General features: G+C 47.7%; 2 protein-coding genes across 2 annotated transcripts; one reads left to right on the forward strand and one right to left on the reverse strand.

The window, feature by feature from the left end:
• Positions 1–5,946: 5,946 nt before the first annotated feature.
• Positions 5,947–80,263, forward strand: SAE1 (SUMO1 activating enzyme subunit 1). The gene is made up of 9 exons (XM_079906808.1): positions 5,947–6,129; positions 21,806–21,917; positions 26,302–26,475; positions 28,658–28,800; positions 30,272–30,371; positions 41,222–41,327; positions 68,172–68,316; positions 75,548–75,617; positions 79,243–80,263. The coding sequence occupies exons 1-9, from the start codon at positions 6,032–6,034 to the stop codon at positions 79,333–79,335; spliced, it is 1,041 nt and encodes a 346-aa protein (XP_079762934.1). The 5' UTR covers positions 5,947–6,031; the 3' UTR covers positions 79,336–80,263.
• Positions 80,264–86,397: 6,134 nt separating this feature from the next.
• Positions 86,398–94,296, reverse strand: BBC3 (BCL2 binding component 3). Its single transcript, XM_079907313.1, has 4 exons — positions 94,197–94,296; positions 91,195–91,483; positions 89,612–89,802; positions 86,398–87,311 (listed from the first exon to the last, which is right to left on the reverse strand). The coding sequence occupies exons 2-4, from the start codon at positions 91,466–91,468 to the stop codon at positions 87,195–87,197; spliced, it is 582 nt and encodes a 193-aa protein (XP_079763439.1). The 5' UTR covers positions 91,469–91,483; positions 94,197–94,296; the 3' UTR covers positions 86,398–87,194.
• Between the last annotated feature and the right edge of the window lie 15,527 nt (positions 94,297–109,823).

The raw sequence follows: 109,823 nt of genomic DNA on the forward strand, positions 1-109,823 counted from the left end.
CTAGTTGTGGCTGAGCGGGGGCTACTCTTTGTTGCAGTACGCCGGCTTCTCATTGTGGTGGCTTCTCTTTTTGCAGAGCATGGGCTCAAGGCATGCGGGCTCAGTAGTTGCAGCAAACAGGCTCAGTAGTTGTGGCTCATAGGCTCTAGAGCACAGGCTCAGTAGTTGTGGCACATGGGCTTAGCCGCTCCGTGGCACGTGGGATCTTCCCGGACCAGGGCTCAAACCTGTGTCCCCTGCATTGGCAGACAGATTCTTAACCACTGCGCCACCAGGGAAGTCCCAGGAATGAATCTTTTGGTTTAAGGAATTTGTGCATATTTGGCTTTTTATGTACCAGAAATGTTTAAGAGAATCTGGCCTTTCAGAGTTTCCTGGTGAGATCTGTAGTTCTCAAAAAAAATTCTCAAAACTTTTCCCTGCATTTATTTAAAGACCTGGGATGACTAATTCTAAAATACTTTAGCAAAATAAAAATTATATATATATATATATAAAATGTGTGTGTGAGTATGAGAGAGAGAATAAATGTGTCAAAACTTAAAATTAATGAATCTAGATAAAGTTATGTAAATATTCATTGGACTGTTTCTGTTTTTATAAATTTATTTTATTTTTATTTGTTTTTGGCTGCATTGGGTCTTTGTTGCTGTGCATGGGCTTTCTCTAGTTGTGGCGAGCAGGGGCTCGTCTTCATTGCAGTGCGTGGGCTTCTCATTGCAGTGGCTTCTCTTGTTGCGGAGCATGGGCTCTAGGCATGTGGGCTTCAGTAGTTGTGGCTCGTGGGCTCTAGAGCGCAGGCTCAGTAGTTGTGGCGCACGGGCTTAGTTGCTCTGCGGCATGTGGGATCTTCCCGGACCAGGTCTCAAACCCGTGTCCCCTGTGTTGGCAGGCGGATTCTTAACCACTGTGCCACCAGGGAAGCCCAGGACCTACTTTGTGTAAGCTTGAAGATCTTTCTTTTTTTTTTTTTTTAAGCTTGAAGATCCAAGTTTTTTTAATTGGTTAACTTCATCTTTTTTTTTTTTTTTTTTTTGCGGTACGCGGGCCTCTCACTGTTGTGGCCTCTCCCGTTGAGGAGCACAGGCTCCAGACGTGCAGGCTCAGCGGCCATGGCTCACGGGCCCAGCCGCTCCGCGGCATGGGGGATCTTCCCGGACCGGGGCATGAACCCGTGTCCCCTGCATCGGCAGGCGGACTCTCAACCACTGCGCCACCAGGGAAGCCTGGTTAACTTCATCTCTGATTTATTGGTGTCACTTTTTCCCTTCATTAGAATTAAAAATTAACTATAATGATACAAACATATCAGTTATATAAATCAATATCATAAACCATAACTAATTATGAAGATACAGTATACTATAACTCATGGGACAAAAAAGGGCCTATTAAAAGTCCCAAATATAAAAATTTTTGACAGAATAAAATAAAATTAAAATTATCAAATGGCTCTTCTCATTCTGTCCCTGAACTTCAAACCATCTTGCACCTGCATCTCATCCTCTAGCGTAAGATAAGCGGTAAGGTCATGATTGGAGGCTGAATTGGGGGTCAGGAAGGCAGTTAGGAAAGGGCCTTTCCTAGGGGGCCCAGCAATATTTGGAAGAAACATGACAAATCTGAAGAGGCATGTGCTTCCCAAACTTGCTCATTTCAAAGACAGCCTCAAATTATTCTAAGCAAAGCAGTGCTCATTCTGGAAGAGTTGACTTGCATCTTTAGTGCTCAGGATCCTGAATTTTATTTTATTTTTTTGCTGAGCCAGTGGCTTGCAGAATCTTAGTTTCCCGACCAGGGATTGAACCTGGGCCCTCCACAGTGAAAGCACAGAGTCCTAACCACTGGACCACCAGGGAATTCCCTAGGATCCTGAATTTTTTACATTCTCTGTTTGCCTCAAAGTACAATGATCACATATTGCAATTATCAAATAGATTTCCAGGCTTAAAAAAAAATAAAGAGACTTCCCTAGTGGTGCAGTGGTTAAGAATCCGCCTATCAGTGCAGGGGACATGGGTTCGAGCCCTGGTCCGGGAAGATCTCACATGCCGTGGGGCTACTAAGCCCGTGCGCCACAACTACTGAGCCCCTGTGCCACAACTACTGAAGCCCGCGCGCCTAGAGCCTGTGCTCCGCAACAAGAGGAGAAGCCACAGTGAGAAGCCCACACACCTCAACGAACAGTAGCCCCTGCTTGCTGCAACTAGAGAAAGCCCGTGTGCAGCAAGACACAACGCAGCCAAAAAAAAATAAATACATAAATAAATTTATGAAAAAATAAAATAAAAAGACCATACACAAAACTAATACAATGTTATATGTCAATTATATCTCAGTTTTTAAAAAATTCATGATCTGGTTTCTCAATGATCCCTTTGTCCCCTGGGGTCACCATGGCACAGTCACCTGACTTCTTTTCATTCCTCCAGAGTCTGTTTGGTCATTATTTCCTCTGAGACATGTTCCCTGAAACCACAGTACAAAATACTCCCCCTAGAGGTTATATATTGCCTAGTACAGGGCTGGGCATTGAGGACATCCTCAGGGAAATGTAAATGAATAAACCTATCAGATAGACTAAATTCAGAAAAATGGAGAGTGAGTTCACATTCTCACAATATCATTTCCTGACTCCTACACTAAGCCAGACACTGTCAAAGCTCCTTCTTTTCCTTGACAGCACTTCTCAAAGTTTCTGTTTATTTTTCTGCCACTTTCAGCAGAGAAAGGAACTGAAGTCAGGGAGAGAAAGAGAATTGGGGTTGGGCAAAAACGGAGAGAATAGGAGAAGAGAGAATTGGGTGGGGAGAATATTCGGGTTATCTAATGCTCTGTAGCAAGTGATCAGCAAACTTGCGCCGCAGGGCTTTCTGGTTCTTAGTTCCCCAACCAGGGGAACTGGGGCCCAAGCAGTGAAAGCGGCCAAGTCCTAACCACTGGACCACCAGGGAATTCGCAGCAAACAATTATTTTTCTTACAGATCAGCACTTTGGGCACGGCTTGGCAAAAATGGCTTCTCTCTCCTCCCTCTGGGGTGACTTGACTGTTTGCCAGAGGGTCTCCTTCCAAGACGGCTCACTCACGTGGCCAGCAAGATGGTGCTGGCTGTTGGCTGGGGCTGTTGGCCGGGCTGAGGGTCAGAAGCTTTGGTTCCTCTCCATATGGACGTCTCCATAAGGTGCTTTGTCTTGTGCTAGTATGGAGGCTGGGGTTAAGAGCAAGTGTCCCAACAGAAAGTGGAAGATGACCACTTCCTTTTTTTAAAAACAGCTTCACTGAGATATTCGCAGACCATGCAATTCAGTCGTTTAAAGTGTACAATTTGGGCTTCCCTGGTGGCGCAGTGGTTGAGAGTCCGCCTGCCGATGCAGGGGACGCAGGTTCGTGCCCCGGTCCAGGAATATCCCACATGCAGCGGAGCGGCTGGGCGCGTGAGCCATGGCCGCTGAGGCTGTGCGTCCGGAGCCTGTGCTCTGCAATGGTAGAGGCCACAACAGTGAGAGGCCCGCGTACCTCAAATAAAAAAAAAAAAAAAAAAGAAATGCTGTAAAGTGTACAATTCAGTCATTTTGGGTGTATTACATTATTAATTTTTTAAAAATTGTGGTAAAAATGTATAACATACAATCCACCATTTTAACCAGTTTTAAGTGAACAATTCAGTGGCATTAAGTACATTCACAGTGTCATGCAACCATCACCACTACCTACTTCTTTTTCATCACCTTTTGTATCTGGGTTCGTTCACTTAGCATAATATTTTCAAGGTTCATCCAAATTGTGGCATGTATCAGTGCTTCATCCTTTTTTATGGGTGAATATTATTCCATTGTATTGATTTACCACATTTTATTTATCCATTCATCACCTGATGGATGGATTGGGTTGTTTCACATTTGGCTATTGTGAATAATGTTGCCATGATGATTGGCATACAAATATCTGTTTGAGTCTCTGCTTTCAATTCTTTGGGTATATGCCTAAGAGTGGAATTGCTGGGTCCTATGATAATTCGACGTTTAGCTTTTTGAGGGGAGGCTGTCCATTTCTTAAGGGCTGGACTCAGAAATTGGCCCAGCATTCACTTCTATCATATTCTATTTTTTAAAAAATAAATTTATTTATTTATTTATTTTTGGCTACATTGGGTCCTTGTTGCTGCGCGCGGGCTTCCTCTAGTTGTGGCGAGCGGGGGATACTCTTCATTGTGGTGCCAGCTTCTCATTGTGGTGGCTTCTCTTGTCAGGGAGCACAGGCTCTAGGTGCACGGGCTTCAGTAGTTGTGGCATGTGGGCTCAGCAGTTGTGGCTCATGGGCTCTAGAGCGCAGCCTCAGTAGTTGTGGTGCACGGGCTTAGTTGTTCCACGGCATGTGGGATCTTCCTGGACCAGGGCTCGCGCCCGTGTCCCCTGCATAGGCAGGCGGATTCTTAACCACTGCGCCACCAGGGAAGTCCCTCCATATTTTTTGAATGATACATTTTTAAAAAATATTTATTTATTTGGCTGTGCCGGGTTTTAGTTGAGGCATGAGGGATGTTTACGTGTGGCATGTGATGTCTTAGTTGCAGCATGTGGGATCTAGTTCCCTGACCAGGGGTCGAACCCAGGCCCCTTGCATTGGGAGTATGGAGTCTTAACCACTGGACCTCCAGGGAAGTCCCTTGAATGATATTTTGACCTCTGATGAATTGCTACTCTTTTCTGAGTCTCAGAGTCATATTGTAAAAGGGGAGGAAATATCTATCTCTGAGGTTCATAGGGTATGTACCTCACTGGACAAGGTCAGAGCACATAGTAGGAGCTTAATGTACCACCAGCAGTATAACCTCCTGAGGAAGCACGTGGGCCTGGATTTGAATCCTAGCTTCACTACTTCTAAGATATAAGACTTTGTTCAGGCCACTAATATCGATACTCAACTTTGCTGGACCTCAGACTCTTTAGCTGTGAAATGGGAATATTAAAGAATTTATCTACTTTTGCAAGGGTTAGAGAAATAATCCATATAAAACCCATTTAAATTCCATGAGAGGGCAGCTATTTTTAATTGTTATTTAAAAATTAAAAAAAAAAGTTTTTACTGTTCTACCCCTAGCACAGAGACTGATGGTTGACAAGCACGTTCTAGGGATTGAACCAGGGCCCTCGGTAGTGAGAGCGCAGAGTCCTAACCCTGGACTGCCAGGGAATTCCCAAACAAGTTCCTAATAAGTATTTGTTGAATGAATAATAAAAAGGTATTTTGCCTAGGGAAAACACATATTAGCTATTATTAGCTATTACTAACCTACAAGATTCCCCACCTGCTTCATATTATGATTTAATCTCTTACCACCCTCTCACTCTGCTCCAGCCACCCTGCCCTCTCCACAGCTCCTTAATTACGTTAGCATGTGCCAGCCTCAGGGCCTTTGCAGCTGCTGTTCTGTCCAGGAATGCTACATTTCCCAGTTATCTACCCAGCTTGTTTCTACGGTTCCTTCAGATCTCTGCTCAACAATCACCTGTCACCCTGTAGTCCCATATCCTGTTTTAATTTTCTCCAAAACATTTATTGAGGGCCTGATTTATATATTTTTTCCTTTGGGAACGTAAGTTTTTCCTCAAGGGAACGTAAGTTCCATGAAGGCAGGATTTTATCTATTTTACTCACCACCCTATTTCACAACAACCCCGTTACCGGGATTTCGGCAGACGCTCCATTTTACTTGCTGAATTGAAGGCCTCATAAACAACCACTTGGGTATCCTTGTGGGGCCAGAAGCCGCGCGGATTTTTGGCCAGGATTGGCAGAAGACTCCATCACGTGACTGGCTGATGCCCGCCCACCTCGGAGGCTAAGGAGGTCCACGTGGTTCCAGGGTCCAGGGGCAGGCGGGGCTTGGAGAAGGTAGTGCGCAGGCGCGATCCCTGGCGCAGGCGCAGATGCGGCCTGGGCGCGCGGCCCGTGGCGGTTGGCGGCTTGTGGGGCCGGCGGGCGGTTGCCGTGAGCAGGACCAGAGCTCCGGCGCTGAGAGCCGGCGCCATGGTGGAGAAGGAGGAGGCAGGCGGCGGTATCAGCGAGGAGGAGGCGGCTCAGTATGACCGGCAGATCCGTCTCTGGGGATTGGAGGCCCAGAAACGGTAAGGGCCGGTGCGGCTTGTGGGACTGAGGGTTTGGAGGGTGGTCTGGCCTGAGGCGTTGGGGAGCCGGAGGGTTTAATTTGAAGAGAGGAGGCGGGAATCGTGTACCCGGCCGTGGTCGCCTTCCTGAGAGGACTGGAGGGGTTGATTTGGGATGTTTCCTCGGAAGGTATGGGAAGCGGGGACGTCCTAGGTGGTGGGAGGGCTGTTCCGAGGAATTGGCGACCTCTAGAAGGGGAGCTGGGGGAGTTCTGAGCGATCCGGAGGATGCAGACTCAGGAACTCGACGCCCGAAGGGAGCGATGGTGGCGTTTGGATCGGGGTTGGGGACTTAGGGAATAGGAGGGGCCAGGAATGCATGGAAACGATGAAAGTGGCGGGGGGGCATAGTTCATTCATTCATAGGTAGTGGAAGCCTGTTCTCTACTGGTTGCTGGGGAGACTGGCGAGCCCAGTAGATGAGAGCTTGCATTCATTTTTGTGGCCTCTAAGGAGTGGGCCAGTCTGAAAGAGTGAGGGTTTTTTCCGAGGGGTTTTGGAGCAAGTAATTTCAAGTGAGGTTCCTGAGAGGCACGGAGAGTCTGGGGGTGCTGGAGGTACCCGAAGAGATTGCTTGTGTCTAGATCTGGGGGTGTGTCCCGAGAGGACAGGATTGGGGATACCTTGGGTATGGGGGAGTAATTATCGGAGGGGATGAGGTCTTTGAAAGAGGTGGTCGATATGATCAGATATTTATTGAGCACCTGCCACCGGCGCTGAGCGGGTATTAATGAACTAGGCAGACTCCTTGCCCACATGGAGCTTACGTTCCGGTGGGGGAGGCAATACACATAAAAAATAATAAAATATTAGGCAATGCAAGTGCTAGGGAGAAAAAATAAAGCAGGGAAAGAGGATCAATAAAGGATGGTGGGGTGGGAGAGCTATTTTGATAGGGTGGCCAGGGGAGGCCTCTGAAGAGGTAACATTGAGCCTCGGACCCGTATGAAAGGAAAGAGCCCTGTGGCCATCTGGGAGGATCTTCCTAGCATAGGGGACAAGTGTAAAATCCTAGAGGCCAGAGCATGCTTGGCAAATGAGAGCAACAGGGTGGCTGCAACCAAATGAGGGGTACCTTTTTTTTTTCTTTTTTAAATTAATTAATTGATTGATTTTGGGCTGCGTTGGGTCTTCGTTGCTGCGCTCGGGCTTTTGTCTAGTTGCGGCGAGTGGGGGCTACTGTTCATTGCGGTGCGCGGGATTCTTATTGCGGTGGCTTCTCTTGTTGCGGAGCACAGGCTCTAGGCATGTAGGCTTCAGTAGTTGTGGCACGTGGGCTCAGTAGTCGTGGCTCGCGGGCTCTAGAGTGCAGGCTCAGTAGTTGTGGCGCACGGGCTTAGTTGCTCCACGGCATGTGGGATCTTCCCGGACCAGGGCTCAAACCGTGTCCCCTGCATTGGCAGGTGGATTCTTAACCACTGTGCCACCAGGGAAGTCCCAGGAGGTAGCTTTTGAATTCTAAGTGTGTTGGGAAACCTGTTGGAGAGTTTTGAGCAGAGGAGTAACACGATCTGAATTGTGTTTGAAAAGGATCGCTCTTGCTGCATGCAGAACAGGTGGAAGTGGGCAGAAGTGGAAATAAGGATTCCGCTTGGGGGGCTGCTGCGATAATCCCCTTGAGATGCAAGTAATGGTGGCTTGGAACTCTAGGGAAGGGGCCAGATGTAGATTCTGGATATAATTTGAAGGTAGAGGGGACAGGCTTTGCTGAAGGATTAAATGTGTGGAGTGGGAGAGGCAGAACTCAAGGTTTTTGGCCGAAGCAGTTGGAAAGACGGAAGTGCCTTCACTGACTGAGGTGGGGGAAGAGTCAGCAGTTCTATTTTGGACTTAACGTTTTAGCTGTTTACTACACATGTAAGTAGAAATAAATATGTGAGTGGTTGAGTTCAGTGATGAGGTCTGAGTGATGGGGGTGGTTATGAGATGTGCGTGAGTACAGAGGGCAGAATTAATTGATCCAAGGGTTGGGGAGGCAGGCAGTTCAAGAGGCTTGAGGGGCGGGAGCTTCTACAGCTTTTTGGTGAGAGAGCGTGTGTGGTGGGTGGGGTGAGGTGGGGGTTACTTCAGGCTCATTTTAGGTGTGTGGAGCCTTCTGTGACTGGGGAGGAGGGCGCATTACGAGGCATTAGCAAGCACTGGTCTGAGGGTTGAAGGCACCTGAAATAGAAGATTGGAGATTAAACGATGAGAATGGGGCTGAAGACACAGTGTCGAATGAGTTTAGGAACTGCCGTTTGAAGGAGTGTTAGGGGTTCCTGAAGGGTTGAGAAGGGGATCCTAAGTGTACTAGAAGGGTTGATTCCAGGCGTTGGGGGCAGTAGGTGGTTTTGTTTGAGGCGGGGTAAAGTTGGTGAGGATTAAACTGGAATTAGTGAGAGATCTGTCGGAGGGGTAGGAATGAATGATTTATCTGAGGAGCATTAAAGAATGGATGGAGGGCTCCTGAGGGAGAGGTGACCTAAGGGGCAAATCAGAGTCGGGGTATGGAATTCTTGGGAGATGGGAGCTATTCTGAGGAAGTGAAGATGTCTAGAACTCAGCGGAGAACCTGAAAAGGATTGGCTGAGGGTCCTGGGAGGGTAGGAAGGGGTTACCCTATAATTTGGAATCTATAGATTTGTATACAGTCTTACAGAGTTGATTAAAGTGCTCTCTTGTCCCTTTTTCAGCTGAGTCTGATAGCAGCTCTTTGGAGAAGGAAAGGCAGTGATTTCCTCCTCTGTACAGAAAGGAAGGAGGCTCCGCAAAGCAAATTGACTTGTCTCTAAGGGAACTCCAGGTGGGATAGGAGAACTTTGGGGACTGGGGATCCTTGTGAAATAGAAAGCAGCCTGCGAATGGACAGACTGCATTCTGGCTACAGTTTTGCCTCTGACTCTATAATGTTGGACCAAGGTTGTCAGAGAATTGGAAGGGAGACAAATAATAATAAAAAGGGTCTTCAAGGGAACTCGTACAGTCTGGAGGTTAAAAACTGGTGTGTGGGCTTCCCTGGTGGCGCAGTGGTTGAGAATCTGCCTGCTAATGCAGGGGACATGGGTTCGAGCCCTGGTCTGGGAAGATCCCACATGCCGCGGAGCAACTAGGCCTGTGAGCCACAAGTACTGAGCCTGCACGTCTGGAGCCTGTGCTCCGCAACAAGAGAGACTGCAACAGTGAGAGGCCTGCGTGCCGCGATGAAGAGTGGCCCCCACTTGCCACAACTAGAGAAAGCCCTTGCACAGAAACGAAGACCCAACACAGCCAAAAATAAATAAATTAAAAGAAGGCTCAAAATTAAAAAAACCCAAAAAACTGGTGTGTATCTCTCATACAGTGTTTTAATTTTTTTGAAATTAGTTGCCAGCATTTAAAAATCTAGAGAATTGGCCAAATTTGGGGCAGTTTGAGCATCAGAAGGAATAAAATCGACTTCACGTAGAAATATTTAATAATGTGTCTTCTGATGTAGTGAAATGAGAACCTCAGTGCATCATCTTCTATGTTTTCCTGCCAGATATCATGTTTTCACAGAACAGAGGAACAAATTAAAGGACACCATTGAGGTAATGATGAGATGTCCAGAATGTGGGACGTTTTACAAGACGACTGCCCTGGTTCTCTTCCAGAAGTCAATGTCATGGAAAAAACAAGAGAAGGGACTGTTCTAGATTAAGAGAGTAAAGAGTGGAGCCAAATGCAAGGTGTAACCCTGACTGGATCCTGGTTCAAAAAGAAAACTTCCCTAAAATACATCTTTTAGGCAATAGGGGAAATTTGAGTATTCAGTCCTGTTAGATGATATTTGGGAATTATTTTCTAGATGTGATAATAGTGTGGGTAGGAAGGAGAATGTCATATTTTTGGAGTTGCATGCTAAAGGTGTGAAGTGCTGTGATGTCGGCATATGGGTAAAGCCAGTAGAGCAAAACGTTAACTCTTCTTGCTGTTTTTCTGTATGTTTGAAATTTTTTATAATGAGAAGTTGGGAAGATGTGTCTGTCTTCCTCCCAACCAACCCCACCCTCCCCACATATGGAGATTTCACAGTTTCTGATTTCTGTCTTTTGAAAAATAGTAAGGTCAGACATCTCCACATTGGTTGGAGCTAAGCAGTGGCCGCCTCTCTTATTCGGCCGCACCGCGAGGATGTGGGATCTTAGTTCCCCAACCAGGGATCGAACCTGCGTCACCTGCATTGGAAGCGCAGAGTCTTAACCACTTGACCGCCAGGGAAGTCCCGAGGCTCTTTTACACAGAGCCTGGGCTCTCTACTTGGCCGTCGTCTCCAGCAGCTCTGCTTCACTCATTGATAGAATTGCCTGGCCCCTGTAAGCACGTGAGTTTGCATCTCTTGCTGTGGCGCCGAGCCCATTTTGTGGATGAGGTTCAGGGAAGGGAGCCACCTCTCCCCAGGTCACACACCAAGTACATAGAAGAAGGAGGACTTGAATCTAAGTGACTAACTTCAGGTTCACTGCTATTTCCACAGTAGCTCATTAGCCACAATGGGAGGCTCATTCTTTCAATCAGATGAACATAAAGGAGAGTGTTGAAGCTGGCAGCCCTGTATGTTCTCAGACTGTGCTTCAGTTTTTGCACCGACTTTCACAACAAAGGCATGTCTAATTTTTCTCCTTCCACTCAGCAGTCATTTATCCCCTATCTAAGAGTGAGGAAGGAGGGTGACTGAGAAGGGAGAAGTAGAGGATAAGCTCCATGAGGGCAAGCACTTTATAAATGTCCAGTAATTAAGATGTGGGTTTTGATTGGTCTCTATTAAATTCCCAGTGCCTGCAAGTATGTAGACATTCAGATATTTGTTGAGTGGATGAAATGATTGTACACTGCAAAGACCTAGGAAGTCCAGAAGCCTGGGTTCAATTCCCAGCTCTGCTAACTAGCTCTCTGACCCTGGGTGAGTCACAACAGTTTCTTGGCCTTAGGTTCCACATCTGCAAAAAAGGAGGGGTGAGTGTGACTAAATCTTTAAGGACTCAACTGAAGTTTTTTTTTTTTTTTTTTTAAGATGTTGGGGGTAGGAGTTTAGTAATTTATTTATTTATTTTTGCTGTGTTGGGTCTTCGTTTCTGTGCGAGGGCTTTCTCTAGTTGTGGCGAGCGGGGGCCACTCTTCATCGCGGTGCGCGAGCCTCTCACTATCGCGGCCTCTCTTGTTGCAGAGCACAAGCTCCAGACGCGCAGGCTCAGTAGTTGTGGCTCACGGGCCTAGTTGCTCCGCGGCATGTGGAATCCTCCCAGACCAGGGCTCGAACCCGTGTTCCCTGCATTAGCAGGCATATTCTCAACCACTGTGCCACCAGGGGAGCCCTCAACTGAAGTTTTGACTTTACAGGGAGGGGGCTCCAAAAACTTCCCTGTTTTCAAGCACTCATTACCCTACACTGCTGCTGTTCAGACAGCGCTTCAGTTGGTTCCATGGGCACCTACTTACCATGAAAGTGACTGAGCGTGTACTGGAGGGCAATCCTGGTTGTTTCATATAAGGATCAATTTTTTAGTGGTTAATAGTTGAGTTTGAATCTCAGCTCCAGAACTTCATAGTTATCTAACCTTGGATACATTTCTTAACTTCTCTGTGCTTCAGTTTTCTCACTTATCAAATGGGAATAACAGAATCTACGTCATAAGATTATTGAGAAAGAAATGAGATTATGCATGAATAGAGTCTATGCACAGAAAGCATTCAGTAAGTTATAGCTACCATTATTTGACAAGTGTAAATCACCAGCCACAAAATAAGGGAAACTAAATAGGAAATAGGTTGAGATAAATGAGATAAAGCAGGCGTCAGTGGGATGAGTGGAAACTCCAAAAGGACAAGGAAGACTGTAGGAGGAGCAGATTTGCCCAGGCAGATCGAGGTGAGGAACAGTCTTAAGGTCTGTCTTGGATTCTGTCAGGACATTTAAGTAAGTATAATGAATGGGCAGTTGGATGGGCAGGATTGTAGATTTAAGTGAAAAGGACTGTACTGTTAGTTAAGCGGAGAGTATTTTTAGAAGGAGAAAATGGTCAGATCTTCCAAGTGGCCCCATCATTTTCCTGGTCACAGTGACCAGAAACCTAGGAGCCTCTGTCCTTTCTGTCCACATCCAGTCTATAGGGAATTCCTCTAGGCTCTGCTTCAAGCTCTGTCTCATCCTCCCTTCTTAGTCCAAGCTACCCGCATCATCTCAGGTCACCTCAACGGTTCCTCCCTGGTCTCCCCTGTTCCACGTGTGACTCTTTATAATCCATCCTCCACACAGCAGCCAAACTGATTTAAATTTAAAAAACAGATCACAGCAGTCCTGCTTAAAGCCTTCCAGTGATTTCCTGTATACTCAGATCTGTAAAAATCCATTGCCTTTCCTGCCCTGCTTTGTCCGACCTTGCCTGCATCTCCCTGGCTCACTCCATTCAAGCTGCTTGTATCTTTATGTTCCTCAGATATGCTAAAGCTCTCTCTGGCCTCGGGGACATTGTGCTCGCCCTACTTGAAATCATCTTATACAAGATTTTTGCATGACTCACTCTCACGCATTAGACTCTCAATAAATGTGGTTTGAATATGAATTTGGTCGTCTTCAGAATTTTTCATCATGAGTGGAATTCATTGTCTTGACTTACCTTGCAGTATGTATTGTGAATTCAGATTGTGGTGTAAAGACTGGTTCCTTCCTTCCCAGAAATTGAAAAGGTATTCCCATGGCAGCAGAAGTAGAGAGGAGAGTAAATCAGCAAGTATTTATTTAGAACCTACTATATGCAAGGCAGCATGGGGGAGACATTGAGAGAGGGAAAAAAAAAAAATCACAGATCCTGATTAGAATTGAATTTGGGATCCCAGCTCTGGGCACCCGTTAGCTGTGAGAGCTTGGACACCTTTTCTGAACCTCAGTTTTTTCGTTTCTCAAGGCAGACATGGATCCTTTCCTATGGAAACGTGATGGCCTACTTGGGGGCCTGTGGAGCCACTTGGCCTTTTAGGGAGAGAAATTGTATGCAACATTTAGGATGTGTGCTTTTTTTCTGAGAGAAAAACAGTGAAGAACCATAATCAAGGTTTCAGTGAGGCACTGTATGTATTGTACCTAGCTCAGTGCCTGGAACTTAGTGAGCCCTCTGTGGTTGGTAATTACTGTCACTGTTTTTTGTTTTTTAAAATTTATTTTATTTTTGGCTGCATTGGGTCTTCATTGCTGCACGCAGACTTTCTCTAGTTGCGGGGAGCGGGGGCTACTCTTCGTTGCGGTGCGCGGGCTTCTCATTGCGGTGGCTTCTCTTGTTGTGGAGCACGGGCTCTAGGAGTGTGGGCTTCAGTAGTTGTGGCACACGGGCTCAGTAGTTGTGGCTCGTGGGCTCTAGAGCGCAGGCTCAGTAGTTGTGGCTCATGGGCTTAGTTGCTCCGTGGCACGTCGGATCTTCCAGGACCAGGGCTCGAACCCGTGTCCCCTGCATTGGCAGGCGGATTCTTAACCACTGCGCCACCAGGGAAGTCCCTACTGTCACTGTTGTTACCAATAGACTCTCCACCCAGTATGTCACAGTGTAATTTTATATTTATTTGTGATCCTGAGAAACATATCACTTTAAGAGCATAGACTCTGGAGCAGTATCGCCTGAGTTGCTATCTGCTTTGCTGTTTGGTAGCTGTGTGGTCTTCAGCGAGGTCCCTAAGAACTGTGAGCCTCAGTGTTAGTTTCCTATTGGCAGCTGTAGCAGTTACCACAAATTTAGTGGCTTATGACAGCACAAATTCTGGAGTTCAGAAGTCTGGAATGTTTCCCTGGGCTAAAGGAGAATCAGGGTGTTGGGAGGGTTGTACTCCCTGTGGAGGCTCTAGGGAAGAATTTGTTTGCTTGATTTTCCTAGTGCCTAGAAGCCACCTGCATTCCTTGTCTTGTGGCCCCTTTCTTCATCTCCAAAGCATCTTCAAGTCTCTTCTGTGAGCAAGTCCTCTGCTTGTCATCGCATCTCCTCCTCTAACTCTGACCCTTCCGCCTCCCTCGCATAAGGGCCTTTGTGATTGCTTGAACCCACCTGGAAAATCCAGGATAATACCCCCATCTCAAAACCCTTCATTTGATCACATCAGCAAAATTCCTTTTGTGGTGTAATGTAATTTATTCACAGACCCCAGGGATGAGGAGCGTAGACGTGGTGCGGGGGGCATTATTTTGTCTACCACACTCAGCTTCCTTTATCTGTAAAGTTAAGACTAATAGTACTATCTGCCTTGCAGAGTTAGTACATGTAAGTTGCTTAGAACAGTGCTTGGGCATTCAGTAGCTGTATCCTAAGCGTTGACTGGTGTTATTTTATTCTGTTTAATGGTTGCCTAGTTTTCCATAGTAGGTGTGCACCATGGCAGTGTGGCCTCAGAGCACACCATCTCAATCACTCTACCCTATTGTTGCCCTTCTCTACTAGCTGGTTATATTAGCCACTTTCTAGCTGTGTAACCAGCTGTGTAAGCTAGTTAACTTCTTTTGTGCCTGTTTTCTCAGCTGCAAAATAGGGATAACAAGGTACCAGCTCGTAAGATTGTCGTGAGGGTTAAATGACATAATACACGTAAAGAGTTTAGAACAGTGGTTGGCACGTAGTGAGTGTTAGCTGTTGTGTTTTTTTTGTTTGTTTTTTAATCTATTTATTTTTTAAATTCATTTTGTTTTATTTATTTTTGGCTGTGTTGGGTCTTCGTCACTGTGCACTGTCTTTCTCTAGTTGTGGCAAGCGGGGGCTACTCTTTGTTGTGGTGTGCAGGCTTCTCGTTGCAGTGGCTTCTCTTGGTGCGGAGCACAGGCTCTCGGCGTGCAGGCTTCAGTAGTTGCAGCACACGGGCTCAGTAGTTGTGGCACAGAGGCTTAGGTGCTGCGTGGCATGTGAGATCTTCCTGGACCAGGGATTGAACCCGTGTCCCCTGCATTGGCAGGCAGATTCTTAACCACTGTGCCACCAGGGAAGTCCCGTTAGCTGTTGTTTTGTTTTGTTTTTTTTTGCGGTACTTGGGCCTCTCACTGTTGTGGCCTCTCCCATTGCGGAGCACAGGCTCCGGACGTGCAGGCTCAGCGGCCATGGCTCACTGGCCCAGCCGTTCCGCGGCATGTGGGATCCTCCCGGACCGGGGCACGAACCCGTGTCCCCTGCATCGGCAGGCGGACTCTCAACCACTGTGCCACCAGGGAAGCCCTAGCTGTTGTTTTGATCATCTTTTTTTTTTTTTAACATCTTTATTGGAGTATAATTGTTTTACAAAAAATATGGAATGCTTCACAAATTTGCGTGTCATCCATGCGCAGGGGCCATGCTAATCTTCTCTGTATCATTCCAGTTTTAGTATATGTGCTGCTGAAGAGAGCACTAGCTGTTGTTTTATTACGTACCAGCTTTATGTAATTCTGCCGATGGACATTTGGGTTTCTTTTGGTGTATTTTTTTTAAATAAATTTATTTTATTTATTTGTTTTTGGCTGCGTTGGGTCTTCATTGCTGCGTGTGGGCTTTCTCTAGTTGGAGCGAGTGGGGGCTACTCTTCGTTGCAGCGTGGGCTGCTCATCGCAGTGACTTCTCTTGTTGCAGAGCACAAGGCGTGCAGGCTCAGTAGTTGCAGCTTGCGGGCTCTAGAGCTCAGGCTCAGTAGTTATGGCGCCCGGGCTTAGTGACTCCGCGGCGCGTTGGATCTTCCTAGACAAGGTCTCAAACCCGTGTCCCCTGCATTGGCAGGCGGATTCTTAACCACTGCACCACCAGGGAAGTCCTGGTGTAAGTCCTGGTGTATCTATTAATTCAATAGTAATTGGAGTAACAGTGTGATAAGTCCCAAGCACGGTCATAGATGCTAGAGATATGGTTTCTGGAGCTTACTTACATTGTAATGGAGGAACGAGGAATGAACACATAAACAAGTAGCAAAATTCTAGATAGAAAAGACGTAGACCTATTTTGGATTAGGTGGCCAGTATGGACTTTTTCAAGGAGGGGCAGTTGAGCTGAGACCTAAAGAATGGGTTATATGAAGAGTTAGGGGAAGAAGCAGAGAGAACAGCTAATGCTAGAGTCCTACGGTGGGAGCAAATGTGGCATTTTCTGGGATCAAGGAAGGCCAGCCTGGCTGTAGGCAAGTTACCAGGGGAGAGAGTAGGATGAGACAGGCAGGAGTGGTATGCAGGGCTGTTGGTAAGGAGCTTGCATGGAAACCATTGGAAGGTCTGAGCAGGAGAGTGGCGTGGTCAGTTTTAGAAGCTCTCTACCTGAGATGGGGACAGTGGATTGTTGGAGGCAGGAATGTAAGCAGGGAGGCCAGGTGTCAGGCTCTTGTGGGTATTTTTTTTTTTTTTTAAGGGAATGCTATTTATTTATTTAACTTTTTGGCTGTGTTGGGTCTTCGTTTCTGTGCGAGGGCTTTCTCTAGTTGTGGCGAGCGGGGGCCACTCTTCATCGCGGTGCACAGGCCTCTCACTATTGCAGCCTCTCTTGTTGCAGAGCACAAGCTCCAGATGCGCAGGCTCGGTAGTTGTGGCTCACGGGCCCAGTTGCTCCGCAGCATGTGGGATCTTCCCAGACCAGGGCTCGAACCCGTGTCCCCTGCATTAGCAGGCAGATTCTCAACCACTGCGCCACCAGGGAAGCCCACTCTTGTGGTTTTATAAGTGAGAAGTGGTGACTCAGAGTAGGGCTGTGTGGCTGTGAAAATGGAGGGAAGTGGTGGAGGACGCTGCTGTGAATAGCATTGTACATGATTTTTGTGCCCACGTGAGTATTTCTGCAGGATTGATTCCAAGAAGGGAATTGCTGCATTAGAGCCTGAGTAATGATAGCTAACATTCATTCAATGCTGACTATGTGCCAGGTACTATTTTAAGTGCTTTTCATGTAATTGAGCCATAAATAAGCAGTAATCTCAGGGCCCCTAGAATGGTTAAGGATTAAAAACATAAACATGATATTCAGTGTTGTTGGCAGTTGAATTAAAAAACTTCCCAAGGGACTTCGCTGGCGGTCCAGTGGTTAAGCCTCCAAGCTTCCACTGCAGAGGGCATGGGTTCGATACCTGGTCGGGGAACTAAGATCAAGCATGCTACAAGGCATGGCCACAAAGACAAAACAAAACAAACAAACAAAACCCCAAAACCCTCCCGAGCAGTCAGAGTCTATGGAGCTCTCTAGGATGGAGGGATCCTAGAGAGGCCACGGGCTGCATGTGATTTATGTCAGAGGCATTTTTGTGGAGCAGTTACTGGAAGAGTTTAGAGGGTACTCGCCTGAGTGCCGTGATAAGGACTTTTTGAGGAAATGGCATTCGAGTTGGGGTTTGCGGTTTGGAGGAAAGGCTTGACTAGGCAGAGAGAGGAAGACAGGGTGTGTTTCAGGTGTGTGGAATGTTGTGATTTAAAGTCTGCAGGTGGGGGACTTCCCTGGTGGTGCAGGGGTTAAGAATCCTCCTGCCAATGCAGGGGACATGGGTTCGAGCCCAGGTCCAGGAAGATCCCACATGCCGCGGAGCAACTAAGCCCGTGCGCCACAACTACTGAGCCTGCACTCTAGAGCCCATGAGCCACAACTACTGAGCTCATGCACCACAACTACTGAGCCTGTGCACCACAACTACTGAAGCCTAGAGCCCGTGCTCTGCAACAACAGAAGCCACCACAATGAGAAGCCCACGCACCGCAATGAAGAGTAGCCCCCGCTCGCTGCAACTAGAGAAAGCCTGTGCACAGCAGCGAAGACCCAACGCAGCTAAAAATGAATGAATGAATGAATAGCTTCTCTTGTTCCTGCACTGATTTTTATTTATTTATTTATGGCTGTGTTGGGTCTTCGTTTCTGTGCGAGGGCTTTTTCTAGTTGCGGCGAGCGGGGGCCACTCTTCATCGTGGTGCATGGGCCTCTCACTATTGCGGCCTCTCTTGTTGCGGAGCACAGGCTCCAGAGCGCAGGCTCAGTAGTTGTGGCTCACGGGCCCAGTTGCTCCACGGCATGTGGGATCTTCCCAGACCAGGACTCAAACCCGTGTCCCCTGCATTGACAGGCGGATTCTCGACCACTGCGCCACCAGGGAAGCCCTCTGCACTGATCTTGATGCTAGCAGATTTGGGATTTCCTTCAGTGATATGACCAAAGGGTAAAATGGTGGCGGAGAGGAGGGAGAGAACATTGACACAGGCATATGTCTGGGGCTCAGCTTCTCCATTATTGCTTTTTTCTACACGGCCCTTCCACTGCCAACCCTAGCCTAGGTGACAGGAGCCTTTCAAGTGACAATTCCACTTCACCAGAATAATTGGGCAGAGGGCTTACGGCATACAAGCAAGGTAAATAACAGAGATGCTAGCAATGAGCAGGTTTCTTATCACAGATTGATAGCATTACACCAGCAGAGGGGAGGAGGAAGGAAGCCACGCACCCTTCCAGAGTCGCTCCAATCCCTTGAGAATCAGCACATATAATAAATATGCAATGTTTCCAAAGAGAACATCGTGCACATACCAAACCTTTGACATTAGAAAGGCTGAGCAGCCGTGCATTTAGCTGTACCTTCCAGGTCTCTGCTCTCACTGTTAGCCTGCGAGCCCTCCCTTCACCTGGTCCTAACACTGCTGTGCCTGGAACTCCAGGTTCCACGGTCCCTCTCAGTCTGAGTGACAGTCTTTTCCTGTTTGGCTGCTGTATCTACCTCAAGGATACAGCTAGACCGTCCCCACTCACTTCTGGGAAATCTGTACCCTCAGACGTTACCGATGGCCCCCTCATCTCCAAACCCACTAACTTCTCCTTGGGCACTGTTTTCCTTGCTGCTCCTTCAGCAACGAGCATGGCCCATCACTAACGCCCTCCGGGTGTGAAGACTTGGACTTGACTTCTGGCTCTGCCACTTCCTAACTGGGTGACCCAGGCAAACTGGACGACCTCTCTGACCTTCAGTCTATTCATTTGTAAAATGGAGATACCAATTCTGACTTCATGATTTAATCTCCTCGACGACCTGGTCAAACATGTATGCAAAACCACCTGGCATCCTCCCCATCATAGAACAGGTGCTCCATGAAAGTTACTTGAACATCTCTTCAATCCCCACTGCCTTAATTACAAAAGGGCTCAGTGATGGGTTTGATTCTGATGTTCAAAAAATCTGACAGAGGAAAAAAAACCCATTAAGCTGGCATTTAAACCCATTCAGTCTTGGCTCCCTCCCATTTTCCCTGCCTTACCTTCCACTACTACCAGATCATCTCTGTTATTTACCTTGCTTGTATGCCGTAAGCCCTCTGCCCAATTATTCTGGTGAAGTGGAATTGTCACTTGAAAGGCTCCTGTCACCTAGGCTATGGTTGGCAGTGGAAGGGCCGTGTAGAAAAAAGCAATAATGGAGAAGCTGAGCCCCAGACATATGCCTATGTCAATGTTCTCTCCCTCCCCCCTCCCCCCCGCCATTTTACCCTTTGGTCATATCACTGAAGGAAATCCCAGATCTGCCAGCATCAAGAATCAGAGAAGCCCGCGCACCTCAACGAAGAGTAGCCCCTGCTCACTGCAACTAGAGAAAGCCCGCGCACAGCAACGAAGACCCAACACAGCCAAAAATTTAAAAAAAAAAAAAAAAAGAATCAGTGCAGGACTCGATTTTATCAGCCATCATTACCATTAAAGACTTCTAGCCTGATGACATGCAAGTGTCCATAATTATTAGAACCATTTTTGGAAAAGAGTTTCTGCATGTTCTCCTTAGTAGTGGTACTTGATGAGAATGAACTCATTTCATAAATTAAGAGCAAACTCATTGGTCAGCAGAACTTGAATTTAGGTGAGACCGTTCTTAGTTCTTACTAATGCTTTTCAGTGTGAATAATCATACATTTGCTGCAAAAATATTAATGAGTTTGATTACAGGGTGCTGCCTAAGATCCTGATGGGGTTTTTCATGATATATGATGCAAACTCTTTATTTCCTTTTTTTGGCCTACTGGGCGGCTTGTGGGATCTTAGTTCCCCAACCAGGGATTGAATCCAGGCCCTCAGCAGTGAAAGCACGGAGTCCTAACCACTGAACCCCAAGGAAATTCCCTTTATTTCCTTTTTCAAATATGAAAAATTCTGATTCTGAAACACTTCTGGTTCAAGGGATTTCAAATAAGGTATTGTGGACCTATACTGCCTTCTGCTGACCTCAGAATTAAGTCCAGACTTCTCTGACTACCTTTTTTTTTTTTTTAAATTTATTTATTTTTGGCTGCATTGGGTCTTCCTTGCTGTGTGTGGGCTTTCTCTAGTTGCTGTGCGTGGGCTGCTCTTCATTGCAGTGTACGGGCTTTTCATTGCGGTGGCTTCTCTTGTTGCAGAGCGTGGGCTCTAGGTGCGCGGGCTTCAGTAGTTGTGGCACGTGGGCTCTAGAGTGCAGGTTCAGTAGTTATGATGCACGGGCTTAGTTGCTCCATGGCATGTGGGATCTTCTCGGACCAGGGCTTGAACCCGTGTCCCCTGCATTGGCAGGCGGATACCCAACCACTGCGCCATCGGGGAAGCCCTACCATTTTTTTTTTTAAGCCTCATCTTCTGTCACTCTACATGCTCAGAATGAGCTAAACACTTCCCAGATGCGCCCTTTTTCATGCCACCTTGTGTGTTGTAGCTTAAATAGTACCCCTTCTCCCCTTGTCTTCTGCTGTCACACTAGTTCAAGCCATCATCCTCTCTCACCTTAACTGTGACACTCTTCCCCTTCCAACCATAACCCCCCCCAATGGCTTTCCATCATGTTTAGAATAAAATCCAGAATCCTGACAGTGCCTGTAAGAGTCTTCATGATGTGGCCCCTGACTCTGTCTACAGCTTCATCTACCATTCTTACCTTTTTTTAAGATTTTTTTGATGTGGACCATTTTAAAAGTCTTTATTGAATTTGTTATATTATCGCTTCTGTTTTATGTTTTGGTGTTTTGACGGGGAGGCATGTGGGATCTTAGTTCCCTGACCAGGGATCAAACCCTGCACCCCCTGCATTGGAAGGTGAAGTCTTAACCACTGGACCACCAGGGAAGTCCCCCATTCTTCCCTTTGCTCACTCTTCCCTTTGCTCTTCAACTGCTCTATCTGCCTTCCTGCTCCTGGAATATGCCAAGCACTCCTCTGCTTCAGGGCTTTTGCACCTGCTTTTTTCTCTACCTGGAATGTTCTTCTCCCAAGTATCTGTATATATGTCCTTCATTTCATTTTGATTTTTGCTCAGCACCTCTGTGGAAAGGCCTTCACGATCAGTCTGACTAAAAACTCACATCCTCCATCATTCCTGATCCATACCATGCTTGATTTTCTTCACTTTTTGAGATATTATATATCTCTATTTGTTTGTCTGTCTCTACAAAATACAAGCTCTGAGGGCAGGAATTGTGTCTGTTTATTCACTGCTGTATTTCCACACCTTGGAGGGGGGCCTGGCATAGTAGGTGCTCAATAAATATTTGTTGAATGAATTGTTCTCAGCAGGATAGATTGGAGCCTGTCTCTTTTTCAAGATTTGAGGCCTGGATGCTTAAGTGCAGTTAATGAAATCCAAGATCATTTCCCTATTTTTGTCTTGTTTTGTTCTTCAATAACTCGGAGAGCTTCCACTGTCCTCTTTCATCCTGTTGACAATATCTGCCTTGTAGGCTGCGGGCCTCCCGGGTGCTTCTTGTTGGCATGAAGGGCCTCGGGGCTGAAATCGCCAAGAATCTCATCCTGGCCGGAGTGAAAGGACTGACCATGCTGGATCACGAGCAGGTGAGATGCCGCCTTATCACTCTCCTTCGCCATCTCCCCTCTTTGGTATAAACACGTGGAGATTTCATGCCTTCCTACTTGCCTCTTCTGGGCTGTGAAAGAGGAGGGCTGGCGTCAGTGGCACTGTAGCCCTTGGAGACTGACAGCGCCAGCACCGGGTTTGAATTCAGCTCCACCGTATCCTACGGGTGATGACCTTTCCCGTCTGTAAAGTGGAGTTAGCATCTCCCTTGGAGGGTGATTGTGAGGGGTAGAGGAGTGCTCTTCCAATTTGTACCTTTAAATCACCTGAATCACTCATTTAAAATACAGAATTGCCTTGGGGCTTTGTTTTGGTGTAGCTTTCACCCCTAATGATTCTACTTTACAAAGCCTGAGGTAAGGCTCAGGAATATATACATTTAAAAGGTATCTCAGAAGAAAAACAGAGGTGTCTCAGGAGATCTTGATGGAGATGCTTCACAGGCATTACCTTGGGAAATGTTGGATCAGAGAGAATGTATATGGACCACTTAATGTAATGCCTGCATGTAATAAGCATCCAATAGTTAATTATATGATAAAATATTATTTAATTGATAATAGAACCATAGTGCCCAACCCCTATGTAGCTGTCTCTGACCTATCTTTTCTCCAAGGTGAAAATAACTGCTGCTTTGTCTACATTCTCATGCCTCAATGACATTTTGGTTTTCTTTTATAGAAAATTTCAAATATATACAGAAGTAGAATAATATTTGACACCTCACCTACTTGGCTTCTACAGATACCAATGTTTTGTTGATCTTTTTATTTCTCTTTTCCCCTGTATTTTTTGGGACAGTTTTTTAAAGCAAATTCCAGAAATCATGTATTTTTTCAGTTAAAATATTTCAAAAATTGTATTGTCGCATATTATTTGTGTCTTTTTTTCCTTTTAGGCAATGAACAGGGGTCCTGTCTCATGCTAAGTAACTAGCACACACAGTGCGAGGTATAGGCTCTGTAGACAAAAGTAAATGTTAATGAAATTTTTAAAAGCTCTCCTGTTTGGAGTTTCAGGAGAAAATAATATCTAGAATTTTTGTTGTCTTAATTCTCCTACAATACGAAGAGACACATAGGTTGGCTCACTTAATATCACAGTCACAAATTGATTTTTGACTTGAATTCAAAACTGTCTAAGGAAAGAAAATCCCTGCAAGCAAGCTGCCAGATAATTAACTGAACCCTCCCAGCTTTGACATCCCCCCGCCCACCAGCCACAGTGCCCCCTAGTGGCAGGAACATCCCATCCAGGGGAAGAATTTGTTTGCCTGGGTAGAGAGGGTAAGAGTGGAGACCCAAGGAAGGATGGTTCCAAAACCTGGAGGCCGTTGGTGTGGAAAAACGAAACCACAATGGGATGGTAGTTTCCTCATTTGGTTGGGAAATCTGAAAATGGGGATGAGAGAACACCGAGGCCATGTGATGTGGTTCTCTCACTGCCTCGGCACTGGCACGAATGCCACCCAGAGTTGGAGTCAACCGTTGCCTCTTCAGTTTAAAGACTGATAGTGCCTTCTACTTGCCTTCCGCTGTAAGGCCTGACTCCTCTGACTGGTTTTCAAAGCCTGACATGGTGGTTCTCAATCCCATCTGTGCTTTAGAATATTTGGGGAGTTATTTAAAAATAAAAGTTCTCCAGGTGAGTCTATAAGTCAGGGAGGGTTGAGAACCACTGGCTTCGTATAACCTGGTCCCAGTCAACTTACCCAGCCTAACTCCCATCTCATAAATTTCATAGTTCGTGAACACTCTCTGGTGGTTCTGCCTTTTGTAGTTTGCTTGTTCTTTTGTCCCTGACTAGGAACGTCCCAGGAAGATGGTGCTGCATTTTGCAGAAGCTTTGGAATCATGAAGGCTTGGGCTCAAATCACACCTTCTGAAGCTGGGAAAGGGAATTAACCTCACAGAGACTTAGCTTGTTCATCTATAAATTGAAGATGTTAATTCCTGCCCCTTAGAGTTTTTCATTTCGTTTATGTCAGCAAGCATCCAAGAGCACCTGCTGCCTACCCTGAAGTAGACTAGGTACTGGCGATAGAAAAATGCACAAGATTTGCTTCCCATCCTCAATTTTTTTCCAGAAATCAGAGCACGCTACCTGACTCAGGTTGTGGCATGCAGACATGAGAGAGACTTCCTGGAGTGCTGAGCTGAGTCTTAAAAAACAAGCAGAGGTTTTTCAGGGTTTGAGGAGCTGTGTTTTAGGCAGGGGACATTAGCACAAGACAGCATGGTAGAAATCGAATATAACAGTTTGGTGTTTTTAGAGTGTGAAGCCCGTGGTGCTGGGGGGGTTGCAGATTGCAGGTGAGGTCCAAGTCATGAATGGCCAGCTGGTAAGCTCTGCTGTAAACTTACTTAATTCTCTAGGTGGTGAGGAGTCATTGAAGAGTTTCAGATGGGCGAGGGTTGACCAGCTTTGGGCTTTCTGTAGATCACTAATACTGTGTAGACTGTGGTTGGCACAAGATATGGGGCAGAAGACTACTTAGAAGGCTGCTTTAATAGTTTAAGTGAGAGATGAAAAGGGTCTGTGGAATGACAGTGGGGATAGAGATGGCGAGAATCACCGAGAGGTGAGAGATGCTTCGGTGGTATAGTCAGTAGGATTCTATATGGGAAAGCAAGGAGGAAGTACAACAGTTGACACTTACTGTAAGTGCTGGACGCTGTTCTAGGAGCTGTAGTTGTAGTATCTCACTTAGGCCTCAAAACAACTCTGAGATGTAGGGATTATCATTCCTGCTTTACACATAAGAAAACGGAGGAAAAGGAAGTGAAGTATTGGCCCGCCCAAGGTCACAGCAGTTAGTGGTACTACCAGGACCCAGGCGGTCTGACTCCTGGCAGAGGCCATGCGCTTAGCCACGTCACCTGGTGGCTGCTATCAAGGAAGTGTAGAGGATAGGAAGACCAGGTTTCTGGCTCTGGTGACTGGATGTGTCAGAGATGTCTCTGTTAACAGAGACAACAAACATAGGAATTGGATTATGATTGACCCATGGGATCTCCAGGAGGAACTTTCTGGTGGGCAGTTTAATATAAGACTCAGATGGATCAGGAAGCAATCTGTACCAGTAAGAGCAATTTGAGAAATAACAGCAGATTTTGGTAGAAACTATAAGGCATGGAGTTGGTTTATGGAGCTATATAGAGTGAAAAGATGAATGATTCCGAGGTGGAATCCTGAGAACAGCTGCACCTAAGAGGGCCCATATAGAAACTGGAATGTCCAGCGTGGGAGAAGGAGAGCCGGGAGCTGTGAGGCCAAGGAGTGGGGCACAGGTAGTACTGACTCCCCTGGTGGAGTGATTAGCAGTGCGTCGCTTTTAGTAACGTCCTCATTTTACATGTGATTCCCTCATACTCACTCAAGGTCACACATTTAGGTGGTTGAGCCAGGATTCAAATCATGGCTGTGAATCCAACCTGAATTATCCCAGAGCATGGCTTTTAACCACTATGATGTACGATCTCGCTGTGTGTGGTGAGATCCCTGGGATGGGATGGGATGGGTCAAGCGTGTACTGTTAGAGGGCTGGCCTTGAACGGGAGGAGGACCAGCTCATTTGCTTGGAGGAAAGATAGTAAGGGAGAGTGTATACTGTGGATAGTTGGCAGGAGAGGAGGATTACTTCTGTTGAACCCAGTCTTGGTGAAGGTGGCGGGGTCATCATGGAGATTCATGATTAAATTAGATGTTTGATGTGTGAAGAAATGCATTTTGAACAGTGGAATCTGTAATCCTACTGGTGGCTGTCAGGTGACTATGTTATCTGTCTTTGAGGCTCTCTTCTGCTGACGTCCAGCCTTATGAGTGAAATTATCCCTCTTCTCCAACCTCTGCTCAGCTGTCCTCCTTTCTGAGTTCTAACTGAATTTAAGAGTTCGTTTCAAACATTCTTAACTGTGTCTAATTTTTGTGTTGGTCTGATTTTAAACCACTTGTAGGCAGGGACTACATCCTTTAAATTACTTACGTCTCTCTCTGATTGCTTAGAATTGGGCACATGGTAGGGATTTGGTCAACTCTTAGCACTGATGATTATGTCATTTTGTTAGCAGTTAAACATTTACTTAAGAAAGCATGGACTTCTTTTGTTTAGAGTGAATTTTCATTATAAACACAAGGGGGTGCTCTTTAACCATCAGTGCCCAGTTTAAAAAAAAAAAAGTTCAATGTCTATTTTAAAGCCTTAGAAGGAAAGAGTATAGGGAGTCTGCGCTGGGCAGACTCCTATAGCAACAGTAGTACTACAATTAGATGGTAGATGTTTTAGTTATTCTTTAAAGTGGAAAAGTTCATTTGTTTTTCCCTCGAAATTCAAGTATTTAAAAAAAAAATTATTATTCCTAGGTATCTCCAGAAGACCCCGGAGCCCAGTTCCTGATCCGTACTGGGTCTGTTGGCCGAAACAGGGCCGAAGCCTCTTTGGAGCGCGCACAGAATCTCAACCCCATGGTGGATGTGAAAGTGGACACTGAGAATATAGAAAAGAAACCTGAGTCGTTTTTCACGCAATTTGATGCTGTAAGTTTCATAGAGAATGTAAAGTCTGCTTCAGGAATTCAGCAAATTAAAGCACTAGTTGTATGTATACTAGGTACACTGGCGCATTAGAATCTCAAATCTGAGCTTTTTCCCAAGTAAGTTTTGAAGCTGTTTCATTCTTTAGTTTTAATATATTGCCCTAGTAGATTGAAGTCTTATATTGCTTAGTGTACATGCCTTATTAGTGTATTGCCTTAGTATGCTGAGTGTGTCGGTAGGCAGATCCAGTCTGTTGAATCTGCGCTGGCTGCTTGTGAGTTGCTGCCTTTTGGTTTCTTCTTTGGGCATATTTTTCCCAAGACCAGGTTTTATCATTGGTGTTTTGTCTTCCTTCCAGAATTTTTGCACATAGCTTCTATACATTTTATTGCAAATGTTTTCTTCTGAAAATTTAACAAGTTGGTGAATATCTGTAACAGAGTCTTTTTTTTGTTGTTAGAAATACCAGACTACAGCTTGTGTTTTGTCTTTAAGAAGAGCACACCTGATCTTGGTCTGTCTCTGTCTCTTTCTTGCACACAGGCACTTTGACCATGTTGCCATGGTTAACTAGACAAAATCACTGTAGTATTAAGCCAAACGAGGCATATCCAGCCTCATTTGATTACACTGCCAAATCTTTGCAGAGGTGAAAGGATAAGTTAAATTCTGTTTCAGTGTCTGTGACCTTTCAGACATGGCTCCCTGTACCCTGGAAAAGCTTAACAAATGTTGGATAACCGTGCAATAGTCACAGATGATCTACTTGTTTTTTAAATGAAGGGCCCATTACGTGAGAGGTTAGAATTTGGGTTTGGTAGTTTTGTTTTTCACACTGTTGTATTTCATATGTGCATCTGTTCAAATGTGGGCTTGGAATGATGGATCATCTGTGCATCTTGTCCCTTAAAAAATTTTTTTTATTCTGTTTTGTAAGTCCAGGTATTGGAACATTTTCCATTTGGACATAAGTCATCTCTTCATTTCTTTATCCGTAGTAACCACATTTGGTTTACTCTAGGTGTCCTTTGAACTTCTAGCAACTAGAAGCTTTATTAGAACTGAAGCATGGGGCTGTTGCTTGTATAACGCATGTGCACAGGGCAGGCGTGACTTCCTCATATTTGAGCCACGTTTGACTGGTCTTCATAGGTTTTCACGCTCAGTTTTGACTGCAGGGCTCCATTCGGTCAGTTGATTGCATGTTCAGCTGCACCTGTCTTATCTTTTCGATTTGACTTTTCCTCGGGTGACTGCATCCTTTGAATGGCAGCAGAGACACACGTTGCTCTGTGAGCGTTATTTCAATATTCAGGCTGCCAGACAACAGCAAGAGGTTTATCAAATGAAAATCCTTTTGAAATTTCTTCTCCAACTTTCTATGTTCAGAAGAAAACATGTGCAATTTAGAAGTTGTCTTCTTGGCCCTGATCACAAAGCTTCTCCCGAAAGGTCGTGTTCTGTGCATTAAAACTTAGCCATTTCTAATACCTCAACTTACTGGAACACAACTTAGAGGCCTCAGAGCAACATTGATAATTCCACTGAGTGAATCACCGTCTCATTGTCTAAGTCTGAATGGGAGGTCACTTGGGCTGTAACCTTTTCTTTTGTCCTTAAATTCAGATAAAGTTTCACATCGAAAACTGTGGAAAAATAATCTCAACAGGACTTGTTTATTTTCTTTATCTTAACATATCAGTCAAAAGAAGGGGGAAAAATGCCCTTGTATTTAAACATGACCTTTGGGTAAATTTAAAAAACTGGTTTTGTTTCTTGCTGTAGCTTATTCAGATATTAATAGATTTAATGATTTAGAAATAACTTCCTCTAAGTTATATTATTGTCTTTTCCTTTTCCTGAAAACTGTGAAATGTGGTTTATATATGTTCATGGTTTAGGGGAAATAAATTCATCGAGTGCCTTTTACTTAATAGCTAAACACGTTTCATTTTGGTTGCAGAAGGTGAAGTGACTGTCTCATGATTTACATTTTCTACACACTGAAACCTGCAACTTTTCTTTTGTCTTCTAACCATAGCATCCAAAGAACCTGTTGTACCAGTTTGAAACTGGCTTTAGCCATGCCCAGAGAGACTGTTCATTAAGGTGTATTTAGACATCAGGGCGGTGATTCACAGTCTGCACAACTCACACCCAACCACTTTCATTCTTTCTGCAGGTATGTCTGACTTGCTGCTCCAGGGATATCATAGTTAAAGTTGACCAGATCTGTCACAAAAATAGCATCAAGTTCTTTACGGGAGATGTTTTTGGCTACCACGGATACACGTTTGCCAATCTCGGAGAGCATGAATTTGTAGAGTAAGTCTGGGGAGAGGAGGAGAGAACATAAAGCCTTTTCAAAATGTAGTTCTATTTACTGGTAGGAAATGAACCATTTAAGGAAAGTATTTAACTATAATACTTAGAACTTTGGGAAACCAATTCATTAACAGCTTACTGAATATATAGATTGTGTGCTCAGAATTATAGGAGATGTGGCCCCTGCCTTCCAAATTGATGATCTCCTCTAGAGCATGAGGAAAGCAGTTCTAAGGTGATCGAAACACACCATGTGGGTATCTGATCAGTTTGGACTTCAGGTGGTGAAGCCACACTTTCTATTCAGGGAGAACCTGCTCGGATTGTAAACATTTGTTCCCCAGCTGGGGCTTGCGAGTGTTCAGGTTGAGAGATGGTAAAATGAGTACTAGTTGGATGGGCAGCTCTGCAGGCACACTCAGCCAGAGTCCACCTTGGAAAAGCTCCAAGGTCTAGAGACTGCTCTGGCAGAACAGACAGACCTCCTCTCATTTTGAACACTGAGGTTCCAGACCATGGTGATTCTCACATAATGAGACCTGCAGTGTTTTGAACTTGTAGCTTCTAGATGAAAGATGGCAGATGATACCAGTGCTGTGAAACTACAAGAGTTGGTTTTGGGGCTGTAACTTTTGACCACCACCCTTGCCGATGAGAGGTAAAGAGAGACCCTGTGTGGTAGGTGAAGCCTCCTACCAAGAGTCAAGAACTGCTCTCTTTCGTTCAGCTTCTTAGGCAAGTCACTGAACTTTCTCCAGTCTGCAAGTTTCTTGCCTGTAAAGTCGAGATGGGGGAAGGACAAACATGTTCAAAATCTCTTGTATCTCTTTTTTTTGCGGTATGTGGGCCTCTCACTGTTGCAGCCTCTCCCGTTGCGGAGCACAGGCTCCGGATTTGCAGGCTCAGCGGCCATGGCTCACGGGCCCAGCCGCTCCACGGCATGTGGGATCCTCCCGGACTGGGGCACGAACCCGTGTCCCCTGCATCGGCAGGCGGACTCTCAACCACTGCACCACCAGGGAAGCCCTCTTGTATCTCTTATGTTTTATGACTTTAAGAAAATCTAGTTCTTTGGGCACCTTATAAATGGATAAAGAAGTCACAGTAGAGAAAAGAAGGCCAGATTACTTTAATGTGAGCTCCCCATGGCAGAGAGGAGGAATTGAGTTCAGCTCTTTATTTCACGATTCAGGTGGAACATTTACAAAGTTTATTGAGAGTATACTATGTGCTAAGCAGTGTGCTAAGCAATTTGTTATTTCTCTTCTGATAATTCTTCAGGGATTATTATTCCCACATAGCAGGTCAGTGAGGCATCAGGTAGTCAGTGGCCGGGCTGGGATTTGAGCCAGATCTGTATGAGCTTTTGCTCTTAACCACCATCCTATTCAGTGAGCCACTGATGCTCTTTTTGTTCTCATGGCATGATTCATAGGGTAGAACTCGATTCCCTCCCCTTGTCACCCTCTAGGGAGAAAACCAAAGTTGCCAAAGTTAGTCAAGGAGTAGAAGATGGACCTGATACCAAGAGAGCCAAACTTGATTCATCTGAGACAACCATGGTCAAAAAGGTATGTGGAGGAGAGGGGTGGTGTCAAGGGTCAGAAGCCCTGGGGCTTGTAGGCTATGGGCCATAACCATTGCCAGCAAGGGAAGCAAGCATGTAGTCCTGAAGGGGGGCAGTCTGGACAGACTAGGCCAGCGCTTGTCCCATTTAAAGGGGCAGCTGTGCTTGGTGCCAGCCGGCTGTTGCTGTGAGGGAATGTGGACCTAGTGATGTCAGATGTGATTTTTCAAGAGAATGAGAAAGAAAGATTTTTTTTAATATGCTCTGTCCCAAACTTTTTAATACCGGCAACCTTTTTGCATGCTGTTTCCATCCACCCTGTAGAGACTAAAGAGGACACGCCTGCAAGACTTACCTGCTCTGTGGGCCACAGATTTGCGCCTCTGATGTATGGAGCAGCGTCAGAAAGACTGTTTCTCAGCACAGCCCCTTACTCTTTTTTTTTTTTTTTTTAAACTTAGGTCACTTTTATTATTGCTACATCTGTTTTTTTAATTATTTATTTGGCTGAGTCAGGTCTTAGCTGTGGCATGCGGGATCTTTTGTTGCGGTGCACGGACTTCTCTCTAGTTGTGGCACGTGGGCTTTAGAGCTCAGGCTCAGTAGTTGAGGTGCGCGGGCTTAGTTGCCCCGCAGCATGTGGTATCTTAGTTTCCCCACCAGGGATGGAACCATGTCCCCTGCATTGGAAGGCGGATTCTTAACCCCTGGACCACCAGGGAAGACTGCACTCTTATACAAATTTTTTTTTTTTTTCAGATTGATAGACAATTTAGTAAGGTCCTAAGTGGGCAGGGAGACAGTTTAAACTTGAATTGCTTAATTGCTTTTTTAAAATAAAGTTTTTGGTTTTTTCCTACCAAATAACCTTTTAAGAAGAAAGGTCTCAATGTTGACAAGTGTTATCAGATGTGTATATATATATATATACATATATATATATTTTAATGTAGTTTATGTTAGGGGCTTAGTCTCTACTAGGATTGGTGCTGTAATTCATGTTATAGAAAGAGGACTGGAAAGGGAATCAGTAGACAGATGATGGTTTTGTAGCTAGTGTTGGAATTTGAGAAGGGAATTCATGCGATGGGGAAAAAAACAAGATGAAGTGGCCAGAATTGGTTTTGTTGAACCGAGAGGAAAGACATGGCCAAGCCCTTATTTACTCTTTGCTTTGTAGATCTAAATGTTGAGAAAGAAAAACAGCTGGTCAGGGTGTCGAGTTAAAACTGCTCTAAAGGGGGGATTCTAAGAGTGCAGAAACCACAAAAGAGACTGCAGAAAACCACAAAAGTGGAACTCTTTTGAGTTTCCAGCAAGGCTGCGTTGGAGATTTTCTTTTCCTTGCTCTTTATGTTTGTATTGGAATAGTTTGATGCTGTGAGTGTAATACAGAGGAATTATTAAGCCCTAATTTTAGTGTCTATTCACAGGACCATAATTATCCGGAGTGAACATTGGTGTTTTGGCCAAAACTTGGGTCTTTTTCTTTCTTCCTTTCTTTCTTTCTTTTTGAGGCCCAGTCAAGCTTTATCTGAATAGCTCCGTGAGTTTGGTGGGGGAGATAAATTGTTAACTAAGGGAGGAGTACAAAAGCAGCTTTGTGGGTGCTGTCAGTTTATAAATCACACCCTCTTACAAGTGTGACACTTGGCCTTGGTGTGAAGGGTTTTATGGCTTAAGGGCCTTCTCTGATTGAGGCAGGTCTTTCACATTCAAATGCAGAGAGCCCTAGCTTTGTTTGCCCTTCACAGCTGGAAGTTTCCTGGGAGTCAATTCTGATGGTGCCCACTGGGGCAGATCTGGAAACCTCTTTTGGGAGCCACTTTAGCTAGCTATGAGGAGAATGTGGGCAGCCCTGGCAGGCACTCGGCGGCCTTTGCGTACCATTCCTAGGGCTCTTCAGTCACACAGCTCTTTGTGTGGCCTCTTCCTACTTGGGGCCCAATTTGAAGGTATCAAAATATTCCCCAGCTGACATTGTTAGTCAGCTGTTTCACTGGGACAATTCAGGCTTGGATTCCAACCCTGAGCCCTTAAGGTTCCAAGGCATTCAGTGCATTCCTGATGACAATCCCTGGGATTCCAAACCTTGTCTTTGTGCAGCCTCACCGAGAGCGCTGTGGAAGGACCGGGCTGAGCAGGGTCTGGGCCTTGGCTTTGCCACCTTGCAATAACGCGCCGACTCCATTTTGGCAGGGACTACTCCACGATTTCGAAGTTTTCCTCCAATTCAAAAATCCCTTGATTTAGATTCTGCCCTTTCAACTAGTTGGGTTATGCTCAGCGTGCAGGATGGGGGTGGGGAAGCAACCACTTCCCGTTTCCTGTGAAAGGCTTCTGGTTAGGGTTCCCTTCCCCTCCCCCTTTCCCTTAGGCTCAACCCAGTGTTGTAAAGCCACTTTTGCTTCAAGGTACACATTGTGCTCCTAAATTAGAAACGTTAAAAAACAAAGAGGAAAAACAGAGCTTGTGGTTTTCACACCGTCTAGGAAGACACTGGCTGGGCCTTTCTAGCACCTGTGCCATCATGATAAATACGGCAGTGGGAAAATGCCCAGCCCAGAGATAGGCATGCAGTAGTAGATTGTTTGCTTCCTTTGGTGCCCAGGAGAAGTGATGAGACAGATTTCGTCAGAAACAGGTGTTGGGCACAGACCTGATGTGGGCTCTAGTATGCAGTAGATAAAGGAGATTGCAGTGGTTTTGTGATGAGGAAGTGTCCGGAAAGGCTTCCCAGAGGAAGAATTGTTCGAGTTGGCATGTGAAGGACAGTCTGCCAAGCACCAAAGCCAGGACCGGCATCCAGTCACAGGAAATAGGGTCAAGAAAAGGCACAGCTGTCGAGACGGAGTGACTCTGGCTTCCTCGCTCCAAGCAGCAAGCCCTTGCTGTATCTGCGAGTTGCAAAATGCCTGCTGTGGAGAAGGCACTGTATTGGGTGCAGGGAAGCAAATTAGCCCTCTTGTCTCCGTTTACAGCTGACACTAAAGCCAAGAGAAGTTAAGGAATCCCGCCCAAGATCACACAGCAGTGTAAGAAGGAAGGAATAGGTGGGGAGAGAGCATAGGCAGTGGCGAAGGGCACAGGCGCACCTTACCACCCACAAGGTGAATCCCCTTGGAGTTTCTAGGATAACTTGAAGTTTTGTGAGGATGGTGGGATGAAGTATGTGAAAATTGGGATCACTCCAGAAAACTTTAAAAAGCCACCAGCGTGCTCCCGTGCTGCTGCTCATATTTCTTTATTGTTAGGGGGCTGCCCGATAGGAGTAGATAGATGCCTGGTGGTGGGTACTCTCCATAATAGCTCTTTAAAGATTAAACATAAAGTAGGATTTGCTTCTGACATGCTAAGAAACCACAGATTTAATTTTACCACTGCTTCTGATGTAGTGGGTGGCTAATTTGGGCACCGTAATCCTTTTTTCATGAATTAGTTGTGAAATTCCACAGTTGAGGAGTGATTCATTATTTTGATTTCCCCCTTTGTGAGCAATTTGTTGACAATTCTCTCATCCTCCTCTCACCCCCATCCTTAAAGCATCATTCCTGATGACTGACTATTGTAGTTCCTCCTCTTTCCTGTGGCACGTTGATTTGTAATGCTGGCTACACCTCAGATTACTTGTCAGGGTCTCCCTCATTAGAGTTGAAGCTCCATACGGGCTGGGCAGTTCTGTTCGCTGCTTTGTTCCTAGTGCGGTACCCCGCACACTTGTGTTCAGGCGATTTTTTTTTTTTAAATAAATTTATCTATTTATTTTTGGCTGCCTTGGGTCTTCTTTGCTGCGCATGGGTTTCCTCTTGTTGCAGCGAGTGGGGGCTACTCTTTGTGGTGTGCCAGCTTCTCATTGCAGTGGCTTCTTTTGTTGCGGTGCATGGGCTCTAGGCACGTGGGCTTCAGTAGTTGTGGCACGCAGGCTCAGTTGTGGCTCGCGGGCTCAGTAGCTGTGGCTCGCGGGCTCTAGAGCGCAGGCTCAGTAGCTGTGGCTCATGGGCTTAGTTGCTCTGCGGCATGTGGGATCTTCCCGGACCAGGGCTCGAACTTGTGTCCCCTGCATTGGCAGGTGGATTCTTTTTTTTTTTTTTGCGGTACGCGGGCCTCTCACTGTTGTGGCCTCTCCCGTTGCGGAGCACAGGCTCTGAATGTGCAGGCTCAGCGGCCATGGCTCACGGGCCTAGCCGCTCTGCGGCATGTGGGATCTTCCCGGACCGGGGCATGAACCCGTGTCCCCTGCATCGGCAGGCAGACTCTCAACCGCTGCGCCACCAGGGAAGCCCGGCAGGTGGATTCTTAACCACTGCGCCACCAGGGAGGTCCCCAGGAAATGTTTGTTCAGTGTAGTTGTGGCTGGTCCAGCATCATAATGTGACCCAGCTCTGGAGGAGATTATTGTCATTGTAAAACAGATTTATTCAGTTAACTTTCTTTGTGATCAAATAAATGGATTAATGTTGTAGTACATTAGTTCTCATAGTTCAGGTTATTTGAGCTGAGCTGAGAGAACAGACTTTTAAAGAAGAGAAGGTTCTTGGCTAGGAATATGTAGAAGTAAGTCATTGGGTTGCCTAGACCAGAACCTGCAGGCCAGAGAGGTTCAAAACTAAATTGTCAGAGAATCACTTGGTTCGGGTGAGGGGAGCAGGCAGGGAGGTGCAGGGTGCAAATCGCAGAGAATTTGGTGGACTGCTGATAGTAGGTTTTGCAGGTAGGACAGTTGTGGAGTGTGGGGTGGGTGCTGGTGGTGCCTTGTCTCACCTGAGAGAAGTTTCTTGGCTCTACGGATGAGGAAGAGGAGTCCCTCCCATCATCACAGCACAGTCTAGTCTTGTGTGTATGTGTGTGTGTGAGAGTGAGAGAGAGATATTCAATATACAAAAATCCCGCGACATCATTGCAAGTTATGGAACATAACGGTAAAACAAATACTATGCAACTTAAAAACCAGAACGTTCCCAGTACTGTTGTACCAATCTGGGTGTTCTTTCTCTGTCTTCTCAGGGCTGCTGGTACATTTGTGTGGATTTAATAAGGTATCCAGGAGGGGTGGATATAGCCCTGCTTGGCATGGTGTTTTGTCATGTGTTTGTAAATCTAAACAGTGGAATAAAGCTTATTAGGTGGTGTTGTAGGTATAAATTAAAAATGAAATTAAGAATAGTAGGGCTAGTCACCATGTACCCACCACCCAGTTTAAAGCATAAAACATTACTGATGTGATCGAGGCCCCCTGGTTATCGCTCGCCAGCATGAGCACCCGCTGTCGTCGGTTGTGGTTCTTATTCTGGGCATTTCTTCTCACTGCACGTGTTTGTTTTTCCAAGTAACATAGAATTGTTTGGTGTGCTTTTTAACTTCTTAAAAGTCGGTTTTGCGTTTTATGTTTGCTGCCGTGTGCTTCTTAAGAGCAGCTTTGCGTTTGTGAGGCCATCTGTGTTTGTGTGTGGTTCTGGGGCTTTGCTGTCCATTATGGTCGCCACCGGCCGCATGTGGCTATTTAAATTAAAATTAATGAAATTGAAAATAAATTAAAAATTCAGTCTCACCAGCCACATTTCACATGCTCAGTAACCACAGGTGGCTGGTGGCAGCCATATTGCAAAGCACCAACATGCAGAATGTTCTTGTCATCATTGCAAGTTCTCTTGGACAGCAAGCACTGCAGTTTTGTTTGTTTGTTTGTTTTGTTTTTGTTTTGACCATAGAGTATTTGCTGTGTGAAAACATTACTATTTATTTATTCTCCTATTAATGGGCATTTAGGTATATAAGGTTTTGCTCTTACAAATTGTGCTGCAGTCATTTTGTGTGTGTGTGTGTGTGTGTGTGTGTGTGTATAGATAATCTCCTTGGGTAAGTGTGTGATTTCTCTAGGATATAGGAGATTTAGGATGTGCACATCTTCAACTTTACCAGACCCCGAAAAATAGCTCTCAAGTAGTTTCCTCAATTTACATTCCAAACCCAGCAGCATGTAACAGTAACATTTGGTAACTTCAGGCTCTTTTGCCACTCTGCAGAGTGTGAAAACTGTCTCGGGTTGTGGTTGTCAGTTGTTAATATGCTTTTGAAAACTATAGTCTCTCATGAGTAGGTGTGGAAATTAGACCTAGAAATCTGTAGTTTGAAAGTTGTTTCAATTCTGATTTACATTCAGCTTTACATCCAGATCTGTATCACTTGTTATAGATGTTCAGCCTGATCTAAAAAGTAAAGTAGGTTCACAAGTCCCAAATGTGGAAAATACAGAACAAGTTGAGAAAATGTGAACCCTGTTACCCAGTGATGTCAGTATTCTTTTTATGCATGTACATAATAAATTAGAGCACTAATTAATATATATTAGTACATGCAAGACATGTATAATGATCTAATGTAATATATGACATACATATGTATTGTCTTTTCCTTTTTTCACTCCATATATTTTCATAAGCACTCCTCAAATCTTTATGCTTACTTTGGAGAGCATGATTCTATTCTATTCTGTTTATTTTTTTATTGACATATAGTTGGCGTACAATTGGAGAACACGATTTTGAATGGCTGTGTGTGTCGGTCTTCCCCTTTTTGCCTTGCCATCATCTATTGAGCCAGTTTCCTGTTGCAGTCTCCCACTATTCTAAATGGCCCAGCACAACCCCTTAATTTGATAGCTGATAGACTGTGTGGAGAATTCATCTTTATATTTATTGTTGGGCTTTTTGGCAAATGAAAAGCAGGTAGGTCCTGTCAGCTCAGGGGTATTTATTGAAAATCTAGTCCATTCAATGCTGTGCCTTTCACTGTGGTCCCTGCCTCAGGAAGCTGCTACCCATCTGAGGAGAGGGGATCAGTTAACGGTGTGAGAGGGCTTATTATTAGTCTTAACTAGACTCTCAGATTGAAATCCTCAAGGCCCAGAATCGTCAGAGGAGAAAATGGACAGTGGAGGGGAGTGGGTTAGGCATTCGAGGCAGAGGGATCCATGAGCCAAGGGCATGGAGGAGCGGGAGGGATGAGTGAGGTGTGAGAGTTACCTTCATTCAGGGGGGTGGTGGATGCTCCTACCTGGCAGGCACTGCTGGCTGCTTCATCTGAAAGGCTCTTCATTCCTTGAAAGCACCGTCGAGCGGGCTTTTTATAAACTCAATGCCAGTGAGGTCGGTAAGGCAAGCACCACCTTTTGCATCTGTGCTACTACGATAGGCAGCTTGGTTAAGTTTTGTTTTATTTTTAATAGTTATGAGCCATGATAGTAGACTTTGGGTACCTTGAACCAGAAAAGGGGGCGTTAATTGAAGGCAGGCTGGAGCAGCACAAGAAGCATGGAGTAGCTCCTGTGATCTGAGAAGGGGAAAGACCAGGGCAGCTGGGGAGCCTCGGAGGCAGCAGGGGTTTGGCCTTTCTCTTTAGAGCTCTGACATTAATGTGTCTCCATTTCCAACTTTCATACTCACGATTCCCAGGAGAAACAATCTGATGGGTCTGGCTTGGGACATGTGTCCACCCCTGGCTTTGTCACCTGTGGCTGGAGGGCTGGTACACATTAAAGACAAGGCCACAGGGGGTCTCCTCCTCAGATACCAGGAAACTTCTCTAAAAGTTGTCAGCCACTGACAGGCCCAAGAGAGGTTAATTCATTTGCCTAAGGTCACAAGTTAGTGGCAGAACTGAGTCTAATTCTGCCCTTAGAGTTGAGGGAAAGGGGCCTCTATCCTTGGCCCTGGTGCTATAGAAGGTCCCACTCTGGCCTTCCTCCAGCCATTCCCATGGGATGAAGGAGCTGCATCTGCCTGGATCTTGTAGCCTTCCTCCAGTTCTAGACCACATTCTGGATACCTGGACCCCTGGAATCTCCTGCCCAGATAACCCCAGGCTACTTCCCGGGCTTTTGTGGGCTTCTTCCCTGATCTGCCTCTGGAGTACAGACCTTGCCACAATGTCTGCATGCCTAGGCCTGAGGGGTGGATGTTTTGGGGGGGAAGGATGGGCAAAGCCTTTTGCAAAGTTAAGTGCAAAGCCCCTTGCATTTTGAGTCAGAGCCAGAGCGGGGAAAGGGTGCGGGTACGGCCTTCCCAGGGTATCTCGTTCTGGCACAGTACTCCCAAGGAGTGTGAGAATTCCAGATTTGAACCTGGTCTTCCAGGTGGTTATGAAGAAGGTTTATTTGTCAACGCAGGAGAATATAATATACTTAATAACTTATTAGTGTGATTTATAACTAAATATGTAGACATGGCTTTTCATTTGTACTCTTACCCTCAGGCCCTGAAAGTGTTAGCAGTGGGCCTGCCTGGGACTAAGACTGTAAAAACAACTTTTTTCCCTTCATTTGTCATATAATGGCCTAACGAATCAGTGGATTCTTAGCATTGGTCTTTGCCAGGCAAACTACCAAAATTCTGAATTAAGGTCTTGGTAGTTTCTGAAACCTGGTTAAGACTTTTCTTATTGTGATGGCATTTCCAGACCATACTGCTGATGGCTTGATCTGCATTGTAAGACTTGTTAAGAAGGGTCTGGCAAGTCTGTATCAGGCACTAAATGTCACTCCGCTAACTACGTGACTTACCTGTTAAGGTCAAACAGACCCATTGACCAAAAGGTTTGAGGGCAGTACAAACATCTTGTATGCCAGCTTTTACAATGGATCCAGACACCAAAGGAGTGATTATGGGGTGGCAGAAAGCCCCCTTGAAAACCACACTGTTTTATCTTCACCAGCAATTTGAACTTTCATCTTTCAAATCCATTACGGTCTTCAGCAAGCTGCCTGGTAGCTGATAGATCTTGGTTCACTTACCCTGCTAAATTGTAACTTTGTTGTCTTTTTTCTCTTTTATTTTTAAAATATCTGGGGTGTGTGTGTGTGTGTGTGTGTGTGTGTGTGTGTGTGTGTAGAGAAGACAGGAAGAAAGACGCACAGCTCTGTAAGTTTGAAATTATTTATACACTTACACACATATACCATCTTAAACTTGGTAAAAGTAGCCAGTACTGACAAAAATTTGAGAGTAAGGTGCTACCACCTTATTCCCAAATATTTCAGTCTGTATTTTCTCAAACAAGGCGTTCTCCTTAATCAGAAACCAACCATCAAAATCAGGAAATACACATGGGTACGTCGCTGCCATCTAATCCTCAGACCCCATTCCACCTTTACTAGTTGTTCCAATCATGTCCTTAACAGCAAAAGGATCCAGTTCAGAATCATGTGTGCATCTAGATTTTCATGACACCTGAAGGTTGCTAAGCCAGTTATTTTGTAAAATGTCCCTTAGTTTAGGTTCATCTGATGTTCCCTCGTGATTAGACTCTAGCTACACATCTTTGGCAAAAATATCACAACATGGATGCTTCTCATTGCATCCTGTGGTCTGGTGCATGGTTATCACATACCCCTTTACTGGTCATGTTAACTTCGATCATGAGTAAGATTGTTTGCCAGACTGCTCCTTTGAAAACAGTTTTTTTTCCCTGTGTGACTAATAGGTATTCTGTAGAGGGGTATTTTGAAAATATGTAAATACCCCATTCCTATCAAACTTTATTAATTAGTTAATTGTAGGTCTGTGGACTAATGGATCATAGTTTACTTACAGTATTATAGTCTATTTTTATCCTCAAATTGTTGTAGTATATTTATCCGCAGATTTGACCAGTGGAAGCTTCTTTAAGCTGGCTCCTATTACCTCTTGACATGGCCCATCATTCTTTGAGGACTTTCCTTGTTTCAGGCTCTTCTGTTCCTGCTGCCCCAGTTTTGAAATCAGTCATATCTCCAAGGAGAAATGTTTCTCTTAGTGGTGATTAGAAACCAAAATCTAGGTGTTAGATGTGCTCATTGCTATCAGAGTATCATTGCTTTTAGACCTTCTCAGTGGACACAGCAGGTAAATATTTGTATGTGTACACATACAAACACTTGCATCTACATTTATTTCTTTATCTGCCTATATATATAGAAAACGGGTTCATGCCAATAACTCTCACCACAGGCTTCATTCTCCTTTTCTCCTTTTCCATATTTCTAATTCTCTTCTTCTCTGACAGTGAGAAACCTGGCTCCCCAGATTCTCAGTGTAATTTCTTGTTGCATCAAGTCCTTGGATGTAATCAGTCTCCTGTTGCTGCCCTTGGGGATGCCCTTCTTACCCTGCCCTGCTCTGTCCCCTCCAACCAGGCCACCCAACCCCTCCACACACACACAGTTTCCCTGCCCTTCCTCAGTCTCAGCAAATGGCTTTTGGACTTAATTGTTTAGGAAAGGGAAAGGAAAACCATTTTCTCATTCATATTTAGTTGTTTATATTTAAAAATATAATTGTCTCTTGGCATTTTTTTGAGAAAATTTGATGTAGCTTAATAGGTTTCAACCATATTTCCTCCTACCACAGAGCTTTTGCAAATGCCATTTCCATTTCCACAGCCTGGAGGTTTCATTCCATCCCCTTTGCTTGTTTTTCTTTTCTGTTATTTATGAATATTGTTGTTTGTTTCTGTTTACTAATACAAAGAAAATTTATTGAATATCTTTAGATACACATTCTTGGTCACTTATGAAGGTATTTCCGTGGCGTAAATCACCAGAGTTCAAGAAAGAGCCAGAATGGAACTAGGTCTTTAGCTTTGCTCTGTCTTTCTTCAGTGCAGGGAGTACATGTCGTTGATTTCTGTGTCCCCAGTGCCCAGAGGAACACACAGTAAGTGCTCAATAAACATTTATTGGATTTGAATGGGCCTCAGCTTCTTTTAATGAACAGTAAACCTTACAGAATGACATTTCTCCTAGAAATGGTGAAGAGTTACTGCCTTGTGATTTAAAGCCAACATATTTTATCCCTAAGCAATTTTGTCTTTTTTCAACAGAAGGTGGTCTTCTGCTCCATCAAAGAAGCACTGGAAGTGGACTGGAGCAGTGATAAAGCAAAGGCAGCTCTCAAGCGCACAACTCCAGATTACTTTCTCCTTCAAGGTGAGGACTGGAAGCAGAGCTTCCCAGCGCGCGATTTGTGCTTTGATTTCTGCAGATGTGGCTGCAGAGGCCAGAAGGTTTCTTGAGGTTTGCCGTGAGTGGAGTTCCCCCTTAGCTGGTTCTCAGTGGCCTCTTAGAACAACAGAGTGAATGGAGAGGAGGCCTGTCACTGAGCTCTGGCTTCTTAACGATTTTTGCTTTTTTTATTATTTGTTGAAGTGAACTGCCCTCTCAAGTTGAGCCTGAGATAACAGTGCCATCAATCAAGCTCTTTTCATCACTGCTTTCCCTCTTCAGAGTTCTTCCTGGGCCTTAAAACCAGGCTTCCTCTCCTGAAGTCTTTTTCCCCACTCTCACCATCATTGCTGGTGTTCAGGGAGCATTGGCTAGGTATTGGTTGGCGTCTTAGTGTTCTTGTGCCTGGCACTTTTATTTTTTAATATTATTTTTATAATAATAATCATAAACATTGAGTGCTTACTAGCAAGAGCCATTGGGAGTTGATACTATTACTATCCCTACTTCACAGACAAGGAAACTGAGCACAGAGAGATTAAGGTTACTCGTGTTCTCACAGTAAGCCAAGTAAGTGTATAAATAACATCGGTTTGTTAATTAGTGTAAAATAATCCATATTTGTTATAGAAAACACCAGAAAAAGAGCAAAAAAAGTCACCTCGACATTTTTGTACTTTTGGGGATGTGCTTCCCAGCTTCCCCCCGCCCATGTTGGCACATAGAAGGCCCTCAGTAAACAGCTATTAATTTGGAAAGGTTTGGGGTATAGCCTGAGTGTTTCAGTAAACAGCTATTAATTTGGAAAGGTTTGGGGTATAGCCTGAGCGTTTCAGTAAACAGCTATTAATTTGGAAAGGTTTGGGGTATAGCCTGAGCGTTTCTAACTGCTGCTTATAAAAGGAGTCAACCGGTATTTGAGTTTACCATAACCTGGGGATTCTCTCAGCCAGGGGCAGTCTTGTCCTCCAGGGAACACTGGCAGTGTCTGGAGACATTTTTGGTTGTTATGACTGGGGGTGGGATGGGGAGAGGGCAAGGATGTTGTTTAATAGCTTATGACACACGGCACAAGGTAGCCCCCCCCATGACAAGAGTTATCTGGCTGCCAGTGTCAATAGTGCTGAGGTTGAGAAATCCCGATCTAACCCTTTGCAGTTTCCAGAGTATTTTCTTGTCCGTCTCATCATCACAGCTCGGTTATGAGGTGGACAAGGTGGGAATTATCCGCAGTTTGGTTTCTTGGGATGAAGAGACAGAGTCCCAGAGAGGCTCGTGTTTTGCCTGAGGACGCAGAATGCAGATGGCAAAAGAGCAGCCCAGGTCTTTGAAGTCTAATTAATTAAATACTGTGAGAGGTCCCAGGTAATGAAAGCATCCGGGCTCCATTCTCAGTGCTCTGTGGGTATTAGCTCGTTGGATCCTCACCACATTCACATGAAGCAGCTGCTGTACCCCCACTTACAGGCGTTTTAAAAGGTACAGATTGATGAAGACACAGGCATGTGGCCACCCCTGCCCTCAGGAGCCCATCATTGAGATGGGGAGGCAAAACTAATGGCCTGGAGACAGTGTGGGGGAAAATGTTTATTGAATCCAGATAGATTCTGCTGACCATCACTATCAGAAGTTACAAGGGGCTGGGGCGTAGACAAGTCGTGAGGCAGAAGCAGGAGCTTTAATATTGTGACCCAGATGGCAGGCAGTGGTACACAGTTCAGAACTAGTGCTCTGGAATCAAAACAGACCTGCCTTTCAGTCCTGGCACTGTCATTTTCTTAGGTGAGTGACGTTGAGCCACAGACTTAAATTCCCTGAGGCTCCCTCAGATTCCCCTCTGACCATGGGGGTGTTAATAGCGCTTGCCTCAGAGGGCTTTTGTGAGGCTTGCATGACACACACGCGAGGGGCTTAGCACACAGCAAGTCCTAGAGACCTAATATAGTTATGTGCTTGGAGGTGGGAGGTACTTCGCAACTGTGTAGTAGAATTTTAGGATTGACTCAATTTACCCTTTTCTAAAAAAATTCATTTATTTTCAAAAATTTTTTTGGCTGTGTTGAGTCTTCGTTGCTGCACGCAGGCTTTCTCTAGTTGCGGTGAACGGGGGCTTCTCTTCATTACAGTGCGCGGGCTTCTCATTGCAGTGGCTTCTCTTGTTGCGGAGCATGGGCTCTAGGCACGCGGGCTTCAGTAGTTGTGGCACGCGGGCTCAGCAGTTGTGGCTCGCGGGTTCTAGAGCTCAGGCTCGGTAGTTGTGGTGCGTGGGCTTGGTTGCTCCGCGGCATGTGGGATCTTCTCAGAGGAGGGCTTAAACCCGCGTTCCCTGCACTGGCAGGCGGATTCCTAACCACTGCGCCACCAAGTAAGTCCCTCAATTTACCCTTAATTCCATACTTGAGTAAGTATTATCATAGCAGCAATCCTATTGGATTTTAGTTTTTTGCCTGTGACACTTTGTTGGATAATATACTCCATATGTTTACTTCTCTTTTCTTTTTTCTTTTTTAAAATTTTTTTTATTTTTAATTAAAAAAAAATTTTTAACGTTTTTATTGGAGTATAATTGCTTTACACTGGTTTACTTCTCTTTCTAAATGGTACTAATTATCTTTTTAGTTTCAAGTTCCAGGGCTTAGGATTTGGTGATTGAAACTATGTTCATAAAGCAACTATACTCCAATAAAAATTAATTAAAAACCCTTCATAATTAATAGTCATATTAATTATGAATATTTCTTTATTATGGTAAAAACCACATACCATAAAGTTTACCATCTTAACCATTTTTATGTGTATAGTTTTGTAATAGAGAATTTTTATTTTTTTGCAGGCTTTTTAAATATATATATAAATTTATTTATTTTATTTATTTATTTTTGGCTGCGTTGGGTCTTCATTGCTACGCGCGAGTTTTCTCTAGTTGTGGCAAGTGGGGGCTACTCTTCGTTGTGGTGTGTGGACTTCTTATTGCGATGACTTCTCTTGTTGCAGAGCACAGGCTCTAGGTGCGCAGGCTCAGTAGTTGTGGCGCATGGGCTTAGTTGCTCCACGGCCATGTGGGATCTTCCTGGACCAGGGATCGAACCTGTGTCCCTTGAGTTGACAGGTGAATTCTTTCTTTTTCTTTTTTTTTTTTTTTGCGGTACGCGGGCCTCTCACTGTTGTGGCCTCTCTTGTTGCGGAGCACAGGCTCAGTGGCCATGAGTCATGGGCCCAGCCACTCCACGGCATGTGGGATCTTCCCAGACCGGGGAACGAACTCGCATCCCCTGCATCGGCAGGCGGACTCTCAACCATTGCGCCACCAGGGAAGCCCGACAGGTGAATTCTTAACCAGTGCACCACCAGGGAAGTGTCCCTGTAATAGAAAATTTTAAAAGGAGGCAGCCCCACATATCATACGGTCTAGACCAAGGCTGGCAGCTGTGTGCTTCCCACTCTCCCCTCCATCCCTTACCTGTGGCAGACGTGGCTAATAAGGCCTTATCATTGGCCAGCCACTTTTCTCATAGCCTTGGGATCCTTTAAACAGCACTGCCTGCAGTTCCCTCTCTGATTTGGCATACAAATACAAATTAAGCTAACTCTCTCCTTATAAGAATGAGGCCTAGAAGGGAAGTAACTCCTCATGGCCTAGGTCTAAAACCCAAGTCTCCTGATTCTTTCAGGATCTAGTTCTTTTCACACCATCCCCAGTGTTCTTCCTGAGTTTTTTGGATATCCAACATAGCCTTTCCTGGGCTTTTCTCTTTGTAGCAGATGACATGTCCTAACTTTTCTTGTGTGGCGTCATATGCATATTCCTGATGATATTTTTTTTGCCCTCTTGGGTTGTTTTGAGCTCTGTGTGTCTTTCCAGAGGTGCTGCAACTGGAAGTATAAGGAGTGTTCCAAATTCAATGAGCATGAGGGCCTGCTTTGCTGTCTGGGAGTTTTGCTCTTGGTGTATATTTGATTAACTCCTTTGACTAGGGACTGGACTAAGCTTCTGGAAGTAGAGGGAAATGGCTCTCGTGATCTCTTTCCCTGGGTCCTGCCGGCAGCTTAGACTTCTGCCAGAATTCAGCTTGTAAGTATTAAGCTGACTTTCTGAGTATATCACCTTATTATTTCTTTTTTTTAATTTTATTTATTTATTTTTTTATACAGCAAGTTCTTATTAGCCCTTAATTTTATACACATCATTGTATACATGTCAATCCCAATCGCCCAATTCATCACACCACCATCGGCTTTCCCTCCTTGGTGTCCATACGTTTGTTCTCTACATCTGTGTCTCAACTTCTGCCCTGCAAACCGGTTCATCTGTATCATTTTTCTAGGTTCCACATACATGCGTTAATATACGATATTTGTTTTTCTTTTTCTGACTTACTTCACTCTGTATGACAGTCTCTAGATCCATCCACATCTCAACAAATGACCCAGTTTCGTTCCTTTTTATGGCTGAGTAATAGTCCATTGTATATATGTACCACAACTTCTTTTTTTTTACCACAACTTCTTTATCCATTTGTCTGTCGATGGGCATTTAGGTTGCTTCCATGACCTGGCTATTGTAAACAGTGCTGCAATGAACATTGGGGTGCATGCGTCTTTTTTGAATTATGGTTTTCTCTGGGTATATGCCCAGTAGTGGGATTGTTGGATCATATGGTAGTTCTATTTTTAGTTTTTTAAGGAACCTCCATACTGTTCTCCATAGTGACAGTATCAATTTACATTCCCACCAACAGTGCAAGAGGGTTCCCTTTTCTCCACACACTCTCCAGCATTTGTTGTTTGTAGATTTTCTGATGATGCCCATTCTAACTGGTGTGAGGCGATACCTCGTTGTAGTTTTGATTTGCATTTCTCTAATAACTAGCGATATTGAGCAGCTTTTCATGTGCTTCTTGGCCATCTGTATGTCTTTGGAGAAATTTCTATTTAGGTCTTCTGCCCATTTTTTGATTGGGTTGTTTGTTTCTTTAATATTGAGCTGCATGAGCTGTTTATATATTTTAGAGATTAATCCTTTGTCCGTTGATTTGTTTGCAAATATTTTATCCCATTCTGAGGGTTGTCTTTTCATCTCGTTTATGGTTTCCTTTGCTGTGCAAAAGCTTTTAAATTTCATGAGGTCCCATTTCTTTTTTTTTGTTTTTATTTCCATTACTCTAGGAGATGGATCAAAAAAGATCTTGCTGTGATTTATGTCAAAGAATGTTCTTCCTATGTTTTCCTCTTAAGAGTTTTATAGTGTCCGGTCTTATACTTAGGTCTCTAATCCATTTTGAGATTATTTTTGTGTATGGTATCACCTTATTCTTATATTCAGAAATACTTCTTTTGGGACTTCCCTGGTGGTGCAGTGGTTCAGAGTCCACCTGCCAATGCAGGGGACATGGGTTCGTGCCCCGGTCCGGGAAGATCTCACATGTCGCGGAGCGGCTGGGCCCGTGAGCCACGGCCGCTGAGCCTGCGCGTCCAGAGCCTGTGCTCTGCAATGGGAGAGGCCACGGCAGTGAGAGGCCCGCGTACCGCAAAAAAAAAAAAAAAAAAAGAAATACTTCTTTTGATTTGATGTGGGGCCATTCATATAACTAGCTGTGAGATTCTCCTGTAATTTGACTTCATTGGTTATCTAGGAGAGCATAGTAGCTTCCAATGCGTGAAGTTGCCTTTTGCCAAATATACTTGCCGTCAACTGTCTTTGCGACTTGACTCAGGTAAGTCAGTTTGCTGCTATGCTTTTGTTTCCTCACCTGTAAGGTGATAGGACTAAGTTATCTGCCTGTTTCTAAAATCTCTTCTCATTCTAGGTAGTCAGTGACTCTAATAAAATAAAAGTTCCTCCTTGTGTCTCTGTATTTTTAATTTTTGTACTTTTGACAACTTGACTGAGGTGTGATTGATGCCAGAAAATTTACTCATTTTAAGTGTATTTCTTTTTAAAATTTCTAGAAATTGTTTCGTGAATTTGAACAAAATGTCCTCCAGTTTGTCTTAAGGTCTAACTGTAGTTTTGCCCAGCCAGTTTTGATGGTCAGCCGTAGCAGTGGAAGTGTAGTCCAAGTAGAGTAGTGGGCAGTCTTGTGTCAGGGAAAAAGACGGGCTTTGGGGACTACCAGAGTTGAGCGCAGGTCCCGGCTCCTATGTGAAATTGATATAATTTAAAAAGTGGCCTTGATTTTGTTATTCAAGTCAAACATTGGTAACATTCTACTGGGTTGGCCAAAAAGTACCTTTGGTTTTTAAGTAAAAATAAAAGACACATTTTTCATTTTCACCAAGAACTTTATCGAACAATGTATTCACCCTTTTGTTCCACTACCTTCTGCCATTTTTCAGGCAACTGCATAATTCCATCTTCCCAAAACTTTTTATCTTTCTGAGCAAAGAACTGTCCCAGGTGCCTTTTACAGTCTTCCAGGGAATTGAAACTTTTTCCATTAAGAGAATTTTGTAAAGACCGAAATAAATGGAAATCCGAAGGCACAATGTCTGGTAAATACGGCAGATGAATTAGAGCTTCCCAGCCAAGCTGTTAACGGTTTTTGCCTGGTCATCAAAGAAACGCGCAGTCTTGCGTTATCCTGATGGAAGATTATGCATTTTCTGTTGACTAATTCTGGACGCTTTTCGTCAAGTGCTGCTTTCATTGGGCTAATTGGAAGCAGTACTTGTTGGAATTAATCGTTTGGTTTTCCGGAAGGAGCTCATAATAGAGGACTCCCTTCCGATCCCACCATATACACAACATCACCTTCTTTGGATGAAGACCTTTGGTGTGGTTGGTGGTGGTTCATTTCGCCTGGCCCACGATCTCTTCCATTCCACATTATTGTACAGTATCCACTTTTTAAAAATTAATTATTTATTTTATTTTATTTATTTTTGGCTGCTTTGGGTCCTCATTGCTGCGTGCGGGCTTTCTCCAGTTGTGGCAAGCGGGGGCTACTCTTGGTTGCAGTGCACATGCTTCTCATTGCAGTGGCTTCTGCTGTTGCAGAGCGTGGGCTCTAGGCATGTGGGCTTCAGTAGTTGTGGCACACGGGCTCAGCAGCTGTGGCTAACGGGCTCTAGAGCACAGGCTCAGTAGTTGTGGTGCAAGCGCTTACTTAGCTGCTCCGAGGCATGTGGGGTCTCCCCGGACCAGGGCTCGAGCCTGTGTCTCCTGCATTGGCAGGCAGATTCTTAACCACTGCGCCTCCAGGGAAGCCAGTACAGTATCCACTTTTTTTTTTTTTTTTGCGGTACGCGGGTCTCTCACTGTTGTAGCCTCTCCTGTTGCAGAGCACAGGCTCCGGACGCGCAGGCTCAGCAGCCATGGCTCACGGGCCCAGTCGCTCCGCGGCATGTGAGATCTTCCCGGACCGGGGCACGAACCCGTGTCCCCTACAACGGTAGGCCGACTCTCAACCACTGCGCCACCAGGGAAGCCCCAGTATCCACTTTTTATCACCCGTCACAATTTGTTTTAAAAACGGAACGTTTTCATTACGTTTAAGTAGAGAATCGCGTGCGGAAATACGGTCAAGAAGGTTATTTTCGCTTAACTTAATGTGGAACTCAAGCATAAAAGCGATTAGCATAACTAAACTGGTACAAATGATTTTCAGCGCTTGATTTGGATATTTTGAGTATGTTAGCTGTCTCCTGTGTGGTGCAACATTGATTATTCTCAATTAACGTCTCAATTTGATCTCTCTGCACTTCACCTCGTCTACCCGACTCTGGAGCAACGTCCAGTGAGAAAATCTCTAGCACAAAACTTTGCAAAACACTTTTGACGTGTTCGATCAGTCATAGCACCTTCTCCATACACTGCACAAATCTTTTTTTGCATTTCAGTTCAGTTTTTATCTTTCTTGAAATAATAAAGCATAGTATGCCAAAAATGTTGCTTTTTTCTTCCATCTTCAGTATTAAAATGGCTACACAAAAATTCACCAATTTTGATAAGTCTTTTTTAAAATGCACGCTGATATGACAGCTGTCACATACAATGTAACAAAATTGTTTCTAATGAAGTTAAAGACGACTAAGTGCTACTAGAGCCATCTTACAGAAAAAAAACGAATGAACCTTTTGGCCAACCCAATAACTTCAGGCTGTGGGATGGCCTTGGGGAATATCCAACTTGAATAATCAACTTTTTTAGGCAGTACTCTAGTTTTCATGTTTGCTTTGGAAGAGATCTTGGAGCATATATAGAATGACCTCATTTGTCTTGTTGGCTGCAAAATGTATTTCTTTGAGTGTACTATCATTTGTGACCAGTCTCATCAAATGTAGATTGTTTTCAGTTTTTCTCAGTCCTTGGAAATTTTTCCCAAGAGCCTTTCTGGAAGTGTGACTAATATACCTGATGGCACCTTAGGAATTCCTCATGAAGTCAGGGTGCTTGGCTGTGATACACACGAGAATACCTTTGTTTCACCATTGCCTAATGGAACACTTATTAGGTGCTCAATAAATAAATGGGTGCTCGATAAATAGCTTTTGCATGAGTGACTGGTTTGCTTGTCTGGTCATTTCTTCACCCTAGAGAGAGAGCAGCCTGCCCACTGGTGTCCCTGCAGGCTCCTCTTTCCTGCCTGCTTCCCCGAGCACTTGTCAGGCTTTTGATCCCAGTGGCACCCTGGTCCTAGCCTGCCCCTCTCACATAGATGGCTCTTTCTGCCCCATTCAACTGAATTGTGAAGCAGCTGCCTTGCCGTCCATGTGTGTGTGTCGTCCATGTGCATGTGTTTGCCTTGTTTGGGTGTTGAGTGTTTTTCCAGTTTACTTAATAAGATGGTGGCCAGACCAAACGCTTCCTGCTGCATTTTTCCACCATCTTGAGAGTCAGCCTCACCATCTGTGAGCCAAAGGTCTCATCTTTTTATTATTCTCCCATGGCATGTTGCAAAACATGAAGTGTGAGCTGGTTTCCTGTGGCAAAAAGTTGACTTTGATTTGTTCTTTTTGAGGTTACTGTGAGTTTATCATAACAGGAGTGCTAAAAATATCAGGTCTAGTATGGAAACAGCATTCACTTACCAGCTTGAATAATAACACACAGGTTTAGTCCAGAGCAAGGAAGAAATGGGCTTGATCTCAAGATGTGAACTACTTAGCAGAGACTCCTTGGCAATCTTAACTTTCTCAGTCTGTTCTGACGAGTCGTGGAAAAGTACTTAGGCCGTTTCTGAGCCACAGAATTAAAGATGAAAATAATCTTAGACCATTTTTGGAGCACCTGATATGTGTCAGATCCCGTGCCTGGGAATCGTCACGGGAAGAAGTCATCTCCTTGCCAATGCAAAACTCAATCACAAATAATTCTCCTTGTGAGGAGAGCTGTAACAGAGAGCTATTGACAAAGCTGTCGTGTTGTGCTGGTCTGTTTTTCAATATGTGTGAATTATTCTACCATCAAAAGCAAACTGTTATGGGAGCTCAGGGAACTGAGGGTCTGGCTCTCTTTGGGGAGTTGGGAAGTCTTCAGAGAGGAGGAGACATCTGAGCTGGATTTTAAAGAATCGGTATTGGCCAGGTGGTAAAGGGAGGTGAGAGTGTTGCCGGCAGAGAAGCAGTGCTTGCAGGCGGCCAGTGGTGCAGGGACCATGGCACAGCGAGGTTGGAGCTTGATGGGTGCCGATCAGAGATAAGATCAGGGCCTTGCTTTTTTTAGATTTTTATTCTTACAGCCAGTTGTTTCCCAACTAAGAGGATATCAGGCTCACTCGTGGAACATTTGAAAAATACAGATTCCCTGGTTCTAGCTCAGATTTACTGAATCAAAATAATTAGGAGTGGCTGGAATATGCATTTTTATAAACCTCCCAGGTTTCTGAAGGATCAGCCAATTGGAGGGAAACCACTGCCTTAAGGACAAAAGGAACCCATGTCCTGTGTCAAAGCCCTGATTTACTCATGTGTGGGTTTTTTTTAAATGTGTTAAGTACTGTGTTTCAGATGAGGGCATGACTGAAGCAGGGGTAAGGAGATAACCCATGTAGCTCTTTTTTTTTAAATTACTGAATGTGTTTTTTTAATTAATAAATTTATTTTTATTTATTTATTTTTGGCTGTGTTGGGTCTTTGTTGCTGCGTGCGGGCTTTCTCTAGTTGCGGTGAGCAGGGGCTACTCTTCGTTGTGGTGCGCGGGCTTCTCATTGTGGTGGCTTCTCTTGTTGCGGAGCACAGGCTCTAGGCGCACAGGCTTTAGTAGTTGTGGCATGAGGGCTCAGTAGTTGTGGCTCGCGGGCTCTAGAGCGCAGGCTCAGTAGTTGGCACAAGGGCTTAGTTGCTCTGCGGCATGTGTGATTTTCCTGGACCAGGGCTCGAACTCATGTCCCCTGCATTGGCAGGCAGATTCTTAACCACTGCGCCACCAGGGAAGTCCCCATGTAGCTCTTGAATACAGAATTTTGACTGTATACCCTCAGATTTTAAAAAGTACCGTTGGGGCTTCCTTGGTGGCGCAGTGGTTGAGAGTCCGTTTGCCGATGCAGGGGACACGGGTTCATGCCCCAGTCCGGGAAGACCCCACATGCTGCGGAGCGGCTAGGCCCATGAGCCATGGCCGCTGAGCCTGTGCGTCCGGAGCCTGTGCTCCGCAACGGGAGAGGCCACAGCAGTGAGAGGTCCACGTACCGCAAAAAAAAAAAAAAAAAGAACCGTAAACAAATATGAAGTCTCGTAAGTTGGTTTGCTTTTTACAGTGGTGTGGGTTAGTAAGTCTGAAACTATTTACTGTTTATTCTAGGATTGAGCAAATAGGCAAATATATTGTGGATGATGAGACTCAGACTTTTTTATTGCCAGAAAAGGGAGTTAGTTTTTTAAATACGGAAGGTGGGAAAGGCTAGAAGGAGCCCTGTGGGGTTGGATTGGTATTGCAGTCATCTGGATGAACTCGTGGTTTTTTGTATGTAGGTACAGAAATAGATGTGTGTATGTCCGTGTATTTACATTCATACTTATATATTTCCTAGCTCTGGCTGTTGAGAGGGCTGAGGAGCAAAAGCACTCTAGTAGCAATGAAAGACTTCATGCCCAGATCATGATGGCTAATATCCAAGGATCCAGGAGTCCTTGGAGACATGGCTGATTCTGGGGCTGGGGGAGGGTATTTACAGGTGAGCTTGGAACATCCTGCTGTGCCTGAAAGTAAGGAAGTGCTCAAAGAATGATGGGTCATGTCAGAAGATCACAGGAGTCAACTTGAAAGGGCTCCTATTGGTCAAATCTGGGACAGTTTGAGGATCAGATAAATGATAGTAATAGATTGTAACCCATAGACTAAAACAAGAACCCATGAGTCTATACTGATAATTGAATAAGTAAATGAGGGAAAGAGCAAAGTTCTTTTTTTTTTACAGAAGAATAACAGTAAATAAAGCAGGAATGATGAAGATTTTTAAAAAATCTGTATTTGGCCATCGTCATAGTAGTAAAAATTGTTTTAAGAATTATTGATGGATGCTAAAACTAATGGGAAAGTTCGCTGTGAAACAGGGTGGATGTCTTCTCAAGACATGTTTTAATTAATTGCAAAGAAAGACTAGAGAACCCTAGCAGATTGTTCCTCAACCAAGAGATCACAGTTAACATTCCAAGAATAGGACAGTAGGTCTCATGCGTCCTGATAGGATGCACTGAGCAAGACACGCCACCGCTCTGGTTCCCTGCCCAAAGTGGGTAATCTCAGCCTAATTATGAGAAAGCATCTGACACGCTTGGATTGAATAAGACTCTAGAAAATAGATGGCCTGTACTTCTCAAAAGGGTCGTAAAGGACCCAGGAACTCCACTGCAGATTAAAGGAGAATGAAGAGACATGATAGCTCAATGGAACATAGACCTCCCAGATTGGATCTGAGAGCAGGAGATTTTTTTTTTCTTTTGCTCTCAAAGACATCAGTGGGACAGTTGGTAAAATTTGAAAAAGGTCTGTAGATTAGATGGTAATACTCCATCCATGTTAATTTCACAGTTTTGACCATTGTTTTGTGGTTCTGTGAGAATATTTTTTTTTTAATAAATTTATTTATTTATTTTTGGCTGCGTTGGATCTTCATTGCTACGCGCGGGCTTTTCTCTAGTTGCGGAGAGCGGGTGCTTCTCATTGTCCTGGCTCCTCTTGTTGTGGAGCACGGGCTCTAGGTGCTCAGGCTCAGTAGTTGTGCTGCACGGGCTTAGTTGCTCTGCGGCATGTGGGATCTTCTTGGACCAGGGCTCGAACCCGTGTACCCTGCATTGGCAGGCGGATTCTTAACCACTGCGCCGCCAGGGAAGCCCCTGTGAGAATATTCTTGTTTGGGGGAAATACATAGTGAAGTATTCAGGGGCAAATTTCAAATCATTTTTAAAAATGTGTAATTATAGATATAAAGAAATAATGACAAATGTGGTAGAATGTTAGCATTTGCAGAACTAGGTGAAATTATGCAGGAATTCCGCGTACAGGTTTTCTGTTAAGTCTAAAATTATTTCAAAATAAAAATTAAAATAACGAAAAACAAAAACAACCTCCAAAACCCCATTTCTCAGCACCTGGAAGCATCCCGATATTGACGGCTGATGAGTAGTACCTGCAAAGGGCTCTATCAGTGCTGGGTCCATAGGAAGGGCACGTATAACAGCACATCCTCATCATCTCTTCACATGTACAGTTCCTCTGGAAAGGAGCCATACAGTTCCCCCAGATTTTCAAGGGGGGCTAGAGACCTCTGCTGTGGGAGAAACAGCACACCTCTGTGACTGAGAACAGAAAGCCTTCATGCTTCAGGTAGGAGATAGTATAGTAAATAGCACCTCACTGCTGAGCCAGCCTGGGGTGGTCTCCACTTAGGGCCCTTGCTCTGCAAAAGGAATTTCTTCTTCCAGGCAGTAGTGTTGGGCAGACTGTAGGGGGTGTATTTGCATAGAAACACTTAACCCGTCTTCAACTTTCATGTAGAGCCAAGCAGGACCTTACTAGGAACAAATACAAATGGTGGCTTGGAGGCGGGTACTAGGGGTACAGAGGGTGAAGGGGTGGCCTCTTCCAAGTCACTTTCCCCTGCTGAGCCTCATGGTTGGTTGTTGGGCGGATTAAAGAGGAGCTGTCAGAGCTCTTAATATACTGCCTGTGTTGGAAACCAGTGGAGCTCTTCTAACGCATTTGCCATTTTCTCTTCTGCACAGCGTTCATCAAGTTCAAGAACTTGACTGGCCTCTCCTTTCATCCAGAAAGCACTCTGTATGGGGCTCGGTGGGACTGGAGTTCAGCCTAGACATGACCATGCGTCCTCCTGTGGGGCTGCCTTTCACCCTCAGCCTTCATCGGTGGCTTAGCTCTTTACCAGCCTCCTCCTTCAGATCTCTTCCTTTTTTTTTTTTTTTTTAATATTTATTTATTCGGTTGCACCAGGCCTTAGTTGTGGCAGGTGGGCTCCTTAGTTGAGGCTCGCCGGCTCCTTAGTTGTGGCACGCATGTGGGATCTAGTTCTCTGATTGGGAATTGAACCCGGGCCCCCTGCGTTGGGAGCGTAGAGTCTTAACCACTGCGCCACCAGGGAAGTCCCCAGATCTCTTCCTTCTAATCCATTTTCAGTCACCAGTCCGATCTGTCTAAAAACTAAAACCCTTCCATGATTGTCTTTTGCCTTCAGGATACCATTTAGACTTCCTGGATTGGCATCCCAGACCTGGGGCCCACTGACCTCCTTTTCTCCTTTCCACTCCCTTCTGCCCTCCGTGAACCCTATACATTGCTGTCCCCAGACATCTGTCAGTCCCTCGTTTCTACACGTTTTTATTCCTTCTGCTTGGAATATCCTGCTTCGTCCCTTCCCACTTTATCCTCACTGCTCACTCTGATGTGACCTCCAGGAATGTAGCTGCCCTGATGTGAGTTGGGTTTCCTTCCTCTGTGATCCCATACCATCCCCTGGACAACAGAGTCCCTTGAGGGCAGGGACCACAGCTCACCATCTCTTGACTGGGCCTGACTCAGAGCAGGGCCTTGCTAAATGTGGATTGATTGATTGCTGCGGCCACCTGTCCCAAGCTTGGAGAATCTTGCCGGTTCTTAACCTGTGGCTTCATTCATTTATTTTAGGCTCCTGTAAAGCCATCTAGGTGGTGCTAATTTGCATAGTTGGCCTTTGGCCCTTTCCCTGCTGTGCCACAAGGCACACAGTACCTCAAAGCCCTAGACCTGGCTGTAGGACTGTGTCTAAATCCAAAGTATCGGGGAGCCCTTCCACTTTCCTTTAACTCCCCATGTGCGGGGAACAAGGGCTTGTTTATGACTGGAAGCTCCTATCTCTCCTAGGCGCTGGCAAAGTCAGACCTAGGGCCTTCCAAGGGAGAAATTAGAATCTCTTCTAAGATGGCTGATTGTTCTTGGTTCATAAATCTAGCCAAACAAGTTTAGAGTTCATGTCTACTTTCTCCTGCCACTAGAACCTTGATGTCTCCAGCTTTGGATTTGAAAGAAAGGCATTTTGGTCCCACTCTATCATATACTGCCAGGCCTTGAGCAAGCCTCTTTGCCTTGTGGCCTCTGTTTTCTTTTATAGAAATGAGGGAGATGTTGATAATCTCCTCCCAATGATCATGTATAGGAGAGCCTTAGAAATAGCCCTATTTTCTCCTTCTTTGAATTGTAAAAGTAAGACATCTTCTTAGTAAAAAAGAATATTCCGATACCTCAGAGGAAACTGCCATTTCTTGTGTATTCTTCCAGAACTTTCTAGTATTTTGTACCTCATTCTTCCTCATCACTGCAAGGATTCTCTCTCAAGATTTCTTAATGGTAGACACTTTGTAACTTTTTTACTGTTAGAAAACTTAGTTTGATTCCTCCTTCCTCAATTTTCCCTGCCCTCACCACAGGGAAATTTTATGATTTTTTTAATTGACTTTCTCTCTAGACCTCAGCTTGATTGGGTGATCAGTTCTCTTCAGAAGGAACTTCTTATTTTAGAACTTGTAACCTTTGCAAACCAGCCATTGCCACTTGGGCCGGCGTTCCCCAGCGGGTGTTTTGGTGTCCAGCAATGACAAGAACTGCTGAGGAAGAGACAGCCACAGGGAAATGGGTTCCGATAATGGGGCAGCAGCTGAGTGCTTGTTGATTTGCTACTGTCATAACCACAAATGTTTAAAAATAATTTGTAGAGCGGGAGGAAGAAAAAAGCAGTGGGTTTTGTTGTGTTTCTTTTTTTGTTTGTTTTTTTTCTGGTGCCACTGCCTTATCAGAGGTACAAAACGCAGACCACAGTCATTCAGAAAGGAAGAAGGCACTGCCGTGCAGAGAAGAGAGGTGAGGGAAGGGGCAGAGCTGACCCATAAGTGCAGTTCTGGGCTTTACCGCCGCCAGCAGGTGTAGAGTCTGCTCAGAGAACCAGCTGTGGTTAGGCTCGTGCTCCACTCCTCAACCTGAAAAAGAGGCATAACTCCAAGCCCGCCACATAGGGTCACAGGGATTAAATGATGGCCGGGCACATCTTGTGCACTAGTAATTGTTGATTAAGTGCTTTGTATCCATCGTGATCACATTACATCTTCACAGCACCCTCGTGAGAGCAGATCTACTATGATCACGTCATTTTCACAGGAGGAAATTGAGTCTTGGAGAAGCTAAGTCATTTGTCACCAAACCTAGTAAGTGTTTAAACATTGCCCAGTACCCCGTCTCTCAAAGCGCTCAGTCAGACTTTAATTATTAGCCTTACTAATACTAATAGCATTATGTCCATTTTTAAAGTCTGAACCTCACAAGAGCCCTGTGACATTTTCTTATTCCACTTTTGCAGATGGGAAACTGAGGCCCACCGAGACCAGATTGTAATAATGGGCAACACTGTCAGCAACCTGCCTTGTTTTCTTCTTTGCAGGCCCACATTTCCCCCTCCCCCGCAGTAGCCTATGTTTGAGCTGTTCTCGGGCCCCAAGCCCAGCTGCAATTCTTGTTTAAAGCCTCACATCTTTTCTCTGACTGTCAGACAACAGTCACGGGAATGTCCTGTGCCATCTTCCCTGGGTAAGAGCAGTTGGCAGAGAGCAGCAGATGCCCAGAGTCAAGGTCATGTGCCACTCAAGTGCTGGCCTGGAGAAAAGACCCTGTCTCTCTGCTGCTTGTGACCAGGCAGGGTGAGTGTGAATGGAAAGGGCTTTGTCAGAATAGCTCTGTAAGCGGAGGGTGCGGCTGGCAAAGCTAGTAGATAGGGGCCCTTGCAGTAGGGGACCAGCGATCTCCATACTTGGCCTCTACATCATCTGCCTCTGCATTTTAGAATGTTTTTGTCCCGTTCTGTTTGTAAATTACAGACTTTTCAGAATGTTCCACTTTATTTAAATAAATAAATTTATTTATTTCTGGCTGCGTTGGGTCTTCGTTGCTGCGTGCGGGCTTTTCTCTAGTTGCAGCAAGCGGGGGCTACACTTTGTTGAGGTGCCTGTGCTTCTCATTGCGGTGGCTTCTCATGTTGTGGAGCACAGGCTCTAGGCGCGCGGGCTCAGTAGCTGTGGCACGTGGGCTCAGTAGTTGTGGCCTGCGGGCTTAGATGCTTTGTGGCATGTGGGATCTTCCTGGACCAGGGATAGAACTGTGTCCCCTGCATTGACAGGCAAATTCTTAACCACTGCACCACCAGGGAAGTCCAGAACGTTCCACTTTAAAGGTGAGAGTCAAGCTTGGGAATCATTAGACTTTTTTGTTTTTTTAAGAGGAGAACTAGAATATTTGGTCAGACTAGAGTCTGAATGGGTGGTTTGCATTATTCCAAACTGGTGGACTCCGAGGTGGGAAACTAAGGTCACTTGAAGTGATATTCTTTTTTCTTTTCTTTTTTTATACTAGCCTATCTTCTGTCTTCTCTCGGCTTCCAGGGAGGTAGTACAGCATAGAGGTTAGAAGTGTGCTGACTTTGGAGTCCATCGTGATCCTGAGCCTCAGTTTCCCACCTCTAAAATGAGGATGATAACAATTGTACCTACTTCATTTTTTTTTTTAATTTATTTATTGATTTTTGGCTGCGTTGGGTCTTTGTTGCTGCGCGCGGGCTTTCTCTAGTTGCGGCAAGCGGGGGCTACTCTTCGTTGTGGTGCACGGGCTTCTCACTGCGGTGGCTTCTCTTGCTGCGGGGCACGGGCTCTAGGCGTGTGGGCTTCAGTAGTTGTGGCTCGTGGGCTCTAGAGTGCAGGCTCAGTAGTTGTGGTGTACGGGCTTCTCACTGCGGTGGCTTCTCTTGCTGCGGAGCACGGGCTCTAGGCGTGTGGGCTTCAGCAGTTGTGGCTCATGGGCTCTAGAGCGCAGGCTCAGTAGTTGTGGTGTGCGGGCTTAGTTGCTCCGCGGTGTGTGGGATCTTCCCAGACGAGGGCTTGAACCCGTGTCCCTTGCATTGGCAGGCGGATTCTTAACCACTGTGCCATCAGGGAAACCCTAATTCATTCTATTTTATTTTACATAGGAGAGCTCATTCTGAATATAGGCTATTTTTGCCCCCCTTTTTTTAAACCTAAATGCTATTAAAATTTAAAAATGTGACTAAAAACTGCTTAAACATAATTTTAATAGCTGAATAATATTCCATTCTGTCAATTTATCATGTTTCATGTAATCATCGTGTTATTGGATATGAGATTATTTCCAGATTTTTTTGAAATATGCATAAATAACATGGCAGCGACCGCTTACACATAATTAAGTCACTGGCCAAGGAGCATGACCTTTTGTAAAGATCCTCGATACCGCATCTTCACATGGTTTGGTGAGCATTCTCACTCCCACCAGCTCTAGGTGACAGAGCCAGTCCCTCTATCTCTCGCTCAGGTTGAGTAATCGTGGTCTTTCATTTGGTAGGCAAAAACTGGCAGCTCATTTCTGAGAAGTAGGACTCTCCTTTCTCCCATCAACCACTTTCATCCAGCTGCCTCAGGTTCTTTTCAGAAGAGAGTGAGCTGTAAATAACAGGAGGCAACTTTCTTTCTCTGTTTTGAGCTGATATGTGATGAGATCAGAGACTGGCCTTCATAGGAGAGGTGAAAGGGTGGCCAGGACTTGGTGCTTAGAAGGGGTGTTTCAGAAAAAGTCTTCAGGGGAGGCCGGTCTGGAGGTGAAGTTCTCTGGAGAAAGAGGTCAAAGGATTGTGTGGCCGTAGTGAGGCCGTGGTGACAGACGGGGGCTTCTGCGAGTGCCCTCCGTGGATCGTGAGCTCTGCCGTCCGGGTCCCCAGCACAGCTCAGCACAGGCGGTGGGGGTGGAGTGCAGGTGCTCAGGAAATGTTTGTGGATGAAAAAGTGAATGAATGAGTATATGCACATGCATACTTTTAAGTTTCTGGATTAAAGAGAAAAACTAAGAGTGAGGTAGATGCAGGGGGGAGAGGTGTGGAGCTGAGCTGAGCACATGGACAGATGCTGCAAGAGGTGGGAGGCTGAGAGCCAGCAGAACTCATGGTGGCTTCCTGGAAATGCCCCGCCTTCCTCAGTCCAGCTGTGTCCCTCCTCTGAGCTTCACCCCCATGGGCTTTAGCCAGGCTTCTATCTTGTTTCCCTCTTGAGGGCAGATGTGGTACACTGTGTATCTTTTTTCTGTTTCTTGCTGGACATTCCATGTTAAGCATGTTTGTAAATAGTTAATAAGAGAAACAGATCCATCCTCGGTATCTTGAGGACTCCATTCAATTTGATTAGTAATAGAGCAGGCCTGGTTAGGATCTGTGAGGGCCTTATGTCGCCTTGTTGTGAGCCTTCTGCCCACCCGTGTAATGATTTTCCTTCCTTCTCCAAACATTGAAGCTCCCCATGGAACAGATACTATCTCAGTGCCTACTATGGGGCAAGCCCTGTGCTAGGCATTAAGTAGATAATAGTGAACAAAACAGATACGGTCTCTGCCCCACGGAGCACCAAAATCTGGTGGAGGAGACAAGTCAGTCCTTGTACAAGTGAATTTACACAGATGACTGTAAAATCACAAATTGAGATTAAGACCCTGAGGGATAGAACAGGGTGCGGAGAACGAAGAGTATAGTTCAGAGCCGAGGCGCTGTGGTCCCCCGAGCTCACTGCTGAGTTAGTGGTGGTTACACAGTCACATGAGGAATCACAGCATGAACAAGTGTGTCAGCTTCTCTAAGGGCCATCCGTGCAGGCTGGATTTAGGGAGATGCGGACAAGCAGTGGCAGTTCTGGAGTAGCGCCATTTACCTGGTGCTTACCTGGCACCGTCCGAGGTGCTTTACGTTTATTAGTTCCCTTAATCCTTAAGCCCCTTAATAAGGTCAGTGCTCTTTCGATTCCCATTTCACAGACGAGGCTCAGGGTCGTTGTCACTTGTCCAGGGTCACAGTAAGTAGGAGAATAGGGGATCCAGAGCTGTGCTCCTCGCTGCTGCGCGCTGCTGCCTGCGGATTCCCAGGCTCCCCAGGCCTAGGAAGGGCTTTGCAGAGAGAAGGCGCAGCAGGCCCTGACAGTGTGTGAGCGTGCTGAGGGTGAGAGGTAGGGAGGATCAGCATTTGGGGCCGGGGCACCTGTGAAGATGAGGTGGTTCTGCCCACTGGGGAGGGAGCTTGGCAGGCTGCTTGGCGAAACCACTCCCTTCTACCCCATCATGCTCTCTCAGAGCTCCTTTTCTAGTTCCCACCTTCTGTTATTTCATATGTAGTTTTTGTTTGTCACCCTCACGAAACGCTCTGAGAGGCAGAGCGTGCATTTTGCTCTCCCCTGCCCAGCTCAGGGCCCAGCACAGAGTCAGTGCTCGCTACGTATTCATTGAATGAACAGCTGACTAAATGTGAGACCTAGCGTCTTGCCCGAGCAGATAAGCTACCGGCTAAGAGGATAACTCTATTTTTCATTTTCTTGGAAGTTTATGTCACCCAGGAGTGGATCTGATTTCCAGGCCATTCCCAGAGATAATGAGTCGCCATTAAGTGAGCCACTTTGGGGAGAATGGGTGGGGAGCTCCAGAGAGGTGGGGATGGTGTCTGGCACAGAACAGCTTTAGGCATCAGCCAGGCAATTTTCTATAGATTTGACTTTGTCTCAGTTGAACTGTTTTGGGAAACAGCAATTGGGTTGGAGCTAGTTTGCAACATTGATTTCATTTTTTCCCTATAAAAATACTGGAGTCTTTGGATGGCCTTAGTGATTATGCTAAATATAATCATGCCATTTAAATGCAATAAGAAATGTTTAGAAAGAAATAGAGTGATTAGTAACATTGCTTCCCAAATTCCTGTTATAACACTAATCTGGTATTCTGATTCAGATTAAATTTGAATTTGAGTTAATTTCTTTTTGCAAAAGTAGTAGTTTATTCACACATATGCAGTTTTGCTTCTAATCCATGAAAAGGTGCTTGGTTTCCCCTTTTCAAGGTTTGTCTTCTCTGTTACATGGGCAAGTCCTGAACTATAGCAGAGACCCCAGCCTATCCTCCGTAGCGGTGAATGTCATCCCCCCCGGACTTCTGCAACCTGAGTTAATTAAAAGGTGCAGATGAAGTTAATCAAGTTTGGAACTCTTATTTTGTGCAGTGTTTTAATATGTTTCAATGAGTCATCTTTTGGCATCCCTGACAGTATTTGATCTTCATGGAATAGTTTCATAATTTGGAAACTGGTGGGGAGGTGCTCTTCAGAAATGCAGAGTCAACAGTGCTATGTGTGTGTCTGGCTATTTGGGAGGGCAGACAGCAGAACAAAGAGGAGAATTTAATAAGCGAGAACTCGTCCAGGGCTAGGGTCAGTTCTGAGGCTGCTGCCCGTCTAGAACACTGGGCTTCTTCCCACACCCCCTCCACCCCTGCTAACTGGAGTGCTGACATTAGAAAAAGAGCGCAAAATACAGCCTCTGTTTGCTTTGCTGCAAATAAGTGGCCGGACTGACTGGCCCCCTTCCCGGAGGCCCTGAGCGGTCTTCAGATGTGGTCAGCAAGGTATCTGGATGGTGCCAGGCTGCCGGCCCACGTCCAGGCGGCCTGTACCAGGAACAGGCAAGGGGCCCAGAGAAACAGCGGGGCCAGCTGCTGGCTGCCTCTGCTCCTCCTCTGAGTGCCATCTTATTTCTTTCTGAGATGAAACTGGTCTTACCCTCTGAAGATTGATGGGCAAGGTTTCGTACGGCTTCCACGTCCACTTCTCACCCACTGAACTAGTAACTTAAAAGTAATGGACTAGGGGCTTCCCTGCTGGCACAGTGGTTAAGAATCCTCCTGCCAATGCAGGGACACAGGTTCGAGCCCTGGTCTGGGAAGATCCCACATGCCACGGAGCAACGAAGCCCGTGTGCCACAACTACTGAGCCTGCGCTCTAGAGCCCGCGAGCCACAACTACTGAGCCCACGTGCTTAGAGATCGTGCTCTGCAACAAGAGAAGCCACCACAATGAGAATCCCGCTCGCCACAACTAGAGAAAGCCTGTGCGTGACAACAAAGACCCAACTCAGCCATAAATAAATAAATAAATAAATTTATTTATTTATTTTAAAAGGACCAGTTAAGAGAGGGCAGGGCCCCGTCAGGAAAATGCATCTCACAGAAGTGTTGTTGAATAGGAGTCTTCCTGAGGTGGGGGGCAAAGAGCCAGACCACTTGGAATCCTTGGGCTGCGTTCCTGATGGTCCTGGCTTTCTCCTGGATCTAGAAGCACAGATTCCAAATGCCAGCGTTAGCATTTCTATGCCACTACTCGTTGGTGGTCCCATTGATGAAGCCGCTCAATCTCTGAACTTCAGTTTCCTCACCTGTAAAGTAGGAAGAGCATTCGGACCTCCCTCCCTCCCTGGTTTATCGCGGATGTAAAAGGTTTAGAATGGTGCCTGGCATAGAGTAGGCACTGCTTGTTTTGCAGTTGTTATAATTGTTTGAGTATGCTTCAAGAGCTGTGTTTCATAACCAAAAGATGAAAAGTTTTGTGGTGAGGGCTGAAAAAATGATCCTCTCTCCTCTGTCCCTTGTGACAGTTGGTGCTTCTGTCCCAGTGACACAGAAATAAGAGGACTGCACAGGAGGCAGCTAGGGCGGGACTCCTGCTGCTGTCCAGCAACCTCATTCCGTTCCCACGTGCTTGCCACTGGGCCTCGGATTGTGCATTACAAGCGGCCTGCCCTTGGCACTGCCTCCGTCATCTGCTCAGGCAACACTGATGCACATTCTAGGTCCATCTTCTCAAGAGTGATTGACAGAATTAGCGCTGACATTCGATACAGTCAGCTCGGAGTATCCTCTTTTGACTGGACTAGCAGATTTCCACGTTCCTTTGTCTTCACCAGACATTGTTGGAAAAGAGGCTTGGTGTAAACAGTGATGACCTGCCGCTTCTGCAGTCTTTTCTCCACCCTGTCCCCAAATGCTTGCTTGATTGCATTTGTTTACTCCAAATTGGAATCCCAGTGACACATCTGCAAAGTTAGAAGTTGAGCTTAGGTGATGGCAGGTCTGTGTTAGCCAGCATCCAAATTGTCATCGACTTTTGAGTTGTCTGCCAAGTGGTCAGGTAGAATTGAGGGTTGTAGAAGCTGTGTTCTTGAAAACGAGAGGAGAGTAACATTCCCAGACAACAAACAGTATTCAAAACAGGTGTTCTGGAACCTTTTTAAGATAAAGAATAGAAAACCTCTGATGTGCAGTGCCCTATGCTGGGGACATGACAAGCGATCTTCCTCGGACGCCGGCACTGAGAAAAGCATAGCCCAGAAGCAGGTTGCGTCTTCTTTTACCTGGGCCTCCATGTTTTGGGATCTTCTCAGAACACTGTGTAGCCCATTTATGAACTTCTCTCAGGCTTCAGTGGAGCCATCTGTCTTAACCCCTAAATTCCCCATCCTCGCCCGCCATCGCTTTCAGACTGCAGAGACCAAGACTCCCTTGCTCACCATCGGACCTTTGGCACGTAGGTCAGCCGTGCACACTGAATGCTCGCTCGTACTGGTGAATGAATGAATTCCTACTGCTTCTTGGAGGGCGGTTCTCACCGCACTGCTCATCACCAAAACTGTTTGTGAGTCTTAAAACAAAGAGAAGGACAGTGATTCCTTACTCTGGGGCAAGTTCCAAATACTTGCGTTTTTAAAGAGCCTCGCAACAATTGCCTGAGTTTTCAGGCCACCTTATCTTTTAGGGAAGAGCCCCTTGTACTGAGAGAGAGTGTAACTTGCTGGATAAGTTCACTTTTTCAGTCAGCAAATGCTGATGAAACTTAAATGGAAGCAGTTTGTGAACTGTGAGTGTGAGGGCCTATCCCAGGGCACCCGGGGATCTACCCATCTCTACCTCTGCTCTGAAACAGCCTGTGTGGTGTGGGAGGAGAACTGCCCTAGAGACGAGGCTCCAGGCTGACTGTCCGCCTGCCTTGGGGAGCATGTGGGGAACAAGAATGCCACCCAGCCAGCCTGCAGTGGACATCCAGACAAGGTGTTGTGGCAGTAGAAGGTGCTTGTATTTTGATCGGTCTTCTGCTCCTGCCTGTGTCTTTTCGTCTGCGCTACAATTTCAAGCCTTGTTAGGGTCTTGTTATACCGTACTGCTGATTTGCTGCCATCATCTGAACCTTTCCTCTGGTTCACATCCAAAACAAAACTGTCCGTTTCTGGAGGTTGACATAATGGTTGTACTAAGTAAGGGAGGTTTTGTTTGTAATGATCTGCCTGTCTGATGAGTCTGAGCACTTGGCTGGCCTTTCTGGCTGAAGCAGTTCATCCTTTGAACTGATGCCTAGAATGCATGCCTCCTCCACCTGACCTCTCTTCTGGGTCATAATAGGGCCTTTTCCCTCTGCTGGAAGTTGCCCCTACCCTTCTTCCCAGGCCCACACATACTTCACTCATGTTGTTTCCTCAGGGAACCTTTACTTGACAGCACCCTATAGAGGATGTCACATCCTCTGTTGTACTGTCATGGCACTCATCACAGTAATTTTAGTCATTTTTGCAATATTTGATTACCTTTCTGACTATATTTGTTGAATAAATGAAAAGTATTACCTTTCACTTGGCCCACATTTATATTTTTATATATATGTGTGTATATATATATATATATATATATATATATATATATATATATTTATTTATTTATTTATTTATTTTTGGCTGCATTGGGTCTTTGTTGTTGCAAGTGGGCTTCCTCTAGTTGCGGCAAGCGGGGGCTACTCTTCGTTGCGGTGCCCGGGCTTCTCGTTGCGGTGGCTTCTCTTGTTGCAGAGCAGGGGCTCTAGGCATGCGGCCTTCAGTAGTTGTGTCATGTGGGCTCAGTAGTCATGTTTCGCGGGCTCTAGAGTGCAGGCTCAGTAGTTGTGGCGCATGGGCTTAGTTGCTCCGCGGCATGTGGGATCTTCCTGGACCAGGGCTTGAACCCATGTCCCCTGTGTTGGCAGGCGGATTCTTAACCACTGAGCCAGTGGAAGCCCCCACATTTTAATTAATGTACTACTTCTGTAGAATGAAAAAAAAATGTGTTTAATTATCAACATCTATAAAGATTTATTTATTATGAAAGGCTTGCTTTTTAAAAAATTTATTTTATTGAATGAAGTATAGTTGATTTAAAATGTTGTGTTACATATATATGGAAACTAAAAAAAAAAAGAAATGGTTCTGATGAACCTAGGAGCAGGGCAGGAATAAAGACACAGACGTAGAGAATGTACTTGAGGACACGGGAAGGGGGAAGGGTAAGCTGGGACGAAGTGAGAGAGTAGCATTGACATATATACACTACCAAATGTAAAATAGATGGCTAGTGGGAAGCGGCTGTATCCCACAGGGAGATCAGCTCGGGGCTTTGTGACCACCTAGAGGGGTGGGATAGGGAGGGTGAGAGGGAGGGGACATGGGGATACATGTATACATATAGCTGATTCACTTTGTTACACAGCAGAAACTAACACAACAATGTAAAGCAATTATACTCCAATAAAGATGTTAAAAAATTTTTTTTAAATAAATAAATAAAATGATAGTACCATAATCATTGCTAATTTATGTCAGCCTCAATTCTAATACTTTCTACTAGTCTGTGTTTAGTTGCTGTCTTGATATTGTTTTTGCAGATGGTTCTAGTCTTTAAAAGAGAATTCACCAATAGAGATGTGATGCAAAAAAAAAAAGTCAATTTCTGCTGTACAGCAAAGTGAGTCATTTATACATATATAGACATTCTTTTTCCTATTCTTTTCCATTATGGTTTATCACAGGGTATTGAATATAGTTCTCTTGTGCTATACAGTAGGACCTTGTTGTTTATCCATCCTGTATATAAGAGTTGGCATCTATTAATCCCAAACTCCCAATCCTTCCCTCCCCCAAATACCTTGGCAACCACAAGTCTGTTCCCTATGTCTGTGAGTCTGTTTCTATTTCATAGATAAGTTCATTTGTGTCATATTTTAGATTCCACATATAAGTGATATCATATGGTATTTGTCTTTCTCTTTCTGACTTAACTCAGTGTGATAATCTCTAGGTCCATCCATGTTGCTGCAAATGGCTTTATTTCATTTTTTTTAAATAAATAAATTTATTTATTTATTTATGGCTGCGTTGGGTCTTCGTTGCTGTGTGCAGGCTTTCTCTAGTTGCGGCGAGCGGGGGCTACTCTTGGTTGCAGAACACGGGCTTCTCATTGTGGTGGCTTCTCTTGTTGTGGAGCACGGGCTTCAGTAGTTGTGGCGCGTGGGCTCAGTAGTTGTGGCGCACAGGCTTAGTTGCTCCGCAGCATGTGGAATCTTCCTGGACCAGGGCTCGAACCTGTGTTCCCCACATCAGCAGGTGGATTCTTAACCACTGCACCACGTATTTCATTCTTTTTATGGCTGAGTAGTATTCCATTGTATATATATATACCACATCTTCTTTATCCATTCATCTGTCGATGGACATTTAGGTTGTTCCCATGTCTTGGCTATCATGAATGGTGCTGCTGTGAACGTAGGGATGCGTGTATCTTTTTGAATTATAGTTTTGTCTGGATATATGCCTAGGAGTGGGATTACTGGATCATATGGCAACTCTGTTTTTAGTTTTTTTTTTTTGCGGTACGCAGGCCTCTCACTGTTGTGGCCTCTCCCGTAGCGGAGCACAGGCTCAGCGGCCATGGCTCACGGGTCCAGCCGCTCCGTGGCATGTGGAATCTTCCCGGACCGGGACACGAACCTGCGTCCCCTGCATTGGCAGGTGGACTCTCAACCACTGCACCACCAGGGACGCCCTGTTTTTAGTTTTTTGAGGAAGCTTCACACTGTTCTCCATAATGACTGCACCAGTTTACATTCCCACCAACAGTGTAGGAGGATTCCCTTTTCTCCACACCCTCTTCAGCATTTGTTATTTGTAGATTTTTTTTTTTTTTTTTCTGGTACGCAGGCCTCTCACTGACGTGGCCTCTCCCGTTGCGGAGCACAGGCTCCAGACGCGCAGGCTCAGCGGCCGTGGCACACGGGCCTAGCCGCTCTGCGGCATGTGGGATCTTCCCGGACCGGGGCACGAACCCACGTCCCCTGCATCGGCAGGCGGACTCTCAACCACTGCGCCACCAGGGAGGCCCTGTAGATTTTCTTTATGATGGCCATTCTGACCTGTGTGAGGTGGTACCTCGTTGTAGTTTTGATTTGCATTTCCCCAATAATTAGCGATGTTCATGAGCCTTTGGCCATCTGTATCTTCTCTGGAGAAATGTCTATTTAGGTCTTCTGCCCATTTTTCGATTGGGTTGTTTGTTTTTTTGTTGTTGAGTTGTATGAGCTGTTTGTATATTTTAGAAATTAAGCCATTTTTGGTCACATTATTTGCAAATATTTTCTCCCAGTCTGTAGGTTGTGAAAAGACTTGCTTTTTGACCTGTCTTCTTCCTTTCCCAGTGCTCCTGAAGTTCCGCACAGATAAAGGAAGAGATCCTAATTCTGATACCTTCGGGGAAGATTCTGAGTTGTTGCTCCAGATTCGAAACGATGTGCTTGACTCCCTGGGTGTTAATCCTGACCTGCTTCCTGAAGACTTTGTCAGGTTGGTCTCAGTACTTATCACAGTTTAGCCTGGATTGATAAATGTCTGTTTTCAGTATTTGCCTTAATTTGGGGAGATGCTTTATTAAGACCGAAAGCCCTGAGGAGAGCCTCCTTTGTCACATTCTGCCACCTCCTGTGGCCCTCTGTCCTTCTGTTGGTATAACAGCAGCATATGAAAAATCGAGGTGACCTTGTATGTGTGCAGGTATAACTGCACGATAAATGGGGTGGCGGGGTCAGAAGAATGGGTTTATCATTTGGTAGATATTGCCCCATTACCTTCCATTGATGACCTATCAGTTTATACCCTCAGCAGCAAAGGCATCCCTGTTCCCAGTGTCCTCACCCTTAGGTGCTGGGATGCTTTCACCTTAGGCGACCAGTCTTTTGCTCTTATACACAGTCAGGTTTAGGATTTGATTGGATCGGTCCAAAGGGAGACTGGGTCAGGAACCCCTTCCAAGGAGCTCTGGGGTCATCTCAGTACTCTCACTCTCTTTCGGTGTATTTGGGGGACTCCCTAAACTGCTTTGCTGTGCTCCAGCTTGTAGCAGTAATAATGATGGCTAGAATTTACTGAGCAGCTGTTATAATACCAGGCATTGTGGTAGTTGCTTTCTGTACATGCTCTCTCTTGACAACAGCCCATTTTATAGGAGAAGAAAAGTTAATTTAGAGCTCAGAGAAGTTCAGTGACTAGTATGAGGTTATACAGCTAATAACAACAGCACCACGTATTGAAGACTTTCTGTGCTTTACCAACACGGCCACGTTTAATTGTTACAATAATCCTCGAAGTGTGTATTATTATTTTCTTCTCAGTTAAATGAAGAAACTGAGACTCAGAAAGATAGTCACTTGTCCAAGGTTTTAGTAAGTAGCCAACCAAGATCTCACCACACTGCTAATCGCTGGTAACAGCACAGTACCTTGGTTCCTTTTCAGCAATAAAGTGAATCGGAGTCCCTTCGTTCCCTAGTCCTTTCCTTCTTCACGCGTGGCTGGGATCCTCACTTAGACACTAGCAAACCTCAGCCGATTTAAGACCGGCAGTGGGCTTTGAATCCCCTGCCGGGCCCTCAGCCAGAAAGAGGCAGCTGTCTACAAGGTGCTTTTGTAAATTAGCACTGGGAGGTCGAGGCTGATGCCACTGCAGGCTGGGATGGGGTGCCTGTTTCGGGCTAACAGCAGGCACACTTCTCTTAGTGGAGGAGCAAGTGGTGCCTGCTCTGCCCTTCATGGCAGGAGGCGGGCAGGCTCTGCAGGGCTCCAGATTCAGTAGACGTAGCCAGGCCGCAGGGCCACCGAGCACACCCAGTGCCGCGTGCCGGGCCTGAGCGTGCCGCCGAGTGACTGATTTGGGTGTTTAGAGTGATGAACGGCCTGCCTCTGCATCGCCAGCCAGTGGCAGAGGCCCCGCTTCCCAGAAGGAGAAAGCCACAGCCTAACTGCTAACAGCCGGACTAGCTGCCGACTAGTTTCCTCTCCAAAGTGTGTCCCCGCTACCCCTTTGCAGAAACCACTTTCCCGTGACTACGCCTCGTGTGCTCAGCCGCTCCCTCTCTATTGCCTTTTAAGTAAGAGGTGGTTGACGGCCTCTCGAAGTCCGTCTGTGGCCGGTGGAGATGAGGCTGGTGGAGATGGGATAGGGATGCGGCAAGGAAATGAGCTGCCGTCTGGCAGCTGAGCTACCCTCACAAATTACCCACTGCCAGCTCCGAGCAGGGCGTGCTTACTTGAGAAGGGAAAGCTGTGCCCAAGTCTCCATTTCCCTCATCTGTCTGTGAGCTGCTTGTCCTGTCCCTTCATGTTAGGTTATTTATTCTCTTTTCGGAGAGCTTTATTGCTTTTCTGATTATGAAAGTAACAGATGCCCATTGGCAGCAAATATAAAGGGGAAGAAAAGAATCATCCAGTCCTCCCAGTGAGAAGTGGCCACTGCTAACTTGGGGTTTCATTTGGGGGTTTAGCCTCACAGACATCGGTATGTGTATTTTTTCAGGTTTTTTCTCTTTTTAAATATCAAGATGAGATTGTACTTTTCATGTGATAGCCTTCTTTTTCCAGCATATCATGGACTTGTTTGTGTCACAAATACAGATCCATAACTTCACTTGTGCTGCATAATGTTTCACTGTCTGCCATATGGTTATTTATTTAGCCATTACCTTATTGGTGGGTGTGTGAGTTATTTATAGTTTTTCACTATTATAAACACTTATGATGAACATTCATAATTTGTACGTGTAATATAATTTTTACTGTTTTTTAAAATTTTTTTTATTGCGGTGAAATACACACAACATAAATTATGCCGTTTTAACCATTCGTAAATGGGCAGGTCAGTGGCATTAAGTACATTCACATTGTTGTGCACCTGTCGCTATTATCCATCTCCAGTACTTCTTCATCATCCCAAACTGAAACTCTGTCCCTGTCAAACACTGACTTCCCATTGTGCTGCCCCAGCCCCTGGTAACCTCTATTCTACTTTCTGTCTCTGTGAATTTGATTGTTCTACGTATCTTGTATAAGTGGAATTATACAATATTTGTCCTTTTGTGAACTTACTGGTTTTTAAGTTTCAGAGATAATACACATATATTATGGAAAAATCAGGTAGTGTGGAATAAATTCAAAGATGAAAATGAGGAGGCGTGGAGGCACAGACTGTTGGGTATGAGACAGGCTCAAGGATGTATTGTACAACACGGGGAATATAGCCAGTATTTATTTATTTTTTTGGGCTGCACTGTGTATAGCTAATATTTTGTAATAACTGAATGGAAAGTAACCTTTAAAAATTTTATAAAAGTTATAAAAAACAATTTAAAAAGAGGAAAATGAAAATTACTCATAATTCCATTAACCAGAGAAAATCACTGAATTTGTTATTATATTTTCTTATATATTTTCTATCAGAGAATATGTAAAATCAAAAAAAATCCTTTGTAGATTAAAAAAACATATTCATTGTTAGTAAGCCTGATGGGAAAAGGTACAACCTTTTAAGGAGGCAGTTTGGAAATAAGTATCGAGAGTCATTTAAGTGTTCCCTCTTTAGCTCAGTAATTCTGCTCCTTGATAATGAGAATATACCCGAAAGAAATAATGTGAGCAAATACTTACGTACAGAAGATATTCATTATCATATTTATAAGAAAGAGAAATTGGAAAGGCATTAGAGAGTTAATATTACAGAGCAAATGCAAATACACAGATTAAAAATGATATGGAAAATGTCAAGCATACAGAAAAACGGAAAGAATAGTGAACAGTAGTAAACATCTATATACCACTCAGTTAGATTCAGTTGTTAATATTTTGCTTTTTTATTTTGGGGAGGGGGCAGAACGATGACATGATGCTTAAGAATGCATCAGAGTTCATCTGTTGCATTTGGTTCTGTGCTGCTTTTAATCTGGGAGTTGGCAAACTGTGGCTTGCCACCTGCTTTTGTAAATAAAGTTTTATTCCACACCTACTCATTTGTGTATTATTTGTGACAGCTTTTGTAGAGTTTTTACAAAGAGTTTAAACAGAGACCATATGGCCTATAAAGCCAAAAAATTATTTGGCTTTAAAGCAGAATGTTAATGTCTGGTTCTTTACAAAGAAGGTTTTCCAACTCCTGATCTAGAACAGTTTACCGCCTTTTTTTTTTTTTTTTTTTTTTTGGGAGTCCAGGCCAGTTATATTGTAGAGTATCCCATATTCTGAACTTGTCTGATTATGTCTTGAGATGATGCTTGTTTTTGTCTTGTTTAGTTTTTATTATTTAGACTTATACAGTGAAATTTGTTCTTGTTTCCTCATGGTGTTTTGGTTTTATTTTTTTAATTTACATACAGTCAAATTTATTCTTTTTTGTTATGCAGTTCTGTGAGTTATTTGTTTTAAAGTTCCATAAAATTTTATGAAGACACAGAGTTGTGTAACTACCACTACAAACAAGATACAGAAAATTTTTGTCACACACACACCACCACCCCACCACCACCACCCCCCCCCCGCCAAATTCCCTCATGCTGCCTTGGAGTACTCAGTCCCTTCCCTACCTGCAACCACTGACCTGTTCTCTATCCCTGTAGTTCTGCCTTTTTCAATAATGTAATATAAATGGAATCATACAGCATGTGTAGTCTTTTCAAGTCTGGCTTCTTTCCCTTAGCCTAATACCTTTGAGATTCATCCACGTTGTACGAGTCGATAGCTCATTTCTTCTTATTGCGAGTAGTAGTCCACTGTATGGATGTACCACAGTTGATGCACCAGATGAAGGACATTTGGGTTGTCCCCAGTTTTTGGCAATTATGAGTAAAGCCACTATAAACATTCATGTGTTTTTGTGTGAACATAAGTTTTCATTTCTCTTGGATATGTATACCAAAGGGTGGAATTGATGGCTCATATGGTAACTGTTTAACAATTTGAACTCTCTTTCACAGTGGCACACCACTTTACTATCCCACCAGCACTTTATCCAGGTTCCAGTTTCTCCACATCCTTGCCGACAAGTGTTATTGTCTGTCTGTTTCAGTGTTAGTGGATAATAAGTTGCATCTCACTGTGGTTTTGATTTGCATTTCCCTAATGACTAATGATGTAGAGCATCTTTTCATGTGCCTACTGGCCGTTTGTGTATGTTTTTAGAGAAATGTCTGTTTAGATCATTTGCCCATTCTTAAATTGGGTTATCTTTTTATTGTTAAATTGTAAGGGGTCCCTGGATTCAAGTCCTTTTGTCAGATACATGATTTGTAAAAATTTTCTCCCATTCTGTGGGTTGTCTGTTCACTTTCCTGATAGTATCCTTTGAAGTAGAAATGTTTAACTTTTATGAAATATAATTTATCTTTTTTTCCCCCATTTTTACATGTATGTTCCCGTCTGAAGAGTTTTACAGTTTTAGCTTTTGCATTTAGGTCTGTGATCCATTTTTGAATTAACCTTTGTACATGATGTGAAGTAGGGGTCCACATTAATTCTTTTGCCTTTAGAGACCCAGTTGTCCCAGTAACATTTGGAGAGTATTGCCATCTTAACAATATTAAGTCTTCTGATCCATGAACCTGGGGATATCTTTCCCTTTATTTAAGTCTTTTATTTCTTTCAACAATGTTTCATACTCTTCAGAGTATAAGTTTTACACATTTATTGTTAAATTTATTCTGAAATATTTTATTCTGTTGGATGCTATTGTAAATCAAATTCTTAATTTCATTTTAAGGATGTTCATTGCTCATGTATAGAAATAGATTGATTTTTATACGTTAATCTTGTCTTCTGCAGCCTTGCTGAATTTAATAGTTCAAATAATTTTTCTGTGGTTTCCTTAGAACTTTCTGTATACCAGATCATGTCATCTGTGAATATATATATTACTTCTTTCCAGTCTGGATGCCCCTTATTTCTTTTTCCTTCCTTCCTTAAATGCCCTGGCTAGAATCTCCAGCACAATGTTGCATAGAAGTGGTGATAGCAGACATCCTTGTTTTGTTCCTGATCTTTCAGTCTTTTGCCATTAAGTAAGATGTTAGCTGTGGATTTTTCGTAGATGCCCTTTATCAGTTTAAAGAAATCTCCTTCTCTTCCCAGTTTGTTGAGTGTTTTTATCTTGAAGAGGTGCTGGATTTTGTCTCATGCTTTTTCTGTGTCTGTTGAAGTGATCATGTGTCTATATGTTGCTGGTTTGGTTTGCTAGCATTTTGTTAAGATGATTTTAAAAAAGCAGAATGTTAAATTTGTATAGTACGATTACATAGAATGTAGGTGAATTTTTTTTTCTTTTCTTTTTTTCGGTACGTGGGCCTCTCACTGCTGTGGCCTCTCCCGTTGCGGAGCACAGGCTCCGGACGCGCAGGCCCAGCGGCCACGGCCCACAGGCCCAGCCGCTCCGCGGCATGTGGGATCTTCCCGGACCGGGGCATGAACCCGTGTCCCCTGCATCAGCAGGCAGACTCTCAACCACTGCGCCACCAGGGAAGCCCTGTGAGCTTTTTTTTAAAGGAAAGATATTCCCACATTTGACTGTCTTTGAGTAGTAGAATTATGGTGACTAGTTTCGCGTTGGCATAGTGCTCTGTGTATTTTATAGTTCTGCAGTGGACCTTGGTACGCGGGAGGAAGAGCTGCCCTGTGGATGGACAGATGGGAGTGCTGGGCCCGGCCAGGGCGTGAGGAGATGGGCATCCCCAAGCACAGTTGATGTGAGCTGAATGGGTATAGCCTTTCTGGAGGGCATTTTGGCACAGTGTGTCAGGACTCAACAATTCTGTATTTTGGAATTTGCCATAAGGAATTGTTTGGACACCACCGCCAAGATGTATGGTCACAATGTTGAACTGCTTAAGTATCCATCAGTAGGTTACAGGGCACAGTGAATAACAGCTGCTATGACTTGGGTTTTAAATTATATATGTTTAGATATGTGCCCTTTTAAAAATGTCTAGAAGGGTGTGTACCAAACCAAGAAGACGGGAGGTGGTCTCCTCGTGGTAGGGTTCCGTAGGGAAGCTTTCCTCTTAACTTGCCTGCACCTCAATTTGCTCATTTAAAAAGCCCCTTTGTGTTCAGGGATGGGAACTGACGAGGCATCCCGGGAACTGGCGAGGCATGCTTCCTCTGGGGAGGCGGGGGGGAAGGCGTTCGGCTGTGCAGGATGGGTAATTGGGGCAGGTGACAATATTAGCTGAAATTTCTCCTCTGGATACCCATCCTGGCCCAGAAGGGTGGGTAGCTACGTGGGTAGTGAAGGCTCTTTTCTGCTCCCGTGCTTTAATCTCACGCCCCAACTTTCCTGTGCCTCCTGCATGTTAACACAGGCCTGCTCCTGACATCTGTCTGGGAAGAGCATATAGAACCCACTGCCCATGTGGGTCAGGAGAGAATTGCGAGAATGTGACCAGGGCACTGAAACATCTGATATTTGTAGGACTTTATTTTTAGGACGCACAGATATAGCCTTTCCTTTAACTTTAAAAAAGAAAAAAAAAAAAGTTGTGAAACAATTCTTGCCTGCCAAGGTTCAGAGGTCATTCCCAGCCACCTCCTAACCTGGATCAGATTTAATTTTCACGCCTAGTTGCCAGCATTCGCATTGCTGTCTGAATTGACTCCTCCCGGTAGGAGATGTTTTCATTCAGGTGAACCTACTACTGACCTTTTCCAGATGTCCTTACCAGCCTCCCTGTTCCTCAGTGCGCCATTTCATTTGTCTTCTCTTTTAGGTACTGCTTCTCTGAGATGGCCCCAGTGTGTGCAGTGGTTGGAGGGATCCTGGCCCAGGAAATTGTGAAGGTAAAAAGTCACCGTGGCATAGAAAATCGCTGACCCTCCGCACCATGACCTTGGATGTGCCAACAGAGAGAACCCAGGACTGTCTTAGAGAGCTGCCTGGTTTCTCTGACTCCACTCACCCTGTCTCCTGCCCTCCCCATTCTCTTCCTTCCTTCCTTTTTCCACCCCATCCTCTTCTCTCCAGCCCATCTAGGTGGGCCTGCGGCAAATGATCTTTGAGTGCCTGCCTACTCAGAGCTGGACAAAGAGCCCATGAGGTGCTGCCCACCGTCCCCTGACTATACCAGCCAGTCATCTGGCACTTACGATATTTGTCAGGTATTCTGCCCTTGCAGCTCTATGAAATGGGCACTGTCCTGACCCCCATTTAAGGGGTGACACCAAGGCCCAGAGAAGGGATTCCACGACCCGTGCTTCTCCACCTCTGCCTCACGGTTTCCCTCCACACATGGCCATGGCGTCAAAGCACCCTCTTGTTACTGCACACACCATAGGCGTGTATAGAGCAGGGGCAGATCGGTACCAGTGGAGCCTGTGCAGTGTGCCAGGAGCCCCACAAGGCTCTATCCAGTGTGGCCTGTGCCCACATTAGGCAGGTGTCGTTGTCCCTCTCAGAAGGGAAGCATTTCATGTAGGGTCATGGGGTAACCAAGTAACTAGCACAGCCTTTTGAGTCTCTTCTGGAACGTTTGAGTTGCCAGAACTGTAGCATACCCCCAAATGTATTTTACTTTCTTTGGGGACTTTTGATCTTTGCCCAAAGATATTGAATTTGCCTTTTGCAGGTTCTTAACTGCTTTAGTGGACTTGCAGTGATGGGGTGTCCTTTTCTTTCATGGAGCAGAGTCGTGCCTGGTCAAATAATTCTCCACGTCCATTTGCATGTCAGGTTTGAGCTTAGGAGGACGATTTGGAGACCAGCTCTCACTACTTTGTCCTGCTCTGGAAACATTTGACTCAATTTGATGGTCCCACCATCCTCTCAAGGCCTTTTTTTTTCTCTCTTCTTTCCTGATCCTTCTCTGTGGATCAGTTGTTTCCCTAAATCTAACTTTCTAAGTCATAGGCAGTAGGGGTGAGCACCGAGGAGGTACAGTGGAGAAGAGAAGCATGGGATGCTGTGCCTGCTTTCTCGCTCATGCCTTCTGCTTAACCCAGACTGATAAAAAAGTTCAGCTGTGTCCCCAGTCTGAGAAGTTGGCTGCCCAGAGGACTGTGTTGAGAAGGATTCTGAGGCTGCCTATAGAGAGTCTTGGCAGGAAAGAGTACAGTGAAAAATAAGGGGGGGGGATGGGAACATAATATATTTTTTGTAGCCTACAGTGACGACAACAATAGTAGGTATTCATTGAAAGCTCATATGTACCTACTGCACAGAGACCATGTTCCCTACATGGATAGACTCATTTGATCCTTACAACAACCCAAGAGGTAGGAGCTGGTGATCCCTCCTGTATGAAGAAGGCGCTGAGGTGCAGACAAGCGGCAGAGCCAGGACTCGAGCCCCTGCCATCTGGTTTCTGAGCCTGTGCTCTGCCATCAGGCCTCAGGTGCCCTCCCTAAAGGCCCTCCCGTCCGGCAGGGCTCTGTGTGGACCCGGGGCCACCATCCTTGCACCCTTAGCCTCACCTCCATACCTCCCATTGAGAAGCTGCTCCCTGAGTTTTTCATGTGGGATGGAGATGTGGGTCAGGCAGGTGGCCCTGACCCCACTGTGTGCAGGGGCTTCTCTGCATCCCAGTCCTAACCTCTAGTGCAGCCCCCTCCTTCCTGCCTGCAGGGGACAGCTGTTGCCCAGCATCTTGTTTCTGTTTATCCCAGATAGCCAGAGTACTCTGCATTCTTGGTTGCTGGGTGTGTTTGGAATCTCCTCCTACCCCCGTCTTGCTTGGGAAGCACTTTACCTTTTGCCCCATGTTCACCCCATGCCCTGCTGTCTTGTCCCCACCACTCCCCCTTACTTAACACCGTTTCAGCTTCGGCCAGCTGGTGGTAAAGGCCTGCAATCTGAGGGCCGTGGACCTCCCCCTTTTCCCTGGTGGGACCATCTGACCACCCGTAAAAAGCAAACATCGGAAGATGGGGGGGCAAATGTATAAGTCTGTTCCCTTGGAATCATCTTTGTTTCCCTCCTTCCTTGCATCATTCCAGACACCACATGTTCTATCCATGTCCTCTGTCATGTCCCGCTTCGTTGGGTTTAATCATCCTTCTTTTCTCTCCCCACTGTCCGCGGTCGGTCTCCCCACCTAGAGTGCTAGAGGTGAGAGTGACAGCAGCCGCCTATCAGGCTCCACGTGGAAACGCCTTGTAGCACCTCCTGGAACTCGGGTTCTCGGGCCTGAGATCCACCTGTGGGCTCTTGGGCCCTTCCCCCTGGCTGAGTGCTTGGGGCCTCAGCTATTGGGAAAGGACCTCTGGCCCCCGTTAGTCATAGCAGCTCCCAGTTATTGAGAATTTACTACATGCCCGACACGTTACAAGCTTGATCGCATTTCCTACTCACCAGGGGCCCTAGCAGGCAGGGGCCATTTATTTGCCATTTCATATGCCAGCCCAGAGAAGCAAACCTCTGATCCAAGCCCCAGGCAGGGAGGGACTTCAGAATCCTTAATATCTAGCACAATACCTGACACAGAGTAGATGCTCAATACATTGTCCTCAGAAGAATGGTTATTTCCGGAATAACCACTTGGAATAGGTATAATTGTTTCCATTTTACAGATGAGAAAGTGGATTGGGATTGGCACTCAGTCCAAGGAGGAGAGGTTCGGGATGTTTAGAGCACACTCCCGACCTTGTAAAGGAGGTCCTGCCTTAGGGACGACAGCATGGTGCTCCCGGAAACCTTGAAACCCGCCTAGCAATCTGCGTAGGTGATGTCTTCCTCTTTAAACAGTAACCCTTCTTGTGTTGAAAATGTCCACTATCGCCTATGGACCTTTCCCAGTACACACAGGTACATGCATGATTCAGCATGTAATTTCAGGGACTCTTAACTGCATCTCTAACAGTGCTGTGAACTTCTGTTAACCCCGCGAGATAATCATCATTTTCATGGCTGACTGGCATGTGCCAGGCCCTCTGGACCCCAGCCCTGTCCTGTCCTGTGGAGGGCAGGCAGCACTGCCTTCTCGTGGAAGCACCGCTTCTGCATCAGTGAGTGTCCCCCTAGGTGACGGAGGCTGCAGCCTCAGATGTGTTGGAATGAATCAGTGCCTTTCTCAGTTGAATAGTCATAAATAATTATTACTGCCGTTAGCCAAGCGGTGCTTCTCCATGTTAGGCATTGTTTTAGATATTTGAGGTACAGCATCTTTTTTAATCCCTAGGATAAAACATTTGTTATTTTCATTTTACATGGGGAAAGTAAAGGTCAGAGAGGCTAAATGATCTGCTCAAGGACACACAGCTGGTAAGGGACAGAGCAAAGGGACATGACAATTACAATCAGAAATGTTTCCCAACATAACCAGATAGCCCCTGGGGAGCAAAATCAACGTCTCTTGCGAACCACTGCCCATGTTGCTTTTAGAAGATTTCAGTTTGGGGGTTTATTCTCTTTTCTCCATTTTATCCCTTTTAAAGCACTTGAGCTGAACCCTCTTCTTGTTTTGCTCCCCAGGCCCTGTCTCAAAGGGACCCTCCTCACAACAACTTCTTCTTCTTTGATGGCATGAAGGGGAACGGGATTGTGGAGTGCCTTGGCCCCAAGTGAACCCAAGACTTGGCAGCCCTGGTGATGCTGCCCTGCGGCATGCCCACATGTGACCCCTGTCCCCTTCCCCCGTGAAGGCCCTCTCCAGGCGAGGGAAAAGTGAAGTCATCGAACCAATACAAACCATTTCCTGTGAGCAGTGAGGTCATACAGATGTGCCGCTTCTAAGCACCAGTGGCTGCTAAGCAAGGGGCGTAGGTCCTGGCTGTCGCCGTTCCCGTCCCAGGCCTGCGCGGCCAGCACCGGACAGCCCCCTCTGACTCCTCGTCGCGGCGTCACCAGTCCCCCCGGCCAGGAACCAGCACGCCTTGTTGCTTAGAAGCCTCTTGCCATCTTCTTGGCCTTAGTCCCCACCTGATGTCACACAGAGAGGAGCATGACTTCAGGTGGGGAGTAAGGCCTAGGACTGATGAAACACTAGTGGAACCACAGTTCCAAATGCAGACAGGTGCCCTTAGAGAGGAAAAAACATGGCAGGCGGAATGTATTTCCTCCAAAGTTTGAGACTCTGAAAAACAACAGGTGGCATCTGGTGTGCTATTCTTGAGTTTTAGTTGAGGATTAGTTGAGTTCCAGCCTGGATTTTGGACGAGAGGAAATATCACCAAGTCCTCTTGGGTATGAGGGTGAGACCTTGCAAATGGAATATTAGCGGGAAAGCTCGTTTTAAAAAGGCAGATTCCCTGGTCCCACCCCCTGGGGATTCTGACTCCTTGGCCGTGAGCTGGGACAGAGGAGCCTGCCCTTCCCACGGAGCCCCACTCCGACACCGTGCTGACCCTCGCTCTGGAGGCTGTCGCATGTTAAGGGCTGTATCGGCCCTTCATTTACCCCCCTGAATTGCAGCTGTTCATGTTTTTTTTATATTTTCTATATTTCCTTGGTTCTTTAAAAAGGAATGATTGAAATAAAGTTATTTGCTTTAGGATTTGCTTGTTTTTCTTCCACATTAGAAACTTCTTCCTCTGACAGGGAGCGATCCTATCAATTGCCTAAACCTGAAGAAATGTCCCTGGATGCTTTAACATGACACAAAGATCCTCCCCTCCGTCACTATTCCTGGGCAATGCAGCAAGAGTTATTCTAGCATGCAGAAGCTTCTGATTCTTATTGTCTGTTGAATAATTCAGTTAAGTAGTGGCTGTTCTCAGGGATAGCACTTGTAATAATAGTGGAAAAGGAGTAAAAGTGAGTGATAGTTAAGAATCTGCCTGCCAATGCAGGGGATAGGGGTTCGAGCCCTGGTCCGCTAAGATTCCATGTGCTTCGGAGCAACTAAGCCTGTGTGCCACAACTACTGAGTCCACGCGCCGCAACTACTGAGCCCACGTGCTGCAACTAGCGAAGCCCCTGCACTCTAGAGCCCGTGCTCCGCAAGAAGAGAAGCCACCACAATGAGAAGCCCACGCACCGCGGCAAAGAGTAGCCCCCGCTCACTGCGACTGGAGAAAGCCCGCGCGCAGCAGCGAGGACCCAACGCAGCCAAAAGTAAATAATATAAATTTAATTTTAAAAAAAGTGAGCGATGGTCTCATAACGGTTAAGTGACATTAAATAAAATGCCCCAAGTCGCACAGCTGGACGGGTCAGAGCAGTCGTTGGAGCGCCAGGTTTGTCTTGACTCAGCAGCATGTTCCAAGTCTCCTTACCCTCACTTGGCTTTTCCACGATGGAAATCCTCTGGCTGGTTTGAATGAATAAATGAGCTCCTTTCCTATTTCAGCCCTGTTGCAGTCAGTGAAAAAAAAACTGATCTCCTCTTGAGAGGAAGAACTCAATTCCCCCAGCCCGCCTGGTCACCTCTGCTCCCACCCTAGGTGAAGCTAGGGCTGCATTTTTGGAGCTGCCCCTTTCTGGGCCCTATTAGTGTTGAGTCAGGGAATCCTTCCTTGCATGAGTCTTGCAGGGTCTTAGAAAATTTGAGCTAATTACACCCTTTACTTTGCAATGTGGGGCCTTGGTCACAAGGGGGAGCAGGTGGGTCTGCATGGATTAAAAACAAAATTGTTGACTCTTCTCTGAAGCTTTCCAAACTTTTCCACCCCTGTACCTGTAATGGCAGAGATTGAGTGATCCCGAAAGGACCCCTTGGGAATCTAGGGGGTGATGCTGGAAGCTGCCAGCCCTGGGCAGGAAATGTCTTTATTCTCTTTGCTCCAAATTTCATATTTTCCCATATTACATGTTGGTGTTATAAGAACAGATTTCCCTAAGTCTCCAGGAAGTCCACAGTGATTATCCTGTGGTTTCTAGCACCTCAGGAGATAATGTAGCCCACCTGAGAAAGGGGATCTGAGCTGAGATGGTAGCAAATATTTTGGGGGTGCTGGAGTTAGCAAATGAAAGGAAATGAGTTCTCTTTGGGGCTGCCAGCCTTCTGTACTCTGTACCCCACTTCTCTTGTCTCTGGTATGTGTAGTAGCCAAACTTCGTTAGGTGCTCAATGGTTGAAGTTTCAGACAGAACGTTCTAGTGAACAGGTGCTACTCAAAACGAAAAAAAAAAGCTCTTGGTCCCATCTCAGCCCCACGTTCCATGATTTCCCTTTGCCGTGCAGACCCTTTTTGTCAGTTTCTTGCTTTTTTATTGGTAAGTATAAATGTATATCTTTTGAGGGATCACCTCTTTGCCCCTTTACAGGTGGGGAAACGGAAGTTTAGGTTGTAGTTGGCAAGCAAAAGAGTTTTATAATAATAATAGCTAACATGCTCACACTGCTTGCCTGATACCTTTCAAAATACTTGTACTTTAGCTAAATGGTTTGAATCCTCACAGAAACTCCATGAGGGTAGATACTGTCATGCCCGTATTGCAGGCGAAGAAAGAGCCTCACCCAACAAGTCAGAGGTGGAATGTGGGCAGACGGGGAAGGCTTCTGTACAGGACACCTAGTAAACATTCATTTAGTGGCTCAGCTTCTTGTGATCTTGGTGAAGACAAGAAAACACTGGCTTTTCCTTCCCAAGGTCCTGAGACCTAGGAGTCACCCCTGAAAACCATCAGTCAGGCCCAGGTGCTCAGCCTTCAGCTGAGTCCAGAAGGGAGTGGCTTTTGTTTTTAAGCTTCTAGTAATAAACATTCAAGCAATATTTGTACAAGTCTAAGAGGCAAAAGATTCCTCTTCCCATGCCTGTCAGCTCAGTGTTGGCCACACAGCAGGAGCAGCTGACTTAACAGCTAAACTTGATTTTGGAGAGAAATGTGAGATGCTTTTTGTAGATGTTAGCTGTATCCCTTTTAATATTTACCTCCCAGAGGGCACCCTGGCAGCCACTGAGAGTGAATCCTCCCAGACTGTCAGGTTCAAACCTGGACTCTACCACCTAGCCACATGACCTTGGGCAAGTGACGTTTTTGTACCTCAGTCGCCCCATCTGTAAGATGGTAATAGTAGAACATTCCTCTGATATGTTGGGATTAAATGACTGAATATATTCTTTTTTTTTTTTTTTTTCTTGTGGTATGCGGGCCTCTCACTGTTGTGGCCTCTCCCGTTGCGGAGCACAGGCTCCGGACGCACAGGCTCAGCGGCCATGGCTCACGGGCCCAGCCGCTCCGCGGCATGTGGGATCTTCCCGGACCGGGGCACGAACCCGTGTCCCCTGCAACGGCAGGCGGACTCTCAACCACTGCGCCACCAGGGAAGCCCTGAATATATTCTTTGAGTAGAAATCACTCAGTGTTAGCTGCTATTACGCAGATTCACAAAATAACGATTTTTCTGCATTTTGCTTTTTCTCACTGTGTCTTAGAAGCCTTGTCAGTTCAAGTTTGGAATTACCTTGCTGGAGGCTGCACGGTTTGCAGGTGGCAGCGTACTAGCTGAGGGCTTCATTGCCAGGTCCTCTGAGCCTTGACTCTGCTACATTGCAGAACCACTCGGCACCTGGGTTCCAAGAGCGAAGGCCACACAGATGACTTCAGGGGTTTCCCTTCCCTCTGAACAACTGATCCCTCCTTTGTTTTTCTGGGAGCCCTTTGGACTTTGCTAACAAAATGTGGCCTTCTATTGGCCTTGATTATCCCTGGGTCTCTGCTTCTTTCCCTCCAACCTGGATGATAGGGTGGAATTCCCCACTTTCAGTCCTTAAAAATGGTTCTATTAAAAAGAAAATACAGGGCTTCCCTTGTGGCACAGTGGTTAAGAATCTGCCTGCCAGTGCAGGGGACACGGGCTCGAGCCCTGGTCTGGGAAGATCCCACATGCACAGAGCAGCCAAAAATAAATACATAAATAAATAAAGCAAAAGTTAATACATGTCTTGTGGAAGTTAAGGTGTGCAGATATGATCCGTATGACAACTACTGCATGAAATCCATCATTTCATGGAGGAGTAGAGGGTCAGCAGGGACGTGCAGTGGCAGAGCTTCTGTATTGTAAGTGACGTGGTACAATAGACACATAGCAGATAGGTTAAGGATGAGTTTGTTATCCCTAGAGCAGTCCTAAAAAACTGCTGAAACACCAAAAGATACGTTTAAAAGAATTCTTAAAAAGTATTCAAAAAAAAAAAAAAGTATTCAAATAATCCAAGAGAAGGCAGGAGAGAGGAAGCAGAAACAAAAATCTGATGAAGGGCTTCCCTGGTGGCGCAGTGGTTGAGAGTCCTCCTGCCGATGCAGGGGACACGGGTTCGTGCTCCGGTCCGGGAGGATCCCACATGCCGCGGAGCAGCTGGGCCCCTGAGCCATGGCCACTGAGCCTGCGCGTCCGGAGTCTGTGCTCCGCAACGGGAGAGGCCACGACAGTGAGAGGCCCGCATACCGCAAAAAAAAAAAAAAAAAAAAAAAATCTGACGAAGAGAAAACAATAAAATCGAGACTTAATCCAACCAGAGCAATGGTTCAGCGACAGGAATTCCCTGGCGGTTCAGTAGTTAGGACTCGGGGCTTCCACTGCAGGGGGCCTGGGTTTAATCCCTGGTCCGGGAATCAGGATCTCAGACTGTGTGGCACGGCCAAAAGAAAAAAAAAATTAGTTCAGCAAACTGTTCCTGGACAGGGGAGGCCGTTGGTCGCAGGAGGAGGACGCGTTCTCTGCCAGGGGAGCAGTGAGGACCAAGCAGAGCTTCCCTGCCAGATGGTTGGGTGGGCACACCACCTCCCGCCTCACCTCAGGGCCTTGGGCCCCATGCACAAGTATGTAAGCATGACGAAAATACGTAATAATATGACAGGGTATACACCCAGTACCCACCAATCATTTTGCTGCTTGCTCGCCATTATTTGTTGTTTATTCATAGGGATAAAGTTCTAGTTCATTCCAGTTCACTGCTGTCTATTGTTCTGTTGTACAACAGCAGACTTGATTTACCCTTCCAACTGCTGTTGGTACTTAGGGGGTGGCTTTGCGCATTGCCAACTCTTGGACACCTGCGCACATTCACTTCCAAGGGAGACACCCGGGAAGGCACTTGCTGCCATAGGTGTGTGCATCCTCAGAGTTTTGCCAAATTCCTGTCCAAAATGATGGTTCCCGTTTCCCTCGGCCTGGCCTTTTAGAAGGGCCATTGCCTCTGAACTGCCCCTTTACCAGTGAGGACAGCCAGGAGAAGGGGCAGAGCTGGGTCTGAACCTGTGTTTGGGGCAGTCCTGTATGGAAGACAACACAGGGGAAGCATTTGGCTGGTTGCCCTGTTTTCTCGAAGATCATGGTAGAAGCTCCCCTTCTTGTTCGTTTTTTTTTTTTTTTCTTTTTTCTTTGCGCCGTACGCGGGCCTCTCACTGTTGTGGCCTCTCCCGTTGCGGAGCATGGGCTCCGGACGCGCAGGCTCAGCAGCCATGGCTCACGGGCCTAGCTGCTCTGCGGCATGTGGGATCTTCCCGGACCGGGGCACGAACCTGTGTCCCCTGCATTGGCAGGCAGACTCTGAACTACTGCGCCACCAGGGAAGCCCCTTGTTTGGTTTTTTAATTTTTTGGTCACGCTACGTGGCTTGTAGGATTTTAGTTCCCCCACCAGGGGTTGAACCTGGGCCCTTGACAGTGAAAGCACTAAGTCCTAACCCCTGGACCACCAGGGAATTCCCTCCCCTTCTTGTATTAATTCAACACAGGTTTTTAATGCTAGGCCTTACGGTTAAGAGTATGCTAGGGTGGCTACATGGGTGAAGTTTCACCTTGATCCCAGATGTCACCTCTGTGTCCCTGAGGGCAGGGACCAGGTCCGTCTCATGACTGACAGTTCCCCAGGACTCCTCCCAGTGGGACTTCTGAGTAAGTTATAGGTCATTCATTTATTCTGTAAATATCGAGCCCCCCTGACATACTTTATCCAGTGGGGATAAAGTGAGGAGGAAACACCCAAAAAGGCCCTGTCCTCAGGGGCTTAGCTTTTAGTGGGAGCTGAGGAAAGGTGCATGAAGGTTGGTTGCACACAGTGGCACCGGGGCTGTCCTTTTTTTTTTTTTTTAATTTTATTTATTTATTTTTGGCTGCATTGGGGCTTCATTGCTGCGCATGGGCTTTCTCTAGTTGCGGCGAGCGGGGGCTACTCTTCGTTGCGGTGCGCGGGCTTCTCGTTGCGGTGGCTTCTCTTGTTGCGGAGCACGGGCTCTAGGCGTGCGGGCTTCAGTAATTGTGGCATTCGGGCTCAGTAGTTGTGGTGCACGGGCTTAGTAGCTCCGCGGCATGTGGGATCTTCCTGGACCAGGGCTCGAACCCGCATCCTTTGCATTGGCAGGCGGATTCTTAACCCCTGCGCCACCAGGGAAGTCCCCCGGAGCCGTCCTTTAAACACAAGGACAGACACCTCAGGGTGATGTGTGCACTGCCCCCCACCTCCTCCAAGACAGGGCTCACAGATTCTGCACGCGCCCCTCTGCAGGGAAGGAGAGCAGGAAGAGTAGCCACTGTTCCAATCTGATTTTATTGAAAAGGAAACATACAAAAATCATGTACAAAAAAAATTAACCAAACATGTACAGAAAATTCATTCCGGTATCTACAGCAGCGCATATACAGTATTTTACAGGCTGGGCCATCCCTCCCCGCTCCCAGACTCCTCCCTCTTCTGAGATTCCCCCCCTCCCTGACTCCCCGTTTCCCCCCAGCGCTTCGCCCTGGGGACTAAGGCTGGGGCGGTTTCCGCCAAAATATCCCACCCCCCAAATGAATGCCAGTGGTCACACGTGCTCTCTTCTAAACCTATGCAATGGGATTGATGGGGGGGCGGGGGGTGGTCTCGGGCAGAGCACAGGATTCACAGTCTGGGCCCCTCCTGGCCACCCCCAGATGAAGGTGAGGCAGGCATGCCCACCACCCGCCGGCTGGCTCAGGGAAGATGGCTGGGCGCTGGGCTGGGGCGGCCGTCAGACACACCCCACTCTCTGGCTCCAGGAGGCTAGTGGTCACGTTTGGCTCATTTGCTCTTCACGGGCCCCCTCCCCGGGAGGAGGGGGGGAAGCACCAGGGGCCTGAGGCCAGGCCCAAAGTGAAGGAACACTGGGAGAGAGAGAGAGAGAGAGAGACACCCCCCCCCCCCCCACCAGTGTCACCCCTGCAGCTGGAACGGGCAGCCAGCACCAGCAGCCTTTCCTGAGATGGTGATGGGCGGCAGAGGCGGGCGGCTCAGTCCCCACCGCCTCGGTCACCGCCGCCTTCAGACACTGAGTCCGTCAGCCCTCTCTCCCCTGGCTCCTCAGCCAGGGACCCAGGAGTCCACATCTCCGTCAGTGCCCCGCAGGCTAGGCCGGGGCTGGGTCCGGAGTGGCTGCCCTGGCCCGCCCCTGGGACAGGCAGGGCTGGTAGTCCAGTATGCTACATGGTGCAGAAAAAGTCCCCCGCACTGGCCAGGGCGTCGGGAGGTGGGAGGGTCCTGCCCCCCACGTCCCCGACGTCCACCGGGCGGGTGCAGGCACCTAATTGGGCTCCATCTCGGGGGCTCCGCGGCCCCTGGGTAAGGGCAGGAGTCCCATGATGAGATTGTACAGGACCCTCCAGGGGGAGGGGCGGTGTCGCTGCTGCTCCTCTTGTCTCTAGGGAAAGAGAGCGAAGACCAAGTTAGAGTGGCCCTGAGATGGGCGTGCGTAGGTGGTCGGGTCAAAGGGCAGCGAGGAACAGGGCACGGTTCTAAGAGTGAGCTACGCCCTCAACCAACCCTCTGAGGTCGGTACTATTATTATTGTTCATGGGGTCCAGATACATTTCTCTGCCCACCTTGGGCCAAGGTCCTCTGGAACATGAGACTAGGACGGAAGGGATGCAGACAATGTCCTCAGCACAGGGCCTGCACATATTAGCTGTGGTCTCCTAGTCCCTGGTCTCCAGATGAGAAAGTTACCCAACCAAAGTCACACGGGGCTGAGGGGTGGGGCTGGATTGCAGCCCATCTGCCCTCCCATAAAAGGCTGGTGAGCCACACAGGAGGGGGCAGGGAGCCCACAGTCTCAGCAATTCTAGAACAATCTGTGGAAGAACTGGGAATGGTTCACCATCTGCGCTGAAGCTGCACGGAAGCATGTCGAGGTAAAGCTAACCCCCTGCCCTTTCCTCAGTGGCAGGATGAAGGCTGGGGGTAGCCTCTAGGACCATCTCAGTTCCACAGTGTTAGAAACGAAGGAAGCTAGATACAGGAAAAGGCCTCCCACCAATAAAAATTAACAATACTAAAAAACTTATGAATACCTACAGTACTCTCCACTCCCTGTACTGAATGCAGGGCTAAATCCGGTGCTAATTAGCAGGGCCCACCTAATCTCATCCCCACAAGGTGGGAAGGAGAAACCCATTTTACAGATGTGAACAAGAAGGTCAGATAGGGCTTCCCTGGTGGTGCAGTGGTTGAGAGTCCGCCTACCAATGCAGGGGACACGGGTTCGTGCCCCGGTCTGGGAAGATCCCACATGCCGCGGAGCGGCTGGGCCCGTGAGCCATGGCCGCTGAGCCTGTGCGTCCGGAGCCTGTGCTCCGCAACGGGAGAGGCCACAACAGTGAGAGGCCCGTGTACCGCAAAAAAAAAAAAAATAAACCATCCTAATGATCCTAATGGGTGCCTGGGGGTGGGCTGCCTGGTACCAGCTTGCCTCCTTATCACTCCCCACTAAACTTTGCAGCCAGGAGAAGGTGGCCAAGGGGACACATCAGATTGGCAGAAATTTAAAAGCCTGCCGCTCTTACACTGCTGTGGAGTGCCACCTGGCACAGTCACCTTGGTGAGCAGGCTATCATTTACTAAGGTTGAGGGCCGGCAGACCAGACAGGTATCTGCTCTGGAGACACATGCGTGCACCTGGAGATGTGTATTTTTTGGAAGAGCCAAAAAAAAAAGCCCAAATCAACCAACAAAAATAAATAAATAAATAAATAAATTTTTGAGACATTTCTCACCAATGAGAAAATGAACAAGGATACTACATGTCGATCCAATAAAATGCTACATGGCCATGAAAATGAATGAATTAAAGCTCCTTTGCCCATATGGATGAATCTTGAGCCTAACACTGAGAAGCAGAGAGTTTGGAGAGGAACACATACTGTATCATGTATATGAAGTCTGAAACGCGCCACAATCCTAAGCATTGTTTGTGGCCTGGTAAATATGTAGTAGAAGAATCAACACCTGCAGAGGAATGGACAGGCCAATTTGAGAGGTTTGAGAGGTTTCCTTTGGAAGGGGTGAGGGGAAGAGGGTCAGGGAGGGAAACAAGGAGCTTCACAACATCCGGTTTTTGTTTTTTCTTTGAATAAGCAAGCAGTGTGGGTGTAATGTTCAGGTTGGACAGATCTGGGTGGTGGGCGCCCTGGTGTTTGTTATTCTCTGCTCACTGCTGCAGGCTTCAAATATTTTGTTTTAATGAGAGGTCTGGCTGTGGGCCTTGGGGGCGGAGCCTCAAGCGGGGCGGGGCTTCCGGCGGGGCGGGCCTCCTCCGGGCCCGCCCCCGGCCCGCCCGGGAAGCGGGGTGGCGCGCCGCAGCCGCGCGGGCGGGCGGGAGGGGCGGGCGCGGCCGCGCCGCCGCTGCTGACTCACCGGCTATAAATAGCCCGGGATATATGAGCCGCTCAGCCGAGCGCCGCCCTCAGTCCCCGCGGCCGCGGACCCCGGGCGCGCTGCAGGGCTCGGGGATACGCCGGCCCCGGCCCTCCCCCGGGCCGTGACAGCGGCGGCGCGGGCCTTAGCCCTACGGCGGCTCCGCGGACACGCCGCCCCTCCCACCTGCCTGTCCCCAGCGCGACCCCGCCGCGCAGGGCGGCAGCTGCCGCACATCTGGCTGGGCCGCCGCAGCCCCCTCCCCGGCGGGAAGTCCCACCTGCCGTCTACCCCTCCCCCAGCACTCACCCGCCGTTCGTACAGCGCGTTGAGATCGTCCGCCATCCGCCGCAGCTGGGCCCCGATCTCTCGGGCCCACTGCTCCTCCTCCCCCCGGACTCCCGGGGCCGCTTGGGTGGGGCCGCCCGCCAGGGCCCCCGGGGCGCTGGGCACTGGCGATTCCAGGTGCTGCTCCGCGGGCGAGAGTGAGGGTTGTGGACCTGGGAAAAGCCGGGGGCCGTGGTCACACCCACCACCCCTCTAGGCCCTGAGGTGTCCCGGAGGGACCCGTTATCCAGGGCCTACTTCTCCCTTTTCCAGCCGCCTGATTTCTCTCCTGCACCCCACCTCATTTTAGAGATTCTGTTTTCCCCTTTAAGAGCCAGATTTCTCAGCTCCTACTCCCCAGGCAAAAAAGAAGTCCTGGGGAGGCCTTCCTGGGGTCACCTGTCTAGCCAGCCACCACCTCACTACCCGTGTTAGTTTGGAAGTGCTTCCTCTTATCCTACCTAAATACTTCCAAAACGGTGCCAAATTTTGACTGCTCCACTCAACAGATGGGGAAACTGAGGCTCACCCTAAGAAGTGGCCCAAGGTCACACAGGGCTACGGTGACTGACTACACCCAGTCACAAGCCTCAGGTCTCCTGCCCTCTAGTGTCCAACCACAGTGAAGCCACACCCCCGGATGTGGCCGAGGCCTGGAAACCAGGCGGTCAGACTGGCTGCCTCTGAGCAGGGGCCTGGGGGCTGGGATGCGGGAGATGCCTTCCTGCCTCCTCCCCACACGCACATTCTGAGCTCCCCTGACGTCTCTTCCTCCCTTCTGTCACGCCAGGTCCTGGCACGAGGGATCCCTGAGACCTAAAATCAGGGCCTCAGTTTCCACACCTGTGACTCTGGTCTAGAAATCGGGTCTCCTCTTGCCGCTGCTGCCAAGGAGCAGAGCCGGGGAAGTTTTCTCTCTCCTGATCTCTCTGGGGTCCGGGGATGGGGTGGGGAGGGAAACCGGGACAATCTTTCCATTGCCACCGAGTGTGCCGGCTGGGATGGGGCTAGCCGGGCACCACGGAGTTAACAGCCCATCAGGCAGGGGACCTTTAACCCTTCCCTCCCCAAGACCCGTCTCCCACCCTTTCCCCATACAATTGCCCCTCCCCCTCTCCTTCCTCCGGCCGGACTGCAGAGAGGGCGGGCCCTGGCCAAAGAGATGCAGATAAAAGGCAAAAGGCCACCCTCGACCCCTCCCCAATGTCCAGAAGTGACAGTCATCTCTGCCCACTCTCTCCAACTACAGTCCTCAGGGGGCTTCAGGGGACCCAGACCGGGAGAAGGGGGCTTGGAAACAGCTGTTGCCCGAGGCCCGGAAAAGGCCGTGGGCTGCAACTCGGGGACTGCAGTCAGATTCCAGGAGGGACTTCCCATTCGGCTTCCCCCCACCCCCTGCCTCCCACTCAGTCTTCCTGCTTCTTGCAACACAAAGACCACACTGGCCACACCCTCCCCGTGGCCCGGCCGGCTCGCCACCTCCCCCCACTCGCTCCCACTTCTCCGGTTCCTCCGTGTCTCTCTTTCCCTGCTCCCAGCATCCCTGGTGCGGGGCGGGCACTCACCGTCGGGGCGCGGGCCTCGGGGCCGGCTGCGAGGACCCCCAGGCCAGCGGGGGGCCCCCAGGGCGGCGGTGACGGCGGGCGGGGCGGTGGGGGCGCAGAGGTAGGCGGCGGGCAGCAGGGCGGGGGCGGCGGGGGCAGCAGGCAGGCCGGGTTCGCAGAGGCCGCAGGATACGGCCGAGGGCACCAGGCGGCTGAGGGGGAAGGGACGCGGGCCGTCGCGGGCCAGGCCCTCTACGGGCTCGGGGGAGCTGCCCTCCTGGCGTGCTCGGGCCATGGCGCTCCCTGGGGCCTGCAGGACAGGGCAGAGGGATGCGGTCAGCCGGGAAGTGCAGGGACCCATCCCACCCGGGGTACACAGGGCACCCCACTCCTGTACACATGGCAGGCCAGGCAGCCCAGGGCTGGTGCCCACAACACACGCAGGGCCCAGACGGAGGGGACTGTAGGTGCGTGTGATGGCCCCTCAAGACACATCCCTCCGGGCTGACCCGAGGCCTGGGCTGGCCGGAATAGCCTCCCGTGCACATGGTGATGGGCACACACGAGGGACAAGGAGGCACAGGATGGCTGTCACAGCAAGGACAAGGGCTCACGCAGGACCCAGACTTGTGGGTCTGTCAGGTGTGTGTGTGTGTGTATGAGGGCTGACAGCCCCGCAACACAAACTCACCCAACGTGGGACTCACACAGGGCCTGGGCTGGTGGGATTAACTTCCGGAACACAGTGATGGGCACACAGGGAGGGCAGCCAGGCACTGTGATGCCTCGCAACACACATGGGGACTCACATAGGACCCAAAGGGGTGTGTGTGGAGGGTACACAACACACACACAAAGGCTCACGCAGGACTGGCCAGCCAGACCTCCCACCTCGTCTCCCATTTGCACAGAAACATTGAGATGTCCCAGGACAGACACATACAAACACTGACCAAAACGTGGACACACACATACACACAGGCCACAGGAAGAACTATCCCCACAATGCAGAGTGGCTGGCACAACCCATCCCCTCCACCCCATACACACACATATACAAACTGTCAGGGTCTCACCCGCTGAGCCACTGTTAATAGGCCCACAGACACACACATACACACTATGCAGCCCTCACAAGCACAGACAGAAACACACACCAAATAGGCACTGCCACACTTCTCAAACACACATGCCCCTCCCGACAACACACGCGCAATAGATAAGACCCACACACCTCAGTACTCACACACATATCAACACAAAACAGACCTCCATGGACACACACATGGACCGACACAACCGAAACACACCCACTTGTCACCAACTCTCAGACCCCAGGACACATGTAAAGCTGGCACACACAGACACATGTCATCAGACCCAGATGCATCACCACATGCCGGCAACAACACAGAGACGCAACAGCAGAACAGCAGACACCAACCCTCCCTCCTCCCCCAACCTCCAAACACGATCACCAACTGTCAGCCCCGGACACACACGCAAATGCACGCGTGCATGCACGCACACACGCGCACACACACACACACTACAGCTAACTCTAATCCTACACTGCCCTGGCAGCGCGCACACCTAAAGCACCCACAGAAAACACTGGTCTCACGTGACTGACATAAACACTACACACACGCAGCCCACATGACACACATGAGCCAGCCAGCCGATCAGAGACAAGCCCCTCAGACCCAACACACACACACACACACACACGCACACACACACGGGCTCAGACACAGCCTCATACAAGAGGCTGCCAGCAACATCCACTGACTGCTCTGCTCAGACCCCACAGAGCCCAGCTCCTCAATTCCCAGACGCCGATGCCAGACACACAAGGCAAACACAGACCAGACAACCCCCAGCACACACACACACACAGACACACACCACGCAGAACTCACACAGACACCTGGAGAGAAAACAGACATCGGCACTGGGCAGGCACACCATCACAAACGCTTAGCTGAGCCACATGCCCTGGAGATAGTCACAGACAGTCACAGACAGTACACACAGGCAAGACACACAAGCACACACAAACACAGCACATCGGGCAAGACACACATGTAAACACACAAACAGCTCACTCAAGCAACACATCAACACACTACAACCACACACTATAACACAGGCAGGCAATACAGACCCACAGAATCACCCCCAAACAGCACACACAGACAACTCTCACAGAGGACACAACACAGGTACACCACACATAAACAGAGCACCCGCCTTCAGGCGCGGCGTACACAGACAGAACCCCACACAAACACGCATGGGGACGGCGCGCACACCACGACGGGCCACAGCCCCACCATTCCCCGGGACTGACACAAGCACTCCCTGCAGACCCCAGCACAAACTCGGAGCCAGACACACGCACACACCCAGGCGAGACACCTGCAGATCCACAACCCCGCACACGCGCGCTCCCACGGCGGGCCCAGACACCCCCCTGCGCTGTCACAGCCCCCCCCACCCCGCCGCCGCCACGTGCGCCCGCCCCGCCCGCCAGGCGAGCGCGGGGCCAATAACAGGCTGTTGCTGGGGCGCAGCCCCCGCCCGCAGGAGCCGCAGACTTCACGGCCCGCGAGCCGCCCCCTGTCGCCGCCCCCGGCGGGCGCGCGCGCCCGGGGTGTGGCCGCCCCTCCACGCCGTCCCCCCCCCCGCCCCCCCCGGACTGCAGGGGCCGGGGCAGTCGGGGTCGGCTCACTTCCCCGGAGCCGCACTGGCCGCCAGGGGGCGCTGCCGAGCCCGCACCCCATTGTTTGTAAACAAACCCGTCAGACCGCTGAGGCACCTGCGCTCTCGGACCCTCAGTGCCTCCCGCCCAGCGACACCAGCCTCATGGGGGGTGGGGGGGGCAGGGAGAGAGGGAGGCACGGTGTAGGGACTCAGCGTCCCCCCCACTGCTCTCCGAGTGCACTCCCGCCACCTCCTCCAGGGAGCCCACCCGGCCTGGCCAATCGCCGCTGGCTGGGACTTGGGGCGCGCACACTCACCCCGGGGGCATGAACACGCCGGAAGGGACGGTGATGGGGGGCGGGCGGCTTCCTTCAGGAGGGCGCGCCCGCCGAGCGCCGCGCGCTGCGGCTGCTGCTGTGGCTGCTGCTGCTGCTGCTGCTGCTGCTCTAACTGCAGTGGCTGCCGCTGTTGCCGTTGCTGTTGCTGCCTCGGCTTCTCCTCGGGCCGCAGGCGCGTCCGCGTCCTGGCCGCCGCCGCTGCTGGTTTCGCTGCCGCCGCCGCCGCCACCAGGCACCCGCTCGCATGTGGCTCGCGCCGCGTCTCAGGCCGCCCGGCAGATCCCGGGCCCGCTCGGCGGCAGCCCCGCCCCGCCCCGCCCCCGCCTGGCGGGTCCCACGCCCCGCCCCCGCGTGACGCCACTGCCCCGCCCGCCAGCCGCGGACAAGTCGGGACTTGCTGGCGCGCGCCGCGCCCCCAACCTCGGCGCGGGGGGTTTCCCTGCAACCGGGGGCGGGGCAGGGCCTGGCCCGGGGCGCGGAGGCGCGCTGATCGGCCGCTCAGACAGCGGGACAGCCGGACACACACACTGACACACTGACTGGGACCCACAGACACACACACCCAGAGACGTGTACGGAGACTGACCGTCTGGCGCTCCAGGGTACACAAAGTCACGTGCTGACAGGGCCTCGGGGACAAGCCGACTTGCAGACACACAAATGCACACCCTCGACAGAGGCGTGGACGCACAAACACACACACTGACGGAGCACTCACACATCCAGACACAAATACATAATCTGACTTGCTAACAGGGTCACTGGGACGCACATACTACAATGTCAGGGACACACACAGTTGCACAAACACCCACAATGCTGAGCACACCTAGACCCACAAACCTATCAGGTTCACAAGCATGCCCACTGAGCAGGTACCCACAACACACACACAGTCTGAGAGCTTCTCAGGAAATAGAAACTTCCTGATAGGCTCAGCTGAACACACACACATACACACACAACACCTTTCACAGGGACACCTGGACACACAGCTTGATCTCGATGAAACTCCTACAGAGACACACACAAACACACCCACCCCAGCTCACAACTGACACATTAAAATTGTCAGAAATTGACCGTCACAGACACAGATCAAGTCAGACATAAACTCCCCCCATCAACAGACAGTCACAAAGTCACACCTGTGACAGGTTCCTGCTAACTGGCCCACTGATGGGACACTCCAGAAGCGTGCACATCTGACCACACTCGCCACGAGTCTGGTGGGGGAACCAGGGCTATGAGAAAGCCCCGGGCACCTGGCACGGGACATGCCCGGGCAGTCCCTGCAGTGACTCTCACTCGGGTTTTCTGCCTTTCAGTTCCCTTTCCTTTCTCAGTTTCCCATTGTCACTCCTTCCCCCACTCTGATGTGGTCACTAGGTGGTGTCCTGCCCTCCCACAAAGACTCTGGGTTCTGTCTCCCCTGCACCTTCCATTTCCTCTATGTCACACTGCAAACCAAACTGTGTCATCACAGGGCAAGTGTCCTCTGAGTGCCCAGCTCTGGGCTAGCCGAGAAGGGGTGCCAGACCCCAGCAAAGGTGGGCATATCCAGGTTCTCAAATTTGGTTCCCTCCAAGGCCAGACCCTTCGACTTCTCAAGAGCAGAAAACGCAGATCTCAAGGGTAATCTCCCTACTTTGAATATTGAGGACTAATTCAGCCTCCCTCTCTCCTTCCCTTTCCTTCCCTCATTCATTCATTTCCCCTTCCTTCCTTTCCTCCAGTGTTTTTTTTAAATCTTTTAAAATATTTATTTTAATTTTTTTGGCTGCACTGCCCAGCTTGTAGGATCTTAGTTCCCTAACTAAGAGATTGAACCTGAGTCCTCGGCAGTGAAAGTGCAGAGCCCTAACCACTGGACCACTGGGGAATTCCCCGTCCAGTGTTTTTCAAACTGTGGGTCATGACCCACACGAGCAAACCATGGACTGTGAAATCACTTGTGTGGATCTTATTCTGTTTTATTGAAGTTTATTGAGATATATTTACATGCCATAAAATTCATTCTTTTTAGGTGTATAGTTTGGTGAGTTGGGACAAATGTACGCTACTGTACACCACCACAATTGAGATTTGGACCGTTTCTATCACCCCCAAAACTTCCCTTGTGCCTTTTTTTTTTTTTTTTTTTTTTTTTTTTGTGGTACACGGCCCTCTCACTGTTGTGGCCTCTCCCATTGCGGAGCACAGGCTCCGGATGCGCAGGCTTAGCGGCCATGGCTCACGGGCCCAGCCGCTCCGCGGCATGTGGGATCTTCCCGGACCGGGGCACGAACCCGTGTCCCCTGCATCGGCAGGCGGACTCTCAACCACTGTGCCACCAGGGAAGCCCCCTTGTGCCTTTTTATAGTCAGTCCCTTTTACCTGCAACTTTAGCAGCTCTTGACCAGACTTAAAAAAAAAAAAAAACAAAACAGAATATAATTTAAAAAAATTATGAAGTCAGAGGAAATATTGTTTCCTGAAAATTTTATGTATAGTGGATACATACCAAGCCACAAAGAAAATGGATGTATTGCTGACTGTAGGTTGAAGTTAACGGTGCTTGAGGGATGCTGCTTTAGACGTTTATTAAATGAGATCATTCATGGAAGTCACTGAATACAGTGTCTTACACGTATAAGTGCCTAATAAATGTTGGCTACTATCACTAGTATAACTAATTATTGTCAGTGTTTGCTCTGTGCCTGGCAGTGATCACGTTGGGAGAGAGGCTCGCAGACCAGCCTGTACCCCTTACTCCCCTTACTCACTGATCAGCGCCCTAAAGCTGCCTAGTCTAGGACTGGACACCAGGAGGCCAGATGTGCTGGAATGTTCTTCTGAGAAGAAAATGAGTGTGAAGGAATCTGGCTTGGTGGGTAGGAGTGGGAGAGGAGAGGGCCAAGAATCTACCAGGCCATAAGCATTGGCACCAGTCAAGATCCTCCCCACTATGTAGTCCAGATTCTGTTCCAAATTCTGGCATCCTCTTACCCCCAGACCAGGGATCTCAAACTCAAGAGCCAATACGAAATAAATGAGAGAAGTGAGTCCAGTGTAAGACAACAGGGCATGGTGGGGACTGTGGCTAAGGAGAGAAAGTGTGTTTCTCCTAGAGACATACAAAGTCAAAATTAAAAACTATATTGTGACTGGCTGAAGGGTTGCCTTTTTGAGACCCCCTACCCTAGGGGCCCAAGGAAGGAGAAGCCCCAGCCTCTGTCTTCCAGACTAAATTCCCCTCCACACCTACACCAGCAGGTCTCCTGAGGGACCAAGGGACTCCCTCCTCTAAGTTCCTGGAGGAGCATTCTGGGCCTCCAACCCTGCCTCTGGTCCCTGCTCCCCTGGAGAGGGGCCGAGAGGCTCTGAAGATCTGAGCAGGCAGCAATACCTCTGATAGAGGATTAGAAACAGAGGCGAATAAAGGTACAAACAGAGAAGGAGTCAGATGAGGGGAATGGAGGGAGTCAGAAAGAGAGAGGGAGAGACCAGATGGAGAGAAAGTGAGAGGGGTCAGGGATGGAGGGATGGCTTGGCTCAGGTTGGCAGTCAGGCTTGGCAGAGAGTGGACGTTGTTTTTTGGTTGTTTCTGTTTTTGTTGTTGTTTTGTTGTTGTTTGGGGCTGCTGGCATGCAGGATCTTAGTTCCCTGACCAGGGATTGAACCCGGGCCCCCTGCAGAGGAAGCGCGAAGTCCTAACCACTGGACCGCCAGGGAAGTCCCTAGAGCAGTTTCTTAATCTCTTCTCTACTGACATTTGAGGCCGGATGATTCCTTGTTGTCTTGTGCTTTGTAGGATGTTCATTAGTCACTCTGACCTCTATCCACTAGATGCCAGTAGCACCCCCTCCCTCTGTGACAATCCAAAATGTCTCCAGACACTGCCAGATGTGCCCTGGGGGAGGCAAAATCAACCCAGGTTGAGAACCATTGGCTAAAAGAAATCCGTCAGGGTCTCCATAACTGTGGCTCAACCCCCCCAAAGCCTACACAAAAACTCACCCAAGAGCCGGAGCTCTGGGGACTTGAGGGCCTGACCTAGAATCCCCAGCTCGGCCACCTTCTGGCTGTGTGACATTGGGCAAGTTGTCACGTCTCTGTGCCCCAATTTCCTCACCTGTGAGTTGGGACAGCACAGGTCCCTACCTCATAGGATTGTGCAGAGTAAGAAGGTCAGTAAAAATCAGGCTTCCCTGGTGGCGCAGTGGTTGAGAGTCCGCCTGCCGATGCAGGGGACACGGGTTCGTGCCCCGGTCCGGGAAGATCCCATATGCCGCGGAGCGGCTAGGCCCGTGAGCCATGGCCGCTGAGCCTGCGCGTCCGGAGCCTGTGCTCCGCAACGGGAGAGGCCACAACAGTGAGAGGCCCGCGTACTGCAAAAATAAATAAATAAATAAATAAATAAATAAATAAAATAAAGCACTGGGGCCTCCGTGGGTCCTTAATACATGTTACCCATCATTACTACTACCAGTGTGGGGGGCTATTGACTCTGAGAATCCAAACAAGATCTTCAAGCTAAGACCCTCAGGTTGGGGCAGGAGTTTCAAACCGCGCCCGCAGGCCAGCCACTAAGGTGTTTCTCCAGGCCGGCACAGTTTCTCATTTTGAATTAATGCCTCTCAAAGGGACATTCAACACAGTGAAGAGATAGAGCCTCCAGACTTCGGAGCCAGGTTGCCGGGGTTCAAATGATGAACGCGAGGAAGTAGCTTCCTCTCTCTGAGCCTCAGTTTCCACACGTGTACAAAGGGGATCACCGTAGGACCCCCAAATGAAACGTGAAGATTAAACGAGTTCCTATTTGTAACGCACGTAGAAGAGTGCCCGGCAGCAGCTGGCTCCGTGTGAAGTCCCGCTTAAAGAAAATAAATGTCCCAGCTAGTTCACTGCAGACCCATAACCTTCCCTAACATCTTGAATGCCGTTCCGGGGAAGTAGATTTCTCAGCACGGGAGAGGGAGTTGGGAAGGACTTAACTTTTCACTGCAGGCTCTGAGTCCTGGCTTTCCGCGGTGGGGAGGGGGCCTCCTGGGTCCCCTCAGTGCAGCCGGCCTCCCAGGCCCGGAGGCTGGACGGGAGCCTGGTGGGGGCTGGGCGGGGGCGCCGGTGTCCGCGGGGTCCGAGCGGCCGGCGCGTGTGAAGGTTACCGCTCCCTGGCGGGGCGGGGGCCGCGCGCTGTTGCTGGGGTCTGCGGGGCCTGCCTGCGCCCGCGCCCCCCCTCCTTCCCGGCCAGCCAGTGAGCGGTACCCGCCGCCGTTGCCAGGGGAAACTCGCCGCCCCGTTACCCAGCAACAAGCCTGGCCCAACCAGGCGCGAGGACCCCCCAGGCCCCGCCCGCCGCTGCCCACCGCGTGCCCAATGCCAGGCGGGCAGAGCCGGCCCGGCTCCCGGAGACGGCGAGCGCGCTCATTGGCCGCCGCAGCGCCCGCCCGCCCGCCCGCCCGGATCTGGGGGAGCCCTCGGCGCGGGGGGCGGGGAGCCGGGCCCCGGGGAGCTGCCAGGCTCACTGCCTGCAAGCCTGCGGCCGGCTGGGGTGAGGCCCGGACTGGGCACTGTCCCCCCTCCCCCGCCGCCCTCCTCCCCCGCCCCATACTCGCACTCTGGGGCGAGGATGGGCACTTGGGGTGGGCTGGAAAGAGAGGCTGCGCCTCCCATCCCTCCCCAGCAAGGTACGCTAGAGATGGCCTTGTGAAAACAGAGAGCAAGTGTTCCCCTCCCAGAAGGAGTCCTGGGCATCCTGACCTCGTGAAGACAGGGGCTGGTTGTCCGCACAACACGCCCCCCACTACGCGCCCCAAACGGGATTCAGGCACCGTGACTTTTAAAAACAGGGGCTGAGGATCCCCCACCAGAAAAGGACTCAGGCGTCCTGAGCCCGTAAAAATAGGGGTTGCCCCCTCCCCAAAGGACTCAGGGTGCCCTGTCCTGTGACAACAGAGATATGAACCACCTCCCCCAAGGGGAATGCTAGTTTCCCAGTCCTGGAAAGAAGGGTTGAGGATGCCCCCAGAAGGGCACCCAAGCAGGTCTGATTCTGAGAAAGTTAGAACTAGGCACTCCACCCCCACAGGAAACAGGGGCTCAAGCCTTTGGGCCCCAAAGCATAATATGCCTCAGAGCCCCTGGGCATCCTGGTCCCTCACCATATTGATACCGGAAGACCCCACACATACACCAGGTACCAGACCCTCAGGTGTCCAGTTCATCCGGAGGACCATCTGCCCAGCCCCAAGGTGTAGACTGCCAGCCCCCCTCCCCTCCGAGTCATTTCCCCCAGGGTCTAGCTTGTTGATCTCCCAGGAAGCAGGCATCTGAGCCCACAGCCATCCCCTCTCCTCCCTGGTACTCAACCTACACCCCTCCCCCTGCCCACACACATGCCAAGGACCCAGGAGTCTAAGCCCCCAGTGTCTCAGACCCCCCATCCAGACACCTGGCGAGGTGACCCAGCCCCTCACCGTGGTGCAGGGGGCTCATTCCCCGTCCTGGGGCCCTGGGATGCCCAAGACCCTAGATCTGGTAGATCCAGTCTCCCAGTGGCCTTTAGTTGGCCACCAGGGATCCAGGACTGGGAGCCTCCAGCCTCAAGCGGTCCTGATGTGAGCGCCCAGGCCACTCCAGAGAGGCTCAGATTCCTCAGTCCCCACCCCCGGGAGACTCAGGCAGCGGAGCCCCCAGCTCCAGACCCTGGTTGAATCCAGGTGCGGCCTGCCCCTACCCTGGTACCTGGGGGGGTGGGGGGGCGGAGTCGAGGATTACTCAGCCTCCAGAATGAGGCGATGACATCATCCTTGGGGGGGTTTGACTAACGGCCGCGCTGGGGGGGGGGCGGGGAAGTTTACCCGGTAACAGCGGCTGCCGCATGGCCCTGCCCCCCCACCTCCCGGAAGGGCCGGGAGAGGGAGGCATAAGCACACACACACAAGCACACACACACACACACGCCCACTCAGCATCCCCCCCTTCCCCCTGCAGCATCCCACATCACACACATCTTACTGGGGCAAGGGCAGGGATGAGTGTGTGCGTGTTTGTGTGACTGTGTGTGTGCTGGAGAGTTCTCTAAGTCTGCTGGGCCAGTGTGCTGCGTGTCAGGGGGTTGACTTATGAGAGTTGTGGTTGTGTCAGGGTGTGGTGTGTGGTTGTGTCAGTGTACTGTTGTGTATCAGTTGATTGTGTCAGTGGGATGATGTTGTGTGTCAGCATTTGTCCCATGGGATGGCTATGTGATTGTGTGTCAGTGTGCTAATGTATGATACCTGGGCATGCTGTGTGTGAGTGTGATGGTGTATCTGTGTGTTAGTGTCCATGTGCTGTTTTGTGCAACGTGCTTGTATGCATGGGTGAGATGATGTGTGTCCATGTGATTGTGTGACAGGGTTGGAATGATGTTGTGTGTTAGCAGAAATGTTTGTGGACATGCTGTGTCTTACTGTTGTGTTAGTGTGGTTGTATGTATCAGTGTAACACCGTGTGTCAGTGTGGTTGTGTCACTATGATTGTGCCTGGACAATGCTGTGTATAGTGGGATTGTGTGTGTAACACTGTCATTGTATCTCAAATGTTGTGTGTCTGTGGGACTGTGTGTTACTGAGAGTATGTGCGTCTGTGCAGTGCTATGTGTCCTTGTGGTTGTCATTGTAATTGTGTGCCACTGTGATTGTGTTTGTCAGTGTGATGCTGTGTGTCCATGGGACTGTATGTTAATGAGATTGTATTTGTCTGTGCAATGTGTGTCACTGTGATTGAGTGAGCTATTGTTGTGATTGTGTGTGTCACCGTGATAGTGTGTGTCAGGACCAACTGGCTGTGGAATTATGAGGTGTCACTGATATTGTGTGTCTTAGGGATTAAGTCACGGAGATTGCATGGGTCTGGGCGACACTGGGTGTCATTGTGGTTGTGGGCCTGGGCAGTGCTGTGTGTCCTGGAACAACGTCTGTGTCCCCGAGACTTTGTGTATCTGTGTGATGCTGTGTGTCTCTGCGTGTTCCTGGGACTGCGTATGACACTGTGTGTGTCACTGTGATTGTGTGTGTGTGTGTGAGGTGATGCTGCGTGTCCCTGGGACAGTGTGTGTGAGCCACTGTGATTGTGTGGCAGCGTGCTTCGCTGGGTGTCGGGGGAAGGTGCATCTCCAGGCCTCCTGCCCGAGAACAGCGACGCTGCTCTCTGATTGGCTGCGGCCTCGCCAGTGAGAAGCTTCCGAATCCTGCGGTAACTTGGTAACTCGGTAACTCGGCCGCCGCCGCCGCCGCCGCCGCTGCTGGGATGGGGGGTGTGGGAGGGGAGGGGCCCCGCCCAGATCCCGCAGGGCCCGCCCCTGCAGGCGACCCTAACCCCGTGTGCCCCTCCCGGATCCCCCTCACCCCACCGGCTCCCCAACCTCACCTCCGTCTCTACATCCCTGACTCCTTCTCCCTCACCTCTGCCTCTCGGCTTCTGCTTCCCCATCTCTGCCACTCGCTAGCACTCTCTCTCCGCCTCTTACCCCTGTTTGTCTCTCCCTATCTCTGTGTCCCTGCGTGTCTCTTTCTCTTGTCTCTGTCTCCCAGGTCCCAGCTCTGTCTCTCCCTGTCTCTCCACCATCTCTGTCTCTCCTTGATCTCTCTCCCCATCTCTCTCTTCTTTTCTCTGTCTCTCCACCTCTGTCCCTCTAGAGACTTTCTCGGGCTGTCTCTCCGTCTCTCTGTCTCTGTCTCCCGCTCCTCTGCCTCAGTCTCCCCATCTTTATGTCTTTCTGCTTCTTGGCTCTGTCTCCCTCCCTTCCCCGTCCCCTCTCTCTCCCACTCCCACAGCCAGGCTCAGAATTCACTTTTCATTCCGCGGAGACAGCCAGGGGACCATTCGCTACTTCACCCTCGCCCCTCCCCGCACGCCCAGGCTTCTGCCAGCAGGCCTCACGCAGGTCAGACTTCAGGAAGGACTTCCCGCCCTGGTTCAGCACCGGAGTTTTATCGCTAGGGCCAGGCGGAGCCCCGGAGGCCCCGTGGCTTCCGGAGGCGCCCGGGCGGGATGAGCTCACTGCAACTTGGCTTGGATTTCATCAGCTTCCTCTGCCGGAGTTGCCCCCGCTCCTCGTCCCGCGCGGGCCGTGCGGACGAATCCGCCGGGAGCCTGCTGCCGCCCAGTGGCGAAAGGAGGAAGCGCAGGCGCCGCGTAAAAATCCCACCTCTCCAGTTCACGATGTCACCAGCTCACGAGCGCTGCAAATATGAACCCATTTCACCCTCACGACAACCCCATGAGATAGAGATTATTTTAAATCCCACTTACAACTGGGAAACTGAGGTCAGAAACTTGAGGTCGGCCGTCTGAGGTCTCATTGCTGATGAATGGAGCCCTTTGGAGGCTGGAAGGTCTGGAAGGAAGTGAGCAAGGCGGGGGGGAGGTGAAGTCCGATACAGGATTAGATCGTGGTGAGGACTTTATACTTTTTACTCTGAGTCAGGTGGGAGCCACCGGAGAGTTCTGAGCAGAAGAGGGGACGTGAGCTGACCTAGTTCTTAAGCCGCCCCCTGGCGGCCAAGTGGGAAACAGGTTGTGGACAGAGAGAGCTGCGAGCCCAGGGAGGAGGAGGTTTTAATAACATAGGTTGAGGTGCTGGAGACTGGACCAGAGTGGATACTGTGGGGTCAGGTTGAACGTGCAGCCGATGGGATTGGCTGAGGCATTGGGTGCAGATGTGTGGGAAAGAGAGGAGTTTAGGGGGTTCCCGTTTTGGCCTGAGCAGCTGGAAGGATGAAAGGGTCAGGGTGGTAATGATAATAATAATAATGGCGATTCTCACATTCTGTGCACCTATGTGCCAAGCTCTGTGCCAACTCACTGCTTTACACACCTGACGTCGTTAAATCCTTAGGACCATCCTGAGAGGCCAGAGCTGGAGGTGGGTGATGTAGGATTCTGAATGTACTGAGATTTTATTTTGCAAGTAGAGTCTATATGATTTGCTCAGTAACTATGTGTGGATTTGATGGATAATAACAATAATAATCTACAAATAGAGTGTGTGTCTGGCATGTTCTCAGCGCTTTAACTATATCATCTTATTTAATCCTCACAGCCTGCCATGATTAGCAGAATTTTACACAGGGGGAAACCGAGGCAAGAAGGATTAAGTCCCTTGCCTAAGCACAATGCAATTAATAATTACAATCATTTATTATAGACGTGGTAGAATGGGCTCCAGGAGTCAGAAGGACCTCTCTGGGTTCAAATCCCGGCGGCTGGGTATGTATAGCTGATTCACTTTGTTATGGAGCGGAAACTAGCACACCATTGTGAAGCAATTATACTCCAATAAAGATTAAAAAAAAAAAAAAATCCCGGCTGGACATGTGACCTTGGACAGCTTACAGGGACTCTGGGCTTTGGTATCCCGCTTTGTAAAATGGAGATTGCAAGAGTACTGTTGGCACTGGGCTTTTTTTTTTTTTTTTTTTTTGCGGTACGCAGGCCTCTCACTGTTGTGGCCTCTCCTGTTGTGGAGCACAGGCTCCGGACGCGCAGGCTCAGCGGCCATGGCTCACGGGCCTAGCCGCTCCGCGGCATGTGGGATCTTCCTGGACCGGGGCACGAACCCGTGTCCCCTGCATCGGCAGGCAGACTCTCAACCACTGCGCCACCAGGGAAGCCCGGCACTGGGCTTTTGTGATGAGTTCATGAAGAACAAAAGTGAACCCCAGAAGTAGAAAATGCTCTTTAAATGTTAGTACAGACTCTCTTTAAGGGCTGGGGCTACTGAGATAGGCAGGACCTGAACACAATCATGATAAAACAAATATTCAGTCAGTCACTTCAGAGGGCCTACAAAGTTTGAGTCTTGTGATGACTCCTCCAGGCAGGACGCTCTGATTGCCCCCCTGTCGCCCCAGGCTCATAGGAGCTCATCTTGTCTGCACCTCAGCCTGCACTGCTTGTGTCAGGGAATGTGTCGCCCTTTGCCTCCTATTGGGCCTGGCTGGGCCTGCCTCAGCCTCCCTTTCTGTCTTACAGCTGGGGAATGAAGCCACCATATTCCCTTTCTCCACCTGGGACATGCCTGTATTCACCTAGCTTGCCCCCATGTTTCACTCTGGTCTCTGCTGAAATGTCACCTCCTCAGAGAAGGCTTCTAGGACCACCTCTGTCCCCTCACTCTGCCTAATTTTGCTCCACAGCTCTCCTTTTATATATTCATTTGTTTAGCTACTTACTGTCTGTTTCCTTTTGTTGAAAGTGAGCTCCATGGCGGCAGGGACATGCCTCCAGCATAGCTGTACCTTCTAATCCCCATTTCACAGAGTGAAAAACCAGACCAAGTTTCTGCAAAGCAGGTTTCATGGTTCAAGGACTATTTGTTGAATGAATGCGTCTGGGGTCTAAAGCGGCAGGGAGTGCGCTACACCGCCCCCTGGTGGCGAGTGGGAAACTCGCACCGCGATAGTCGCCTGCACGGCTAGCAAATTTCGTACAGATCTTCAGGTAGCCCGATATTACCTATGTACTAATGCTAGAACTGAACTCCATTTCACATTAAACACAAAGTATTGTTTACGATTATTTTTTGAACTTCCAAATTTTACTTTTAAGATACTTTAAAACGTTGTTTCTGCTGAGGCATAACTTCCATACTTTTGTAAGACCCAGAAATCCCAAATGTAAAACTCCATGTAATCACTGCTTACCTGGGCTGAGGGCGTGGGGCGGGGGGTGGTGGCCTAAGAAACAGACATTACAAGCTCCCTAGGACCTTCCCTCAGACCCCCTTCTAGTCACTATCCCCCTGGGTAATCATTATCCTGGATGCTAACAGCAGAGATTAGTTTTGCCTTTTCTAGAACTTCATACAAATGGAACCATGCAGTATGTGCTCCTTTGTGTCTGTTTGGCATTTGTCACTCAGCCCCATGTTTGTGAGATTCATCGTGTCTTTGTGCACAGTTACAGACCGTCGTTCCACCTTCTCTCTGTGTCTTCCCATGGTCTTCCCTCTGTGTGTGTGTGTCCTAATCTTTTCTTATACGGACACCAGTCATCCTGGACTAGGGCCCATCCTAATGACCTCATTGTCACTTAATTACCTCTGCAAAGGGCTTATGTTTTCGTTTCTGTTTTTTTTTTTTCCCCCCGCACTGCACAGAGTGCAGGAACTTAGTTCCCTGACCAGGGATCGAACCCGCGCCCTCTGCAGTAGAAGCATGGAGTCTTAACCACTGGACCCCCAGGGAAGTTCCAAAGGGCCTATATCTAAATGAGGTCACATTCTGGGGTCCTGGGGGTGTTAGCACTTCAACATGTATCGATACATTTTTAGGGGCCACAAACCAGTCCTATAAGAGGGGCTGTTATGATAAATCTGCTATGAATGTTCTTATAATGGCATGTCTTTTGGGAACACGTGTATGCAACGCTGTTGGGTAAATCCCTTGGAGTGGATCTGCTCGCTCATAGGTTATGTGTGTGCGCTGTGTTGTAGTAGAACTTGCCCAGTGGTACGTCACAGTGATTGGAGCATTTTACCTGCTCCACTCCAGCAGGGGTTGGGAGTTCCAGTTACTCCAAGTCCTCGTCAGCATTTGACATTGTCGGGCCTTTTAATTTGAGCCATTCTGTTGCTGGTAAACGCAAGGTATTATTTGCATAGTAAAGTAATATTTGCATGGTTTTCATATAGCCTGAACTTCCCAGGGATGCAACTACTTCTTTCAAGGGAAAATTGTACCTTGTTTTGTTCAGAAATCTGTCCAGGGTTCATGTCACCACTGCAATCCCACTTCTGCTATCAAAGTCACATCAAAAGTGTCTCACCAAAAAAAAAAAAAAAAAAAAAAAGTGTCTCACCACAGCATCTTGTGTCAGGCTGTTGTCCCAGCTGCTGCATCCAAGCTGAGTTTACACACACACACACACACACACACACACACACACACACACACACACACTTAGCCGTTTCTTAAAATCTCAAATATAGAAAGGTTGTTGACAATATTCCACTGGTGATTTTTCAAATTCTTTTATACTCAAACCCACTCATTATAAGTAGGTGAAAGCATTTGGCTATTTCTTTATGTTTTTCAGTGTAGTTGGACTAATGCATCTTTACATATGTACTGATTTAACATAAATTACTTTCCTTTAATTTCTCCTTTATATTGCAGTTAGGTTATTAAATTGATTTGAAAAAAAATGATTATGTAGGGACTTCCCTGGTGCTCCAGTGGGTAAGACTCCACGCTCCCAATACAGGGGGCCCGGGTTTGATCCCTGGTCAGGGAACTAGATCCCACATGCACGCTGCAACTAAAGATCCCATATGCTGCAGCTAAGACCAGTGCAGCCAAATAAATAAATATTTAAATAAATATTTAAAAAATGATTATGTAGGTAGGACACTCTATCTATGCATCTCATTTCAGGAGAGGAAAAGGCATGTTGTGAAAATAGTGTTTGTCCTAAAAGGTGTTTGGGATCCCCTGGGGTTGGGACGTGTTGGTCTAATTGGTTTGGGAGACTGAGAAGGCTCTGTGAGAACCAGGTTGTTTTGGTTATTCAACATGTATTGAGACCTACTGTGTTCGTGACCCTGTGCTGGACAGTGCTGGGGACACAGCAGTAACAGAGACAACTCCAGCCCTTCCCCTACACGGCTCGGAGGCCAGTGGGGGATACAGAACTGTCCCTGGACAGTGAGGACCCTGAATGGGCAGAGCTGGGATGTGGGGATCCAGAGACAGCCTAGAGGGGCATCTGACCTGGCCTGAGGTCCAGGAGGGCTTCCTGGAGGAGGTGACATTTGAGCTGAGCCTGAAAGGATGAGGAAGACTTAACCAGAGGAAGAGGCTATGAAGGGTGTTCCAAGCAGGAGGAATGACTTATGCCAAAGCCCAGGTGAGGGAGAGCGTGTTGTTTTCAAGGAACTGAAAATATCGTTCAGTGTGGCTAGTGCAGGATTTCTCAATGTCAGCTCTGTTGACATTCGGGGCTGGATGAGTCTTTGCTGTGGGGGCTGTTCTGCAGATTCCTGGCCTCAACCCAATAGATGCCAGTAGGACCCTTTCCCTAATCCACCTTAATCCAAGATAATCTCAGCTCGAGATCCTTGCTTTAACCACATTGGCAAAGACCCTCCTTTCAAACAAAGTCACAGTTTGAGGTTCTAGTTGTGACAATCAAAAATGTCTCCAGGGACTTCCCTGGTGGCACAGGGGTTAAGAATCCGCCTGTCAATGAAGGGGACATGGGTTCGAGCCCTGATCCGGGAAGATGGCACATGCCGCAGAGCAACTACGCCTGTGTGCCACAACTACTGGGCCTGTGAGCCACAACTACTGAGCCCACGCACCTAGAGCCCATGCTCCGCAACAAGAGAAGACACCGCAATGAGAAGCCCACGCATCGCAATGAAGGGTAGCCCCCGCTCACCACAACTAGAGAAAGGCTGCGTGCAGCAACAAAGACCCAACGCAGCCAAAATTAAATAAATAAATAAAATATAAATAAATTTTTAAAAATATTAAAAAAAATGTCTCCAGACATTGCCAAATGTCTCCTGGGGGGGCAAAATCATCCCTGTTGAGAACTAGGGGCTGAGAACGGGCAGTGTGAGGAGAGGAGAAAGGGAAAGATGTGGCTGGAAGGGTCAGCAGAGGGATGGGCATCAGCTAGTCAGGAACACTTCCTGTCTGAGGGACACTATGGAGGACTGGGCCACGTGGAGGCTGGCAAGCCCTGGGGACTGGGTTCAATTTTTTTTTTAAGTACAATTAACTTTTTATTTATTTATTTTAAAATATTTATTTATTTGGTTGCACTGCATCTTAGTTGTGGCAGGTGGGCTTCTTAGTTGTGGCATGCGAACTCTTAGTTGCGGCATGCGTGTGGGATCTAGTTCCTTAACCAGGGATCAAACCTGGGCCCCCTGCATTGGGAGCACGGAGCCTCATCCACTGTGCCACCAGGGAAGTCCCTGGGTTCAAACTGTGACCCTGCCGCTGTAGTGGTTGAATTGTGGCCCCCAAGATATGTCCACCCAAAACCTCAAAATGTGACCTTATTGGGAATAAGGTCTTTGCAGATGTAGTGTAAGTAAGGATCTCGAGTTGAGATCATTCTAGATTAGGGCGGGCCCTAAATCCAGTGACAGATGTCCTTATAAGAGACAGAAAAGGAGAAGACACAGAGTCACAGAGAGGAAGCCCTGGGAAAGGCTGAGGCAGAGGCTGGAGTGATGTGTCTACAAGCCAAGGGATGCGAAGAGTTGCCAGCAGCCTCCAGAAGCTGGGAGAGAGGCAGGGCCTCCAGAAGGAACCAACCCAGCTGACACCTTGATTTCAGACTCCTGGCCTCCAGAAGTGTGAAAGAATACATTTCTGCTATTCTGAGTCACGCAGTTTGTGGTCATTTGTTATTGGACATCAACCCAGCCACTTAGCAGCTGTGACACCTTGCACAGAGAAGCCTCACTGAGCCTGTTTTTTCTCTCTGTAATGTGAGTATAAACAAAGGCACTTACCTTTTAGGACTGTGATGCAAATGAAAAAAGAGTGTCCTTTTAACCAATAAATTAGCAAACATTCATGTCATGTTCAGAGGCAATCAGCTGGTATTATGTGGTCAAGGGTC

The sequence above is a fragment of the Stenella coeruleoalba genome (genome assembly GCF_951394435.1).
Source record: "Stenella coeruleoalba genome assembly, chromosome: 20".
NCBI lineage: Eukaryota > Metazoa > Chordata > Mammalia > Artiodactyla > Delphinidae > Stenella > Stenella coeruleoalba.

Bases quoted from the DNA above. Each gene is read 5' to 3' on its own strand.
- SAE1 (XM_079906808.1), top strand. From the start codon at position 6,032: ATGGTGGAGAAGGAGGAGGCAGGCGGCGGTATCAGCGAGGAGGAGGCG. The intron at 6,130-21,805 runs GTAAGGGCCGGT...TCTGCCTTGTAG, and splicing joins GGATTGGAGGCCCAGAAACG to GCTGCGGGCCTCCCGGGTGC. The intron at 30,372-41,221 runs GTATGTGGAGGA...TTTTTTCAACAG, and splicing joins AGACAACCATGGTCAAAAAG to AAGGTGGTCTTCTGCTCCAT.
- BBC3 (XM_079907313.1), bottom strand. From the start codon at position 91,468: ATGGCCCGAGCACGCCAGGAGGGCAGCTCCCCCGAGCCCGTAGAGGGC. The intron at 89,803-91,194 runs GTGAGTGCCCGC...GGCTTTTCCCAG, and splicing joins CCGAGGCCCGCGCCCCGACG to GTCCACAACCCTCACTCTCG. The intron at 87,312-89,611 runs GTGAGTGCTGGG...CTCTTTCCCTAG, and splicing joins ACGCGCTGTACGAACGGCGG to AGACAAGAGGAGCAGCAGCG.